Source organism: Pezoporus flaviventris, unplaced genomic scaffold (assembly GCF_033815535.1).
Source record: "Pezoporus flaviventris isolate CSIRO_AGI_PZ_B2104156 unplaced genomic scaffold, CSIRO_AGI_Pfla_v1 ptg000066l, whole genome shotgun sequence".
Taxonomy (NCBI): domain Eukaryota; kingdom Metazoa; phylum Chordata; class Aves; order Psittaciformes; family Psittacidae; genus Pezoporus; species Pezoporus flaviventris.
In genome coordinates this window covers 6627638-6754994 of record NW_026892614.1, presented here as the reverse complement: position 1 = coordinate 6754994, position 127357 = coordinate 6627638, and the positions used below count along the sequence as shown (strand labels likewise).

The 127357-nt window shown below is 41.8% G+C and overlaps 4 protein-coding genes and 1 long non-coding RNA gene across 11 annotated transcripts in view; 2 read left to right on the top strand and 3 right to left on the bottom strand.

Moving 5' to 3' along the window:
- The first annotated feature begins 8481 nt into the window (after positions 1-8481).
- On the top strand, positions 8482-21338 carry LOC133278404 (uncharacterized). The gene is made up of 3 exons (XR_009746546.1): positions 8482-8826; positions 20609-20681; positions 21183-21338. It is a non-coding gene; the product is annotated as an uncharacterized LOC133278404 (long non-coding RNA).
- Positions 21339-22643: 1305 nt separating this feature from the next.
- On the top strand, positions 22644-31805 carry SCCPDH (saccharopine dehydrogenase (putative)). The gene is made up of 12 exons (XM_061471113.1): positions 22644-22943; positions 23187-23299; positions 23511-23591; positions 23981-24110; positions 25678-25727; positions 26977-27107; positions 27632-27749; positions 29153-29272; positions 29380-29436; positions 30181-30292; positions 31113-31194; positions 31615-31805. The coding sequence occupies exons 1-12, from the start codon at positions 22727-22729 to the stop codon at positions 31718-31720; spliced, it is 1317 nt and encodes a 438-aa protein (XP_061327097.1). The 5' UTR covers positions 22644-22726; the 3' UTR covers positions 31721-31805.
- Positions 31806-34258: 2453 nt separating this feature from the next.
- LOC133278401 (protein ELYS-like) lies at positions 34259-36643 on the bottom strand. The gene is made up of 7 exons (XM_061471105.1): positions 36405-36643; positions 36056-36200; positions 35839-35970; positions 35556-35703; positions 35320-35470; positions 35028-35129; positions 34259-34578 (listed from the first exon to the last, which is right to left on the bottom strand). The coding sequence occupies exons 1-7, from the start codon at positions 36626-36628 to the stop codon at positions 34359-34361; spliced, it is 1122 nt and encodes a 373-aa protein (XP_061327089.1). The 5' UTR covers positions 36629-36643; the 3' UTR covers positions 34259-34358.
- A 5381-nt stretch (positions 36644-42024) lies between these two features.
- On the bottom strand, positions 42025-85919 carry AHCTF1 (AT-hook containing transcription factor 1). 7 transcript variants are annotated; one of them, XM_061471110.1, is made up of 38 exons: positions 85790-85913; positions 83933-84020; positions 79587-79675; positions 79357-79483; positions 78461-78714; positions 74163-74343; positions 73676-73883; positions 72292-72408; positions 71237-71321; positions 67810-67960; positions 66768-66900; positions 66499-66680; positions 65959-66020; positions 64937-65065; positions 63782-63872; positions 63602-63691; positions 63362-63502; positions 62529-62633; positions 61795-61888; positions 60184-60307; positions 60021-60077; positions 59299-59445; positions 58532-58719; positions 58183-58327; positions 57966-58097; positions 56759-56906; positions 56523-56673; positions 56231-56332; positions 55586-55781; positions 54112-54309; positions 52472-52901; positions 50850-50952; positions 49916-50025; positions 49108-49289; positions 45492-47325; positions 44630-44763; positions 44059-44165; positions 42025-43424 (listed from the first exon to the last, which is right to left on the bottom strand). In XM_061471110.1, exons 4-38 carry the CDS (start codon positions 79475-79477, stop codon positions 43232-43234), a joined length of 6825 nt encoding a protein of 2274 aa, XP_061327094.1. In that variant the 5' UTR covers positions 79478-79483; positions 79587-79675; positions 83933-84020; positions 85790-85913; the 3' UTR covers positions 42025-43231. The 7 variants fall into 7 exon arrangements, with proteins under 7 accessions (XP_061327094.1, XP_061327091.1, XP_061327092.1 ...); XM_061471107.1 differs by lacking the exon at positions 85790-85913 and adding an exon at positions 85608-85758; XM_061471108.1 differs by lacking the exon at positions 85790-85913 and adding an exon at positions 85483-85593.
- A 20177-nt stretch (positions 85920-106096) lies between these two features.
- Positions 106097-127357, bottom strand: part of SRD5A2 (steroid 5 alpha-reductase 2) — a 25592-nt gene continuing 4331 nt past the window's right edge. Inside the window, exons 2-5 of the mRNA XM_061471103.1 lie at positions 111212-111375; positions 108733-108834; positions 107762-107912; positions 106097-107175 (exon numbers count right to left, since the gene is read on the bottom strand). Of these exons, the coding sequence (XP_061327087.1) occupies positions 107109-107175; positions 107762-107912; positions 108733-108834; positions 111212-111375 (484 nt within the window). The 3' untranslated portion in view covers positions 106097-107108. The remainder of the gene's footprint in view (positions 107176-107761; positions 107913-108732; positions 108835-111211; positions 111376-127357) is intronic.

The window sequence follows — 127357 nt, the reverse complement described above, 5'->3', positions numbered from 1 at the left end:
TGATGTGCACTGCTCTGAAGAGCTTCTTGGTAACCTTCTCATAGTTACTGGAAGGCTGCCACTAGGTACCCCAAAGCCATCTCCTCTCCAGACTAAATACTGTGTTTTCTAGCAGTGTCCTTCTCATCCTTCTTACTTCCTTGTCCACAGCATCTTCCCTCCTGATAGGGATCCAACATTCTCCTGTTAGAATAGGGGTCATGTATGCTTCTCCCTTTCCTCTTCCACTTTACACTCTCAAAATCAAGATTTTAAAATCAGTAATGAGGCCACAACAAAACTGAAATAGCAGTGACAACTACTATTCCATTAAAAACTACCCATGGCTTACTGATTCCTTGGTGATTTCAAAACTTATGCTGATTCTCGTACTACTCTTTAGCAGTTGGTGTCTGAAGGCTGACTTCCACGTGCTGTCATGAAATCTAATTCTCTGAAATAGTTACCCAAGGAAGCCCAAAGTATTTAACTATAGAGTCCTTTTGTAGAAAAATGATTCTTTTTAGACATTGCTTCTTTAAGGCTCCTTTATATCATTTGTGATTTGTATTACTTTGAATTAAATGTTGTGGTAATTCTTTCACATAAAATGAGCCTAGGGTTTATTGCATTCAGTAATGTCCAAAACTTGTGGTCATCCCTTGAAGAAAACAGTGATGGGGAGTAGATGCATGGTGTTTTACAGATTTGCTCTGTGACACCTAAGATGCTACAGAATTGATATCAGTAAATTTCAACCAAAGTTTGATTCTTCAGTTCAACTTGGTTTTAATGGCTCTAAATAAAATTAGAGGCAGCACTGAAGCACATCCGAAATTCCCAAGGCATGTCTACTATTAGACACAAGGCCTCCGTTAACCTAAAACTGTTGAGCTGCCCTTTACTGAAAACAAGTTTGAGTCCAGCTTCACACGACAATAGATCTGTCAGCTCTCTCTTTTGCTTTTTGCCAAGAAACTGTCTGGCAAAATGTCATCTTTTAGCCAAGATGGGCCCCTGATGTAGGACTCATTTGTTAGGCTTTTGGGGAAGTTTCCAGTAACACTTCTGTCAAATTACAGTTAATGATTGCATCTCATTTCATTGCTTGGCATTGAAAATGAGTTTAAGCCCCACTTTTGTGCTTTCACAGACTGATCAACTTTAAAGTTGTTGCAAAAAAAACAGCTTACAGAGTGCGAGCTACAGTCTGCTTTTTTGTTGGCTGGTTCACTGGGCTTAGATGTTTGGGGATTGGTTTTTGCCTTTTTTTTTCCCAGAAAGTGCCATGTGATGAGTACTGCAATGAGAAAACTTCACTGGTTTTCAGAGTTTTGCCAAAACATGACCAGATTTTTCCACAGTTGCTGTTTGCAGTGCATGGAAGTGGTGCCAATCCAGTGTTTCCTATAGCGCACCCCTTCAGCTGGTAGTTATTCATTCTGTTCTGAACTGAATTGGCAGTGTGGTACAAGAGGGTGATGGTTCCATGATGGTGAAACATACGTGAACTAGAAGTTGAGAAACATGAGGATATTGTAACTTCCACATAACCCTTACACCTAAAAATTTACACTTTTTTCACTTTTCATATAGGAACCATTCACCAGTTTTCCTTGACATCTCTTTATTAAGAGCGAGACAGCACTAAGCCAGTTCTTCCGCTGCTTCTCTAGGCTCTGGAACTGATGGGTTTTGCCAGAGATAACATGAATCTCACCACTTGTGTGTGATGCTGAGAATCTTCGTGCTTGCACAGCTTAATACTTACAGCTTTTGTGCCAGAATTTCTAATGAAATTGGCAGATAGTCTCTAAGGCTATGAAAGTAGTAAGAATATTTGCGCACTACTTTGAATGAGCTACCCGAATTCAGTGAACTATAGACAGAACATGCAGAAAGTAAGACAGTGAAAGGTCTGAATCACTGAGGACCTGTAACAGTTTCAGCAAGTCAAAATGTCGGTATCCACAGAAACTAGCAATGTTGCTCCACAAAGGCCCGCCATAATTAATAGACAAGAATGTATTTGAAAAGAGCTACAAAATAAAAAAATACATACTGAAGTTTCTTAGTGCCTATTCAAAGATCTGAGGTTTCGTGTACAAGTCAGTAAATGGAACAAGGGGAAACATCTTCTCAAGGTTGTACAAAGGTAAAGACTGTGTTTATTATGGGCAAAAGGGCTGCGGAAAGAATGTAATAAAGACCTTTAATCAAAGATATTAAATATTACTGGTAAAGGATGAAAAATATTTCTGATAATTATATCTCTCAGTTACGTTGGGGTTTTTTTCCCAATCAGATTTTCTAGAAACAGAAAAAAAATGCACCATAGTTTAATGACCTCAGGGAGGAAAGGAACTGATGGTTAAAATATTCCTTGTTAGGATTCCTTTGGAGTAATTTAAGTGGTTTGCACAAGGTTACAGAGGAGGAAGAAGCAAAGCAGGACCAGAGCTTACAAATCCTATCTTCTGATCTTTTGTTTGTACCTGGTTCCCACAAGACAACACAGATGAGAGAAGATAAACGAGTACCCTATTGTTCACATTATCTTTGACTTCGCACAGCTTTAAAGACTTTCTTTATTTACTTTTTTGTAGTCTCATAAATTTTTATGGTGATCTTTAAGGAATAAAAGTGATTTAAGAGATTAATTTTCTTCCTAGTATGCAACACTAAGTCCAAATGCCATTTTAGCATATTTTTAGTACTTGATATCATCATACCCATGGTAGCTGGTTGCTATTTATGTGTATTAAGGCAAGTTGTATCAACAGACTGCATGGGAACGCACAGTATAATGGCAACTTCTATCATCAGAAAATGAGGCTCAAGCTGTCCCTAGTCACTGTGTTTCACCATCTAACCCTTACTACTCATGCTCTGTTAACTACCAAGAAAGTAACAATGCTCACCAGAGCAGGCCCTATTGAGAATCCTATTAAGAATCCAAGCCACAATCCGGCAGCTCTGCTGGGCTACACACAATACCTATCACTGTGCCAAGAGTGAGGAAACAAAGCGATGTGGAAAGAAGCAGCAGTCACCAGATTCTCTCTCCCAGCAAAAATCAAGTTCTTGAGAGGCGCATAAGTGTTTTGACCATAAAGGGGATGTTGTCATCACTGTCTGCAAATATGAAAGATGAAAATAATTTCGAATGCTCTTGGCATCCCTCAAAATGCTTTTAATAACCTTTTTTTTCCTTTCAATTTTTGTATTATTGAAAGCTTTCCCTTAGTTGAAGACAAAGAGGAAGATTAAGCCATGGTAATTTTTTGTGTGTTTTGTTTGCTTTTGTTTGGCACATACTGTCTCTCATATTTTTCTATAAATAAGGCATTGCTTTTCTGAGCCAATTCACTGCTGGGTAATAGCCCATGGTTTACCTACAAAGGCAAAATAGATGGCAATTAGCAATAAGTGACTCATGTATTATAAAACAGCCCATTAAAAAGAGCCATCGCTATCGACTCATGCAGTAGGATGATAAAAACAGTATTTTCAGTGAACTGGCTGAATTTTGCAATGCAGCATAAATAAGCCTTGCAGAGCCCACCCTCACCACCAGCTCAATCTCCTCATCTTTCTGCTGGGACCTTTCCCAGTACAGAGCAGGCAGGGAGGCAAGTACTCTTCCCTTTGCTCCTTTGACCACAGAGATGACTAGGAGCTGTATGTCTCTCAATACCAAATAGAACAGCCGTAAGCTGTCTAAAGACGTCTAAGAGTTTCAGTCATAAAACTCCAAAACAGCAAGTCAAATGTATTGCTGGCAGGAGATCAAGCAGTGTCCTTCAGGACTGAGCCTGAGATTGTATTGCACAGAAGAGACTGCACAGTATGTCCTGTGATCCTTCCAGAAGTATTTCAAAGTAATTTCTATCCCGAGCACACCCAAAAATGAATTTAAGAATCTAAACCTGTTGATTCCTCTTAAGTAGAAATATGTAGAAGGGACAGAAAACTTTAGGATCCCACAAAAAAGGCACTGTGGAAACCATAAAAATGCAGAAAGTTTTGAGTGGAAGCAGTGCTGCCGAGACTGCCTCAGGATTTCAAGAGTATTCAAATATGAGCAAGAAGGGCAGACTTCGAATAGTTTCTTGAGGAAAAAAGGCTATGCTCTGTGGCACTTGCCGTCACAGAGCACTTAGTATCACAATGACGAACTGAAGTATGGTTTAACAGGTTATGCTAGGACAGAGGCAAGGCAAGTTTAATGTTACTTTTTTCCCGGCTATTATTCTCAACTGCTCTGTTAAATAGCAGACGACTTGCTTTTCAGTTCTGCCCTTAAGATCTTTTCTATTTTATTTTCCTAACCCTCCATTCTTGCCCGACGATGACAGCCCTTTTAACCAGCTGGCTCAGGACTTTTTTTGATGGGGCAAGAGAAAAAAAACCCGGCTGTGGCAGAAAACAGCTGTGCTGTGCTCTGGTTTGAAGTAGGTGGGAGAGTTGATTAAGTGATCGAACACAAAACTGGAACTTGGGAGGGTTTGATTTAATTGCCTGTTCCCCCACAAATTTCCTGTGTGGTCTTAAGCGCATCACTTAATTGTCCTGTGTTTCAGTACCTCGCCTATGTAACAGGAACAATCCTCCCCTGCTGATCCCTGTGGTGATGCAGCAGTACGCATTCTAATGTTCCTTAGAGTGAGTGTGGTCATGGGAATAACAGAACATCTTAAGCAATAACAGCAACTTGCTAGTCACACTTTGAAATGGTTAACCTGCATTGCCACAACTAACTGCAATGAACCTTGCATCTGAAAAAGGAAGGGAAGAAAACTCTCCTTGTTCTTCACTTTTTTTTTGAGTTTTCTATTAATAGGATAGCTGTTTTGGGGGGGGGGGGGGGGGTGTAGAAGAAGCACTGAAAAATAGGAAGATACACTTTAGTATTCCTGCCAGGTTTTGTGCTGTGCTATCAGGTAAAGAAATTGCATCTGCTTTTATTTTTTGGGGAGGTATTTTTAGCATCATAATGACTGTACTGTGAGGGTTTACAGCTCTTTTAAGCTACCTGTAGAGCTTTAGACTGCTTTTGCATCTTTGCTTTTCCTTACAAGAATGAAGGGTAAAACCAGTTGCTTGAAGGATTTCAGCATCTGGTATCTGCAGTATATAGGCTTCTTGTTAGTCCTTCCCACTTTATACTATCTGCAGTGGAGCAGAGCTTTTAGTGGTCCTAACATTACCAGTAGCTACCTAAGGTGGAGAGAGGGACGGATGGACAGGAATAGACTGTGGAAAATACGACCAGGTAGGTTTCTAAAGTGTTTTTACTAGCTTTCAGAGAGAATATGAAAGTCTCTCCCCATACTAAACTATACAAACTACTATTAGCATTTGTAGCAATTAAGCTTTTTGCTACTGTGTGACTCAGTGTAGTGACCGGATTAGTGAGGATTTACTGATTTAGATGTATTTACTGATTTAGATATATGCAGTGATTTAGATTCTTAGACTCACTGAGAAATTGCCCATCACAAGCTATTCACTGGAAATCTTGAAAACAATGTCTGGAGGATGACATAAAGGAAAAAATGAGCCAAATTAAGGTACAGCTTCTGGACCAAACAAAACCTAGAAATTCCCTAGTGCATCCACCTCCAGAAGCACCTGTCATAGATACTAGCTCTGGAAACTGCCCTTACCTGCAGACAGATTCAGGCATCTTGCCAGCTGGTTCTGTTTTTTTCCTTTTTACAAGTGAATGGTTAATAGAAGGTAGAGGTTATAGCTTTTGTCCTTTTCCTTCCTAATACATAGCCAGGTGGTGGCAGAGAGCAGTGACATCATCATAATCTCTTACTGGCATAGAAAAAAAGAATACAGTCACAGCAGGTAGCACCCATTTTTGGTGCTGTCATTACACTTCTATGCACCCATTTTTCGGACCCATGCGTGTCCTATTCTTTTCAGTTGATGCTGGGAGTACTAAGTATATAGGGGGCACCATTTAATGGTCCCTATCCCTATGTCACATAGAAAAACCAGAAATGGACATTAAATGAATAACCCTATAAGCCCTATTAAAATTCACTGTGAGATCTTCAAGAGTTGAGGTACTCAGCACAACTCACAGAGGTACCTGCTTTTCAGCACGTCATGATTTCCAAGGCACATGTTCAGTAAATGGTAAAAAAACCCTTAAGTAGGGGAAGGGGAAAGGCAGGTCATATAATTAGATGAAAATAGGTCATATGACTGGGATTTTCCTTGTGATGAAATACTCTTTGCTGCAAATTTATTCCAACTGAGGAGGGAGGGATGAGGAAGGGATGTGACTGTGTGGTCCCTTCTTCAGGCTGTTTCTTATTGCCTCTTGTCCTCAAATATCTCATTCTAAAAAACAGTCAGACTCCTGCTGCTCCTGCTTCTGTTACTGTGAGAAGCATTGCTTTCTTAAAGCGCATTACTGACAGACTAGACTTGAAATGTCACCAGGAACGCATATTATCACTAAGAGACATTGTTTGTTTCCTTTTGAGTTTTCCTCCTTAGGAAGGGAATTTTATTTAGATTTACTGCAGATTTCCATTTTAACTACATCTGAATTTTAAAATCATTTCAAAACAAGAAATGGCCCATGCATGACATATGTACTTGGCCCAACCTGCACTAGCTTCACGTACATTGTAGAGCATCTTTCTCTCAAATTGTGCAAACCTGCTGGCAGAGATCAAGCCTATCTTTTTAAGGCAATACCTCAACATTTACAGGAAAGCCTTCAAACACTGTAGTTAAATTAGTGCTAATCCATAACTTCAAGTGAATAGTTTCATAAGCAGAATCTGATGTGGAGCAGGCATTTTAACTAAGACCTGAATCCACTCATTGAATAAGGAAGGCAAAAAGAATACTGAGTAGCTTCCCAGTGACTTCATGATCAAGAATCCTTGGAGACAACAGGGTATGTTAATGTAATTAAAGACAACATCATAATACATAGGTATCAAAAGGCCAAATCACAAAGTATGAGCAGCTTTATTTCTGGGATTTGAGGCATAATGCTCTTCAGAGAAGCAGCAACAGAGCTACCTTACTTTAAAATATGCAGCTGCATCAAAATCAGAACACGTCGAGTATTAGTCTGTTTTCTTCCAAAATAAAATCACAGCAAAATGGGAAAAAGCCTTTTGATAGTCTTGCGACATCATCTCTAGCTACTGCAAAGCCAGATTTTTATATTCTCACTACTCTTGCACAGAAATTCTTGTATGGGTATGTTTGATCTGCTAATCTTGGAGGTATGCATTTTATTACTATTATAATTAATGTTTAAAACAGATGTTTATAACTCATGTTTAAAGCACATGCTGCTTGTGGTGCAAGGCCACGATATCATGAGGCTTCTGTATATGCTTCGCTCCTATTATCTGTCTACATCTCTGTAAACCAGAGCCACTGAGTACACAGGCAGACCTTGCTCCCCTTCTTCCACTTCCCAGGTACATTGCACAGGGAATACCAGTGTAAGAACAGCCCTGCTCCCCAGGTGCTGCACTCCTGACCCATACTTTGACAGGACATGGCTGGGGTCTAAGGGTGCTTACTTTCCTCCCACAATTGCAGTGCAGCCCTGCACAGGAATTTAATTTCCACTGCTTTTGACACCTACCTAAAAATAATGAAATGCTTTGAGACACTCTTGACTTAAATAAAGGTGCTAAAAAGAGGAAAACATCTTACTGGTGTGATTTGACACCAACATGAATTAAATTCAAGCTATCTCACACTTTCTCAATGAAAGCCATACTGAAAGAATCCCGCAACTGGCTGCTCTAACTTCTCTGTTGTTTCTGTATCTTACCGTCCTGGTGTAGATTTTATCTCTTTGATTCTTATAACACTGCAATTCAGAAACCAGAAATTAGCATGACCATGCCTAATTCCTTTTCATGACACTGACACCCTGATATTACTGCATTTTCCCTTCCAGGTGGGTTAGCAAGAGAGGCTGGAAATCTATTTTAATAGCAGGTTTTCATTTTCCTGCACTTCACCATTTTCGTGCTGGCTGGGTAATTTCATCTGTTGTTGACCTCGTTCCAGTTATGAATGATCATAGAAGTTCCATCCTTTGGCCCTTAAACTAATTAGACTTTTTTAAAACATATGCTGTAGATCATTAATGAATGCTACACTATTTTGCTTATTGAGTTCCTTGTTTCATCTGAGCACGGTGTTTGCACACAGCCTTGGTGATGATTCCTTTTTAATTCTAAGGTGTAATTACCACCGGGAAGGGTGACACTAAAAGTTAGCCATGAACTAGTTTTGATCAGCATGGCACATGATGCTGTTGTCACAGACACCATGGCTGCATTGCATGAATGTTTCCCTCCAGCGATATTGAGGCAGAAGCATCCACTGTAATTAGCAGTTTGAAACCTGTGTTGTGTAATCGGTTCTGCTACGCTGCGCAGAATGAGTGTCCCTTTTAAAAAGTGAAAGAAGAGGGAAAAGCAGGTAATCTGAGCGGTTCTTGCCGGCTCCCTGCCTGTTCTGCCAGCCCCTCTAGGTGACTGATTCTTGCTTGCCCGCTCTCACTTTGGCAGTCATGGGAGGAGCAATCAGGTCTCTCAAAGCTTCTTGGCAATGTCTGACTTCTAACAGGTTCTGGGGAGGAGCTGGATTCAACTGACCTTGGACACAAGGTTGCAGCTGGGAAGGTGATGGCTATGACTTTTCTGGTTCCACCCATAGCGGGAATTTGCCCTGCTTCCATCAGTGCGTGACTAATTTCCTGGACATCTGAGCCATCATAAATGTCTGATGTAGGTGAGGAAAACAAAATTACCACTAGTTGTAAATCCCAGTGGACTTAAGGTAAGTTTAGCTTTTCTTGACTACGCTTGAGATTTGGATGTAGGCCCAAGGCATTGCTGCTTGGCCAGAAGTCTGGTGGCATCTTGGAAAATTTCCAAAGTGCCTCAGGAAGTTTCTAGGGTGGCAAGATCCACAGAGCAACATTCCTGAAGCTGCTTAGTGATTAATGCTGAAGTCTGTAATAACATGTTCACTATAAATTTTTCTGCTGTTTTCCCTTCCACTCATGTATTTATAAACAGTCCAATGAAGCCTTTGTGCCATCCATACCACAGTCCTTTGCCATAGGGAACCATGTGAGTGTGGGAGAGAGGCAGCTGTATTTAATAGTGAAGCTAGCTCAGCCTGGGAGAAAGCAAAAGGGCCCAGGGGAATGGGAGGGAATAAAACTGAAAACATCACAGCTATGGCTTTTGGAATTGAATGAGAGAGAAACTCCTTGTGGGCCTTATTTGTAAGGGTCGTTTAGGGATATCCTTCTTGCAGTCCAGAATCCTTATCTGCCACGAAGTGATTACACAATATGTTAGTTGAGATTTCAGATGTTTTATGCAATCAGTTGCCTCCAGAAGACTGATAATCAGAGCTGAAGGTCTCTTCTGCGTGTTTTACTTCCAACTTTTCATGGTTTACCCCATTTTTATAGTCTCAACTAATGGGTGTATATTTTTACTAGATTCTGATGTTTTTAATATAAAAATTTCTGTCCCTTGTGGCTATGAAGAAACAACTATTTTAAGAAGCTTGAGAAACTACAGGTTAAATATAAAAAGCCACATCTTCATTAGATTTGTTTGGTTGTTTTGACTACATACTTACCTGCATTTGAATATTTCAGGATCAGTATTTATTGTCCATTACAGTGCGCACAGATATTGTTTATAACCATAAAATAGTGTTAAATCAATTACTTAGCCAGCAAAACAGGTATTGCAAAGATTAAGAGGTTATTAACATGTCTTGCATCAAACCCTAACCAAAGTCCTTTGGAGATCCTCCAAGTGTTATCTGAGGAAGATAAATGTCATACACACAGGAGGACTTTTTAGCTATTTGCAAGCAAAAACTTGTGGTTCCAGTTTTTGAAAGACACTTGTGAAGAATCAAAATGAATTCTTGGCTATACGTTTCCACATCAAACCAAGGGATTTCCCCTTGCCCATCAGTAAAATGTGGGTAACTGTGTGCGGTCATGTGGTCCATGTTCTTTCTGCACATGTGGCGATTCCACGTGCACCAGAGAAAACACAAAACAGAGGCAAATTAGAAGAGGACACAAGTGGAGTTTGGAGACAGAGGGAGTGAGCTGTGGGCACGGCTTGATGGCTTCTAGGAGCTGGAGGAAGACAGAGGGAAAAGCTAGAGACAATTTTGTTTGAGCAAGAGGCCAGATATAACAGTATCTTCTTTTTGTGTTTGGTTTAGTTATGTGCACATCCCCAGTCTTGTATTTAGCAGAAATTATCATTTTTCACTTTATTTCCTTCCTTCTTCTCTGCTGTCCCTTCAAGAGAGAGAAAACAGGGCATGTGCACAGGCTGATATCGGAGAACAGAGATTACTGAGAACTCCTACAAAATGGTTAACTACAGTCCCTGAGAATGCTGATAAGAAGACACCTCAAACCCAAAAAGGCATCCAGATTTTTATTTCAAAACAAATGTTGACCTCTGTGCAGCAAGTACTTTCCAGACTGCAGCTTAAAAAATGGAACCTTTAACACGCTTTGCCCTTCTTTGGATTTTTCCTATTCCCTCCCAACTTACACCAAGAGAAAAAAAAACAACAGCTCTGCAGTCCTGGCCTTAATGAGGAAAAGCAGTCCTAAATAGGACAGAGCACATCTGTGCAGTCCATGCACCGACATCAGCGGCATATATAAAGGTTAAACCGTTGAAAACCAGAGGCAGCACAAGGAAGCAGTGCCGCCTGCCGGCTTTGAGGCAGCCGGGCTCAGCCCCGGAGCTGGAGACCCTGTCTGTTCCCCAGGATTGCAACGCAGGGGCCATGAAGAGAAGTCGAAGAGATGCCTTTTATTCAGTGGTGCAGACTGGGGTCTGCAGCTGAAACAGAACCGCTTGAAGTAACAATAGTCTTTGTTTCTGTCTGTGCATAATACAAATCGGTCACTTAAAAATACAGGAAAGGACTGAAGCGTTAATGAGAGGAAAATAAGTCCACACTGCATGACCGTAATAGCTGCCAAAGAGCACAAGTCTGCTCCCCAGATCTAAGCAATGCTTGGTGATTTCTCTGCTGCAGCTGATTTCAGTGCTCAGCCACGTGATCCTCAATTTACCTCAATGCTTGGGAGTACATTTCAGGTTATCTGTGATGTTCTCTGAACCAGACATGCACATTTAGCATCTGTTCTTAATTGTTTAAAGTGATGAGCATCTATGGCCTGTTTTCAGGACACTTACATGCTTAAATCCTAATAAGGCCTTCTTTTAAACTAAAATGTCCTAGTTTCAGTTTCAGCTTCACCTACTAAATCTTGTTACTTATTCCTATAAGGAAGTTAGGTCATTTTTCATAGAAAGTAAAAATTCCAGTGTGTTCTATAATTAAATAAAAGGGTAAGGACAACCAAAGCTGTTCATATTTACTGGGGTATGGAACCATTATCAGATATAACAGAGTGATCATTAGAAATACCCTTCCTTCTGTGGAGGCAGGTATTGCTGCTAGGTATATAATGAAATGTAAGGGCACTCTTGTCTCCAGGCCCATAAGGAGCCTTTGGTGGTGCTACATCAGCACCTGATTTCAGTGATGTGCCATTTTTTTAAGAAGGCTCTGGCATGCTGCCATGAACTTGGGTTTATGCCTCTCTTGTGTTTTCACAGCTGCAGGCTAGATGGTTTCAGCATTATATTGCCTTCTCTGATACAAAACCTGACCACATTGCGCCAAATCATTTTTAAGGTACTTTTCATTCCGCATGCTTTTTTCTTGTTATACATCACAGCTCATTCAGCATTAGTCATTTTAGCTAAAATCAAACCTAGAAACTTTAGCATATTGTAGGCAGCACGGAGAGCTGGTGACTGAGCGCAGATGTCAGTGGGGCTGTTACTTTCCTTGGAAGTCTCCAATTACCATTGGATTTGTAGGACAGGACAGAGCAACTGCTTTGGAAAATTCCATTGAAACACTTAGTGTATGATCAGATCATGAACTAGCCTGGGAGGTGGAGAGATAATGCAGTGGTTTCTTCTACCACAGCTTTTTGTTGCTTCTTCTCCTTTTGAGATCTTTTGTAAAATCAGGTGGACAAACCTACAAACCTCCTATGGGTAAGCCTATGACAAGTCTGATATGGTGGGCAGGGAAATATTGCCGCTTCGTAATGTCAAATGCAAAGCTTCAGTTCTTCATTCTCTTCCTTATTTGGGTAAATGAACTACCCCTACAGCTTTCACTCACCTTTGGCTGATGGCATAACAACTTTTCACCCTGCTTCGATTAACTTTATGGCTGCTGTCCTGCCCACTCCTTAACGTGTCTTGGATCTGAGAACTCCAGAAATGAGTTCTCAGTGAGGTAGGGCAGTGTGAGGACAGGAACTTTAATGGAACGACTTCTCTGCTGTACCCAGAAGAGGTAAGACTGTAAAAGGTTCTTAGTGGAACACATCTAGGAGAGAGAAGTGGTTTTTTGATGGCACAGGCTTCTTGAAAAAGGATGAATATATGAACAAGAGTTAATTTGTGGTTGTGGCTGAGTAACACAATAAAATGCAGTCGTGTGAGTGTGGCAAAAATGACAGCAAGCCAGAAACCAGCAGTAGCAGGAAACAGTAATGCTAATGTCCACAGCTTGCTAGTACCAGTAGTGCCCAGACAAGAGGCAACAACCAAGACAAAGGGACCTATATGCTACAGACACGTGAAGTAAAGTCACAGCAAATCACCAGTAGAGCTGAAGGACACACAGTCACCACAAGATAGCTGAGGGTTGTTTTAACACAAGAATTCCTTTTCTCCTCCCACTGTGGGGAAAAACATAGGTAGATGTGTGTGCCTGCAGGAAGTGGGGTAGCACTTCCTGGCCTCTGTAGCTTAAGCTCATTGCACAAAAAAAAGGCCCCATCCATTCATCATTCCAGGAGGAAATAAATAAACTGCCAGAGAGTTTATTTGCCATGTAGAAAACTGAGCAGTCTGATTTTTTAAAACAGTGATTCGCCCCTTTGCTTGTTCTATAAGGTATCAAGTAAACTGATCTATATGCCAGCCTTACTTGACAGTTGTTTTGCATTCATGATGCTAAAAACCCTCTACCACACTCCCTTCTGTGTTTTAGAAAATACTTATGTTACCTGCAGTAGGAAGTTATACAAGCCTGCTGCTTCTGTTTTGCAAGTGCTTTGCAAACAGTCTAGTTTTCATTTGTCTCTAACACCATTAAAACTACATTTGTTCTCATTACTTTTCTAGAAACTTCTAAAAATAAGAGCTTAGCTTGTGAAGCAGAATTGATGTGACCTCTTATAGGCCAGGTACAAAGATCGTTTGCATGTTTGTTTTAGAAGTATTTGGGTTTGAATTTAGCGATTCAATCAAGAGGTATGTGAGCTTTGGTCTGTGATCTTTGAGCGTAGTAGACGCACACATCTCACTAGAGGGAGCTCAGACACAGTTTCTGAGCCTAGCAAGGAGCTTCTATACCTCACCCTGTTAACTTCTTGTTTTGTCGGTAACTCTCTCCCCCTGATTAACTTACGGTTTCTGTGTGGGCAGGTACATAGCCTGCATTATGAAAAGTAAACTTGCAACTACAGATAACTTGAAAATCAGTACTGAACTGGGGCACGCACTTCTCAAACTTTGTCAGCACTGTAGAGAGTACCTGAATATTTTTTTCCAGGCCATAAGAATGGGTCAGAAGAGGTTTGTTTCTCCTCCTGCCTGCCTCTTCCCTCCTAGTGTATTCCTTCCCCTTCATTAGATTCTCAGGTCCATGCACTGACATCCTTCTACTGCATGTCCTACTCCTAAAAACCACGCTCAACTTTCCTGAGTAATGTACCTTACTCAGATCCCAGCCTTTCACCTCTGCCCACCTACTGCATGACCCCAACCGAATCCACTCACCTATCTAAAACACATTAGGTTTCACCAGTACCCTGTGCTTTATCTCGTTCTTTCTCCTGATCTTTCTTTGCCTTAACATCCAGGGCTGCAGGTGCAGGTTCAACCAGCACACGGGCTGCTGCTGAGGACATTCTGAGAGGACCAGCTGAATGTGCTATGTACAACAGTGAGGTTCTATTGACTGCCTGTAATCACTGTTGTCAAAGCATTTATCTAATGTTCAGGAAGAGTTTAAGGAGTAAAGACCTTTGCCTCGTGGTCAGGCACTTATCTGCCATCAGGCAGTGACTGCTCACATAGAGGTATTTGTTGTTGCTCAGACAAGAGTTGACATAAAGCAGGTTTGGAATCTGCTGTTGTTGCCGTGTAAGCTCATTTTTTCTTTAAAAAATACTTGTAAAAAAATCTGCATGCCACACCTTGGAGCCTTTTTGCTAGAGAATGCTAAAATACTGGTATGAGTTACAAAAGTCATCCAAACCACTTAGGACAGTCTCAGGCACTCAGATAAAGAGAAGCTGCTACAGGAGGAGGAGATCCGATTGAGGCCCTTTACCCTTATCACTCTCCACATGTTTACTGACATAGTGAAAAAGGTTAATAAAGTCAATTCAGTATTTTGCATCAATCCATTAAGCTTTGTTATGTGATAGCTAAGATTGCTTTACTAAAGTAATGCCTTAAATAACTGATTCTCAGTCCAGGTTGGACACTTTGATGCTATCCCAGAAATTCAGAAAAGTGGGAGAGAATTGTCGGTAAGTGAGGCTCTGTCCTGACACAAACCAATGCAGGGCTCTACACAGGCCCTGCAAAGAGTCACCTGGGGTGTTTGAGTTATGTCAAGAACATGGCAAAATGTACTGCAGATACTTCCCACGTTGTAGTACCATTTGATTCTTTAGTACTTCTCAAGGTTCAGTTACTAGCCCCACACACTGGTGAACAAGCCAGCTCTATGAAATAAGGGGAATGTGCTGTCTCTGCATTACGTTCTATGGTTTTGCTCTTTCCATCCTCACAGTAAGTGCTACCTGTACCAACTGCTCAGCTCTAAACTCAGTCCTGAGACAAGACACTGGTTTGAAAGCTAAACTTCTGCTTTCTACAGAATGAACAAAAGGATATAGTTGATCAGCCTTTTTGGCAATTCTCCACAAACCTTCTTGATGAGATGTAGTGATGAACCGCAGATTTTGGAAAATGTGCCCCATTTCAACATTACAGAAGCTAGAGATCCGCTAGGATCTTTCCTGTGAAGGAAGATGGAAGACATCTTGCCTTGTCCACGTTATAGACAAATCTAAATTCAAATGCATCTATACTGTGATAAGTTCAGTTAGGGGCTATTGAATAGTAGTTTGTCCTGGTTTGGGTTGGAATAGAATCAGTTTTCTTCTAGTAGCTGGTGCAGAGCTGTGTTTTGGCTTTAGTCTGGGAACAGTGCTGACAACACACCGATGTTTTAGTTGTTGCTCAGTAGCGCTTACCCTGATCAAGGACGTTCAGCCTCTCATGCTCTGCCAGTGGGGACAGGCAGAGGACGCTTGGAAGAAGCAGAGACAGGACACCTGACCCAAACTGGCCAAAGGGATATTCCATACCATAGAATGTCATGCTCATTATATATAAGGAAGAGTTGGGCGTGAAGGGCTGATGACTGCTGAGGTGGGTCTGGGTATCAGTCAGCAGGTGGTGAGCAACTGTATTGTGTATCACTTGTGTCTGGGGTTTTTCAGTTTTATCTTTTGGTGGTTTTTTTTTTGGTTAACACAGTGTGCAGTTAAAGCAGAAGCCTTGCACACAGGCAAAGCAAACCAAGGAATTCATTCATTACTTCTCATCAGCAGGCAAGTGTTGGGCCATCTCCAGGAAAGCAGGGCTCCATCACACATTATGTGGGTACTGGGGAAGACAAAACATAACCTTGAACATCCCTCCCTTCTTCTTTTGTCCAGCTTTTGTTGCTGAACATGACATCATATGGCATGGAATTATCCCTTTAGTCAGTTGGGGTCATCTGTGCCAGCTGTTTCCCCTCCCAATTCCTTTTACACCCCCAGCCTACTCACTGGTGGGGTGGTGAGAGGAGCAGAAAAGGCCTTGACTCTATGCGAACACTGCTCAGCAATAACTAAAACATTGTTTTATTATCAACAGTGCTTTCAGCGTTGTAACAAAACATCTACTCATACTATCTACTATGAAGAAAATTAACTCTATCCCAGCCAAAACCAGCACATAGCTACATGGGAGACACAGAAGAAGCAGCTTTCAAGTGTTGCTTGTCACCCATATTTCAGCACAGAAATACCTCTGCAGGATATGGTGGCTGAGAGCACAGGATATTTGGCATTCTGCTCTCACTCCCAAAGCTCTGCAGCAACTCTCCGGCACAAAACATCCACACAGAGCAAAAGCAGCTGCACAAAACTAAATGGTGTGCTTTCTTCTCCCACTTTCTTTCACAGGAACAAGAGAGGGAAAGCTCTACCACTGCACCATTTCTTCTCCCCTTATCAGGAATTCTCTTCCCTTCAGTCTCTGACAGTTTATGAGGATGTCACATTAGTGAGAAAGGCTAGCTTCAAGGGAAGTTTGATGGTGCAAATGTGTTAAAAATGATACAGGGTTAGCAGGAATAGCAATGTGTAGCAATGTGCTCTGCTTGTACACACACAGACAGATTTGCACTGAACTGCTATGGATTCTGGGGTGAAAATCTTGAGTTTTGTGAAGGAACCATTGCCCTGGTTTTGTCTGGGATAGAGTTAGTTTTCTTCCTATGACAACCATCCTTCCTAACTCCTTATGTAAAGAAAACAGGTGGAGCGCAGAGATGACCTCACACAGGAGTTGTACAAGATAGTACTGGGAAAAAGAAGTCTTTGGAGGTCAAAAGATGAAATATGTTGCCAATTTGAAGACAGCTACAAGGCTTTTGAGGACAGTAATACCTGTGTAGCTTAGCTGTGATTTATAAATGTGATAAAAATGAGTGGTTGTGGTTTTGCCAGTGTGTAAAACTGGACAATCTAAGTTTCTCTGCATGTGAACAGGCAGTATACAACCTGAAAGAAAAAAAGTTCTTGTGGGTATTCTGCATGAACACTGACAGAGCATTCAAGTGCACTGAACAGAGGCACCTGGCCTCAACTGGCCCCCAAGAAGTTCTGCTGGCACCTGAAGCTGGTAGAGAGTAACATTGAGGAACTGTATGTTTTTGCCTGCAAGCACTTTTAGCTAATTAGAGCATACAGATGTTTCCCCCCTTTTTTCCCCCTCTAATGACCTTGCTTAAATAAGATACAAAGGAATATTTTAAGAACTATCAGGCTCTGTTATTATACTCACAATGCAATTAAAGGAAAGATAGCTAGAGAATTTTACAGTTCAGTCTAATACTGGTGACTGCAGCCAGTAAAGAACAGATGACCCACCTAGCCATCCACTTAACTTGTGGCATTGCATAGCTTCCTCACAGGTAACAGCCTGGTGCTTTGTTTCAGATGTCCTGTCCATTGGCACTCACTGAATCATTGGTCTCATTCTCTTACTGACATCTCCCTTGCTGCGAGGCATGGGCTCTGCTGGTCACTCTCTCAGCCACATCTGCTTAGGTGTACACCTCTTTTTGTATTCAAAGTCCTTCACCCTCCACCTTCAGATATTTGCAAAGCACTATTGTGCCTCTGTAGTGAATACATACCTTGAACTTTAGATTTGCCCTCTAAGGTGTCTCCATTCCTACTCCTGGATGATTCATTATTTCCTGGAAAATTTTCTTGGAATTGTCTGCAATTCGTCAATCTATTCCTTGTAGCAGGGGCCCACAGTAGTGAAGTGGTTGAAATGGAATGCAATGCTTTAGGTAGACTTTAAAATGGAGACAGATTTTTATTTCCTTCCATGCAATCTGATGCTTCCACATTGCAAATATCTCCCATTTGCCATACACTGACAAAACATATATCCCCATTTCTTTTAGGTAGCTGTATTCCAGGTTTTAACGTCTCCAGTACAGATTAGTGTGTGTTTTCTAAATCCTTTCACTTTTAGGTTTTTAGCTGCCATTAAATCATTTCTCTGCAACTATGAGAGAAAGTTTCAAATCTTTAACTGTTGTCATCAAAATGACTACTAAACTGTGAGGTAGGGCAGAACCCTGCAGTACCCAGCAAGAGCACTCGGGCATGTAACTCTTTATGTCTTAATTTACTGTGCAGCCACTTTTGTTATACAGCATTCTACTGCAACATTACTTATTATTTAGTGTCATCAGAAAAAGGTGCTCTTCCCCTATGCTTTCTTGCTCTGTGTCCATCTACTGAAAAATCTGTACATTTATCAGCCTCTTCATACCTGTAAGTGTTTCAAGTTCAGTGTGAGAAGTCATGGCTGCAGTTAATATTGAATGAGAAGCCTGGACTCCAGTGGCAGTCAAAAGCTTTGACTTCTGCTGTCCTTCTATGGGTCAACGTGCCTTTATTTCTTCTTTTCAGAGCTTGTTTAGATTTGTGCATGAATGGGAATGTGCATGCAACTTATTAAAAAACAGAAGAGCAGGATCTGCCATCTGCTGTTTTGTATTCTCCCAAGTTTGAAATAACCAAACTAGGTAAAAAGAACCTTGTTCCTTTATTATTTTATTTGGCTGAATGTACATTTGGTTGAATATATATACATATGTGTATACAATATACATATTACATGTGTGTATGTATACATATATATTAAAATGGTCCTGCATTTGGGCCACAACCCCATGCAATCCTACAGGCTTGGGGAAGAGTGACTGGAAAGCTGCCTGGAGGAAAAGGACCTGGGGGTGCTGATTGACAGCTGAACATGAGCCAGCATGTGCCCAGGCAGCCAAGTAGGCCAATGGCATCCTGGCCTGCATTAGAAACAGTGTGGCCAGCAGGGCCAGCGCAGTGATCATCCCCCTGTACTGGGCACTGGTGAGGCCACACCTCGAATCCTGTGTTCAATTCTGGGCCCCCACTACAACAGAGACATTGAGGCGCTGGAGCAGGTCCAAATGGAGACAAAAGCTGGTGAGGGGCCTAGAGCACAAGTCTTATGAGGAGCAGCTGAGGCAACTGAGGTTGTTTAGTCTGGAGAAAAGAAGCAACTTTGTTGGATTCTCTGCAGTTTTTAATTTCAAGATCCTCTTTTTTTTTATCCCAGTCTAAATAGTTTTATTACAAATTCTGAAGTTATGTATTGAGCAGCTTTTTAAAGCCAATTGCCTCTTGATTATAAAGTAATATTCTGCATAAATTCAGGATAAGATACACCACGACACTAAGAACTGTAGACTTTGTTCCAGAAATATTTGCTCTCACAGTCTTACAGTACTGAGTCACTGTAACAGGTACACAGATGCTTTTTCTTTTTAAATCACTTATATACTCACCCACATAATTCTTCATACCCTGCAGTGAATTATCCATGCATTGTTAATCAACCTTGTTTCCCAGGTTCTCTACCTACTCTTATGCTCTATTTTTCTTGTGTTCTGTTGTAACTTTTGAAATTATGCAAGCCACTGATCTTATTTCATCCTTTGGGGTTCAAGGCAATTACCATGCTGTGTTTAAAAAAGCTGCCTTCATACATCCTTATGCAATTGACATCATATTGCACTCTTTCTGCTACCTTATTATTATTTTAATTAAAAAGTGGTCATGGAACAACATCTTCGTTTCCACTCCTAATAAAAAGCACCCTAAAATTATAAATGAGTACAAAAAACTTTACCACAAAGACTGGTGTCCAAGAAATCTGTAATATTGACAGGAAGGATTTAATCAGGATGCCCACTGTATGAAAGGAAGGGACATACAAGTGCTCTTACGCATGTTTACATAGATTCCTCAGATCCTGCCAGAGGCTCCAAGCAGAACAGGAGAAACTAGCACAGGGAGGCGTGCCCCTTTTTATTGGATGACTTTGAAAAGATACGGCTGCTGTGTGCATACGCGCTTCTGTACTTCTCTGTCCCACAGAAATTGGCAAGGAGCTTTAGACTGAGGCAGTCTGGCTAAACGAGGCTTTGCATGCTGATACACGTGTGAAAAAATAAGCACCTTCAAATCTGGAACGCAAGATTTTAAAAGAAACAGCAGTATCTTTTTTGTGAGCTTCTAAAACCGATTGAGGTGAGAACCTCCTTTGTAGAACTGCACTTGGCAGCAGATCTGGCATTTCTTGGCTTCCTATTGGACAAAGGAAAACTGTAAATCGTCCTACTCCTTTCCCACAGAATAATTTTTGTAATCCTGCACTGAGGGCACTAACTAGGGAGACAGGTTAACCTTTGCCTTTAGTCAAGACTGCTGTTAGCTCTCCATTTAAAATCATTGCCTTGATGTCTGCCATTCTGAAACCTACCCATCAACTTGTTAGTTTCAAGGGCAGGAATGTAATCTGGTTTAGAGACTGATTTTTGTTCTTTTCTTACTAGTGAGCTGGCGTGAAACTGGAGATGACTGCAAACAGTTGCCAACCACAGGTCTCTCTCGAGAAAAAATGAATTGGAGCTACTATAATGATGTTTTATGTAGGCCTCCTGTTTTGATGCCCCCCTAGTTGGTTTTTAGGTGTCCTTCTGCAGCTCTGAAAGCCTGTTTTCTTGCCTGTGTAAGCTGCAACTTATATGAATTATCTTGCTCCAACAGGTGTGTTTTAAAGAAATGCAGCTGACATTGTACAAGTCGATGGAATATCGAGAGTTGTGGATTGATAAGCAGGGTAAGTCTGACCCTTTTGGTGTAAAATTTCAGTCACTGAGGAGGCAGGTTACTCAGCACTGCATGCAAGCTTGTGCTTGCCAAGCCACTGACTAACACAATGATGCAGCTCTTATCAAACACGTATGGCCCAAGGAAGATTGTGCAGTCCTGGTTCTTTACAAATAGTTGAGTCAGAGTCATATATAAACTGCCTTGTATTTTGAGAGGGACAAGGGATTAAGTGTGATGATAAAGGGATAATATGGAAGAGGGAGAAAAGGCAAGAGAAGCAAGCTTCTGGAGCAAAGGGATAAAGAAATTAGGCAGCCCTGTGAGCTATGTCAGAACCCCTCTGCAATTGGAAGGCTCCTTACAGCCTCATGTCACTGAACAGTTTTAAATGTTAATGCAAAGTCTGAAGAAAAAACAATTTTTATTAACTTCAAACTGAGGGGGGGGGAGGGGGGGGGGGGGAAGGTAAATATCTATTGATTATAGTTGTGAATTGTTTTTTCCAAAGCTTTTTCAAAGGAGAAAGGAGAGTGGAACACCAAAGACTGTGGCCTCGGAGAAAACAGCCTTTACTTTGGAAACAGCTGGAAATTATCCGAGGAAGACAGTAAGAGACAAGCTTGACTAATGAGATGTTCAGCGACCTCAAACACAAGAAACTGGTTTTGCATGTTCTCTCTGTAAATCAGATCAACAAAATGATCTGGAATAAAAAAACCTACAACAGCCATCTTTGTCCTTCCCTCCCCCACGCTTTGCTCTTTGTTAGGCTCTGTTGTTTCACTGGTACAGCTGATCGAGTAGGTCTACAAACAGCTGCATCAGCAGTACTTAAGGAGTTGATGCTGATGCTTTTAGAGGGGAGGATCTCTTGTTGCCTCGGAGACAAGACGTTTAGAGTGTGTTCAGAAAGGACATTAATCTTCAGTACAAACGTAAAACAGCTGAAAAGAACAGGAAAAACGTATGTGTGAAATAGCCTGTGAGGAAAGCTCAAAAGAGTTACTGATTTAAAAACTAAGGATGATTGAGGAGATGCATGGAAGTTTCCAGCTTTGCAGCATCTTTTTATACACTCCTCAGGGATTAAATCTTTTACTAATGTCCTCTGGAAACAGAATGGCATGTGGGCAAAACTACAGGATGTATAGATCTAGTTTCTTGTATTCAGCCATACGCAAAACACTGTGCAGGAGGAGATTGCCTGGGAACAGTCTGAAAGCATCAGTCACTAGAGATTAGACAGGCGTCTCTTTGGAATGGTTAAAATAAGGCAGAAACTGCCTGGGAGAAAGGGATGCAGGAGGCTGGCTCCCACACGACTTGCTGCGAGCCTCTGGAATCCAGGTGAGCAGCCTGGCCTTGAAAAGCACTGAAATTATAACCGTGCTTCACCGCGTGGTGCAGCCACAGATGCTCCGTACCAGCACGGCTCTGCAGGGCCACGGCCTCTCCCCACCACAACAGCAACTGCAGATTTTGCATTTGTTCTCCGTCCCTGTTGAGCCCGACATACACATCTGCTGTAGTTGTGAGGCAAACAAGAGCATTTCATTTGGCTTCTAAGTGATTACAATTTTCTCTTTGGGTTACTGGCGGTACCCTATTGATCTTGTATCACCTGTGCTGAAACACTTAAGGCAATAACTCGGCAATGGGCCGTGCTCAGCAGAATGTGGGACCGGACACAATGGCGTCTCTCTCCAAACGTTGCTGCTTAAACCCCCTGGCTCCATGACCCCCCGGTAGTATCTCGGTATGTTTTCATTTGTTCACGGTGTGTGTCAAACATGCCCGGAGATAACACCTCGCCCTCTCTCTCAGCTGCTGCAACGAGACCAAAGGTTACTTGCCCCAAGGCAGGGCCACAAAGCCGTTACCGCGGGTCCGCGCCAGGAGCTGAGGGTCTGCGCTGGGGGCGGAGCGAGGGACGACAGCACCACCCCTCAGTCGCTGCAACAGCCGTAACGGCCGCCCAGGGCGGGGCGGGGCCGGGCCGCTTGGTACCGGGGCTTCCTGGCGGCGCCCGGCAGTGCGGCAGTGTCTTTACCCATGGCGGCCGGTAGCGGTAGCGGCGGCGCCGGGGCGCCCGAGCGGCCCTACGAGCTGGTGGTGTTCGGTGCCTCGGGATTCACCGGCCAGTTCGTGGTGGAGGAGGTGGCGCGGGCGGCCGCCAGCGGGGAACTGCGGGGCGCCCTGCGCTGGGCCGTGGCCGGGCGGAGCCGGCAGAAGCTGCAGGCAGTGCTAGAGCGGGCGGCCGAGAAGCTGGGTACGGGCCATGGGTCGTGTGGCGCAGCGCCGTCGTCCGGGGCCGGAGGGGCCAGCGCGGTCCCGGTGTCGGGGTTCTGTCCGTTAGGAGCCGCCCTCGAGCGGGTTTGGGGAAGGGCCGCGGGGAGAGCCGGGGCAAGCCCCTTGGTGCTGGGGAGGCGGGGCGGTGGTTTGTCTCGGGGTAGGAAGAGATGCTGCCGGGGAGCGGCGGGACGTGTCGGTGACGGCGATCTCCGGTGCGCAGGGAAGGCGGCGGTGGGGCCGGAGGTCGGCGTGCTGCTGTGCGATGTGGACGACGCGGCCTCACTGGCCGCCATGGCGAGGCAGACCCGGCTGGTGCTCAACTGCGTGGGCCCGGTGAGTGCGGCGGTGCGGGCGCTACTCCCGCGGCTGCTGGCAGAGCCCGGGGCTGCCTCTCTGCTGCTTGCGGCTGGGCTCCTCGGGGCAGGCGGCAGTGTAGCAGGTTGGCGTGGCGAGGTTTTGGTGTACGTATATGTGTAAGATAGAGCATGTTGGGAGAGTTGTGCTGTGGAGCTTTCGTTATGTGTGGTGTTCTTTTCTTCTATAGTATAGATTCTTTGGGGAGCCTGTGGTAGAAGCTTGTGTTGAAAATGGTGCAAGCCACATTGACATCAGTGGAGAGCCACAGGTACGTGACAGTAGAAAAATGCTACCTTATGGCAGTGTGTTTATTTAGTATGTTTCATGTTCCTGTTAATGTTTATGACCAGGAAGGCAAATTCTTCTTCGTGATCTATAATTTTAAGGTGTGTTAATTATTTTAAAGTACAGTGTGTTAGCTGTTAGGTGAGAGCCTCTAAGGTTCTTTCCAGAAATCCCGAATTTTTGAGTTCTGACTCAAAGCTCAGTTTGATCCTATGTAGGGAATTTGTGCAGGTCACATTTCTTTGTCTGTCTCAGATGTAAGTGGGTTGAAGTATGTAGGGTGCTATGATATGACACAGTAAAGCATGGGTGGCTAATATTGGGTATGTCCAAATAGACAGTTCTGCTTAAAGTATTTGTTCTGTGTTTTAGTTTCTGGAAGGCATGTACCTGAAATACAATGAAAAAGCTGCGGAAAAGGGAGTATATGTCATTGGAAGTTGTGGCTTTGACTCTATACCAGCTGATATGGGAGTGCTGTACACCAGAGACAAGTTGAAAGGTGACTTTTAAGTGTGACTTTATGCTGAAAAAGAAATGCAGATTATGTTTTCATTTGGTTTCCTAAAGCAGCATTACTTACATGGGAAGTTTTTCAGTCTCTCCTTTTGCCTGCCTTTAGCAGCTGATCAGTTTCAACCAGATCTCGTAGGTAGAAATTTTAAAGTAAATCATAATTCCTATTAGATTGAAGAACATTGGTTGTTAGGTAGAAGAGGGATTCAAGGAAACATTGCTTACAAAGACAACAGAAGCTGCAGCTGTCACCAGTGGGCTGTTGAGCCAGCGTGTGGTTGTCCCTTGGCAAGCCTCAACACACTGCCTCTTGTACAGTGAGAACCTCTGTAGGGAAGAGGCAGTGGGAAAGGGTTTGCAGATTGGTGGGTAATTGGGTTTCCTAAATTTTGTTTTTCTACCACAAGCACTGAGAAGCTGGTGTATGAGTGTAGGTGGACAGTGCCGTACGCTACTTTTTACTTTAGGAACAGGTAGACGGTAACCAGAAGAGCATAAATACGTTTGAGAAAAGATGTGAGATATTTGCATGAATTCTGGATCAAATTAGGATCCTGGATGCATAAATCGGGATCAGATTTGCATTTGATCCTAATCTCAAATGAGGATGTTTTGTTCATCACATCTGACTTTCAATTGAAAAGGCCAGTGAGTATCCAAATGTTTTGCCTTTATGGGCAATTAAAACTGCTGTTAAGTGGGTTTGCTTTGCATTGAAGTGTATCGTCTGCTTTCAGTTTAAGAAAACTCAATCTGGATGTGATTGGAGGGAGAGGAGAGGCCTGGAAATGAGCATTTGTTTTTACATGGGGTTATAATTCGATGTCTGATACTTTTTTTGAATAAAGACGTCTCTTATCTCTTCCTGGTTTGACTTTATGGTATTGTCCCCTGTCTGTCCAGTTGCTTGCTATATTGAAATTTGCTCATACAAGTACAGTTTTGTAAACTGGGAAGGAACTGTGCAAAGCAAAACAAATCAGAATTTTGAGGAACTGTTTTATTTTGCTGTTCATCACAACTAAGCATTCTTTGTGAAACACAAGATAATATTGCATGGTTTAGGATATCTTGTGAGTTCAGGGTTCTCTGTGGGTTTGTAAGCTTGTGGTTGGTGCTTTGTGGGTTCAGGGGGTTGGGGTGTGGGGCGTTTGCCCTTAAAGTGTACCACAAATTAACTCCATCCTGGTCTTCATAACCTCCATCGTCCTTTATTTTGAAACTTGGAGGAAAGCTAAATATGGCTCTTAATATTGGTTTCCTTTTTTTATTGATTGTTTACATTATGTCATTAAGTCAATAAGACATGAAAAAGGTAATGAGTAAAGCTAGCATTGGTGACCTCTACTGAAGTACTTCACATAAGAAATTTGATACTTGCTAACTGAAATAGCTGTGGAACTTAACCTTAGTTTAATTTGAAACAAAGACGTGACTCTGCCTTTTCAACTAATAATGTCAGTGGTCTGCTATTTGAGGTTACCAGAGTATATACTGTGGCTTTGTGAACTAGTAATTGTATATGCCTGGTAATGTTTTCTCTTCCCCGAAAGGTACCTTAACTGCTGTCGAAAGTTTCCTGAAGGTGAAATCTGGGCCAGAGGTTAGTTGGTTTATACCTTCTTGGAAAATCAGAGGTATTAATATTCCCACAGCCCATCAGAATAACTTATTACATTAATTCAGACCAAGGAACAAGCTGGTATTTCCTTGATGATGAGTCCAAGAGCTTTATTTTTTAGGAGCTAATAAAAGCATCCCAAGCAAACACCCTTTTGTAAGGTTAGTTAGGCAGACATCCTTACAACAAAGGCCAGAAGTCTGTTGCATTAAGCTGTTTCAAGAAATAGTTTTGGTGGAGATCTGGTGAGGATTCATATATAAGTCAACTATAACGGATACATGGTGTGTTGCCAGTAATTCTAGTGTGTGTTTGTCTGTCTGTTTGGAGGGGTTATTTCAGTATACTTCTTGTAATCATAATACATGTATTGTACATAATAATCATAATAATTTCTACTATATGTAATAATTCTAAGAGCATTATTAAAACAATGCAAGGATGGCCCAAACTGGGCTGGATTGGTGCCCAGCAGTCAAACATACTGCTTCTCCTGTCCTGATCATTAATCTTGAGAGATGGGGCCAAGTCATCGCTTGTTCTTACAAACACCTGGAGTAAAAGCAGCCCATGGAATGGGAGAATAATGCCTGTCTTTTAAAGGACAGGAAATAGTTGTTAATGAGAATATGTTTGGCATAAAGATGGCTTAAGTATGTAGCGTAAGTTGTAAGTGTTGGTGAGGAGGGATTTCAGTAATGAGAATTAAACGTAGTAGGATGGTTAGAAGATACATGTGTGTATGTGTACAAACATGTATTCAATTATGTGGGACCTAAGGATGACACAAATCATATGGAGTAAGATGTGGAGATTGTAGTGGGTCTGGCTGAGCTGGAGTTAATTTTCCTCATAGTAGCCCTCATAGTGCTGTGCTTTGTATTGGTAGCTAGAAAGGAGTTGGTAAGACACCAGTGTTTCAGCAAGTGCTGAGCAGTGCTGGCACAGCATCAAGGCTGTCTGTCCAACATTCCTTCCACAAGCTGACCCAGGAGTTGGTTGATTAGGGGTTTTGTTGTTGTTTTTTTTCCCCATCTTATTTGCTTCCCTCCCTGTCCAGCAGAGGAGGAGTCTTGGTGGCCACATGGTGACATTTCAATAGTTCAGTGCATGTAATCATAACACACATATGTAATAACTAAGAACATGTAATAATTCTAAGGTCATGATTAAACTAATACATGAAACCTTTAGATATGGAGTTAATTACTGTTTCGTGGTATATCACTAGGGAACTTGTGTACATGATGGGACCTGGAAGTCAGCTGTTTATGGTCTTGCGGATCAAGACAACCTGAAGAAGCTTCGAAAAAAGATAGGATATGCCCCTGTTCCAGTAGTTGGTGCAAAGCTTAAAAGGAGGTATAAGTCTGAGATGGGAAAAACACTATCTTCTAACAGTTCCAGTATTTGTTGTATAGATTTTGAATACTATTAAATACTAAAAAAATGCATTTAGGACTTCAGTATACTAGGAAGAGATGCTTGTCTTGTAGAATTGAAGTTCAGTTTTACGGATTTGCTTGTATATACTGAAAACAGAACACGACCCAGCATTTACTGGGTCTCAAAGTTAAATTGTTCTAAGGGGCTTTTAGTGGGGTGGTACAGTTTCGAACTTCAGAAGTGATCAATAAAATGGAAGAAAGAAATGTGAGGAGAATATTATTTTGGTTATCAGATTCTTCCGTGCTGTAGTGCATGGCATCTTGAGTCACAGATGGTTTGCTTTTGGTGAAAAGAGACAATGTCATAAAAATGCTTGAGAAAGGCCAGTATTGGTAGGGCTGTTCCATTGATAAGTTTCTTCAGTTTGTGTGAATGTTTGAACATTTTTTCTGACCTTGTTTTGTTTGGGTTTGTTGTTTTTTTTTGTCCTTTTACAGAGGGCTTGTGTTCTACAGTCAGGAATTCAAAGAGTACTCCATTCCGTTCATGGGATCTGATGCCTCTGTTGTGAAACGGTCTCAGCGTTATTTGCACACAGAGTTGCAGGAAACACCTGTAAGTTGCTGTTATTAATATACTGTCTTTATTACTGTTTTCAATTAATTTCCTTTATGTAATAACTGTTCAGTTAGTAGTAGTAGTGCAGATCTGCATAGTAGGGCCGCTGTAGTTAGGTAAACAGTAATGAACCGGAATGTGCTTTTGCTTCTGTGAAGAAGGAGGCTTGTTCTCTTTACCACCTTTGGAAGCTGCTTGACTTGATGTGGTCTGGGTTCTTCTGGGCGCACTGGCCTATTTGATACTACTTGATCCTCTGCCTGATGAGCTTGCTTATTGCTGCTAGCATAATAGTTACAAGATTATCTTTTAGAGTTCTTGAGCTGTCTGATTTCTAGGTATGTATTTGTAGGGAATAGGAGCCCTAAGTCACAGAAATATTTGAAAGTTAGGCTTCCTGATTTTCAGGAATGATAAATGCATTAAATTATCTTCTTGCAGAGCGGCTTTTTCTTTGTTGTGTCAGTAAAGCTTCTGAAAGGGTGAAACAATAAACATGTTGATTGTATTCACAGCCTCCTCTTTTATTGCAGTATGTCAGGAAAAGTTCAGGTTGGACAATAGAGAAGGCTGTTCTGTGAAAGGTGGTCTGTCACTGGAACAGGTTCCCCAGGGACGTGGTAACAGCACCAAGCCCTTCAGGGTTCAAGGAGCATCTCTGGACAATGCTTTTAGTCATATGGTTTAGTTATGGGTAGTCCTGCAAGGAGCAGGGAGTTGGACTCGATGATCTGTATGGGTCCCTTCCAACTTGGGATGTTCTAAAGTGTAGCTGTAGTTAGGTCAGTCTAGTGTAGTGAACATTCTGATAAAGAATTTACAGGCTGCTCATTTGTATGTGGAGAGTAAAGGCAGTATGAAGTGGTGGTGGAAAAGATGCTAAGTTTTTTTTTTTTTCCTCATGGTTTCGTGAGGGGAAAACACCACCAACAATCTGTATAACAGCTGTGCAGAATCACAGGCATCAGCTAAGAGATGAAGGTGAAATAGCGTTCTAAAAATACACATGGAAAGCACAAATGAGAAAGGCTTGCTACTGTTATTTCAGATTTGAAAAGTAAGGCAAGGCCTCAGTTTCTCTTAAGCTAAAGCACAAAGATCTTGGAGAAGAAGCTTTAAATCAGATACCAAAACACAGCTTTTTTTAGAGTTTTCCACTCTTGTTTACTGTGCTCATTTCCTCACCATTCTGTAGTTATATTCAATTCTCATAACGCATTATGAAGTGAAGCATTATTTGAAGAGTTGTTTGGTACTAAGGCAGTTGTTTAAGGCCGTATTTAAGAAGCTATCGTATCAAACACGAGCATCCTAAACTGAGGGTAGATTCATTTTTACAAATGAATTGATGCAAAAATTTTAATGTCAGTTCTGCCTCTGAAAATATGTTTCTGCCTCAGGTGCAGTATGGTGCTTATGTGAGCATAGGTGGTCTTGGTTCTGTTATGAAGCTGATGTTTGCTGGCATTTTATTTCTTCTTCTTGTGAAGTTTAGTTTTGGAAGAAAACTTCTGACAAAAGTAAGTGTTCAAAACACAAAATTAAAATGTTTGGAGACTTACTTTTCTATCTAGTTTACTGTTGGTCATCTTTTTGTTTTGTTTTTCTCCCCTGCCTTATTATGCAGTACCCAGAATTTTTCTCTGCTGGACACTTCACAAAGAAAGGACCAACCCAGAAACAGGTAACTGGCTGTTTCCCATCACAGTTATTGAATAAATGTGTCATAGTAATGATGAAATAGTAATTTAGAGTCGACTGCATAGAAATAATGTCTGAATATACACTGTGTGTATTCACACAATATCTGTTCAGATAGCTTTGACTATTTAAATGCATCTTCTGTTACTAAACATCAAAGTACGTAGAACTCAGATTAGGATGGGTCTGATGTATTTACGTGATGCATAGGTTTAGATGTTAGGAAGAAATTCTTTACTGTGAGGGGTGAGACACTGGCTCAGGTTGCCCAGAGGAGTTGTGAGTGCTACCTCCCTGGCAGTGTTCAAGGCCAGGTTGGATGGGGCTTTGAGTAACCTGCTCTAGTGGAGGGTGGCCCTGCCCGTGGCAGGAGGGTTGGAACTGGGTGAGCTCCCTTCCAACCCAAACCCTTTTATGATGATTTACATGCATGGCTTACAGCACCCAGTCTGTCAATGATGATGACAGAGGTAGACTGAGCGAGCAGCAAAAACAGAGGACTGAAAGCACTGAGAGAATAAATGGACTTTAGAACAGCAACAGTTCCAGCACAGTGGACGTGATTAAAAACATAGATGACATTATGCCTTTTAAGCAATGTCTCAAAATAACTGCTCTCATGTCTACATGGTTCATAGAATTTGGTGTAATAGATCCTTCTATTTTCTACTTGTTTGCTGGGAGTGAGTTACTCTTTTCGTGACCACACTTGTCTTGTCTACTACAGATGGATGGAACCTCTTTTACAATTACTTTTTTTGGTGAGGGTTACAGTGAAGGGCAAGATCCCCAGAGTGGCAAACCAAATGTAAAGATCTGCACTGAAGTGAAAGGACCAGGTATGTAAGTCAGTAGAAACTAACTGCTTTTGCCTCATACTCCCTACTTTAAAGTAGGATGATGGGTCCACTGCTCTTTCTTTCACCCTTGAGAAGCACTTGTAACGTGGACAAAGTTAACAGCCTTTACAGAGGATTGCCTTGGATACTAGCACTCACTGAGACCTGTTTTTTGAAACAACCAATTAATTTGTGTTCTTCTCATTCTCTTTCCTTCTGACTTTCCCATTCAAATTTTCATTTTTGCAGATTAGAGCAGATAGAGGGAGAGTGCTTTAAGGACTGTTTCCAGTTGTTACAGCCTGGACTTAATACTAGTTTGTTTCTAGTCCCCTGTAAGTCAACTTAGAGGTAGTGTGGTATCATTCCTAATTATAACATACATGTGCTCAGATCATTCTCTTCAGGGGAGATGATACCTGAAGTAAAGTTTGGAGACGGCAAGAAAACACTGAGAAAGGAGTTAATAATGCATAGCTTCTTTAAATAACTAGTGATGTAGCTGCAGCAAAGGTCTGAATTTCAGCCAGAGGCTGGGGGAAGCTCCTTTGACAGAGGGCTCTTTAATGAAGAGCCCTCTGTCACTGTGAGGCGATGGCTTGTGGTTGTGCCATTATAGGCCATATTTGTCCAGCTTAGATCTTGAGGATTTCACCAGCTACTTGGGAAGATGACCACATAGAAAAGCTGATCTTAAATGCAGAAGGCTGTTTCATTACCAAAGAGATTATTCTTCAGCAGGCTGTAGGTAAAAGCAAGATGAAATTCTACATTTCAACACACTGTACGTGGTGGTTGGTTTTTGTCTTGTTTTTGTCAGAGCCTGGCTACATTGCTACACCAATTGCAATGGTTCAAGCAGCTGTGTCTCTTCTGGAAGATGCAACTTCTCTGCCTAAACAGTAAGTACTTCCCATGCAGAGCAGCTTGATCTCCCCTAAAGCTACTGTGTGCACTTGTTTCTCTTTGAAAATATAGATCTCATAACCCTGTGGATTTCTGTGTTACCTCACTCAAATGGCTGTGCAAGGGAGATCTTTCACCACAAGCTGCTTTAAAGCCACTTATTCTTCATCTGCCTTTTAATTTGAAAGGATGTAGTTCAGAGGTTTTTAGTAGTGCTTTTGCATCGTGTATTGCATCAGTATTAAGTTTGCTGGATCCATAAATGAACCTATGAATATGACCAGCTTGCCCAGTTCTTCACAGGCTTTCCTGTGGGACAGAGTGGTGCTTTTTTTGGCAAGGAACATACATTTGACTTCTAAAAGAAGTGTCACTCAATTTCATTTTACCACTAATGTTTTTATTTTCATTAACAGGGGTGGTGTGTATTCTCCAGGAGCTGCTTTCTACAAAACAAAGCTGATTGATCGCCTTAACAAACGTGGTATTGAGTTCTCTGTTATTAGCAAGCCTGAAGTCTGAACTCAAAACATAACTGTATGAACTAACACCTTTCTGAGTCTAGTTCCAATAAAACTCATTTGGCTGCAAAAGCCTAATCGTTCAATAGTTACACTGTGCTATTGTTTATGGCAGAAACAGAATTAAAAATGAGTGTAAAGTTACAGTACTATCTGCTATAGTGAACAAACCCATAGAGGCTATGGAGTTTTAATTCACAAGCCTATTACTGGATGCTAGTTCTAAAATTTTGTTTGATCTCTTCCCATCTGAGTTTTAAGTTACTATATAATAGAACCGCTATAGCATCTGCTTCACCATTAAACACAGCCTTCTTCCTTCAACCCATTCCACCACTACTAAAAGCAGGCAGGCCACAGCTAACAAGTGCCTTAGCAGATGAAACCACTAGTTGGTCCTTTTGCTTGTTTGGGATGGTTCCTATGACTTCGTGGTGTTCTTCCTTCTAATGCCTTCAAGGCCATGGTGAAATAAAGGAGGAGTGGTGGTTTCTTGGAGTTCAGAGGAATAGTTTTGTCATCTTGTCCTGGGTTATAATAAAGATGAGCTGCCTCTGTGCTGTTGTCTTAAGGTGTGCTGACTTTCATCGTTACTAGCTTACCTGTAGTGAGCTGTGCTAAAAAAGGAGATGAGAGAAAGCCGAAAGAGTAGGGGATGTTGGTATGACCATGACTGCATTAAATTCCATTCCTGTGCAGAGGCACTTGGGTTTTTTTGTACCGGTAAAGCTTCTGAAAGCTCTGAAAGTTACTCTGAGGTACAAAAAGCTCTACATCTCCCTAAGGTTCATGACATTCAGCATCTTTATTATTGGGCAAATCACATGCAAACTGTTGCTCTCTAGTATGATAGCTGTACTGAAGATTACCTTACCCTATGGATGTAGTTCATTGTGTGGTGATGTTTCAGGTATGTCTTCTGAGCTTTGAGCCTTGACAGCACTGTCTTCAATAACTTAAAGGAGGCAGTATTATGGAGAGAGCATGGGTTTTATATGAACCAAGTGATTATAAGTTTTGTACTTACACTTAAATAAATCTCCTGCAAATACAAAAAAAATTTTTAAAAATTTTAACTACGAAGAGAAATATGGTCAAGAGAATTTAATCAGTGTGTAAAGACCTTTGCCCAAGCCTCTAAGTCATAGTGCTTGCCATCGATGGCAGGAAGGAGGAAGCCACTCCACAGGAGTCTCCACAGAATCTGCTTTTCTTGCCTCCTGCCTTGCCAGAAGTTGCTGAACTGTCACAAAATAGCAACATGCTATCCTTCAGAGCTCAATTTAGGAAAAAACTTCCTTTCATGCTTACATACCTATGAACAAGAAAGCTGCAAGTAGTTTGTCCTAAATTCAGTGAAGGTGGACAAGCCAAAATCCAACGCGCATGTATAAATCAGTAAGCACCAGTTACAACAAAAGCAGAAAAACCTTCAGTACTGCTACCTGAATGACTCCAGAAGCTTTGTGACTGCCCTCCCCTAAGTGATATATCTACTCCCAAGGCTATAATCATCTTTGCTACAGTATTGTCCCACATCGCAAAGCTATGACAACCTAAATAAGTGAGCCTCTTGTTTGAAGTGAATAGCTCTTTGTAACAGGCAAGAAAATGCCTAACAAAACTAGAGCATGACAATTTGTTAGTACATGGATGGAAAGCTTATGCATGTACGTACTAGCACACGCCCTGTTCAGCCCCTGATTTTGTAAGTTCCTTCACTAACTGCATAATGAGCTGAATCAGGGAATCTAACTGGCAGAACAAAAGTAGTAAGAAGTTGATGGCTTCCAGAGGGAGAACTCTACAAATGCTGTCCATTGTGCAAGGTGAGAGGCTAATCCAAGAGCTTTCGGGCTAGGGAACAGCCAACAGTACAGCTTTCTTCAGCAGAAGACACTGCTATAAAAACACCGCCTTTTCATATAGAAGCATTCAGGTCTTCCTAGCTCAGTAAAGATTTTACAGGGGATTAAAAGGAGGATAATGAAACTAGCTTCATGACACGGACAATATATAAGAAGAAAATAGAACTCCTGAGAGATCACAACTGCTTTGCTCAAGCAAGCAAAGACAAAAAGATCAGCACCAAGATGACAGGTCAAATGGTATTTCTTTTATTGTAACATTGTGATGGCTGTGAATGGGAACACAGTTTAACCCAAACAACTAATGGGTAAAATTACTGCAAAAAGCCATCACTGAATTCCACATAGGCTAACATCACTTAACCTACATCACTCAGCTGTCATTCACTGAACTGGATTACGAAACTGTAGCATATGCATCTTGCTTGTATATCAAACTATAGAGAACTATTGAGCACTTAAATGAGATGGTTAAGCCAGATACTGCACCTTTAAGGATCTAAGTATACTGAAAAGTCCAATTTTAACTTGGATCCATGCAATGAAAGCAAGTGGATTTCACAAACCTCCTGCACACTGCAACTAACTCAGAACTAAAGCCTTCCCCATTCAAGCCTGTTCCCAACATACTGCTCTGAAAGTTCTGTATGTACAATAACCACATACATGCATGCTGAAAAGATTCCACACTTTGAATCCAACAGTGTTTGCGTTAGTACTTTGGGGGGTTCATTTCGAAGACCGTTTACAGGCTTTTGTTGTGGTTGGTTGTTACTGGTCTTTTAGAACACAAACCTTAACTACCAGAGGAGTCTCTAGCAGATTCAGCTCTGATGCTCTTAAAAACTTCTTCTGTAAGGCGGAACATTGCGGATTTGAATTCACTGGGCTGGATGCCATGAGTGAAGTAGAATCTCTGCATGATGACTGCCAGCCACCACCCTGCTCTGCAGAACACGAAGGAACAGGACGAACCACCGAATCCAGCAATCTGTTAAGAGGCACAATTTCAAACAGGAACATAAACAATGCATGACAAAATTGTGTTCAAGAAATCTGAGATGATACCTAACAAAAACACTGAACGAGAAATCACTTCTTTACCGTTTGTGCTTAATGTCCTAAATCTCCGCCTCTGAGGCAAGAATAACCCAACTTTAAGTTGAACAAGTGACGTAACGCATGCGTCAGAAGGAAATTCCTCTACCTGTCAATGCTGGGACCACTTCGAATTCTCTACTTCTCAGTGTGTTCCCCTCAGCTGACCTTTTCTTTAGCAGATACAAAACCCAATGCAAACAGAAGACTTTGCAAAGACAGACAGAATACACACGCATGCATACGCACACGTGTACACACACACACACACACACACACACATGTATGTATTTACAAATAGGAGCCCTTTCTTGAAACACCCATTCTGTAGATCTACTATACCTGGAACGTTTCTGTGAGAATTTTGTAACTGGTGTCCCAACAAATGCATCGGGCAACTCTGCAGCAGGGAGAGGATGTGCTGGTGGTTCTGTAGCTCTAGGGCTAGAACTGAAAGGAAAATGTAACTGATGATGGTACCAATTCTGAAATGCTATATACTGCATGTGCAAAAAACCCAGACAAAGCTTTCTTCAGGTCACCTTCCCTCCAAAACACTAACGTAATTGACATGGATTTCTCTCCCTTTCCAAATACACAGCTCAAGATGAAATGTTATTAAAAGGCTGCTTACCTATCATACTGTAAAAAACTGGTTTTCTGCTCATTTCCTACCCACACTTCTCCAATTTTGGACAACACGTTACTGATGAAAGTTGCTCTTGTATGCACAGGTCCTGCATTAGCTTGTTTTGCTACTGTTGATAATGGCTTTGGTCTTGCAACTGGAATGCAAGAGAGAAAGAAGATCACCCTTGTGGAATCAAAGCGCTGGTTACTTGTCCAGTATATCTGCCCCCTAAAAATTACCTTCTCTTAAGACTGAGGAAGGCAAGTGGTAAGGCTTGGCTCTCTCTAAAGCCAGCTTCCTTTGAACTCTAGGAAGGATCTTGCCATACTGTTCTAATATAGAATTTCTGGCAACTGCTCTCTCTCTCAAGCGAGGATCACGATCACCCTGATGAATGAAAAGCATAAAGCAGAACATTAACTGATTACAAGTTCACTGCACCTCACCACAAGCGCACCCAACCACAACCAGTGAGTAACTCCTAACATATACTTGCAAATCCAACACAAATATTACACTTACCAGAAGATTAACCTTCATTGACTGATTCAACTGCAGTGCTGGAATATAATTGGAACGCTGCAGACGGTGGACTAGAAGAAATTCATGATTCTGATCACCAGCACGGGTCTGCAGAAACTTCTCCAGACACTCCTGTGGGAAAGAACACATTGGAAAAATCTACTGTGCTTCTGCCTCTTCTCTTTCCAATTCAGATTTTTTTCTTGTCCACACTTACCTGTTCAGAGTCGGTGAAAGGCAGCTTCAGCAAGTCTTCCATTAGTCCCATCTCCTGGCAGAGCTCATACATGTGCTTTAACAGCTCTTCCGTATTTAACTTAGTCGTGTGTTGGTGCAACAGAGCCCAGGCCTCCACCATGCACCTGCAGTTCATTTGGTTGAGATACAAAGGAATACCAGTAATTCATTTGGCTGAAATGCAATGGAATACTAATAGCATAACCCCAAAATGGCCCAAACTACTGTATTCAAAGCTTTAAGGAAATGTAGGGGTTGGTGATTTGTGCCCCTTGTTCTGCACCCGTCACAATACTGGAGTGCCAGAATGGAGGGACAGGTTCTTTTACCTATTGGACAACAACACGGTGAGGAAAAGCCGAACTTCACTACTGCTTGACATCGATGGCTTCATCATCTGTAAGTATCTGAGGGCTCGTCTGTGCTCTCCTTGGCTCATGAGGGCTTGAATAATCCTCCTATGTTGCCAGGACACAGTTTTGATCGTAGCTGGATGAAAGAGCAGGGCCAGGGAATTCTGTAGACGGTAGAGATCAGGTTTATTATGATACATACAGCCACACGTGTAACAAAGATATTCAAAAGTTTCTGACAAAATCATTTAATCACACAGAACAAAGCGAGTGCTGTAAGAGGAGTAATTCACACTTGTCTAGGTTAATCACCCATCTGTATTCAAACAGCACTCCTTATAAACACGTTACTAAATAACATATTGTTCTGTCAGACTAACAGATTTTATAACATCATAAAGGACAGCCTTAAGCATCGGAAAGGACAAGAATTAGGTTGAAAAGTCACTTCTGCGTCCTTACGTCTCAAACCTTGCCGCTAGAATCACAGTGCTCCTATCTAGAGGACCCACCATATGTGTCAATAAATCATTTTGCTTAAGTATTGTTATTAAGCATCTAGACAGCGCTGTAGAAAATTCAAGAAGGGCAAATGTTAATTTTCGATAGCTGTGCAGGTTGGTTCAAACAGAATTTATCTTCAAGGCTATTTGAAGAAAGAAAAAGCCCAAATTTCTGATTTCTGAATGAACAGCTCTGGTCATATATATTACCTGCATAAGGGTACATGCAACATGAGAACATCTGTTACAGTGATTAGATCATAGAAGGGTCCCGATGCCAGCAACTGGTGATCATGGGGCGAGTGAGTTAAGCATCAGCAACCCAAGCCAGGTCACACGTGACAGAAGCCCACATGCCTGTGGTGTCAGCAGGGAGTGTCTCAGCACCAGCAGCTGCACTGGGAACCACAGTCACGGGACACATGTGTCTAAGGTGCAGCAAGGGGGGGGGCATAGCGGCCATACTTTCTCCTAGCCACATGTTCACATCTAAATTGGTAGCAGACTCCAGGGTGGGCTTGTCAGGGAGCAGGAGGAACAACCACCCCTGGGAAGATCGGTGTCCCAGCCAGGAGTGAGAGGTGGGGGCACAGAGCACAGCTGGGCTCGAGGCTGTGTTGATCTTCTGGGGCTCTCTAAACGTGGGTGTACATGGGAACCTACAGCGTGACAGCATGCTTCTGGTGTCAAAGCTTGCATTGCAACACGCTGGAGGACAGATTTGTAATATCCCTTCACTGTTTGGCAGGCACTGGCATCAAACATTAAGCTTTGCAACAATAAATTCAACTTGGAGAAGCAGCCTGGTCTGTAACACTAAGACTATGGTTAAAAATTAAAAGTAAAAATAAAGAACCAGGGCATAATTATTTTCCCTCTATCCAAGGACTGTCTACAACAGCAGTAACTCAGCTTCAAATTAACATTTTGCATTTCCATGTTGCTTTGGTGAGCAAGAGAGGAAGAATGAGTTTTCACTGCGGTGTTTATCACAGGAGTGCACAGTGGATGATGTTAAAGGCAAATAGAAGCATGCTCACAAATGGCATTCTTGCATCATTTCTGCTGGCACAGAGCTGAGAAGGCTGGTTATGGCAAAAAAACCAAACACATAGTACTCTTTTGGAAGGGAAGGAAGGGAAGTAACACAGCAGTAAATCACAAGCAGCCTTCAGTAATCAGGGTGATACTTTGGTAGACATGGGAACTACTGCACAGGAGTGAAGCTTTTTGCTTACAGCAGTGCTATAACACTAGCACAGAAGGATGATGATGAGTGAGAGAATCCAGCAGGTACAAAAGCTGTACTGCAAGGCTAAAGACATCTCTCCTACTCTACAGGGGATGTATGGCACTATAAAGCTTCTGTATCATATAAAGGTGTGCAAAAGAAAACATTAATTTTCTTTACTGAAGTGCTGCAAAGACTATCATGAATACCCTGTGCAAGAGTGAAGTTAGGAAGTGTTAACAGTTGTTAAAAGATCAGCTTGCTTTATGGTAGGTAAATGAAGATCAGTGCTTGAACAATTAGTAAAAAAGATTTAAGAGTCTTTTAAAGTACAAGCTGGAAAGATCTTGGAAATAAATGACACTGTGTGATAATCCCACCTGGCATTGCTCATTCTTCTCCCAATTCCATGTGCTTCTGAAGAGCTCTTCGCACACAACGGGCATCAGGCCTCTGCACCGTATCTGATCATCGCATGGCTCTGCCCTGAGCCAGCCTGACTGTACACCAGCAGAGCAGTGCTGTAACCTTGCCAGGCGTTCTCCAGCACTCCTTGACCACAACCATGAAAGACCGGTCTAAAACATTACCAAACCCATCTTCATAGGTGAGCAAGCACAAGCCCACACAAGCACTGCTGTTTGGAAGGATTGCCCCCACTAAGAGTTTAATTGGGAACCAAGATTTGCAAACACACTTGAAAGTAATATTGAGTTACAAGATGACAGAAATGCAGATGAAGTCTAGATAATGTTTCAAACCGGTAAACTGGTAAATGCCAGTCATTTGCATTACACTTGCATGAATGTTAATAACAGGAAATAAACAAACTGACCAGTCTACAACTGTGTATTAGCTAAAACTGCTTTTACTTGGTTCTTTGCATAAAAGCTTACCTGACCTGTGTAAGTGTTGGATCCTGGCAAGATGAGCATACAATTCTTGTCCTTTAAGAAGCCACTATGAGACCAACAGGCCAGATGGAAAGTAAATGTTTTCCTGTGTCCTGGATTCCCAGGGTCACACATGCTTCTGCTGTTGGTGCTCACAAAAAATCACACACCTACTTCCTGCATCCTTCTGTCTTCGTGGATTAAAACTACAATTGTAGTATCAAAACAAAAGCAATCAGTCATTCGCTAATAATTCACGTTTTAGTCTGAACTTTAGTCCAGCAGCACTGCGCACCCCACTAACAACTGTTGTGGGATAAACACAGCCAAGGAATAAGTGACCTGAACAAACGGACATTATCAGTAACCATAACTTCCATTTTTATTCTCTACCTCACATATCGGCCATCCACACAGCAGAGCGCATTGGAAAATGCATTTTATTTTAGGAACAGCTTTACTTTAATTCAAAAGGAACCACAGTACATTTATCCGCAAGCATATCAAAGAGACTCATTATCTTGACTGCTGAAAAAAGCATTCCTGGAATGAAAACGTGGAAGCCTTGCACAGAAAGCAAAAGTACAAACAAAAGAGGAAACAAATGCTATCTTATTACTTGAAATTCTAGTGTTTCTAATATTTTCGGATTGCCCTAAGCTAATGGGTTGCAAGTACTGCCTAACAGCTCATGACAAAGTATGTATTGGCTTCTGCCTGTAGCTTTTTTTTTCCTTCCCCACCAGAAACCACCAGCTAAGCACTTCCTGATTGGTTACATGGGGACTGATGAATATTGCAGTAAAGAAATTTATTGCACTGACAACCCTGAGAGTAGTCTTCCATGCGAGGAAGTTTTGATGGGGGGATTAAATCAGTTATCTGCAGCCTTATTTGCATGCTGGCTATATAAATATTAAGGCAAATAACCTAAGTCAACGTGAATCAGTTAACACCTTAAGCACTAAGTGGCTATCAAAAGTAAATCAAATTTAAGTCTCTTTCATGTTCCAACCTAGAATGAATATTTTCCTCAGCCTTGGCTTCCAAACATTTGAAGAAAAGGGTCTTGGGAGTATTTGTGTTAACTCTCTGTAGTAACCCAGGGAACCATTTCTAATGACACATTTCTCGACAAATCCCCTTTTGACACCATCCCTTAACCTTATTAATATTCATTAGCCCTTCACTAATACCTCCTACTCTGTGTTTCCTGGAAATAAAGTCTTATCATTACACCTATTTCTATTCTTTCTAGAAGGTGACAGTCTGCTGCCTCAAGGCAGACAACCTTCCAGAGGAATTTTCTCCGGGGTTAGAGCCCCAAAGGTACACATGCACAATTTAGCTTCGGCTTTCAGCCAACTAACATTAGATCAAAGCAGATTCCTCAAAACACTGTGAGAAATTCACACTTTTTCTTTAGGGGGAGAAAACCCACACCCCTCAAGTAATTTAATTTCCTATGGAAAACCTTCAGAATTGCTCTATTTCGTGATGAACTGTACTGAGTAGCCTGCAGAAAATTCTCATCTTGCTCTCAAGAGAATTGCTGCTCTCTGGCTCCATAGCCTTTTGCACACGTCCACAAGGACGCATCAACCCCTCTTGCCTTCACAGACCCCTCATGCCCTCCTCCGGCACCATGAATATTATCTTCCTCTCAGGTACAAGTGCAAACAGCTGCAATTCTCTATGAAGGCTCCTAGCCCGCTCAGTCACTCAACCCCAAGCCATTTTGATCTTTTAAAAGGCACTGCCCATGCACTCAGGCATTCTCACCCTTGTTGAAATGATCAGTTCCACTCTACCCTTCATGTACTTGTCGCAAGCCTACACAAAAACCAGCCAAGTTAAATCAATTTTCTTCACTTCATTACAAAATCATCTTTGCCTTGCCATTTTATTATTAACTAGTTACACTTCCTTCACCTGGGCTGTAAAGAATGGATTTTGGCTCTGTTTCCTTCTGTCCTTTAAACTTTCTGAAATCCCATTCCTTGTGACGCATGACATTTACAGCCTTTTTAAACTGCTCCCTGGGGAAACTGGTCAGCACCCAAGAAAGATGCATTAAGTAACAGAAAAAAACCCCAAAACAAACAATAAACCAAAACCAACGCACAAAACCTCCCCAAGCCCAGAGGTCAGATAACTGTATTAAAATTCCTTTAAGATAAAACATGACTAGACCACTTCAAACCTTTACAGGAAGTTACTAAATCGCATGCCAATCTTTTTGTTATGACTATTGCTTTCTTTTCTCCCTCCAAAGCACTGCCAAATGAGGATAATTTAGCTGAGCTGGCTATAATGAAAAGGCTAAAAATTGCTAAAAATTAATCATAAAATTAGCTAATGTTTTCTTTAGTTCTAATTGATTTTCATATAAAAAAGTACTGTGAGAAACATATGAAACCCCTGTGAGGCAATCTTCACGAGCCTTTCATCAGTCAATTCTGCCTGATCAGGAATTGGAGTATTTAATAATTAATCTTGTGAACCACACAAAACATACAGATTTGACACCCACTTTCTATTCTAGTTTGGAAAGTTTGATCTTTTACTCCATTTTCTGAGCTATTCACTGCATTCCTGTAGTATGCGAATTTAAAAACAGTACAGCTAGAACTCCCCCCACCCTTCCTCTTTGACCGTATTTCTACTGTAGAGTTCAAATACAAAATATTCAGAGTAAGTAATTCCTGACCTGACTGAAAGGTCTCACCTGACGTGCCACTTTCACAGTCAACATTTGGCTTTTTTAAATCTCTCTCAGTTATGAATAATCCCGAGGAGAAAAAAATGCAAGCGCATGCGACTACTTCTCTAGAATGACCGGTTCCGAGATACAGAAATCATGGCCCCAGGAAGAGTTTCTTTTCCAAGCTTGGTCTGTCAATAATACAATCATCCACTACGTACAAGGTATTAGTTATCCAATAAATTATTTCTTAGAGTAACTGTAGTAGTTTTTACTAAATGAAAAGTTTAATATCAGGTTCCACCATTCTGTAGTCTTCAAAGTTGCATCCAGATATAAATTAACATACATAAAAATAATCCATTGTCTAAAAGACTGCACACCAAAATAGTACTTCCATGGCCACTTTTAAAAGAATAGGTTTTCTGAATTTATTTTTACAAATTGAACCTTTCTAGGGGCATTTACTCCATTACCCAAGATTATTTCTGAATAGTTGTTTCATTAATATGGTTCGTAACTAATACTTCTGTACGTTTTTGTACCTTTTCCAGACTATTATTTTAGCTTTACCATCAGGTTTTCAGTGCTGTGATATGCAGGCTTCAAATATTGCAAACTATGTTCACAGACAGTAATTATTTCAATGACAGCAGCATTTCTATTAGCCTTATGAAAATAATTTTGGCTGAAATCTCGAAGTCTGTGGGTAATACTCCCTTACATGTGCTATGCTACTGTAAGCATCACATCCTCTGTAGTTAATTTTTTGCTGACAACAAATTGTAAAAAATAGTGAAACATCTGAGGTGTGATCTAGGTTTTATGAATTAAAGAGCAGCTTTCCCAAAGTTTTAAGACAAATACAAAAAATATTGCACAGCTTAAAATACAATTGTTTACATTCTGACTTCAATACAGTACAACTCAACCGTGAATGTAAGCAATTACCCCTCTGCATTGTGAACCCAATTCTTTGTGCCAGAAGGTCAAACAAAACTTTCAAAATTTAAACCGCTACGTTTCAAATCTTGACTTGTTAAAAGAATTCTAAGCAAACTTTTCAAAGGCTTAAAAAGCTTCTGGCCTCACTTTTGAGGGTCAGCAACTCTTGCAAACCAACAGTAAAACTTCTGAGCAATACAGATCACTCAACCACTATTCCCTCAAAAAGCTGTAAGACGGTAAGCATATTTGAAGTATACATTTTTATTAACATTCCTAAAATAAGCTGTATTTACATATTATATAAATGTATGAAGTCTTAATATAAAATAGAAAACTGCATTGGCTGAGGAAATCAACACTCCATATGGAGTTACTTATTGAAGACCATTTGTTTATGAAATTTTACAATAATTTATATAAATTATCTCTTCCAAATTAGATGATTTTTTTTTTTTATTTTTACTAATCCACACAATTTTGATGACTTTACAAACAGTGGTGTACAATATAAACTTAAAAAACAGTTACAGCATCCTCCGGCGCACAACTGGCTTTGGAAAATTAGACAGTCTTATTTTGGTCTTTCGTAGAGTCTTCTCTGCCATGTCTGTGGTTTCTTTCTGTTTGCTTTTTGTTCCACCCACTGGACTTCCAAATGGAGAGATGAATTTTATTTCCACTGGTGGAGGTGACCAAGAACCTTCTTTTCTTGTGGTTCTGAAAAAAGAGAAAGGTATCAAACTGATTTCTTATCACCAACAGTATTTAGCAGAGGAAAAACCAAACAAAATGGAATTACACAAATCCACACAAAGGAATTTTATATGAGTTTCTTCAGAGATGGTATCAAGGTAGAAAAGGTATATAAATAAACTTCCTTTTGCTTTCATTCCTTACCAGACTGCCCCAAACATTCTCAGTCACTAGTCGTACCAGCCTTCAGAACACCCCACCACAGCTTTTAAAAGTCAAATACCCTCAAAGTTTTCCAGAAAGAACCAGAAACAAGAAGTTCTCATTACTCATTGTCTAACCTCTTCCTGCCTTGTATGGGGAACTAAAGACCTTAATAATGTGTTTTTCATACAGTGGAGTAAGACAATGAGGAAGCACTGCATGCTATCATTGCAAAGATCCACTTGCCCTTTTTATCTCCTCCCTCTTCTGTTTCCATTAATAAACTAAACCATTAAGCAGAGAAAAAGGTACCAATTAGAGCAGCAAGACAGGCAGGATGGTAAAGTCACAGCACAATTACTCAGCCAAGTGAGGAACAAGTTGTTAGGGGCTAGCAGCTGAATCACTACCACAACAAAGTAATGTATGTAAGTGTTCAAGAAGAATTTCATACTTGCTTGTTTTCTTCACTTTTGATTTTGCAATTCTACCTCTCTTCAAGCTGTGTTTTCCCACAGACTCTACGGATTTAGTATCCTCTTCCTCTTTAGTTGGAATTTCCTATGTTAAGACAGCAAAAACATTAGTCATGCACGAGTTCTTACACTTTTACAGAATATACATGAATGCTTCTTTTATGAAGAAGTCATGCCACAGTTATTTTCACAAGCATTACAGTTTCTGTCTGCAAAAACAAACGTTCCATCTCAAATTACTGAATCTGGTCAATAAATAAAGGTCAAATTCTGAAATTAACAGGTAACACATCAGGTAAGCTTTAAGGAAGTCCACTGTGCCTTTTGTTAAATGCAAAGCAATACTTATTAATTCTTGATTTACACAGATACAATGTTTATTTTTGAAGCTAGTTTTCATAAAGGAAAAAACCCTGTTTACCTGATGTATTTACAACTCTCTTTTTAGATAATCTTTCAAGGAAAAAGGCAAAGGAATGCAAAGCATGACTTGGAAAAGCAATGCAGAGCAAAAATCAAGAACATGAGACAACCAGAGCTTTTACTTACTGATTCTGTCACAATTCGGGAAATGCTAGATACATTTTTGCTTCTTGACCTCAAAAGAGGGGGTGAAAAGACAAACTGGGAAGACAAGTCTGGGTCTAAATCCTTCAGCTGCACAGGATGGTCTGCTTTCTCAGCTAAAATGACAATGCACTGTTAACATGTGTGTACATTATACAAAAAGGAGAGTGACATTAAATTACAGCTGATAATCAAGAGCACAACAGCTTTCTGAATAAAAGCTCTAATTAGGCTTATAAATTCACTCATCCACAGCAACTCGTAAACCAAAAATAAGCCAGTGTAGTGATTTTGTCTGCACTTATATAATCAAAGATACTATGTAAATATCAAAGATATATGCTCAAGAGATATCAACAGTCCTTATTTATACATTTCAAAATAAATTATTAGGTACTCTAATAAAATGAACCCTTTGCACAGTAACTTCACTAACGAAGTTTATGCCCAAGAAAAAACATCACACAAGTAAATGGCTACATAATTTGTTGCAAGATGCATCTCATTTTAAGCTAAAAACTGAACAGAATTTGGAAGCACATCATCTTTATTTCGCTGTTGGAGGGAAGGGAGAGCAATCACATAGTGACATACAACCTCCAGTTTTCAAAACTGACAGAAATCAAGCTCATGACAAAAATTCAGCTTAAATTTCATTTCACTCTACTCAGAGCAGCGTCCTTGCCTACTTCCACCACAAGGAGCCATCCATGTAGAGTTCAGACAGATTTAATTAACTCTTTTCAATTTTTTTTAGTCTGCATGCTTACATTCTTGACAATACTTAAAGCCATACTCAAAACAGCAACATGCCCTATTTTGTGTATAAACACAGTGCACTTACCTTTAAATTTCTTTGTCAGCTTTGTGAGAGGAGGAGAGAAAAGGAAAGCCTCATTTTCCTCAACTGACAGTTTCTGATGCATGGCAATTTTGTGGGATCTGGTTCTTGTAATACGATCTGTTGAAGCTCTTGCTGTTTCGCTATATCCTGATGGGTTTGTGTCTTCAGGCAGCAAAGGACTGCCACCGGGTCCTTGGGGGAAGGCCTCCTCCCCTGTGCTCTCCTCCTGTACTGATCGTCTCTTTCTGCCCCGTCGCCCTGTCCTAACTGGAGTCCTGGGTGTGGCCGATTCCTCATTTGGCTGTGCAGGTGTCTGCTCATGAGTATCTGTTTTTTCTGGTTTAGCCTGTGGAATTCTTCTTGCTCTCCTCCTAGGAGTATCAAGGACTTCCACTTTCCCACCTGAAGGTGTGTCTTCCTGAGTGGAGACAGATTCTGTGTCTGCCAGGAGATTCTGCGCCCCTTTCCTACCACTTCTTCTAGGAGTGACAGGAAGTTTAAATTCTGTTTGAGGAAGCAATGGTTTAGACAGATTAAGGTCAGAATTTTCTGACACTTCTGATGAACTTATCTTTCGTCTTCTGCCTCTTTTAGTTGGCACGGGTAGAAGCTGGTCACTGGGCTGCACCTCCTGATCCTTGACAGTATCTTCAGGAAACTGTAAACTAATGCTTTTCAGTTTTCTTGCACTTCTGCTGGGACTGACTGCTGTTTTTATCTTATGATCAGTGTCGGTCTGACCAGTTTCTGGATCTCCCACTGAACTTTTCCCTCCTCTAGTCCTTTTGGGAGTAGCAGAAGCAGTAATGCTACCTTTGGCAAGAGATGTTTCCTCATTTGCCTCTTCCAAGAGTGCAGATGCAGCTTCCTTTGCTCTCCTTAAACCTCTTCTTGGAGTAACAGCTGTGGCCTGTGTACTGACGGACGATGTTTGATCATCAGAACGGCCACTTTCTACTTTTTCTATATTAGCTTGTTTAGGCTTCCGACCTCTCCTTGGAGTAACAGGCGTCACAGGTATTTGCTCTTCTTGAGCATTTTCTTCTGTTCGAAGGCTAGAAGTCTCAGGTGCTTCTTTTGTTCGCCTGGTACTTCTCCTGGGAGACAGTCCAAACAGAACCGGTTTCTCCATGTTCTGTAGCTGCCCATCACCTGCAGATGGAATATTCAGACTTCTCAGCTGTCCCCTGCCACGTGTTCTCGGAGTGATGACATAACCTACTTGATGTCTGTTGGTTTCATCTTCCACTCCTTCTGGCACAGCTGTTAAGGGAGCTTTTGCCTTCTGGAATCGAGTTACCTTTTTACCTATCGTCTCATGAATAGACTGTTCCACAGCTTCAGATGTAAATTCTTTACTTCTTGTGTCTTTGATTACATCCAGTAAGTTCTCAGCAATGGCTACTTTAATGGGTTCAGGCACATATGGGAGTGACTGTGCGGTATTCTGAGACTCCTGATCAGTAGTTACAGTAGACACCGAGTTTGTAATGTATTCTTGGTTTTCAGTGTTTCCTAAATAGCTCACAGGTTTTGCCTCTGTTGTTGTTCCAGACGCTTTAGAATCATCTACTAATGTAGGGTCTCCCATCTCCGCTTCCCCTTCATCTCCTTCTAAGACTAAAGTAAAATTACTCTGGGGTATAAAAAGCTCTCCATCTCCCTCAGCTGCATCACATTCATCACCCTCATTATCAGGCAAATCACAAGCGAACTGTTGCTCTATAGTACCACAGCTGTGTTGAAGGTTGTCTGACGGACGCAGTTCACTGTACAGTGATGTTTCAGGTGCTTCTTCTGAGGTTTGTGCCTTAACCACACTACATTCAATAACCTGAAATTAAAAAAATGGCTGTTAATACATTACCAATTACACCAAACAGACTAACTTCAAACTGAGCTAGATAAAACTGAGGACAGTGAAATGCTGCTACTCCTTTCTGATCACCCTCTAATGTAAAGTTAGCAACATACAAGTACTCTCCACTAAAACACAAGTTTATACGTTTAAGGGTCAGAGAACAGAATACTCAGTGCATGCAGCCACATGCTCTACTGCTGGTATTTCTGCTCCTGACTAAGGGTTTGCCGCCACCCATGAACAAAACAAAGCAAGCAGTTTTACAACACAAGCTGCATACACAACTGGCAGTTATCGTCACATTGCAGTACTTTCTGGACTGACTACAAATCCACACAGTGACCATCTCTGCACCGACCCAAGTTCAAGTAGAATTATGCCCCCCAAGTTTCAGTCATGATAGTTGTGACCGCAACACTCGGCCCATTTGACAACTCAGCACTGCATTTTAAGGAGTCACCTGGATTGCAAGAGGCAATACATATATTCTAAATAGCTCCATTTCGTGTTTTGTAGTTGAGCAATTATTCTTTCCTTCTAGATCCACCTGAGATACCTGAGCTTGTATGTTGAGAACAACAGTACTACCTGTTACATATTTCAAGTGACTCAAATGGTCAAGAGAATTGAATCAATGTGTAAACACCTCTGCCCAAGCCTCTAAGTCACAGTGCTTGCCCGCAGTGGCAGAAGGAAGAACACACTCCACAGCAGTCTCCATGGAATCTGCTTTTTGTCTTGCTTCCTGCCTTGCCAAAAGTTGCTAAAGTGTCACATACTAGCAATATGCCATCCTTCAAAAAATTCAGGAAAGACTTGTCTGCAAAAACTTTCCTTTTATGCTTATGTATCTATGAACAAGAAAGCTGCAAGTAGTTTGTCCTAAATTCAGTGAAGGTAGACAAGCCAAAACCCAGTGTACATATAAATCGGTAAGCACCAGTTAAACGAAAGCAGAAAAACCTTCACTGTAACTGCTACACGGGTGACCCCAAAAGCTTTGTGACCACCTCGTGTCCCTACTTCCTTCTTCCCATCACAAATTTTTCATTTCTCCCCATAAGTGATTTATGTATTCCCAAGTCTATAATAATCTTCTCTATAGCACTGTTCTGAATTGGAAAGCCATGACAAGTTAAGTGAGTGACTACCCAGGTGACTTTATCCGAAATCTAGGACACTGAAAAGCATCTTCTGTTACTTAAGACCGATCAATATTACTAATTCCTGTGATGATAATCCTGTCAGAAATGGACAGTTTCCTTCAAAATGGTACTCAGAGGACATCCACAATGAATTCAGCTCACTCATCAGCCCCAGCAGAATAACAGGGGAAAACATGGGACAGCTGGAGAATCTCCAGTTCTGACTTACAGGCCATATGAACAACCCTTTAAAATTCACAATTCACAAAAGTTTAGATGTTAAAAGGTGTGGTAAAAAAAAATAATAATAAAAATTTAGTAGCTGGAAATACCTCGACACCAAAATTAACTCATTATAGGGAACTGTTTGTGTCAGAAAGGAATCGTTTGCTACTACAGTTCTCAAAGTCCCAAATCTTGACAGATTCCATTCTGTATTACAGGTACAGAAAAACATATCTGTACTTACATAATGAGGTTTTAACTTGTATTAACCAGCTAAAGAAACACAGATGGTTTTGTGTGCCTTCTCATTGTCAGGAAGAAAGGACTGCCCTCCATTTGCAAAGAGTTTTCGATTTTAAAGAAAAGGGGAAAACAGTTTACTTACGTTAATTTCCTCAGTTTTAGGAAGACTGTTAGAACCAGTTATTTCTTCCTGTGGAGAAGGAACTTCAGCTTCAACTTCAGCTGCTTCTAGGTTAGGTTCTTTAGGCAAATCCACATACTTCTCAAGGTGTCTCTCTGAATAAGCACTGACCACATCCTCACTGTCAAGGACACCTATCACAGCTGGAAGAGATTTATATAATTTTAACTCAACTGCCATATAAATGACACAGGTTTAAGCAACAGGAAGTAACAGAGGGAACACGAACAAACAACACAGTTTTCCATCCTGTCACATACACTGGGCTTCCTCCATAAACTAGAAGCCAGAACTATCCATGTGGTAAAGGAGGCAACCTCACAATTAATTAAAAAGAGGAAAGGGTAAAATCAGCTGGTAAGTCCATAGAGAAAAGGAACAACAGAGAAAATGGTGGCTGGAAAGGCTAGTTATTTTTCACAGCCAGAATGCATCATCTTTTAAAATAATAACTCAAGCAGCAGATCCCATAGTATGCACATTAGCAGTGGTGTACATCAGCAAAGTAGAGAACTGATCTCCCCTTCCAATATTTTTAATCCTACCAATTTTCTCAGTATCTTTATCAAGAACAGGAACATTCACTATGCATTTTCTAGAAGCACTTTCTTTGAGGAAGGTGGTCTCTGTACAGTTTAACGGAAGTTAGCAGTAACATCTTAGTACTGCTTCAGTCTAAAACACCTGTTATGGTATAGCAAACCACACATTTTACTTCAGGAGTTCAGCTACCTCAACTCGCATCACATCTCCAACATACTGTACATACATTCACTGTCTGCTTCTGGGGATTCAGAAAGCTGTGGCTTTGTTGCAACTGGCATGACTTTTTCTTCTGATGAAGAGGAAGGCATCTTGGACTCCTGGTGGTTTGTTTCACTTCATGAAAAGAAAGAGAAAATCATAAAGTTCCAAAACAAACCCTGAAGAACTTTACATATTACTTTCTCACTGCAAAATCTTCAAATTGCAAAACAGAAGAAGAAAAAAAAAACCCAACCCAGAAATTCTTTTACCAACAGACCTCCATTCAATTCATGACTCATTGTATGCAATGAAGCAAGTATTGGATATTCTTCCCACTAAAGAATAACAGAGTTGTATTAAAGAATTATATATTGCCTTCTGTAGAAAGAATGCAATTGCTGTATTGGAGGTTTAGAACAAATACCGGTACAAACTCTTGTTCAGCAAGTTACCACATGAAATTAAGGGTTCTTTCGTTAATATTCTGTCTTCATCACTAAGCACTTGCTAATTGAGCACACACAGGAAACAGAAATTAAGTGTATAAAATACTGCCAGAAACTCAAACCCCAAAATGAACCTACTAAAGTTGCAGTAATCTCAGATGTAATTTTTAGCTACAAAATTCTCAGACAAAAGCAGGGCTTCTGTTCCCAGCATCTACTTAGTAACCCTCAAACTGTGAAAAAGGTTTATCTAGCCTGTTGAATGAAGTCTTTATCACCATACTTTGCGGTCTGCAATCATTTGAGAAAAAAAGGCTCAAATTGACAGCTGGTCACCCTGACTTACATCCGTGCCAAATTAGATCTGTTCACAGACAGGAACAGAAAAGTTGTTACCTATAAGAACACAGGAAAGAACCAATGGCAGCTGAAAATCATAGTTTTCAAAGCTGGAAAGCCAGCAGTTACATGTTGTGCAAACCCAAAAAGGTATCTATTTTATGAACTTACCCTTCACTTGCAGTCCCAAAAGCAGCAGCCTCAGCAGCTTTAAACACCAATTTACCATTGTCAGGAAGGGTAAGACATTCAGCATTTGATTCCTCCACAAATCCTACAAAACCGGGCAGTTGGATTACTTCTCCATTGCACTTAACGTAATTCTTGTTAAAAGTACAAATGATTGTAAAGTGAGCCTTTATGTGTTTACCATAGGAGAGTGATTTACCAAAATAATGCTACCCATACTTCGACTGTACAGAAGACTGGAATTCTTTCCAGTAAAACAAGAAGCATGATGCATAATGGCAGTGTTCAACGCCAGGTTGGACAAAGCCTTGGGTGGCATGCTTTAGTGTGAGGTGTCCCTGCCCATGGCAGGGGGGTTGGAGCTAGATGATCTTAAGGTCCTTTCCAACCCTAACTATTCTATGATTCTAATTTCAGTTCAGAAAACAAAATGACTTGATACTCTGTTTATAAATTAAACATGGTACTACTAACCTAATATGTACAAACTTCAGAAAACATCCTTCCTTCTTAAAATTGGGCAGGAAATTTTCTCATTTCTCTTTGGATAATTTACCCCATTCCAGCAATGCTTCTTTCCTTTCCTGACTCCATTTCTCCTTTTCTACAAGAACGCAAATATGCCCTTTTCTTGTTCTTTTTTTCTGATGACTGACTGCTGTCATCAAAACCCAACCGCCTTCTAACCTGTTCTTATTTCAACAGGGTCAATTTTAGAAACATCCTCCTTTTCTTCTTTGTTTCTACTGTCTGCTTCCTCCAGACCCAGCAACTACGTTTGCAGACAAACTGTTTCAAGACCTCAGACATACAACTCTGACACTTGAAGACATATCTCAGAAATAACAAATTTTTTTTGTAAGGACTTGAATGGACTCAGCTCTGTCACTGACTGTAGCTGTGTTTCCACATCTCCCTCTTCCTGCACTACTTGCCTTCCCAGCTCTTCATCACTCCTCAAAAGCAGTGAGCCACAACTCTTCTAATCTGCCAGCAGAACTATTCGTATGAACACATCCTCAGCAACCGAACTGCCTTGAATGAGTTCAATTGAGCTGAATTTCCAAACATAAGCGAAATAGGTTTGGAAAAAGCTGCGTAAGCTTTTGAGCTAGCAAAATGAGCAAGCATAGCTGTATTAAGCAGCAGACACAGAAAACAGACTTACTTCTAGAAGAAAACTAACTGAGCACTAACAAGGTGGTTTATAAAAGTAAAAAGAAAACTAACTAGTCAAAGCACACCATACACTCAACTTGCTGAAAAAACCCTGCAGCCTACATAAATATCCCTAAAACATAACCAAAAGCTTAAGTTTTCAGCCTGCTTCCCTCTCAAAACTCTCCACAAATCACTGCTGCCTCTCAGCTACAACTACGCACAAGAGATGCCAACCCAAAGTAGAGTTCATTCATAATACCCAGGACAGCTAAAAAAAAAAAAAAAAAAAAAAAAGAAGACTAAACAGTGGCAATTTTATATCCCAGGACAAGGAAGTGCCTAGGATACCTATGAGCACTCATTGTTGAATTCATCAGAAATTTAGTCTTTTGAAGACATTTGAATTAATTCAGAAACTTAGGTTATCACAGTATGAAACGCACCAGCTTCTTCCCTTAGCTCTGATGAGCTTGGTTCTTCCACCTGGAAAGATTTATCTTCAACCATTTCACTGTCTTCTTCCTTCTCTGATTCTTGAAAATCAGCAGTCTCTTCAATGGGAGAATTAGCTGGCTTAGCAGCTATAAAGATTACATCATCTTCAAAATCACCAGGTGATTTTGCATCGTGATACTCCAGAGTAGTTTGGTCTGATCTGGCAGAAACATTACTATTTTCTTTGCTGACATCCATATTCTCCAAACCATGTCCAGGTATGCTTTCTGAAGACTCATCCATTACAGCATGATCTTTCTCAGGATTGCTCAGAGCAAAGAGAGTTGTTTTAACTCTACTTTCAGACCAAGCATCCTCCACCACTCCACGATGATGCTCAGATGAAGGTTCAGACAGCATTTTATCTTCTGCAGTTACCTTAAAAATAAATAATAAATCAATAAATATGTCAAAGCAATTAAAAAAAAAAACCACCACCCAAGCATATACCAATACTTGTAAGTTTTAAAAGTGGCACCTTAAGCAAGGAGCTAAAAAATTTAATCCCATTCTAACACTAATTTAGCTTTTAAAGCACAGTGTATAAAATAATTACACTTTTGACTGCCTTCCACAACCTTGGAGAATTAAGATGAAGTGGGTCTTTTAAGTACTTCCTTCTGCTGCCATATCAAGCCTGTTCAATGGGTTCACTATTATGTTTTCAAGAAGAGGAACCTTTGTATAGTAAAATCATAACTCATAATTTCTCTTTTGTCTGCTCACCTTTTCAGCTTGCATGCATCACTACAACATTTTAGTAATCCCTATTCTGATAGCACGTTAGAAATAAACTAACCTGGTCACACTGCATTAGTAGTAAGAACTTCATATATAAGAAAGCCTCTTATTACAACTGAGTAACAGGCAAAAAGAAGTATAAAAGAACGAGAACAATTACTTATTATACGTATGGAAAGCTCATACTAGTGACATGCCCCTGCTCAGCCCCGATTTTGGTAAGTTCCTTCACTAATGGCATGATGAGCTGGATCAGTGCATCCAACGGGCAGAACAAAAGGAGTAGTAAGAAGTTGATGGCTTTCAGAAGGACAACACTACAAATGCTGTCCATGGTGCAAGGCGAGAGGCAAATCTGAGAATTTTAAGGCTAGGGAACAGCCAACAGTACAGCTCTCTTCATCAAGAGTCTATTCTTATCACAGTTGAAGTAAACTCACCCTGACAAAAAGAGAGACTGAAAGTAAACACAGCTCATGAATTCTGATGCTTTCCAAGATGTTTAATTCCTGAAGCTTGACAAACCCAAACAACTGGCTCAGTCTGCTCCTCACCTTCCTGCTGTACCACCACGTGAAAAGGTAGAGCGGGAAACTAGAAAAAATAGAGCTCCTCACAGGTCTTGCATAAAAACCACCAAGGTCACTGACATTTAATATCAGTGTGTTCCTGCAGGCATGTGATGCTACAGATGGTCTAACACAACCTTTTCTGATCAAATTCAAGCTCTGATCTGCAATTTCAATTCTCAATCTAAGGAGTTTTGGCAAGCTTCAAGAGCAGCTAAAGCAAATCACAGTCTAGAAAGCCTTTAATTGCAAAAATCACTAACTACAGCCCAGCTTACCCCAACAGTCCATTTTGCACTCGAGCCCTCTTCCCTGAAGGATATTCTAGGTTCCTTAGCTCGCAGAGGAGGAGTAACTGATCGTCCCGGAGATGCAGAGGGAGTTGCTAAGGGTGTGGTGCGAAGGCTGGCTCTGAGGATAGATTGAGGAGTAAACCCAGGAAAACCAGAAGCAGACATGGCCAAATCTTTAGCTCTCTATGAAAAGAAACAGAAACATTTAAACTCAGTTCAATTTCAAAACAGAGGACTGCACTTGTCAAATCAATTTTACTTAAATTACTGTTTACGTTTAAAATTACAACCTGAGTTGGCAGCAGCAGAGAACACAAACTTGTGTTCCTGCACTGCCCTTTTCCAAAGGTACAAAACCCTTGCTGATAAAAACACAGGCTTTTTACGATTCATTTGGCTTTCCACTTTTTTTTTTTTTTTTTTACTTTTAAATGCCAGCATAAAATGTTATTTTTCAAATTCCTGAAGAACAGGGATATGGCATTCTGTTGTCTGGCATCTTCTCTCCCACCCCAGTGATTTTTACAATTTCTACAAAGCTATCCGCAAAACATACAATAACTTAAACTTCAGCCCAGATAGAGTGACTGAACACACTGCAGTGTGCAATGGCAATCAGCAAAGCAACAGCTGATTTTTGACAGTTACTAATCAATCTGTGCACAAGACTAAATTAAATGACACAGCTGTAAAAATACCTCCGCCTCTTCATTTAGAAGCATTCAGGTCTTCTTAGCTTAGCTCAGTAAAGGTTTTACAGGGGATTAAAAGAAGCATAATGAAACTAGCTTCATGACACGGACAATATATAAGAAGAAGAAAATAGAACTCTGAGAGATCACAACTGCTTTGCTCAAGCAGGCAAAGACAAAAAAAATCGGCACCAAGATGACAGGTCAAATGGTATTTCTTTTATTGTAACATTGTGATGGCTGTGAATGGGAACACAGTTTAACCCAAACAACTAATGGGTAAAATTACTGCAAAAAAGCCATCACTATATTTCACACAGACTAACATCACTTAACCTACGTCACTCAGCTGTCACTCCCTGAACTGGATTAGGAAACTGAAGCATATGCATCTTGCTTGTATATCAAACTATAGAGAACTATTGAGCACTTAAATGAGATGGTTAAGCCAGATACTGCACCTTTAAGGATCTAAGTATACTGAAAAGTCCAATTTTAACTTGGATCCATGCAATGAAAGCAAGTGGATTTCACAAACCTCCTGCACACTGCAACTAACTCAGAACTAAAGCCTTCCCCATTCAAGCCTGTTCCCAACATACTGCTCTGAAAGTTCTGTATGTACAATAACCACATACATGCATGCTGAAAAGATTCCACACTTTGAATCCAACAGTGTTTGCGTTAGTACTTTGGGGGGTTCATTTCGAAGACCGTTTACAGGCTTTTGTTGTGGTTGGTTGTTACTGGTCTTTTAGAACACAAACCTTAACTACCAGAGGAGTCTCTAGCAGATTCAGCTCTGATGCTCTTAAAAACTTCTTCTGTAAGGCGGAACATTGCGGATTTGAATTCACTGGGCTGGATGCCATGAGTGAAGTAGAATCTCTGCATGATGACTGCCAGCCACCACCCTGCTCTGCAGAACACGAAGGAACAGGACGAACCACCGAATCCAGCAATCTGTTAAGAGGCACAATTTCAAACAGGAACATAAACAATGCATGACAAAATTGTGTTCAAGAAATCTGAGATGATACCTAACAAAAACACTGAACGAGAAATCACTTCTTTACCGTTTGTGCTTAATGTCCTAAATCTCCGCCTCTGAGGCAAGAATAACCCAACTTTAAGTTGAACAAGTGACGTAACGCATGCGTCAGAAGGAAATTCCTCTACCTGTCAATGCTGGGACCACTTCGAATTCTCTACTTCTCAGTGTGTTCCCCTCAGCTGACCTTTTCTTTAGCAGATACAAAACCCAATGCAAACAGAAGACTTTGCAAAGACAGACAGAATACACACGCATGCATACGCACACGTGTACACACACACACACACACACACACACATGTATGTATTTACAAATAGGAGCCCTTTCTTGAAACACCCATTCTGTAGATCTACTATACCTGGAACGTTTCTGTGAGAATTTTGTAACTGGTGTCCCAACAAATGCATCGGGCAACTCTGCAGCAGGGAGAGGATGTGCTGGTGGTTCTGTAGCTCTAGGGCTAGAACTGAAAGGAAAATGTAACTGATGATGGTACCAATTCTGAAATGCTATATACTGCATGTGCAAAAAACCCAGACAAAGCTTTCTTCAGGTCACCTTCCCTCCAAAACACTAACGTAATTGACATGGATTTCTCTCCCTTTCCAAATACACAGCTCAAGATGAAATGTTATTAAAAGGCTGCTTACCTATCATACTGTAAAAAACTGGTTTTCTGCTCATTTCCTACCCACACTTCTCCAATTTTGGACAACACGTTACTGATGAAAGTTGCTCTTGTATGCACAGGTCCTGCATTAGCTTGTTTTGCTACTGTTGATAATGGCTTTGGTCTTGCAACTGGAATGCAAGAGAGAAAGAAGATCACCCTTGTGGAATCAAAGCGCTGGTTACTTGTCCAGTATATCTGCCCCCTAAAAATTACCTTCTCTTAAGACTGAGGAAGGCAAGTGGTAAGGCTTGGCTCTCTCTAAAGCCAGCTTCCTTTGAACTCTAGGAAGGATCTTGCCATACTGTTCTAATATAGAATTTCTGGCAACTGCTCTCTCTCTCAAGCGAGGATCACGATCACCCTGATGAATGAAAAGCATAAAGCAGAACATTAACTGATTACAAGTTCACTGCACCTCACCATAAGCGCACCCATCCCTGTATAAACTTTCTCTACAGATAGGATAAAATACATCCACTGCACAGAAGAGCATCAAATTCTTACCCAGCAGCACACACCTATTTCATCTGGTGTTGGTTGCAAAGAGGAAGGAGGAGTAAATCACAAGAGAGATGACAATTCTAAGTTAAAACAATTCTGGCATTCTGGCGCTCCACGGAACCTTTTTCAGATACACTTGTATAACCTGTAATTTTCAAACAGCTTACAAAACAGCGGGCTTTCCCTACAATGCAACACATTCTACCTGGATGAAAAACTTCAGTTGGGGAACCTAAAGCTTCCAAGACTACCCTGTAACTGGGATTCACTGGAAAACCTGATTTCAGAGAACAGCAGATGTATCACAGATTCATAACAGATGTTCACAAAACTGAAATTGGCTGTTTTGACAAATAAAAGTTAGCTGAGAATTTCTGTCAAGAAAGTGGTGAAATGAGAGATATGGAATGTGAAAACAAAAAAATCCCACACCGATTTTACCTGTGGACAGACATCCAGACTGGCCTCAGCTAGAAAAATGAAGTCGCGTGCAAGACACAAGAGAGGACATATTGCACAGAACTGTGGTGACATACAACATACCCTTTATTCCACAGAAAGGAGTGGCATAACAATCTTGCAATTAGCTAAACCATACAGAACACACACCTGAGCAACTGAGTGATACAGCTGACTGATAGAAAAGATAGGGATGTTTAGTCCACAGATGCAAACAAACTTATTTAAGCAAAGGCAACAACGGTGTGCATTATTTAACACAGATATTCACAGAGCACCTTTGGAGAAATACTCTGTTCGAATTTCATGTTCAGATGTAACTTAAGGTGAAGAAACTTATTCCTAATATTTCAAAAAATGGTTTACAAAACAAAGCAGGATTTTTACTAAGTAAAAAAAACACAACCAGTGAGTAACTCCTAACATATATTTGCAAATCCAACACAAATATTACACTTACCAGAAGATTAACCTTCATTGACTGATTCAACTGCAGTGCTGGAATATAATTGGAACGCTGCAGACGGTGGACTAGAAGAAATTCGTGATTCTGATCACCAGCACGGGTCTGCAGAAACTTCTCCAGACACTCCTGTGGGAAAGAACACATTGGAAAAATCTACTGTGCTTCTGCCTCTTCTCTTTCCAATTCAGATTTTTTTCTTGTCCACACTTACCTGTTCAGAGTCGGTGAAAGGCAGCTTCAGCAAGTCTTCCATTAGTCCCATCTCCTGGCAGAGCTCATACATGTGCTTTAACAGCTCTTCCGTATTTAACTTAGTCGTGTGTTGGTGCAACAGAGCCCAGGCCTCCACCATGCACCTGCAGTTCATTTGGTTGAGATACAAAGGAATACCAGTAATTCATTTGGCTGAAATGCAATGGAATACTAATAGCATAACCCCAAAATGGCCCAAACTACTGTATTCAAAGCTTTAAGGAAATGTAGGGGTTGGTGATTTGTGCCCTTTGTTCTGCACCTGTCACAATACTGGAGTGCCAGAATGGAGGGACAGGTTCTTTTACCTATTGGACAACAACACGGTGAGGAAAAGCCGAACTTCACTACTGCTTGACATCGATGGCTTCATCATCTGTAAGTATCTGAGGGCTCGTCTGTGCTCTCCTTGGCTCATGAGGGCTTGAATAATCCTCCTATGTTGCCAGGACACAGTTTTGATCGTAGCTGGATGAAAGAGCAGGGCCAGGGAATTCTGTAGACGGTAGAGATCAGGTTTATTACGATACATACAGCCACACGTGTAACAAAGATATTCAAAAGTTCCTGACAAAATCATTTAGTCACACAGAACAAAGCGAGTGCTGTAAGAGGAGTAATTCACACTTGTCTAGGTTAATCACCCATCTGTATACAAACAGCACTCCTTATAAACACGTTACTAAATAACATATTGTTCTGTCAGACTAACAGATTTTATAACATCATAAAGGACAGCCTTAAGCATCGGAAAGGACAAGAATTAGGTTGAAAAGTCACTTCTGCATCCTTATGCCTCAAACCTTGCCGCTAGAATCACAGTGCTCCCATCTAGAGTACCTAAACCATTGTTCTTGAGAAAGTGCTCAACTGATCTGCTGAGAATGACCTAAACAATGGCTTTGAAAATTCAAATACCATCATCAAGCATTATGAAACCTGATGTCTTCTTTGTGTGAATTTATTTCCTGACAATGTAGTTAAAACAATTTCAAATCACAATTTACTGAAGATGTTGCAGCAGTATTACAAAATTACTTCTAATGTTTTAGTATCAAATGTGTACCATACTTACTTCATAATCATTATGATCTAGAAGCCAGTAACCTTGAATAAGCTTCACAAGACCCCAAGGGATACCAAAGGCCGTTGGGAAGGAGTCAATTGAAGTCTCCGTTTTATTCGGAAAGGAATGCATGATGTCTAGCAGCAAGTAAATTGTCTGACATCAAGTATCTAATTAAGGCAAATGAAATTGTAAGACCCAACACACTGCATTTAGGGGGAAAAAAAAACAAACTAAAAAACAAATGAACAAACAAAAAAAAAAAGAAAAGAATAACTCCGAAGTGGTGGGAAGCAGAAAGTACAAATGGTTTAGTCTTGGCAATTTAAGCCATTATTACCTGAAGATACTCTGGTTGTAACCACAAGGTTACATTCTAAATGAACAGCCCAAAAGGAACACCCTTGGATTTCTGCAAGGTATTCCAAAAGAATCATTTCAGATATTTAAAACTTCAGTTGCCAGCTCAGCCTGGAAAAGGGCTGTTCTGGGCAAAATTCAGGTACTGGTAAACCACTGGTAGGGAAACTTACTCTGAAGCAGCAGTTTTGTGAACCATTCCAGTAACAAGCCATTTGCCCGAGATAGAAACCAAAAACTGGGCTCTATTTTGAGAAAAACTAAGGGAGGGTTTTGTCTTTAACATTTCTTAGAAAGCCTGCTTTCCCACAGCAGAAAAGATACTAATGTGCATATACTGAAGGTGCAATGAGAATTACTAGAAAGGATACAATTGCATGTTTGTAGCTCTCTTCAATGCTTTCTAACAAATAGAGATCCAGGAGGGCCTGAAAGGGAGTTACAAGTTGTTAGAAAGCTCCTGTCTTTCAGAAATCACTGGCTTTTGGGTGGGGGTTCGTTGGTGCTGCTGTTTTCAGTGAACGTAACACCTACGTGTAAACTAGCCGGTGGGTATTTCCCAGTTCCTCCTTCATCTCTCCTCCACAGCTTCTCGACTTGGTCTCCTAACTGGGAAACCATTCCATCAATCATCAAGCAGTCAGAATCCCATTTTCCCCTGCAACAAAAGGTAGCAAGGATTTGGACCTAGGCTCCAGCCACTAGGTGTAAGAATTTCCTTCAGTCAACACAAAGCAAAAGCTCCCGTAAGTCAAGGAAGTAACAAACATACAGAGGCCTGAATATGGTTTGAAGGGCACATGAAAGACATTTCCAACTCAGATGAAAAACATTTGTTAGATCATATTGAGTTATTAAAGGAGTACAAAGCAGTAATCCTAAAAGCTCTCTTATTAAGGGAAAAGTTGTGATGACCTTTTAGTTTTCAAGTTTTCTTTTTTGTTGCGTTACTTGTATTACCCAAGGAAAACTAAGTTTTTAAAGTGCCAGAAATAACCACGCTCATCCTGTCTAACAGAGGAAACATACCAGTACTAAAGTACCAGGACTGTTCCCTATGCCAAATCCAATGCCTTAAATAGAGTGTTCCAACACAGAGGTGGGAGACAACATAAAGGAAGTTTCAGATTTGGTTCTCAGCATCTCACCTTGGTTACTGAAATTAAGGTGACTGTCACAAAGCTGAGCAAACATGAAATTTTAGCAGCATCTTAACAGCATCTTTTATGTTTCTCTACACACACCGCTGCAATTATGGATGGCTGAACGTTCTTCAAAAGTCCATCCCAGTCTTCTGCTGACTGGGACTTACCCTGTCATTTCCTGATGATAAAAAGCAGCAACAGCACACCACAGCTTGTATGCTTGTAAGAAACACACAAGACTGTAAGTTACCTGACAAGCCAAGTGAGATGAACTTCCAATACCTAACACCCTGCAGCTTCCATCTTAACTCATCTTGCAGCATCTTGTTCACTACACCGTGGACTAAGCTTCGAGTCCTTAGTCAGTTTTCAGTACAATTTCCGAAGAGGAATCTCCTATGACCTAATCCAAAGGATATCACCTACGGCCTAGTAAGCCAGTTCACAAAAGAGACTTTACATGTGGAAGTGAACTTTATCCAACAGCCAGTAGAGTGCTAGGTGGGCCAGCTACACATAACTGACACTATCTCACTAAATTACACAAATGTCCGTGTGAGTAGGAGGCTTAGGCCAGAACAATTATTACCTTCTATTACTAGTCAACAACAGAAAACATCTTATTTATTTAAAACCAAAAACAGAACTGCGCTTTCTTCTGTGTCTAACTGCTCTGCAAAAGCTGCACTTTGCTGAACTGGAGGTGACTGATCCTAAACACGTGGCCCTTTTCAGCAGTAACAAGTACAGATGAGCTGATGCACTAAGTACGCTACAAGAACAGACAATACCAACAAATGGTACTAAGCACACCTATACATAAACATTTAACAAAAGAAAGTAACCTCTGTGACCAACAGAACACAAACATCACTCATGTCTAGAGCATTGCTGGCCAATGCACTGAGCTTAGCAAATAAAGCTGTTGCTACAGAAAGCCATTCACTTCCACTTCTGAATTTGCAGTGGAAGTGTACTAGAGATTTCCCGTAAGCCTTACCCTGATAAACGTTCAAGTTTCTGTCGATGGCCAGTATAGTACCTCTGAATCAAAGGATAGTTGTAGAAAGGTCTAGACAAATGCATATCATCATCTACAGGCAATAAAGAAAAAGCAAGTTAAAGAAATAGTATCACATTTTTAAACTAAAATTTTTGACTTAAAAGACAGAATGATACAAGCTAAAAATCAAGAAACACATGGAAGCTTCCAACTCTGAAAGAAGCCCATCCTGCTTCTATCTTTGCTAAGAGATGTAAGGCACAAGACTCAGTTCCTTCTTGTCTCCAGTGCCTTTCAGGCTTACAGTGCACGTGGAATTCAGAATATGAAGTATAAACTCTAGTTCAGTATATCAAAAAACCAAAACCAAACATTTTCTTCAAGTCATGTTTTTACAGTATAAAATACATTTCAGGATTTGCTGTTTAATAGTAATTGGATTAAAACCCCAGGCATTTTAAGCTGTGGACACAAGCAGCTCCTTCAAGTCAGAGGCTTACTGCTCTCACATAAAAACATCCAGGAAAAAACTGCTTGCATTATTCTACACTATGAATTTGAAAACTGAGTAAAACCTCCGTTTCACCCACAAAACTTCAGCATACACTGACCCTGAACCAGCACAATTTGGGATTAGTGAAACATTTACACAAGCACTGCTAAGAAGGCAATGACAGAATTACTTAGTGCACACTCTCCTTGTTACACACATTACTGCACTTGATACTTACCTAAACCCTCTGGGAGGAGACTGGATCGACAAAACCAGATGACCACTTGTGCATACAAAGAAATGAGGCTGGTTACCACCTGCTTATTTCTCAGGTCTGCACAACCTGAAAAAAAGGCATGACATAATTTTTGCTATGGAATTCCTTTCATTCTGACAAAAGTCCCTTCATCAGACCAATAGAAAGTATAAAAATGTTTTGGCATTTTTCACTGTTTCACAATTGTGTTTGAAGAAAACCCCACAACAACCACCAAAGCAAAAAGCAACAACTACGAAACAACAGATTCACTAAAAATAAAAATAAAAAATAACGTTACTAAAAAGCCTGAACTATTAAATACATTCCTGAATGAGGCACCTGGTTTTCACGTATCAGAGATTTTTACAATAGCAAAGTGGTATTTTATTTTTCCACATACAAAGCAATAGAAACTCAAGTAACCTACATTGCAAGTTACTCATTTATGCTTCCATCACGAATTTTAGTAATTTGCATGCAATTATCAATTGGTATCTAGGAATTAAGGGGAAGATTTTCAGCATTACCACGTTCAACTGCTGTAAATTCAAGCCTGCCGCTTACAAAGCTTCTTACTGAATGCAGCCTCCCATACCCCCTTACCTGAAGACCACAACAAACTATTTCCCTGACATTAATGTATATTAAGAGGTAGTCCACACTTCTCAGATTTAAGGCTCTCCTGCCAGCTGACTTGGACAGTCTTCCAATCATCAAAAGCAATAAAAGCTCATGTTTCCACAATTACAACCCAAGCCTAATTTCAAATTGTAGTAAAACATACCAGAAGATTTTGTAAGGCTCTTACAAACCTTTTTCTGTAAGCTCCTGTGCTTCTCTTAGGAAACAGTTTAAGATTGTGCTAAGGTTGCTCAGAAGCAACTGGCAGTGCTGAAGAGATTGCAATGTCTGCGGGTCAATGAAGTTGCAAGAGCCATCAAACAGCGGAACACCTTTTCAAGAAGAAGAAATGTCAAACCATTACATTGACTGAAGAAGCTCAAGGAGAAACAATGACTTCCTGTGTGCACAGTGACTACACTGGTACTCACCAATTTGGTCAAATTCGTGTTTTGCATAGATCACTTTGTTCCACGTCCACTCAAGAACAAACCGTAAATTAGCAGCAGAATTTGGCTGCTCTGAAAAAAAAGAAAACAAACCAGAAATTAAGCCACAATCTCAGGAAAAAAAAAAAAAATCTATCATAAAGGCAATGTGGGAAGGATTACCTTCAGATGTCCAGTGTTTAATGCATCCAGTCAGAAGCTCTAAAGAACCTGTGTGGACAGCAGCTGACAATACCGCTTGTAACTGCTCCTCCTAAACATAACAGAACACATAAAATGAGAATCTTATACACTTTCAGTACCTGAACCATCAAGAGCATTTCCACCCCTACACCCATTCAGATATCACAAAGTCTATTAGTACACGTGTTAATAATGCCACATTCTTTTGCTTAATTCCAGCCACAAGCAGGACTGCTTCTTGACCTGAGGAACACATCGCAGTTTTCCTGACATTCCTATTTATGCTAATTCTAATCTTTTTGCATGCCTCTGCATCGCAGCCTTAATACACTGAGATGCAACTTACTCTTCTCAGTAACATCCTCTGCTAATACCCTTTACACGTATTGTGTAGTAAGTTTGCTATCAGGAAAGCATGAAGGGGACCGAACAAATACAACCAGGAAATGTATGTGTGGAAACAGTCAAGCAAAGGTCAAGCAGCTTTCCACACTATGAAGACATGAAGTGGTTCTGGCACCTGAAACATTAAGTTATAACTTTCTAAAAATGACATAAGTGAAACATTTAAATTTTAATATGTTTAAATTTTAGGCAGTTGAAACACAGTATAACCATGTAGTGGTGATCCTCGAGTAGGAATCCATCCCAAGGATGTCTATGCACATGTATGCATAGACTTGCAAGATTAAGCAGTAGCTTTCTTCAGCTGCTGTTTTGATACTCATTCACAGTGAAATGACCCTTCATAAAATTTTACTTTTTGTTAGTTTGGGGTTTTATAAACACATTCAAAAGTTATACTAAGAGAAAGATTCTCCACGTTGCACTTGACCAACTTTGGCTTCATACTTCCTTCTGCTTTTGTGTCACCCAGAATTAATAGACGGGTCTCTAAAGACAGGTGTATGGGGGCTGTTCTCAGGCAAACTCAGTCATCTGGGTATGAGAATACCAGTACTAAGTTACTAGCGGTTCGTAACCAAGAATACTAGTTGGCTAACTAAGGTAACACCCACATTTCAAGGCAACTTGTACGTAACACAAAAATCAGATTATAATGTCTTGGAGCTCCTAGAGCCCTACCAGATAAAATGGATGTATTTTCCCCTTGGTTCCCTCATATGCACTCACCTGACTCAAACTGGAGGGCTGGACATCCACTAGTCTTGGAGACAGCAAGCCAGCGGCAAGACACCTACTGTAGCTATCGTGAATGGCTTCACTTACTGAAGGGCCAGATTTCTTCAAAAAATTCAAGGTCTGAAAAGGCAGGTCAAGACAGCATTATTATTCAATCACTAAGGGTCTGGATGACCGCTAGGAGAAGTAATGCAAATGTTCCCTGCAGCTGCCAGAAAGCCTGTGCCAGTAACATGCTTTAGGTTGCCAGTCTGAATAAGCAAGCATTCCTCTATAGTCTTAAAAGACAGCAGCAAACCAAGAGTTTCAGTTTATACAAACAAATCCTGTAATACAAAACATCAGCCCTTGCAATACTGAATTATTTCCTAGCTTCCCTGTCAGGACACAGGCCTTCCCTTTTCCCCAGCCACTGACACAGTGTTCACTGCTAGCTAAAACTAGCACACAATTTAAAATCGCACTCTAGAAAAATCTTCCTTAGGTTGGAAATACTTAGTGAGCTCAAACTTAATTCAGTTTCAGAAACTTATTTCAGAACTTCAGTTCCATTATTGGTCACAATCTGTACAGTGTCTCAGAAGCTGTAATTTGGCCAAGTCAGCGAGACAAAACATTGATTTCTTCTTAAGGAGTTAAATCATTTTTTATTTTCTCCATTCTGTCCTCCTTTTTCAAGGTACTCAGACATCAAAACCCAATCTCAAGATTGGCACTTTGGTAGATGGGTAATAAAAAGGTAACCATGTTTCCTGACTTCCACATTTTCGTTCTTGCTTCTCAAGCAATGCTGTGTTCCTTTCCAGACATTCAATCCCTGCTCGTGCCTCAACAGGTGGCAACTGTAGTTTTACAGTCCCAAGAGAGGACCAAAAACATTGCCATGGCACGATACACTTGCAATGACACATGTGGATGGGCAGGATGAGCATAAAGTGGTCTCTGGCACTGAAAGCAGTGCACTGGAAAACCTAGGAAAGGTACATCTCAATAAAGATGCAGGAAAAGGTCACCTCCTTCTGGAAGCCGGTGCAGGTCATATGAACAACTCCAGACTTCAGCAAGCACGTACCATCTGCAGAAACAAGGAATGTTTGATAGCCTGCTGTTATGAGCAGTTTGCATGTTATAAATAGCAGTACCTGGAAAGATAGAACTGAGCACCCATTTGCTTCATCAGATCACTTACAAGCTTTTTCTACTATTTAATTACCGCCTGTAGCAATTTTATCTCTGGTGCTATTAAGGTGCTGTGCTTGGAGCTTCAGCTCAAATTCATTTCATTTGGTGACCATCACCACTTCCCAGACTACTACTTTACAAAAGCAACAAACCCCAAAACTCAGCAGACTGCCAGAGATGTTTCACAATATTCAATACCTTGTTAGGACAGCATAACTATCAAGGTATTGAGTAGTGCTAGTTATTGGGTTGGTGGGGATTTGGTGTTCTCTGCTTTGCTTTTTGAGCCACCAACAACAAACAAAAGAACCAGTAAGTGGCATCTGACCTCTATTTTAGCTTATCACTATCAAAATCAGGGAAATACCTACCAAAATTATAGGTGCTTGGATTAAAATACTGCTCAGGTGGTGGATAAGAAGGAGGAACTCCCCGACTTAGACTCCGCTCATGTACCACAATATCCAAAATGAGGTTTGGAGAAGTCATGTTTATCACAGAATCCAGTGACCACAAGGCAAAGTAGGGGCAATCGTGAAGGAATTCTTCTGGCCTTAAAGGAAACAAGCGTGTAAGTGAAACACTGACTTTCCAATGAATTATTTGTTGGGATACTGAAAAGCACTACATAAAAATCTACCTTAGTGAATCTGGCATTTGAGCATGGTACCAGCGATTAATGTCAAACACACCCAAATAGGTAGATGGTTTTGCCTGGCCATAGGTATTCACTTGCCAACTGAAGATGGATACGCTGGTGTCGGGAGACACTACTACAAAAGACAAGAAATTGAGTACACTCAGAATCAAAAACCAAAATTATCACACAAAAGAAATAAATAAAAGAACAAAACCCAAGAAAGGGGAAACTGGAATAAACGCTTTAATTTCAAACACAGACAGTGTTACACTCCAATTTTCTCAAGAAGTGGCATGGTCTGTCTTCTCTAGGGAGAATGCATTCTCCAGATGGAAGCAAAGCATGTGTATATCATTTACACTAACAGAGAAAAGATCCTGACTGTTTGGGAAAATATTTCTCTGCTCTCTGTTAAATTCATCATCATTACTGTTCAGGGATCCTCAAACACGTTACTGTGTTCCATTGTGTACTTCTTTGCTGTTTCAGTTTTGTAAGCTGCTGAGACTGGCTTTGAAGTTATCAATTCATGATTCAGAGGACAGCTTCACTGATGGCTTCAACACACAACAGAACCTACAACTTAAATTGAGCAGGTTCTAAATAAAAGCTAATTAGAAACGACCAGAAAAATTACAAGTGTTTCTCCATGCCTCCTCACATCACTTTTTATTGTTGTTTTCATTTGTTGGGCTTCAGGTTGGTTTGGTTTTTTTTGGGGGGGGGGGGGGGGGGGGGGGGGGCAGGAGAGTGTTGTTTGTTGAATCATCTGATTGTTCAAAGACAACAGCTGGAAGAATAAAAGAACTAACCAGCATTACACAGATGACCCCATCACACATTGCTACAGCATAAGAGCAAGCATAAAGAAACCTCCATATTTTCTCCAGGAGCTAAGCCTCATATGACAAGTTTTCTTTCTCAATAAGCCTAAGAAGCTAGTCACTATGGATACTCAATACTTGCACACAGAACGGCATTCACTGCTTAGATTCCTAAAACCTTTCTTTTACAGTAAGCAAACACAGACATCAGAACAAACCTTCATTAACACTATCCTCTCTGTCAACATGGTTGCGAAATTTTTCCACGGTCTGACAGCTGAGTAGCTTAGTATTGCTGGTCTGCCCTCTGAAGGGAAAGACTCCACCCGTGAGCTCTAAACTGTACCTTTCATCACAGTATTCCAAACCCTGGGGTAAAATAGAATAAATAAATGGTCATTTTGAGATTAAAAACCTGTATGTTATACTTAAATAGGAAAAAATGTGTATTTCTAATACAGTATCTATATTACATTGAGCTTAATTCTGATAACAAAAACTACATCTGACACGTGAAAGGGTGCATGTAATGGGCATGATTGGCTGTAAAGGCTTTTTACATTTTCATAATTTAGCATTTCCCAAACTACACTTTGCTCTGAAGCACACACATTCCATTCAAACTTTGGAAGTAACAGACACGTGCAGAGTAGATAACAAATATCAAAACCACCTCTTTGAAAAGTTAGCGTAAAGCCTAAGCAGAGATTCTCATTTTTTATTGTAGAATGAATAATCACTAAAACCAGTTTCATCAGATAAAGTAATAAAACTCCATAAATCTGTCAGAGATTCATTTTAACAACTAGAAATTTCAACTTTGATTCATATAGGAAGAATCAGTCCCCCACAAAGTTGGTGCAGAGGAGAAGGGAAAAATAATAGCACACAGTCCTGCCTAAGACAACTCCAGAAGCAAACCAGGATACTTTAAGTTTTCCACTCCATGGAAAAATCTTAATTTTTAATCTAAATTAAGTTTAATCTTAACTTAATCTAAGGTAAGGAACTCCACTGTATGGAAGATACTAGAGAATGACTTTATCAACCAGGAAAATATGAAGACAGTTTCCAAATGAGATGCACTGGTCAGACTCTGGTATGAAAGTAGAGACTGTACGCTCTGCCAATCCACAATTATTGTGTAGGACCAAGGTAAAGATGTGCTCCATGATTTGATGCACCAGATTTAGCAACTGCTGAGACAGTATAAAAAAGATCTTTGAAAGCATACCTTTATGTTTAATTACTTGAGCAGACTTGCACCAGCCTTGAAGGCAATCGAGACACAAGCTTGACACACATCTACAAAAACACTGTCACATTTTCCAAAAGTCCTCTTAGTGTCTTTTTACCATGATACAAAGTCCAAGATGCACTGTTGCATAGCCTCAACTCTGATTCCTGGAACGTAAAGCACTGCTGTAGTAGACAAGTCTTTCAAGCTCTTAGGAGTTCTATTCAATGGACAAGGATCAAGAGTTTACTGCTCATGTACTCAGACTTGGCCTGGTAAAGGGGAACGACTCTCAAATTTTCTGCTGCTGAAGATGTACAAGAAACTTGACTCAGACTGCCATGTAGACAGTCAGCCATGTAGTACTGAGCAACCTACGACTACAAGGAAATATTCTGAGACTAACAGTGTCCACTGTAAAGCACAGATCCTGCCTTAATGCATCTTTGGTGGGGGACAAGGGGTGGGGGGTGGTTTTGATGGCTTTCTTTGGCAGTAGGTGTTACCAGGTCTTGGTATGAAGCTATATGTGTACGTGGCCCATCTGAAACCTAGTTGAAGAACCTGTCTTTTCTCCCCAGAAGGTCCAGCTATTTAGTTTGTCCTTTGACTACTTTGACAGATTAGCTCCTGTTTCAATCTTCTACCACATTTCATCACAGGGAAGCAGAAACAGCACAGGAGAAAAACACCTCTAATCCAGACTCAGGTGCCTGACACCTCTTAAAAGCCTGTGAACGTGTTACTGGCTGCATAGTCTGCAGAGGATTAAAAGTCTTCCATGAACTACACCACGGCTTTCTCAAGCCACAAACACAGGAACATTACTTAATCACATTGGGTGCTTTTTATAGCCTGTCTGCTGAAATGTCTAGAAAACCCGTTCTCAAAGGCTGATGAAACATTTGACTCACAGAGATAAAAACTGACATTCGCTTAATCTGCTTCAGGAAAATAAGGAGACCAAGACAAAGAACTGCCGAATAGTTAAAGGTCCCATGTTAAAACTTTAAAGGTTGAGACAAAACGAAGTAGCCATGAGAAGAATGGATACAGACAACTGCTTTTTCTCCAAAGCAGCATACAGCACAAGGTATCGTCTTAGCCACTGCAAAGACTGCAGCTAAAAAGGAACTTCTAAAGGATAAAACACAGGAGTTCAACAGTAAAATGAGAGAAAGATTGAAGACAGTTTCTCCTATCAACCGGCCAAAGTGCATAGAGCACTAAAAAGACCTGCAGCAGTTAACTATAATGAAAATCTTTTAAAATTGAAAATCCGAATCAGGGTGCTCTGTTGCTTTAGAGCACTGTATTTATGTCATTAAAAAGCTGCACAACAACAAAGATAAAGACATGACATCCATACTTTGAACACATTCGATCAGTTGTCTACTTTGTCCCCATGACAGAGAATACCTTTTAAGGAAACATCACCATTTCCCAGCACCAAGACTGTATCTATTCAAAAGTTAGAATTCCATATGAGGAAGAGCCTTTCCTATCTTTAAGGAAAAAATACAAGATCAAAACTTAAACTCGGGCAAAAAAAAGAAAAAACATACAGTCCCTATAAAACAAGAGTACCAAGATACAAGAATCATTCCTATTTCATTTCATAACTATTGAGAATATGCAAAAGAAAGTATCAAAACAGGAGGAAAGATTTGCTCTGAATTAAGATTACTTTCCCCTCAAAAAGAGTTTCGCGGAGTTTGACGCATACTATGGAGTAGACTTACACAGTATACAGACACATTATCTGTTAAGGTATGTCAGATATAATGATATCCCATCTATATTTTTAACATAAAATCTCTGGAGCCAGTTCTATAAATGTATTGTATACCCTTCTGATCAAATCATGCCACTCTTTATTGCATTTCCATATTTTGCTGGCTTTAAGAGTAACCCACCCAACAATTAGAAGAAAAACAAGAAAATAAAGACAAAGAGCAGAAGTGAATAAAGACACAGAGAGACAGAAAGAGAGAGAGAGAGAGAGAGGTAAAACCATATTTTAAGAAAGGCTGACAGAAAGAAGCTTCTCTGGGTCTAAACTCTGGTCACACGAAGGTATTCAAAGCCCTGTCTACTTGAGCTACACATCATTAATTTGCTGTTTAAATTAAGAACAATTTTATATCTAAAGGCTATTTCCTCTTGAACAATTGTATTCATTTGGGCTCTTTGCAGGTGACTCTAGTTGGAACACATGATGCTGCAGTATAAAATTGTTGTGGCTGTCAAAAAGCACAAAGGCCAGGCCCAAGAAGACTCAGAAAATGACTCCTTTTTTTGTCTGCTCTGAATTCTAACCATTTAACATCAGCCCCTCCAGCTTCACTAATTCTCATTCAGAGAAAATTACTATTGTTACTATCTTTCCACACACATGCATGTCTTACCTCATACATGACTTGTCCTGAAGCCAAGCGTTTTCTGTCACCAAATGCTAACTGCAACAGATGTAAACTCACAACATCACCTTCACTGAAAAAGGTATCAATGATGAAATTTGATTACAAAGCTGCTCTATAGTTCTCATTATTAGTTCATAAGACCTAGACTGAAGTTACCTTAATAGCATGCTCTTGTAAAAAAGAAAAACACCACTTCCCAAAACATGACAATTGGTCACATTTAGCCACTAATACAGATCGGAGGAAACGGGGACACTAACAGCTTCAGCGGCAAATGCCAGCCATACCATATGAAAGCTTTAAGACGCTGCAGGGACCAAAATGTCTTGGAAACAGTTCTTCACAGTGAAGAGTTTGTGATCAAAACTGCTTTAAAGTCAAACTTTACAAGACTGCAACTCTGTGAACAGCTGAGCTGATCACATAGCTTGGTGATGCTGAGAGAGCGCTTTCTCCCTCTCCCTTCCCACCAAAGCCCCAGTCCCTCTCCTGCATACACTGCATCTTCCACATCCTGATTTGATTCACCAGTCCAGCAGGAAAACACTGGCTTCTCTCCTGAACAGGGATCATTTGCTGCCATGTGAGCTGAACCAGCTCACAAAGGCTCCAAAGAATGCTGAAGCAGGGTCAAGGCAATCAGTACTACTGTCACCTCCTCCTTCAGAGACAGAAGGCTGCTATATCAGCATGTTTAGTCTTCCAGATCTGCAACCTCAACTACTTTTATTGGTGTTTTGATACCATGGAGGGAAATACAAACTGTGAAGCTGTCATCAAAAACAAAGGAAATCATTTAAGAATGCAAGCACAAAAATACAGCCACTGTTGCTCTGCCTTCTTTTCTGAAGGTAAGAACTAGGAACTGTTCATGTCTGCTAAACCCTGTGAAAACTGCATTGTAAGCTTAATACCTCCCATAACTGAGAGAATCTCCCGCACAGCTAAGGAGATTCTAACTGATATAAGTGTAGCAACCATATGTTAACAAATATATAAAAACATAATAATTCAGTGGCTTATAGTAAGGGTTTATTCACCTTTCTTGTGTAGACTGGACAGCCCACAAGTAGCAACAATTGCGAGGGTCATTCTCGGGCTCTTGAAAAGTAACAGCATAGACAGGAATCCTTCCTCCTTCAAGCTGAGAGTGGTGCCTGCAGGTTTTAAAAAGAAAAAGAGAAAAGGTGAGCCTACCAGCCCTAACTTTTTGTAGAAGGGTAGGAGCATTTTCTGAGCAGAGCACCTTGTGTCCTTATCCCCAAAGGACAGAAGGGCACACCTCCAGCTCAAACTAGTGAGACAAAGCAGCAACTACTTGGTATGCAACAGTCAAGAGGCGAGGAAATTACTGTCCATCCAATGCAAGAACTCTGGTTTATGTCCTCCTTTACCTGAGGAGCAGGAGCATAAACAATTACTGAAGCAATTGCTGAAGTAATTACTGCCAGGCAAAAGACTCTTCCTGCTGGTGTAGCCTACTTCAGTATTGAACTAAAAATGCAGCACAGCTTCTAAATCAATTTAGAACAGTGCCAAACAGAAAGCAGTTTCTCTTTTCTTTACTTGAACTATGGAAAGCATCTTTCATCCAGACTTCTGAACCTCGTTTGCACCTTCACAATCTATGCTGGCCACCTATTTATTGCTCCCGCATCTATTAATACATCCAAGAATTTCTGGTGCATCACTGCAGATTTGCTAAAGTGGACAAGTGAGGTTTCTCGTTGGTAGATTTGAGATCATCTCTTAATTCTTCTATTCCTTATGAATTCACATGTCCCTTACTCTCATTTCCAAGCGTTCCAAACAAACTGTCATGAACAGGCATTGCTGCACTGCAATGGCTCAATCCCCTATTTCAGTCCTGCTTGAAATGTAGGAGAGAATTTAATGTTATGCAACGATCAGCTGTTGATTTTTCATGTCTCACTAGTTTCTCCCTTTAAAGAATTCCGTCTCCAAAATCATACTGTGTAGGTAAGCCTTTCAACATATGCCCCAATTCCAGAAACTGGTTCTCAAAAATAATTTCCAAAATCTGTTTCTTCAAAATACACACATTTCCTGGTTTCACTGATTATTCCTGATAGAACAAACTGACTTAAAGAAAAAAAAAAATAAAAAATCAGCTCAGCTATCACATCCAAACTGCTTGACATAACCCAAAGGAATATGCTTCCCACAAATCTTCCATCAACAGGAAGAATAAGTAAAACAACCCTAGCCCACTGGGGAGAAGGCGGTCCATTTAATCCATGTATTAACTTCGTAGTTGTTTTAGAAGAAGATTTCTAAGCATTCCAAGAGGATATTCAACATTTTAGTTCCTCAGAAAGTTCTCTTTGCACCAACACACTTCCTGAAGCAAAAAATTGAGATTCCTGAACCTCCAGGCATGGCAGAGCGTAAAGGCCTACTTACTCCCTCTTCAAAGTTTTCATATTCCATAGCGACAGGTAGCCATCAGAAAAACCCACAGCAAGCTGATTGCTTCTGCTTATGTAGCACAGCGTTGATATTGATGTTCCTGATGGATTTTGTAATTCAAAACAGAGATGTCTCCCTTCCCTCGTCACAGTTTCTCTTCTTTGTGGAACTTCAGCAGGAATTCTGGTGACAACTTCTAGATCTACACACACAAAACCACAAAACAAACGACTGTGTTAAGCCACTGCAGTAGTGTTTTAAACACCGATGTGACAGCACATGTAATCTCATTTTACTGTTGCTATTTCCATATTGGTAACTTCAAATAACATAAGAACTGCCTGACCCAACCGGGATTCTCACCCGTATTTCAAACCCAGTAAAAGGGTAACCCTCCCAGACGGATTTTTCTTGGACTCTGTAAATCAAGAGTTTGGGCCTCTTGAAGAAGCTATTTCAATTTATATGACTGCAAGCTTACCTGATGCTTCTATTTCATTCTGACTGCAAGATAAATCATCCAGACAAAGGTCAACCAGAAGCAGATGTCCAACGTCTGTAGCCACCACTGCCACTCCAAAGAGCCATCGCAGACTCTGATGCAGATGCCGAGTGCTCACACTGGCTCCACCGTCATTAGTTATGGGTTCTATAGCCGTTACCTACAGGAAAACAACAAGGGAATATGTAAGCAATTTGACAAGCTACAGCGATACCACTTCCAAGTGAAGCCAGAATTAGCACATCAGAAACAATGACTTAAAGACAAAGCATTGTTTCCAATTATATCATGAAAAAACAAGAAAGAAAAAACCAAACAAACAAAAAAACCCCCCAACAAAACAACTGTGCAAAAATGTGCTCCTGCCTTCCATTTACTAGACTTATTTAACTGAATTAATTTCCACTTAACTGGTGCATTCTGTTACTACAGCTTACCAATTTCCATTTCCTACTTAGAAATAATTAAGAAGACACAGAAAAACAGTTACGTGCAAGAAACTATCATATGTAAGGGACTTAAAACAAAATCTAGTTCTCCCATTGCTCACAGCCCATCAGCACTGCGACTCAGTTGATACCGCCTCTGCCAACAGCTACTAGGATAAATCACAGCTGTCAGTCAGATCAGGCAGCAGTTAAGTGGCATCATAGACACACCAATCCTATGAGGATTAAACGTGTTTACGTTTTTAGAAGGGGCTGAAAGAAGACAGTAGCTTAGTCACATTTACACTAGTCCTCATTCAGAATAAAAACAACATCCAGACACAGTAAAACAAAGTTTTAAATGTACACCAGCACTTTTAGGAATATTAACCAAAATTTGAGAACAGTGGCAAAAAGAACAGCAGCTTGATAGATAAAGACATAACTCCAACTGAGGAAGAACAGCACACCTCTCTTGAACATACGAACCAGCCTGTGAGCAACTTTATTTCAAGGTGATGACAGACCTTTCAGCACCTTCAACCCACCCCGGGGAAAATACTGACTGCTACAGCGGGGATACAAGCACACAAAGATTCCTGTGGTTAAAGGTACACAACAAAAGAACACAGACTACCGTTTAGCCTGCTTACAAATGCAGCATAATGAAAACCGGAAGCTATACAACAAGAGAGTTTCATATGAAAATAAAACAAAGAAATGAACAGCACAAGGGAGTCCAAGGTTTTTTACCTGCAGAGCTGGGGAAAAATAACCAAACCCCTAAGCCCCAATGTTTTCTCCTCTCCCTTATCAAGCACTTGTTACGACTACACTGCCCTGCAATCTACTACAGAATTTGTCTTTAATTGTGGTTACAACAATTCTATCTTAGAAGTACCTATGGAAATTTAAACAACTTTTAGTTTCAGATTCCCTATAAATCAAAATGCAGTTTCCAATCTTCCCTGCTACTAAAAGGACAATCAAAAGTGTTTCAATTATTGAAATTCTTGCTGCTCCAAATCTTGATGACAGTTGTGAGGAAACCAGAAATATTGCATAAATATCTTGCGACAGAATTAGCCAAGTTCAAGTGTTCCTTCTTTTTCGATTTTTTTCATTGTACAACTGGCTCCAAACAAATCTTCCATTTTTGCACAGTCTTCCAAAAATGTTTCCTGGTTTTAACACTTAAATTTTCCACAGAGAAGCTCCTGAAACTGCATATTTTTCTACTGTGCTATGCACTGCTTTTTCATATTCTCCTAGACTACAGCCAACTCATTCTGGGAATTAACAAAGAAAACTTTTCTCAGCTCACTGAATCTGAATGCTACTCTTCTGCCTCACACAAACCAGGATAACTCATGAAAATACTATTCAATAGTTGTGAAACATACAACCACTATAAACCTACTTAATATAAGTCATGTTTTTAACCCATATTTGCCTTTACTAGAATCCAATTCAAAGAATACTCCACTAATACTTTCCCTTTTCTGCTGCATTTCACATGGATATCTAGGGGGCAATGAGAGTTGCTCCCGCCAAAAAAAGAATGAATTTTGACAAAATTTTTCAAGTTTGTGAGTTTGGTTTTCTTAACTCATGCCCTTGCTCTCTGAATGACTACACATATACTGTTATGTTAAATGGCAGTCATACAGACACTATAAAAATGCTGCATTAACACACTAATGGCTTCACACCTTGGACAAGAGTTGCTCTAGAGTTAGCATAAACCTGTACAACTTAATATCCGCACAGATAAACCAACACAGCAAACAGTCTAGAAACTAAGGTACTCATTAAAGCCTTAAACCAGCAATGATATAAACTGTAGAAAGCAATGTTAGTAGCAGATCTGCATTTTACCTTTACAAATAATGTCAGGAAATCAAAGAAACAAGCAGATTAAAAACATATTATGCAATGTATAATTTGGAAGTATGAATTACAGAATACATTAAAACCACGTGGACAATGGCCAAGCACAAGATTTATCTCCTTGGTTTCCCTTACCCTTATTCGCATCCACAACTTGGAAGTTAACAGTCCAACTAGCAACACCTGTGTCCTGGCAAAGCTGATCTAACTAATCTAATAGCAAAAAGATAGGAATCAAATTGAAAGCAACAGACCAAATGTAGTCAAGAGCATCCAGGGCACAAGAGCAAAAATTCAAGTAAGTTTTGGCTTTTTTTCAAAACTCATAACCTCCATCAGACATCAGCCAACATTTCCCCCCATGGCTGCTTCATATATTCTCATTTCTTATGGTATAGAAGTCACTAATACAACCAGTAGTTAGAATGACATTCTATTTCGAACCACTTCCGTAGACACAGATTCGGTATGTGACATGATCCTTCTAAACCTTTTATTTTCCGATTCCCAGCTTACTTAGATTTCAGAAATAAAACTTAGAAACACAGGATAGTTAGGGTTGGAAAGGACCTTAAGATCACCTAGTTCCAACCCCCACTGCCAAGGCCAGGGACACCTCACACTAAACCATCTCACCCAAGGCTCTGTCCAACCTGGCCTTGAACACTGCCAGGGATGGAGCATTCACAACCTCCCTGGGCAACCTATTCCAGTGCCTCACCCCCCTCACAGGAAACAACTTCTTCCTTATATCCAATCTAAACTTGCCCTGTTTAAGTTTTAACCCGTTACCCCTTGTCCTATCACTACAGTCTCTAATGAAAAGTCCCTCCCCAGCATCCCTATAGGCCCCCTTCAGATACTGGAAAGCTGCTATGAGGTCTCCACGCAGCCTTGTCTTCTAAGGGCTGAACAGCCCCAACTTTCTCAGCCTCTCTTCATATGGGAGGTGCTCCAGTCCCCTGATCGTCCTCATGGCCATTCTCTGGACTTGTTCCAACAGTTCCATGTCCTTTTTATGTTGAGGACACCAGAACTGTACACAAGTGAGGTCTCACAAGAGCAGAGTAGAGGGGCAGGATCACTTCCTTTGACCTGCTGGTCACGCTCCTCTTGATGTAGCCCAGGATACGGTTGGCTTTCTGGGCTGCAAGAGCACACTGCCAGCTCATGTTCATTTTCTCATCAATCAACACCCCCAAGCCCTCCTCCGCAGGGCTGCTCTGAATCTCTTCTCTGCCCAACCTGTAGCTGCGCCTGGGATTGCTCTGACCCAGGTATAGGACCTTGCACTTGGCATGGTTAAACTTCATGAGGCTGTTCTCAGGCCACCTCACAAGCGTGTCGAGGTCCCTCTGGGTGGCATTCCTTCCCTCCAGGGTATCAACCGAACCACACAGCTTGGTGTCATTGGCAAACTTGCTGAGGGCGCACTCAATCCCACTGTCCATGTCACCAACAAATATGTTGAACAAGACCAGTCGCAACACCAATCCCTGAGGGACACCATGCTTCCTACTAGTAATCACTCTGCAGCATTACAAATAAAACTCCAAATGGATTCTAGCAAGTTAACCTAAATCACGTTACAGAAAGCTGAGCAAGAGTATTTCTTTGTTGAGATTCTAAGATCAAAACTATGGTGAACCTTAATTCTCTTATGCTGATTCTTGTTTACTTTAAGAAAATGCCCGTATGTGGAAGTGGAGAATTAGGTAACTGTGCGGTCTACAATAATCCAAGAAAACTTTTTTAGTAACAGTAAACTCAAAAGATAATGCTACTGCTAAGATCTTACATTAAGGCTCTGTTTGACTGGATACTCTAAAGTGACAATATGTTAACATAATACAGTAAAAACACCTCCTACAAAGAGACACTCCAAGTCTTTTCTTAAGACATGGTTATGCAGCACCTAGCAACTTAAAAGCTTTGTTTTTCTGATTAAAAAGTACGTACCCTTCCTGGAAGAACAACTGCTTTAACCACTCTTGATATTGCAAGGTCGTACAGACAGAGCACACTTCCCTCTGCTTCTTCCAACCCAACCAGCAGTCCAGTTCTCTTCTGCCAGGAAAACTCCTTTACGACACGGACAGTGGGGGACTGTTCATTTACTCCACCAAAACGATAAGCAGAGAGCCGCTCTCCTGTCACAGAGTTCACCACCTCAAGCTGAGGACCACACGCCAACCAGGCCTGGACATTTCTCCCTGGAAGAGGAAAGAAAGCTGATAAAATCAAATCTCCAACAGAAGACTGGAAGAACAACTGAAAAGTCACCGTCACTGCCCCTGTCCTTCAAGATATGGACCTAACAAAGGAAAAGTAACTTACCCAATGCTGGTCAAGTATTTAAAATCACCCATTGAACTCCTCAAGCAATACATCTTAGAATTAACAACCTTATTATTTGCATTTGTCATTCCTGCAATGAAGAATTCTGATTGGGATATAGTGACATATTGATCTATAGCCTTTGTACCACATTCAGCTTGGCCTTGCTAGAAATCATCAAAATACACACACGAATACAAGTCTTAATGCCTATTTCAAATATAACAAATCTAAATCAATTCATTTCTACTTTATTAATTTCATTGATACACGGTGCTCTGGCCAGGGATTTGGAGCTTAAAACAGGCACTGCAGCCTGTTGCCATTTTAAAGTTTAACCGTATTAATGATTTAACATTAGCATTTCTAACTCCTGAAACATGCTTTTTGTCCTTCTGGAACCTGATGCATCATAACAGCACCAACCAGACACAGTTGATGCTACAACCCTATGCTTTCAGGCAACCTCCAGGCAAGAAGCACTTTCTACAAGATCAAATCTAAAGGAAAACGCTCACCTCCAGAAAACTTCCCACACAGCACAGAGTCCAGGCTTATCTCATCTTCCCCAAGTGCCTGAATAGTCACCTCTGGAAACCGCAGCAGACTGCTCGTTGCTCGAGCCCTTAGGTCTCGCATTCTTCACTGTAAAGAAAAACATGCAAAACCACACTCATGTCAGCAATCAGTATTTTTGAGATTAACAAAAGTTTCATCAGCATGCAGGGAAAAATCTCCTGTGAGTTGCCTGAAGCTCTTCTCCTTACAAAAATGGCAATCAGGACAGCCTTTGATCTCTCAGCAGAGCACAAGCAGAATCTTTTGCTTTTCTGACACCTGTGAGATCACCAACAAATAGTGATGCGCAAGTCTTGACAAGAGAAGTAACAGAAAAAATACAATACACTGAGTTCAAGTTCAAATCTGCTCACATGGGTTTGTGAGGGGCAACCTGAGAAAAATTATCTTTTAAAAAGCTTCTCAGGAAGAGGTGCAAGTTTCCATTTGTCCTTTTCCTTGATTTTATGCTTTGTTGTTTCTTGTCATTTGTCTTCTAGTAGATTTCATGTTATCATTTATGTCTTAATGACTTTTGCATGTTCAGTTTGACCATTAAGGAACACTAAGTTCTTCACTACCTCCATTCCCCAAAACTCCTCTAGAAAATGTGCTGTTGATATTTCCACATCATAAGCAATACAGACTTCAGAACAATGAGGCTGTGCAGAGGTAAGCAGTGGAAGGTACCAGAGATAATTTCAAATCTCTCTGGTATTCACATTCAAAAACATCCCATTGGTATTTTCACATTACAAGCAACACATAAGGATTCATAGCTCATCAATCATTACTTACGATGGGAACGTAGTAAAGCACTTCAAAATACTGATATTTTTCTAGACTTAAATCCATTACACACATGCTGACCAACTCTAGCATCAAACAGAGCCCTTACCCTACGCTACTAGCCAGTACAACCAACCACTTAAACGTACACACAAAGCCTGCTGCTTCAACGGTACCGTACCTGTTCTCCTGCAAATGAAGTTTTATGACTGTTTCTTGCAGCATGCACTAATAACCCGTTTCCCTTATAGCTAGTTGTGAAGACTAGACTCTGAGAGCAACACAAAATTACTTAACGGAAATGTTCATAAAGAAACACTGTTTATATTAGTTGTTACTTCTTTGGAGGAAGATTATGTCCTCAACATCAGAAGGACATGGAACTATTGGAGCAAGTCCAAAGGAGGGCCATGAGGATGATAAAGGGGCCTTATACCTCCCATATGAAGACAGCCTGAAGAAGCTGGGGCTGTTCACCCTGGAGAAGAGAAGGCTGCGTGAAGACCTCGTAAGAGCCTTCCAGTACCTGAAGGGGGGGCCTAAAAGGGTGTTGGAGAGGGACTTTTCATCGGGGACTGGAGCAACAGGACAAGGGGTAATGAGTTTAAACTTAAACAGGTGAAGTTCAGCTTAGATATTAGGAAGCAGTTCTTTACTGTGAGGGTGGAGAGGCACTGGAACAGGCTGCCCAAAGAAGTTTTGAATGCCCGTCTCTGGCAGTGCTCAAGGCCAAGCTGGACAGAGCCTTGGGTGACATGGTCCAGTGTGAGGCATCCCTGTCCATAGCAAGGGGATTCGAACTAGATGATTTTAAGGTCCTTTCCAACCCAAACCATTTTATGATTATGCTCTAAAGTCTGGTTACTGGAATCTACTATACGTTTCAAGTCACAAGCACTCTATTTATATAAAGTACATTCCAGCATCTTCTTCAAGCATGAAAAGAAGAAGCATGTAAAGCTTGGGAAGCAGAAGTCAGGGTCCTGTACTAAGCACAAGTCAACATTGGAAAAAGAATGTTGCCAATGGCTATGCCAGCACTGCAGGATGCTGCTGAGGCCAGCCCACCTGACCACTCTGCCAGCTTTCACAACTAGCACAGATCAAGTTCCAAGTGAGACAGCTTAGCCAACAGTAGCTTTGTTGGGTTGGCTTTTTGATACTTGTCATCATTTCAAAGTGACAGCAGGGTGAATATTTGCATGGCATCCAGGGGCTCCAGTGAGTAAAAAGAACCACAATTTGACCAGCATTCCACCTTAATTTAATTGTAATGATTTAATGAACGCGTTTTATGAGAAACCCATAAGACCAAATATAAATGTATACTGATATACTGAGCTGGTTAACAAGTTTGTGCCCAGTGCCTCCGGTCCTGCCACTCAGCACCACTGCAAAGTGCCTGGCACCATCTTCTAAACCCTCTCCTTTCAGGTATTGATATGCATTGGCAAGATCCACCCTGAGCCTTCTCTTCTGCAGGCTGAACACTGCCAGCTGTCCCAACCTCGCCTCACAAAAGAGGTGCTCCAATCCCTCCAACCACCACTTTGCTGCATTCTCTCCAGTGCCTCCCTATCTCTTGCCTATCTCCCCCTATCTCTGGGGAGCCCATACCTGGACACAGCACTCAAGGCACGGCCTCACCAGCTGTGCCTCCTCTTGTGGCCCAGGGTATTGTAAGCCTTGTTTGCTTCAGGGTCACACTTCTTACTGAGGGTGCACTGCCCGATCACCCAGATCTCTAATTAAAATGTCGAACAGACAACACTCCTCCTCATGCAGCCCAGGATACCAGAAAGCCCTTTGGCTACAGGGGCACGTTGCTGGCTCACGGTCTATTCAGGGTCCACCAGAACACCCAGTGTCTTTTTTGTCAAGGTGCTTTCCAGCTGGGCAGCCCCCAGAGCATACCGAAGAGGGAACAAGTATCTTCCAGTACAGCAGGAAATAGCATTCAAGAAAGCTTCTCAACTGCATGTTCTTCATGAGTCACCCTGAGTCACCCTGCCTTCGCCACTAAATACCTGCACGAGCCAAGAACACACAACTTTATGTGGCCAAACTGGAAATAAAATTTTAAGCTACACTACTGGGGAGATCTGAATTTGAAAACAAATCAGTCACCACCACAAACTCCCCATCAAATCAAATTCTTCTTCTCTGGTGGAAAGCTCACAACTTGACACTGTGTAGTCCTGTCTACAGCACGCATCAAGTGTGCTTATCAATCCAGTACCACAGTAAATACCATCAAGTAAGTAACACTCAAACACCTGGAGCACTCACTTTAAATTTAATCATGCAACAGTTGTTAACTGCATATGAAAATGATACAGATCATCAGGCATACTGAGGTTTCTTCTAGTAAGCCAATGTCATTTTTTTCTAGGCACCTGGCTTGACTGTATGGAACAAGGGCAATAAACTTCATAATAAATTATGAACAACATACAGTTATTTGGTTATTAGGATGTTTTACTTGCATCACTCTACATCCTGGGTTCAGCAGTTTAAAGTTTCAGAGTTTCATGTCAGAATTTAAACCACAACATTCTACTAAGTTAAACCAAGGACTACTGAGAAATCAGACAGCAGGAAAAAAGAGCTAGATTATAAAGGCATGAAGTTTCTGTTTTAAGAGATATATCCAACACTAACTGCATTATTGTCCTCTTTGAAAACAGCGACAGTGACAACATTCACATCCCTAATTCTATCTGTTAGAAACCAATTAATGCAAATACACCACAGGCTTACTCCACGTCCAGGAGTAAACGAGAATCCCATTTTAAACCTCTCACCTGCGTCCTAAACCAAACTGCTCTGTGCAAAAGTTGCCAAAACTGCCATTCTTCAGCCTTGATACATATGACTTCCAAACATCATGAACTATTTCCAAAGAAAGGAACATGCCACAAGTCACAGACTGATGACAGTGGTGATAGATTTTTGTGTGAAACAGCTCTAGGGTAAAAAAAAAAATAAAATTTAAAGGGTGAAGCTACATGTTCAAGCAGAACCACACATAGCCAAGAGTCCTGGGATGTCAGTTCTGACTGAAAGCAGTGCGTGAAAACTAGTTTCAAAGGCCAACAACTTTATGGGCTTACTGAAGGAAAAGCTAAAAACACTGTCTATCACAGCTGAAGATAATACTTCACAAAACGTACTGACTTCACTGTCACTAAAAGAAAGACCCTGCTGCTACCTCCCTTCTCCATCTGCTCCTTTGTTCTACTACTGTACTCTTGTGCCTAACCTTGCACTGACTTGAATACTTTTTAGAGCACTTCATAAGCAAAGGTAGCCCACAAAGCAGAGAGGAAACTAATCCAGAGAAGCGGACAGTTTTCCACTAGGTTAAAGAGTCAAACTGGCTTGCAGAGAGAACTAGCAAGCATAACAGAAGGAGGCAGAACAATGCATTGGGAAGAAGAAGGAATGTCTATCTCCATTTTGTGGCAGTTAAGCTGCTATGCTAGCTGATACACATCTGAAACTATACATTTAGTTTGCACGGAGAGCTAAGGACCCCTTCACTTTTAAGGAGAGACACCACCCAAAACACAGTCAATTTCTAACTCCTTCTTGCACAAGAGGAAGAAAAACAAAGTTCCGAGGAAAACAGCATCCCCTTTGTTGAATAAACAGCCAAGGGATGGTAAAAGCATCACAGAATTTTCTGAATTCCCATTCATTACCAGTTCAATGACATTTTCACCAGGAAAGCAGGAAACAACTCACAAGCATTGGAGGAGCAGTAGGTGGAAAAGACACTTCCTGCACATCAGTAGTCAGGGCCAGTGAATTTGTGTTCTGCCGTATTTCACTCCTGCAGAAAGAGGATTTAGTGAGTAAGTCAGCAGGTGATTTAGTGAGTATCACTGTTCCACCTTAGGCAGAAGACCTCCCCCCAGTGTGTTAAGCAAAACCTTAAGTCCAAAAGCTAAATTTTAGTCTAAAAAGCCACTTGCAGAGCATAGACATACTGGAATTCTAAAAACAGGCTTATTTCACTCAAGTGCAGCTCCTGCAGAGTTTGTGCACATGTTCCACAAGCTCTCCAAGAAGCATTAATCTACAGCAGAGGATAAGAATTTCAGCTCTCTACCCAACAGCTAAGATCCCATATAAGAGGCAGATCGTAGGTTTGATTTTCCTTTAACTGAAAAATCAGTCAAACCCCACACAGACTAGAATTTGACACAAGAGCCAGTTCACCCAGCTACCTGCAGTGGTTATTCTCTAACATTACTATACTTGCATTCAGGAGTTGTCTCCACCACATAAGTAAAACAGCTCCACACCAGAAAAGACTAATCACCATTATTTCTCTAAAACTATATCCATCAGCTTACTAGGGAGAACACATAAAACTAAGAAAAGTCTGAGTAAGTTCATTACAATGTCTTAAAAATGCAAACTTCAAGCAAGTCAATGCAGGAAGACAATGCACTAAGTGAAGCAGGAGCTGTCCTCAGCAGAACGGAGACAGTACTGTGTGCCCAAACACATGTGACAGCTGCCAGCCAAGACTGATCCAAGTTGAACAAGGCACCTGAACTACCACACCTGAACACGCACCCCAAGCAGGGTTCAGCATTCCGAACAGAATTAACTCCCTACACTGCTCATCATTTTATCAAACACAATCAGGAAGCAATTATTAGACCTGGAAGACTCACACCACGCTGCTTTCTCATACCAGAAGTTCCAGACCTTAAGTCATGGGCTATTAAGGAAAAAATAGCTTTTGCTTCAGTCGGCAACTTTGCTGCGCAATGCAAGCAAAGACCAAGAGACCCCCGCAAATTGCGCTGCATTCCTGTAAAGCTGTGCTCTCCCGATTAAACCCAGCCCTTTTCCCGCGACAGCCGCAGACAGTGAATTTCCCGCCTCCTCCTCCAAAGGACACCGACAGGAGGGACTAAACCGAGAATATTATTAGAAAGGAAAACCCTCCAAAAAGTGACCGAAGGCCCTGCGGGAGGTGAACGGGCGGAGAGAACACTCCCGCCGGCAATCGCATCTCGCACGCCCCCAGCCTATGCCGGCCGCCTCCCGCCTTCAGAGGCTCGCACGCCGCCGCCTCCCATGTGCGTTGCCCAGGCCGTGCCGCTGGCCTCCCCCTGCCTCTCCCTCCGCAGGGGGGCCACGTTTAGCGGGGCACAGCGCCGCGGCCCCTGGGGTCACTTACATAAGGGGAAACGCGACGACAGCCGGGCCCGCCCAGGGGCTCCGCCGGCCCGCGCTGCGCCAGCGGCCTAGCCGCCTCAGGGGCGCCCGGTACCTACCGGCACGGGGGAAGGAAGCAAGGCGGGCAGCCGGGGGTCGCCTCCGCCCCCTCGGTCTCCTCCGCCTTATTCTCCCCGCGCCGCTCCCCCCTGGCCTCCCACCCCAGCCCGCTTGTCCCCCGTACGTGCAGATGAGGGCGGCGGCATCTCCCGCAGCGGCTGCGGTGGGTACAAAGGCCTCGGCCAGCCGAACGCCTGCCCGGCCACACCACAATCGCCTCCTACGTCACCGAAAGCACCCGGTGGGCCGCGCGCCCTGTTCGATGCCGGGCCGCAAAGCGCCCCTCCCCCCGCGCGCGGAACCCACCTCGGTCGCTCACCCGCCGCGCGGGGGGCGGGGCTGGGGACGGAGTTCTCGCGAGAGCTGCGAAGGCAGCCGCGGGAGTTTTCAAAGTCGCGGGGTACGAGCCCTTGGGCGGCGGCCAGCGTCGGACTGCATGTCCCAGCGTGCCGCGCCGCCGCCGCTTCCTGTTCCGGTGCGGGCCGGCTTCGCGCGGGACATGCCGGGAACTGTAGTTCCTGGGCTACCCCATCAGGCGTGCTCCTACCGCCGGGGTTCTAGAAGGAGGCGATCTTAGAGCTCTCAGGAAGCACATCGTATCCACGACAAAACCACGCGCTCTGCAGAGCCCACTCTTGGCCCACAGCACCTCATACTGAGGGGCCGGGCCTGCACCCCTCTCCCGTCAAGGGGGAGCACACTATGGCAGGTGGACGGTGTCTTCGCTCATCCTGCGTGCCCCTCTGGGCGCAGGGGCTGCCTGTCCTGCTTCGGGCTCTCGGTGGATGCTGAAAATGTGTTTCAAAAGAGCTCAGCCCTCCCTAAGGTGTCAGGTCCCGCTGGCAGGGGAAGTGTCCCTCGCAGCTGGGGTCTCCTCTCAGCAAGCTCAGCCTGGAAATGGAACTCCTCAGTAGTAGCTTGCAGGCTTTGTTTGTCTTTTCTTACACCTCAGTACAGACTCTTGCCAGCACAGCTGTTCCAGCAACAACTGCAATATTGGCAGTGCCAGTGAAATCTCATGAGGAGATGCAACCGTACTTTGGTGAAGCTTGAGCCTGGTACCAGCATGTGAAGTGTCTGAAAAGGCAGTGGCTCTGTGGCAACATCTTTCAGCAGTCCATATCAGGTATATGCCAGGAGTATTTGCTCATGAAATAAGTGCCAATGAGAAGAAGACTTTGTACATTTTGTAAATATACAGGTTTCCAGGTATGCTTGGTTCCCTGTGCCTAGTTTATTGCAGTTTTTCCTACTTGACTGCAAAGGTCTAAATAGCAAGGAAGCAGAAATGTAGCTAGACTTTAATAAAATTATACTGGCAATTAAAAATACTTAAAAATTATAGCCTAAAAAAATACCCACATGACAGAATAAATAAGCATTTCTTTACAAATAGAAACCATGATTATTTTATGCATTCACCTCTAGGCAGTTGGAGGTACTTACCTATACAAAATGATTATTTTACAACCAGCATGATAATAGGTTTTTTTATTGATTTGCCAAGCTGATTTGTTATCTTCTTCCCATTTACTTTACAACATAAGGTGCATCACCATCACCTTGGCAAGACACACATCCTTTCAGGTTTTGCCTCTTGAACATCAGCAAAGTTAGGAGAGAGAAGTATCACTGTACTTCTGAATTACTCTTTGCTGAATCCTAGTTTGTGACTTCTGATGTTCTGGATGTTGTTTCAGTTAGGATGTGATGGTGATAACAGGCTGATATATCTCATGTGCAACATTGTTTATGTGCAAAGAATGAGCAAAATCATACTTTCTTTTAGCAAGCAAGAATTAGATGACAGAAGATATTTTCAACCCCCTTTCTAACTAACAGTTGCCACTAGGAGCCCATCTTTTTCTCCAGTTACCTAAGCACTAGCCAATTTGTTCTTTTTTATCATGTGTGTTCAGATCTCCATCAACATTGCAGAAGACAGTTTTTAATCCATCTGTCCATGCCTGTTAGAATATGGTATCCCTTTTATTTCAGATGCCAAAAGAGCTTAATTTCTTTTATATTTATCTTCAATAAAAGAAATCCATTAACCATCCCAGCTTCAACAGAGGATAACACAGTCACTAACATGCTTAAATGGCAGTCACGTACTTTCTTTTATGTGAATAAAAGAAAAAGAGCTGTTATTACAAGTTAAGTAAAGCTTACTGAATTTACAGTATGCCTGCAGCATAATTTCTTCTCATCCTTCAGTTTAAATTAAGGAACTGTCTTCTGTTTTTATCTTTAAAAGCAAAAGGATAAAATTTGGTCTTTGACATTTTAACAGAATTTACACTTTCATGCTGTTTTTTTCTCCAACCCACATAGTATCCTTCACAAAGAGGTTCATTGCACATCAGATCCAAGATAGTTTTCATTTCAATTTACAAATTGTCCAGAAAATACCAGAGCTATTGTCACTCCAGAAGTTTAATACATACCTTCTCTCTCCACAATCCCACATGTATGTCCTAAAATACCCTACAAATGATAAGCGTGAAAATCAGAGAACAAGCCAGTTCTTGCATTCTAGACCTGTCCAGCACATTCATAATGAATTTAATTGATTTTTGAGCAAAGCAGCTAAACTTTGAGATGCATGTTTAAACCTGCAACACAGCAATAACATGCTCAAAAAGCTTTACTGGAAAGAAAAAACCCAAAACCAAACCAAAACAAAAAACCAACCTGGGTAATAACACTAAATGGTCCTACTTGAGATTTCTATATACTCTTTCAGAACCATGGCTTCTTGTAAGCAAGGACTAATTTGTTTCCCATTACAGCAAGGACTCCCATGTAAGACTCAGAGTTTCTTCAAGGACACGAATTTATTTAACACAAAATTCAGAACAAAATACCCTCAATATAAAACATGTCCACTGAACATTCTAGAATATAGTCTACACAAATCATCTAAGGCACATGATTCAAAGATGACCAGCAGGCACCTACCTCTTTCTTCACCTCCTGCTTGCTTCCCCACCCACCAGTCCCTCTGCATTTTAAAAGTCTCTGTCTTTATAGTAGACATTTTCAGATATTAATAAACAAACCTGCAATGCTTCTAAGTGGGAGGATCATCAAAGGAGTGACAAACACATTCAGTTTCTCCCAGCACTCCTAACAGCATGCATTACCTCTAAACTACATCTGTGCCTCTTAGTAAGTCAACCATTCTTTAAATTATTATGCAAATGTTGATTGTGACTTGGTGACTGCTGTTGCCACTTTAGATCTATTAATTTGTACCATATGAGGGCACCGGTTGTGGACAAGAAGCCCAACATGCAAGGCAATGAAGTTGCATGGGACAATTCCGGACCTAATGGGGGAGGTTGTGCACACAGTCAGTCACAAGGCATCAGTGAGACGCTATTTGGCTTCGCAAAAGGAAGCCTGACTTCTGAAGAGCTTCTAGCAAGGAAAAGGGGAATTTTTAAGGTGCATTACTTTTGCAGCTGTGTGCAGCAGCTCCTTCCAGACAAGCTGGGCAGCACGCCACTGGCAGGACTGTGTATGAGAACATACCAAGTGGGTGATACCACCCACTGATGGGTGATGGCAGGGTTGGCTCTGTCATGTGTGAGAGGCTGTGTCCAAGACAGGCAGAGCTGGCATAGGCTATGGAAGGACTTGAAACTGAGGACAAGTGTCTCATCTGATGTGACAGAGTAGCAAGCTAGGGAAGAAATGCAAAGACAGGCATGACAGCACCAGAGGACCAGCTAGAGTCATATCCTTTGCTGTGGCATTTGGAGTGTTTATCTGCAGGACAGGACTGTGTTTATTAAGGGCAGGACAAGCAATAAGCATGATTCAGAGTAGCAACAGCTTGGAAGAGAGCCTTAGCTGTGTGGATAGAGACAGAAAGGCTTTGTGTCAGGAATTATTTATAGAGCAAACCTTGCAAGGCTCAGACATAACCTGAATAAGGATACAGAGAGAGGTCTGGACCAAAGATGTGCCCCCAGTTGTAGGCATAAGTGAACACTGGCCTAAACAGCAACTGAAGAGCTGCATGATGAAGTGGTCTGGTTTAGGCGAACTTGAGCTTGAATTGACAGCAAGGCTTATCTGAGCAGGCCTCAGAGAGGTGGGCAAGCCTGTGTTTGGAAAGAAGGTCTGCTATTCTTCTTACCCAGTTTTAAGTGTCTGCAGTGCAGTCACCAGCATCAGAGCCTGGTGAGGTAGAGGGGGGAAACAGGTTTTTCCTGGGTGCCATTCATCTGACCTGCTTTAGATACATCCTATAGGATTCACTGTAAAAGGAGTCTAGACGATGTTGCAGATGGACACACCTATACTGTACCCTTTTATTTTTGGTCAGGTTGATCTCACCTTGAGGGAATAATCTGAATAGAGCACTGGGTCTTTAAGTTGCTCAGCAGCTGAGTTTATGTTTGCGGTTGGGATTAGGAAGGAAGGAAGGGGGGAAGATGCTGCAACTGAAATTGTATGCAAGTTGCATACAAATTGAAAATGTTCAGCTAAACTGGAAAAATCATCCTGCTACAAGATGTGGACAAGCTATATTTGAAAGCTAATGTTCTTATTTAGCTAAGTTAATGATAGCCAAATGTAATTCTTAGGGCTGGGTAAGGAGCAAGTGGAGTCACAGCTGCAGCAGCACAGCAACTCTGAAATGGGGCCCCTGAGACCGAGGCACTAACTCTGCCAGTGCCTGGGCACGGGGTCCTGATGCACCTTATGCATCAATACCTTGTTGGGGTACCTAGCCTCAGTGATACCCCCTTCCCAGGGAAATCTGGAGCACAGTGCTGGGTTTGGGGAAGGGCTCCATCACCCCTGCCTTCTGCACTGAGGCTGACCTTCCCCTTTGGGAGACCTGCGGGAAGAGCCCCAAAGCTCTTGTGAATTACACAGAGTTGGAGGTGGGGTTCAGGCTTTCCTGTGATGTCCTGGTCAGCACAACCTTCCTTCCAAGTCAATAAGTCAATATCTAATTATGGGTGAGACTTGCTAGCATGGTCTGCTGCTTTGGGCAACACCTGGCACTGCAGTCTGGCTGTCGCTCCCGTATATCCAGTCAGCATCCATTTTTGCCTTTGTGTTACATTTGAGTATGTGTGAATCTGCCTCAACAAGCTAAAATGGAAGTGATGCATTTTTGATACTATTTTTTCCAAATCATTGTGAAGAGCTTACAGTAACATCCTGTACAAGCACTTCTCAGTTGGTGCTCACAGCCTGAAATTTTTGGTAAGCTGTACCAAAATTAATCAAATCCTAAAGTGAAGAAAGCTCTGTGTTAAAATGAAGTTCAGACTGTAAGGATACATCAGGGAGATAAAGGTGGCACAAAAAGGAAAATACTGCAGTGGTGTAATAATTATATTCAAGCACATGATTATTTATAAATACAGGATGCTCGGAGATGTGGTTACACTTAGTCAAATATGTAATTTCAAGTATACAAGTTTAAAAAAAAGAATTAAATACTGCTTTTCAGTAATTACATAGGAGGAATCTATTTAAAAAAAATAACCCGTAGCTTTAACGCCAAATATTAGAAAGCCTCAAACACAACCGACAGAAGCTTGGGCTCTTTGAGAGGCTTCATTGTGAGTTGTTTCAACTGAGATTTTTTGTATTTAGACTGTTTCGTGTTTTTAAAACCACTCAAATTTAGTTTCCTGGATTCAGAATGCCCGGTTATGAGATCCTAGGAATTTGTTCTCTGCATTTTTTTACACTTACATAATTTATACATTTTCTCAGCCTTTTATTCTACTATATATTTCTTTTTTTCCTTTAAATTGTATAAATTCAGTTGAAGGGCATTACTAACACTACACATTAAGAGCATTAATTAGTGTTTTTCAATATCAAAACCAAAGTTATTAGAACCTTAATGAACAAAAAATAGTATAATGGGATCTCTTCCATTCTCCACTAGAGCGTCAATAATTTAATATAAAGAGGGGCATTCTAGAATGTCCAAGAGAAAGAGAAGATTAAAGAGTGTTTGGAGCTGCAATTTCTGAAGAGTCATGCAACCATAAAAATAAAGGGGAAAAAAAAGGAGAGAAGCATCTGCATTTCAGTTCCAGCAGAAAAAGTGACCTTAAGAGACCTTGAAAACTGTTTTCTTTAGCAGCAGGCTGTATTGGTCACATCTCAGCTTCATCTATAGAAAATGTTACATCTTGAGTTCAGAGCTATGCCAAGTGCATTTTATGCATTTCAAAGTTATATATTACAAAGTTTTGGAGGTTTTTGGTGGTGGTGATGGTTTTCCTCATTGGGGTAATCGTTTGAAGCATAGACATCTTTCTCTTACTGATTTTAAATGTGACTTTTCTTCCTGTAAATCAGCTTGGGACAGGGAGGTGTTTTCTGGAAATGATCCTCTGTCACTCCTCTGCTCTGTGTGAGGCAGTTAGGGAAGTGCTGTCATTAGCAGGCGTGATGTGAGCTGTGGCTGAAAAGACCTCTTTGCTCTAACAGTTTGCATACCTGTGTTTCTGAGCAGGAGAAAGAAGACAAACACTGTAAAGTCTGGATTTAGGGAGGTAGGAACCTTTGTAGGATATTAGTAGCTTGACAAATGCCATTCAGGCTTTTAATTTCATAATTTAGGGATACCATGTCATCTACTTAAAATCTGCAAAAAGTAGTCACTTAGAAGTGAGGAAAGGAGGGATTTAAAATATTTTACATTGGGCACATAAGCAGGTTTGTTCTCCTCAAGTATACACGTTTCCTTAGAATGCAATAACCTTCATGTTAACCCAAAATAAATATTCTGCCAATAGCAAAGCTGAGAAGGAATGCAGATTTACCTTCAAGGGAGATGATTGCTTCTAACAAACTAACTGGTCATTATGACAAGATTTATTTCATCTAACTTTAGCTATGTGAAAGATGAGTATCTGATTTAAATGTGCCCAAAAGAGGTTTTTTTTTCTCAGCTACGCTGACTGATCCATAAGTCAGATTTCCCTCACTTAGAATCCTGCAGTGCCCTGGACCTTACATCCTCCCAACTAAAGCACCACTGCCAATAAATTAAGACAAGTGGACTCCCTCTGTAACTGGAGGAAAGAGTATGCACTTCAGAAGACCTTCATTGCAGGAGAGGCACTTGGGTGGGTCAGCATGAATATCCCTCTGGGGTGCCTGGGTCTCCCTCTAACATTAGAGGGAACCTAGTCAAATTGCAGGGAAGGGTGCTTCCCTTTTAGATAGCTACTGATAGCTGGGAAGAATCGCTCTGTTCATCAAGGTTTGGGAAGCTGCTGCTTCTATACCTTGTTCAGTGGACAGACAATTAAATCACCTTAAAGCAAGCTTTGCCCATAAGTTGTACTTGTTAGACTACTCCAAGACCTTCCAATTATCCGTACTGGTCATGGAATGAAAGGCAAAATAACTCATCCCACATGCAGGAGTCTCATATAATTATACATCACAGTTCTTTATAGGGAAGCTCATGGCCCACATTTGTTTACACTTCGTTTTGTTTTTCTTTTCAAGTTCTTGCAGGTAAAGGTAGGTGGTTGCTTCAGTGGGCCTAAAATGACCAACATATCAAAACAAAGGTTAAGCTGTGGTAAGGTGGATATACCTTACACCAGTTAATTCAGAGCAGGCAGTCTGTTTCTTTTCTTTTTTTCATTAACCAAGCGCATAAGAAATTCCTAAGTTCTTCAGCAGCATTTCACTTGCCTTTTTGGTAACTGATGACCCTGATGAAGGTCACAACGAAAGTACCCACAAGTCAGCAAAGTGGGATATTCACATGCTGGCAGTAGCACTTGGTCTGCATTGCACGTCTTGAGAAAATTGGTGTTTATAGTGAATGGTGTAAACAGCAGATACTTCTTTACATAGGGGAGGAATAGAAGTCCCTGCATAGCACGTGTGCAGTGTGGCTGAATTAATTGTCCTGTTCAAGTGCAGTGCGTTTTATGCCTACGGTTTTGCTGATAAATCTCGATGGTCATTAGCACAAAATCACTTTTTTTCCCATGACATAAAAAGGATAATTTATTCAGATCTGAGGTTGCATTTCCGGTCCCTTTGATGGCTCTGACAAACCCCCATCACCTTTCCTATTTAAACAATAGAACAATGAGTTTGCACATTTGGGAAAAAAAAAAAAAAAGAGAAATTAATTCCAAAGAGTAAGGCTTAAAATACAGCTTTGAAATACAGTTTTCCCATGATTTCTGGTGCAGAGGGATTTTTGAATTCGGTGTAGGCAGCACAATAGCAACAAGCAGTACACTGGAACTGAGCAGTGGGTTGCCATGCTGAGGTGCTGCAGACTAGCCTGCAAATGCTTTCTGAGGTCTAAAAAAAAAAGCAGTCCAATAATCGAGGGCTGTTGTTCCACTGGCACCAAAATCACCCTGCTGACTACAGTTCAAATACTGCGTGTGTAAGATGGTTTATACCATGCTCAAATTTGGAGTGCCCTAATTTAGTACAACTCGAGCTGGGAAGGGGTCAATTTGCGATTGTTGATATTAGGCATTTTCTTTGATGATTATAGTCTCCGTGTGTGACCTTAGGTCAAAATACCAAAAGTTGTGAACTAGAAAACTAGGAAGCAAACAAATGCAAACTTCTGTAACAAAAACCTGAATGATGGAAAATACAACCTGAAAAAAGGAAAATGAATCAGACTGGCTTTTGAAAATATTTGAAAGAAAGAGCCATTTCCCCATGCAAGTAAGGTTTAATGTCAATGTGCCCAGCTGTGTGAGAAGCACTGCTGAGTGCGAGTGACTAATACCTTTGCCAGCACAGGAACTGCGATGTCTAATTTATTGCTGGGCGGGCTGTCTGGGTAGTTCAGCCCTGCAGCCTTTTATTCTGCCAGATGCTGATCACCTCTTAAGAGGTGCTGAGACTTCTCATTTGTCACTGGATGCTTGATGCCTTTCAGAAAGCGATCAGCACCTTGGGGGGGGGTCAGCCCACGAGTACTGAAAAGTAAAGGTTATCCATCCTCTTGCATACAGAGACAGCTAACACAAAGCCAGGGCCCTTGAAAGAGCTACTGTGTGACCTCTGGTGTGAACAACCTAGAGGAGACATCACTCAGTCTGCTGACTCTGCTCATTAGCTGCTGGAGCAAAGATTCACTGTAAATAAATAGTCCTTTTAGCTTTTTAGCTTCTCCTACTCCATCATTTCAAAGCTAGAAAATATTTTCCTGGAAGTGGTGCAGTTGAAATGAACTGAGTGCCACTAGCTTGATGGCCTGCCTGGGCAGCCTCAGGCATGGGGCAATGCCCACCTGCGCTCCAAGGTTTTCCCCCACACTTCACCCTCCTGCCTGGCTGCTCCTGCCTGCATGCATAGGTTTGTGCTGGGATCATGGCCCTGGCATAGCTGGGGCAGCTCCCAGTGCTGGCACTACCTGACCTGCCTCAGACTTCACTTCTTTTGCTGGGGCTCCCAGGGGCTTTCTGAGGAGGGGTCTTTTCCCTGCCTGAGAGCCCCAGCTTCTATGTAGCAGCAACTCTGTTGCAACACATCACCTGAGGCAGGAGTAGACTGGTTTGTCTCCCCATCTCCATTAGAAACTACACCAGCAGCTTGTGTTATGATTATTAAACAAGTCAAGTGCAGCTTTCAGGAAAAACAAACACCGGATATTGCTGTTCCTTTGCTGTTTGTAGGGAAATATTTCTTTTAAGTGAGAAAACAAACAGGTATATTTACTAATTTTTTCCTTATTTTAGCAAATGTTTCTTCCAGAGGTTCTACAGCTTTTAGCATCATCCAGGGGGAAAAATACAGGGTTCCTTGAAAAAAATGCTGACAAAGTAGTAGTTTATTTTCCTGTTTCTTTGCCCTTTCCTTGCACTCTAAGCTTCAAACAGTGGTTGAATCTAGGAATTATTTTAATAGGTCAAGAGGGACACAGGGCTGGATGCTGTCCCTCTGCCACCAACGCCTCCAGCAAAGCCAGCTCCTCCTCCTGGGTGCCACCACATGCAGCACATCTGCATGGGTTTGGCCATACTGCAGCACTGTGGCTGGCACATTGGTGCCAGGTGACTATATGGTATTAGCTTCTTCTAGGGAAGGGTCGTTGCCATCCAGAATTTCATAGGATTTGGAAAAGGACTGAATATTTAAAGGCTGGAAGGGATTTCCAGAGCAAGGAAGAAAAGCCAGTACCTGTGTCCTGTTAGACACATCGCCAGTTGTAAGATCCACAACTGGTAGTGAGCAAGTTGTATGATTTCACTTAAAATCATTTGTATTACACAAGTGTCTAAATCAGCACCAGTCACTGAGTGGGTTGTGGTGAAGGATTGAACTGAAAGCAAGTTTTGCCTGGTTTCGCCATGTGAGTTGCCCCGCAGTTGCAGAGGAGGACTCAAACTTTTTGCAGCCTCCCAGTCACTTCAGTGTGCTCTCAGCTCTGCTGCTTTTGGCAAACATGCTGCTGAGCCCTTCTTTTAAAAAAGTAAGTTCAAAGTTTTGGTCTGGATGTGCAGGCTGAGATCAGAGACCTGTTCTATTTAGGCTTCATAAAAACAGGATTATATTCAGCCTGTCTTAGAAAGTGCTTCTGACTTGACAAACTGAAAGGGAAATGGCTGTAATGAGAAATGTCTTGCTAAAACTCATGCAAAAGATCAAATACTGGGCTAGAAATGCTAGGCGGATATCCCCGTTCTTGCCATCACTAGTTCAAGTAGACCTGTTTCAAACTGGGTAGGAGGTGTATTTATTCATACCAGTGGCTGCTGCTTCTCAAGACGTATGCTCACAAAATTACACTGCTAAATTAAATATACTTTGGAGGAATTGCTGGCCCCTGGCTGAGCAACACTTCAGCCATGGAACAGCTCTAGCAGCAGGTGCTCATGCTGGGTGATTAACATCACCTTCCTTACATTCTGTAAAGCTAAGAGCATGTGAGGACCTACTGAAGGGTCAGATAGCACCATTGACTTCTAGTCCACATTTGCCCTTGATTTCAACAGAGAATTATGCCGAAAAGTAATCACTGTGGTTTGGCTCTGGCTTTTTAGAATAAAGATGCATGTATTTTTCAAACTATAAGAGGTTAATTCAATATTCTAATCCCTCTTTTCTGCCTGAGAGCAAATCACTGCATTTTACCTAGTCATTCCCACATCAAGATCTTGACTTTTGGTTGAATGATGAATTATACTGCTATAGTATACATGCTAGCTGAGTGCCTCTCACTTCAGCTGGAGTTAAACCATGGGAATCCTCCTTTCCAGCCCCTTGCTCTTCTGAGTGAATGTGGTTTGTCCAAAAGTATCATAGTTATTTTAGCTCCTTGCATATGTGATAGATTCTGGCTGCTCTGCACCTTCCACTTTATTAATCAAAATCAGCTCCCTGTGAAGGAGGATTAGGTCTAGAATTTGCTTTGTCTATGTTGTCCATTAGGTCTGCCAGAAAAAAAGTGCTGCTGTAACTCAAGAAACTTAACGCTGGAGACTGATACACTGGATCTCTGGGCAAGCACTTAGAATTTTGTACTTAGGAGTTCTGTTGTGGTTTAACCCATTGGATTTTTAATATGGGAATTCAAAGTCCTTAATACTAGTCAATCTCTTTCAAGACTATTTTGCAGTGAGCTGATCCAAATGGCTTCACCTCAGCCTGAAGCCTTTTTGGACAGTACGAGGATATAGTGCGATGTACCAGTAAGACAGGCAGAGGGACAAAGGTAAGGTCCTTAGAATGAAGAGGAGAGAAACAAGGAATTATGCTGTGAAGGTTACATATGGTCTTAAACCCCACATGTTTTAACCCCACAGACTGAGGGTAATCAGAAGTGATGCTGAGACAGTAACTGAGCAGCTTGAATGAAAAAAAAGATGAAAAATCAGGACTTGGGGGTTGCCTGTACTAAGAAGGTGATTTTTTTTCTGTGATTCATAATAATAGGGATTGGGTTTGCTTAGCAAAGGTTTAGCTGCCCTCTAGTAGTGCAACATGGGTTGTTGCTTGCTGCACTATCCAGGCTGCCTTGACAGAGCTTCCCCTAAGTAAACTCTCCTCATGGCCGTGACATTGAACAATTATGAGAAAAAGCTGTGTGCACCACCAAAATGATGTGCTTCCATCCACTTCATCAGCTCAGGTAAGGACAAGTTGTATTTCTGAACCAGACAGAAGTGTCTGCAGAGAGCAGAGCAGGCAAGCAGCCCCAAGCAGAGGAGCCCCAACATGCCATTTAATTGTCCCAAGGTAAGGCATTTTCTCGTGTCTCAAAGTAGGACAAATAAATAGTTTCTATGAAGAAAGTGTTTTGCTGCCCAGAGGTAGAAGGAGCACAGCTGTTGATAGAGCAACAGTAAAGGACTTGTAGCAAATCTGAGGCAGCTCACCATTGAGTGACAAGTGGCGATAATTTCTTCTGCTGCTGCCCTTTTTCCCACATTAGTGAAAGGGACAGGTCTGGTTCCAGGGCCATTACATCTTCATGTGGCCAGATTGTTCTTTTTTCTCACTTGGGTGCCAAACATGAAACATTAGTTTGATTCATTGTACAGCTTTTACCAGTTTGTTGTTTGTAGGTTTTATGTTTGGTCTGTTATAAAATTCTGTATGGGATGAGCATCAATAGGGCAAAAGTTATACTTGCCAGAGGCAGCAGCTGTTGTACTCAAAGAGGAAGAAAGGAAATCTTTTTGCAACGATTGCCAGTAACTTCTTCATGCTGTTTAGACAGGAGTGAAACAACAGCTGGTACAGACATGTGTTCCTCTCCCTCCCCATCCTGCATTATTAGCAACTGTTAGTGTAAGTCAAAATAATACTCATTTACTGGTAATAATTAATTTTATCTGAAAACAGGTAATTCCCTGCAGGTGTGAACACACTCTCAAAAGGAAAGATACAAATTAGACATTGTAATTTTATTGAAGTAAATAAGGTTTTAGGCTGTTTGGACTGAAATTTGTGCAGCGTCTGATGTTTATGGCTATAGCAATAAAAGAATCGTAATATTTTCATAAAATCTTTTGAATGGGAGGTAATACTCTTTCTGAAAAACTCATAACAACACTCTACATTAAGCAATTGCAGCATTGCAGTTGGTAGGAAATGAGACTGTCAGCATCTTCTCAGAGTGAGAGACAAAGACATCACCAAACACACGTTGCTGCAATTGAGAAATCTTTCCGGTGAAGAGAAATAAAAGGCAATACCAAAGGGTTCCAGAGCTGGCCTGACTCAAGCAGTGTGCTATTGATGAGCTGTTCTTCCAGCCATCTGTCCTCTTACCTTCTTGCTCCTCAGAAAGGAGCAAGTCCAAAACAACTTTGCTTCCAACATTTCCACTCAGAATAATGTATCTTTGCTTCTATTATCTTCCTCAACTCAGGAAAGAGAGAGGAAATAAATCTGTGTCCTATCTTGGGTGCATGTTTTTTTTTTTCCCAGGTGAAGGAGTTTGCTTTACTCTTTGAGCTCTTCTGAATATGTTTCTTAGCTCTTCCTGCCATTTCCCATGGTAGCAGCTGGGCAACATGTTTTCATACAGAAGAACTGTCTCCAGCAGGACAGGGAGGGCATTGCATCCCCTTCAGTAGAGTGAGTGTGCACCTGGATCTCACAACAGCTTCCCTACCAGAGCTCTGGCTGGAGGGTGGTACCAAGAGCTGCTTCTTGCAAGGATCAGCTGCTAAAGTGAAGCAGTTCTCCAGGCTGGAGGAAGCCTCTACATGAGTTCCTTCCAAGTCCCACAGAGATCCCTTGATCAGGAGTCATGGGATGGCCACCATGGTGCATTAATCAGCCTCAGGACTGATGAGTCCCTAGTGTGATACGTACATGAAACAAGGTAAATATAGTGTCAGATGCATTAGGACAGGCATTTGCAGTAGGCTTTGATGCTACCACATAAAGTCAGGGATTGAGCCCTTACCTGCAATCCCAAGGCTAAGCCTGGTCACTCATGTAGAGGGAAGAATAAGTCAGATGGAATCAGGTAAACACTTGGGACATTTTTTGGCAGAGAATGTGCTAAAAGCTGCCAAGGAGAAGTCACTGCATCCTTTGTTGGGGTTGCTAGTGAAAAGAGCATGCTGAGAGCCTTCCAGCCTTGCCACTCGCCAGCCCTGTGCTGTCAGGCTGCAGCTGGCCTGTGAGCCAACTCCACTCTGAGTCATTGCCCAGTCTGAGTCATCCCTTGTGGCTGTTCCTCCTCTCAAAGCCTAAGCGCAGCAGAAAACCCCAGACAAAAGTGTGTTCAGTAGAGTAAGCATGGTGCTTTAATCAGGAGCCATCGCACGCTCACTGCCTTTCTGAGGGATGCCAGTCCTGCTGCAGTGGTGAAGATCTTTCTGTCACCCACTAATTGCTCAGGGCATAATCAAGACCATTCCTTTCAATTACTGAAATTCCATTTTACACAGTTCCCAGTCACTGGTTCACCCAGGGGAGCAGGGATGGCTGGGACTGACGAAAAGCTTGTCATGTTCCCTGAGCAGCAGCAAAGACACAGTGTCAGTAAGACCCCAGACAAGTTGTGCTCACAGCTAGAGAAACTGGGGGAACATGGTACTATGGCACCAGCTGCCATAAAGCCAGGGCTTGGTAGTGTGGATTGGTTTCACTGAACATTGTTTGAAAATTAATGATAATGGTTAGTGAGATATAACCAGACAATGTCTGGATTACAAGAACAGAAGAAATTTAGACAACTGGGTAAGTTTGTGGCAATATCAGAACCCACCTTATCTCATAAAGGAAGCCAAGTTAGTAAATTTTTTCTTGGTAACCTTTCTGGGCATGAGTCATTCATCCAGCCTGGGATAAGTCAGAGACAGACTGGGTTTGAACAGAGCCCTGGCCAGCAGAGTCCCAGGAGACTCACTGCTATCATTACCCTGCTTCATGGAATATAGCACCATGCTCAGAGCAAGGATGATGCCCTGAACATGCAGAGTTGTCCACTGTTACCTACTCTCATTGAACCTCATATGGAGCTCCTCATCTGACCTGGGCTGACCTTCCGAGCAAGGCAATCCCGCCACAGTCCCCCTGCCCTAGTGCAGGAGCTGGCCCTTTCTTCTCTCCCAGGGGGTACAAGGAAGTCACCCATGTATTTGCCTCCTCCATGACCTGCTGAAGCATGGAAATTAGCTCTCTTATGATCTCTTCTGACTTCGCCTGCTTTAAAAAGCATGAAACTGTTAGTTTTATTTCCTTCACTGTCTTATATTCACCACCTGAGATTGTAGGCTGCATGGTGGCTAGGTGCATAACAGAAGTATGTAGGGTACAGGCTTGCACCTCCCAGGGTGGCAAAATCCCAACTGCAGCATTCCAGAGAGCCTTAAGCTCAAATCCTCCAAGTGGAGGGCAAAGGCTGACACCCATTTTCAAGGCATCAGGAAACTCTTCAGAGGTTGTTCTTGGCACATGAACAAGAGAAAACCAATGCAAGCTGTAAGTTAATCAAATGAGACCAAATGGTGCAAGGTTTTGCTGTCATGGGATGCTGAGGGAAGAAGAGCTGTGTGGGTTTGCCTCCATCCTGCCAGAAGGGCAGATACTATCAGCTGGACTGCAGGACTGTCAAGTCCTTACTTGAGTTAAACCAGACCAGAAAGCATTACTCTGATAACTAATAAAAAGGGAAAGACATAAGGGTACAAAGTCAGTCTCTTCTACCCCCCCTTGTACGTAATGCATTAAGAGCCCAAGAGTAGGAAGAGGAGAAATTCTGAAATGCCTGTGAAACAGCATCTCAGTCAGAAATGGACTCAGACTGAATATTCAGTCAGAGTATTGCTTTATGAAAAGAAGCTTGCCTAAGTTGCTATGGCTAACACATGGTTGGATGCTGGTTAGGAACAGTGCTGAAAATCACTGGCTACAGGCCACTAATATATCTGAACAGAGAAAATGCGGGTGAAACCAGAGCCTTGCTGAGATCAGGGAGACTTTTGCCACTTGATGTGCAGCGATGCACCAGTTGCCAAGCCTGAGTTCAGCCCAGGGTTATCAGCTCCAGGGCATCCATCTCAGTTTTGAGACAGTCACCACGTTTTGCTGTTTATGACTTTCTCTACAGATATGCTAACAGCCACTTGGGCTCGGGCTCCAGCTAGCTGGCTGTGGAGCTGCAGTTCTATCACATGTAAGAGGACTGCCCAACATAGCTCAGTTAAGACCCCTAGAAACATTGCTCAGTGTGCGAGGTTGCATGCAAAGCTAAAGTTTCATCCGCTGCACAGAAGGCAGTATTAGTGTGTTCAGTGCTGAAACACACATTTTCCTGTTTACTACCAGAGTGCCAGTTATAAATTCCCAGCAGAGAAAAGAGAGGATTTAGATCAGCACGACCACAGGTGCAAATGTATTTTAATGCCTCCAAACCAGCTTTTTATCCCAAGAGTGGTATCCGCTGGTATTTTAAAATTGTCTGGAGGCCTGCCAGAGCCAGCTTCCCACATCTCTAGAAATCCACTGTGAACAACGTTCTCTTGGTTTCCTCTACTTGAACTCCTTTCAAGTTTGCAACTAGTGAAAGGACAGGTTTTCTGTTCCTGCAGACATCTGAAACACAGATTTTCTGGTCAAACAGCAGAGATACTATTTTGGCAGAGGCAGATTTCCAAATCATTTGCAAGCTGGTTTCTTGCCAGGGAGGTGGGAGTCATTTGGGAAAAGTAGGCAAGTAGACTGGAAAGCAACTTGGCAAGTGCCTGTGATGCAGGAGCTGAGAGGAGAAGTACTCAAGTAGGATAACTCAGGTTCTGGGAGTGACACTGCAGGTCAGAGTGCCCAAATCCAGCTGTATCTCACCTGGCCATAAGCAATGCATATGCCATTAATGGATGGATGTGGGCTCACTAGGGTGTACTTTCTAGCATTCCTACCTCCTGTGTGGAATTGTAGGCTTCCAGCTTGGGTGCTGTGAATCACTGCCTGGAGGAGCTGATGTCTCCACTGACCCTGTTGGGGAGAGAGGCTTAGCACCCAGCTGAACACCATGGTGGTGGGAATATTCCAAACATTGTATCAGTTAAGGTCAGTCTGTTCTTTCCTGAATATGCAAAGGAGCTAATTTAATGAACTTCTTAAAACTGTGTCTTTTTCTTTTACATTTTTCACTTACAGCTCTAAAGACAAGTTCATTGGAAAGGGATTTATAACTTGTGGGAACCAGAACCAGAACCAGACCTGAATGTCTTCCTTTTCCAGGTGTTAGCACTAGGCACTTCTTGGTGTCTGCCTGCTGATTTTGCTCCCACAGTGGTCACAGTTTGTAGTGGGTAATGGCATACTCTTGACCAGCTCAGTGGCCATCAATGCATTTACTCAAGGAGTGTGGTACTACTTATGAGGAACCAGCAGGACCTGGCCCTGAATAAGTAGTAGATGTTTGTACTTCCTACATCACGTTACTCATGCAGGTACAGCAGTGTTGGGTTTGAGAGGAGAATTCTCTAGAAAAGCATGCCCTGAGAAATTAGACCAGTTCAAGTGGACCCAAGAGGTAGCAGAAGAGAGGATATGAGGCTTTATGGACTGTGCTTAGGTTTAAATGAGACCCTGTGGTGATTTGCATTTAAAAGGATTTTGTTAATTTGACAAGTGAATCCAGTACAAGCAGGCAGTTCCTCTCCTGTCAGCAAATGATCCTAAGGTTCAATGTGTGACATGTGTTAGCCTTTTTCTGTGATGAATTATCAGAGTGGTATCTACTTAAGGTCCGTTTCAGTGCATTTGGATATCTTACATGTCTTTACAATATTCTGCAATATTAGAATAACTCTGTCTCCCTAGAACATCCAACAGGCTGGGTTTGGGGACAGTTTTGCCAAGTACTATGAAAACAAATCCTAGCCTTCAAGACCATTTCCAGAGACAAGAAATAGAAAGTAAAACAACCTCAAGAATGGTAACTTGCTGAAGTTCATCAGTCAGTCAGTGACACCATCAAGAGTATAAACCAGATATTCTTGAGCCCAAGCCATTTGAGCACTCTACCTACGTAGGGAGAACTCCTCAGTATTTGTGGTTCCAGGACACACTGTAGTTTGGTATTTCTGCAGAAACAGTCAGAGCTTTTGGCCAAGCATAAGAGGCTTTGTGTTCCAGGAGTCTAATGGGAGCAGGAGTGCAGCTGCCAGATGAGTGCTTTTGCTAAAGACAGCCACTCAGGGGACAAAATTGGGGTCTTTTGCCTTTTCGTAAATGTATTATGTAAAACATGCACTTTAAAACAATAGCTACAAATGTTCTATGTTGCCTGGAGCCTGTTTTCTGTTGCCTTGAGTGACCTCTCATCTGAAGCATGGACTAACGCCAGGCAAAGGCTGAAGTGTGTGTGGCACACAAAGATGGGAATGAGGGCTGGCAAGTGCCATTGTTCTCCAGTTCACCTCCCAGTGAGCAACGTTTAGTTCTGGTTTAGGTTGTCAGAAGAGATTAGATATCTAAATTCTGGTGTCAGTAAGTGGCCTGTCTGACGATTTAGGTGCAGAAAATGTGTTTCACAGAAGAAACTGTCAGATGCATGATTAAGCCATTTGTGTATTACCACAGCGGTATAGTGCATGTTTACGGGAAGTCAGCTTGTGGAGAAAGCACTTGAACAATACAAAAATAATTAAATTACAAGAATCCTGGGTATAAGGGATTAATTTTCCCAGCAGGCTGCCAGTGGGGATGAAGGCTGGGTTATCAGCTCCATGTAAGAGAGGTCTTTCTAGCAAAGCAGCAATACTCAGAGCTGTCCTGAGGAAGGGTCTCTCCGAGGGAGCTGCACCTAGACATAAATGTTCCTCAGAGATAAATGAAAACTAAAATGTGAATGAATGATGGGGGGAAACCAAGCAGAAAAACAATATTGCAAAAGGGGGGAAAAAAGGAATGAGCTATTATTTTAAAAGCTTACCAGAAGAGGACACTTCTCTTTTGGCAAAACAAAAGGACACTGCAAAAAAGTCAGAAAAGTGCTGCTTTTTGAATCACTTTACAGTCAGTTCTGGTATCATCCACATACATAGCCTCCAGAGGCTTGAGTGAAAAATGCCCGCTGTGTTTTTTCTTCCAGAGACAAGGGGAATGCATTTTTCCTTATAAAACTAAGGGATGGTGAAAGAAATTTCTTAGGAGCATTGTGGCCCCGAGTGTGCTGCCCTGAGCATTCCCGTGCACAGTGGGGAAGGCTGGGAGGGCAGCAGCCACCAGCCCCACAGGGCAGCTCAATATGGGGAGTGTCTGTGTCTCTTCTCCACCGCAATTAACTACATTTTTTGCTTGTAGGGGGTTTAGAGAGCATGTGTGTTGCTCCTGATTTCCAAAAATGCCACAGGAGGGGGCAGAAGTAAGATGTGCTCCTTTCCTGCCTGCCGCTCTTTTCCACATGATATGTCCAAGGCCCATGACAGGCACAGTGGAGCTGCTCCTACAAGGCATCCAGCACGTTGGACATCCTGTGCTCAGCCATTGCAGGGGTGACAGGCTGTAGGGCCCCAAGCCTCCAGAAAATCTATCTCCCACCTTAGGCCAGCATCAGTGCTCCCACCAGCTCCTTGCAGTGGATATCCAGGCATGGGACTGACACTGGCAGTAGTGGTCCATCTGGTGTGATTTTTAAGCAAGATAAAATAAATGCAGGGAATAATCCTGTTCTGATGGGAGATAGGAGGGATAGAGAAGTCTGCACAAGCCTTGTTCAGGTCCAAAGGATAAAGCAGAGCTTGGTCCCTGCTCTCCATCTGGCTCAGAAATAGATGGAGGAGACAGCAGCTAGTAACACTGGCACCCATGGGCTTTCTCATCACTTGCTAGGCTTTGAGGGGAGAAAACCACAAGGAGGAATATGTCAAGGCGGGGCTGCTGAGTTGGAGAGCTATGGAAAGCACGGCTGCTCCTCATACTCAGCATCCGCTCCCTGGGGAAGAGGCCATACCCTCCCACCCAGTATCCTTGGCACCTCCAACCTTTCTGTCCCCGACTTCACATCCAGCAACCCCCTTCCCAGTGTGTTTCCACATGGGTGGTTTAAATAAGGAAGCAAAAGAAAAATATGCTTGTGGTGCTGATGTGAAACACATGACCCATGCAATGTCAATTCTGGTTGCATCTCATTTCCTCCCTTCCTCACCTTTGCCTACACATGGCAAAGGGTCCAGCTGTTGTGTGCACTGTACAGGGACTAGTGCATTGGGACCCAGCCTCAGCTGGCTGCTCTGCTCTGTGGTAATGAAGTCAATCAATAATACAAGCAAGGGAGGATTTGCCCAGAAGGAAGAAGCCAGCATGAGCAGGCCTTGGTAAGCAATATCACAGAGACTTGTTTCTGCAGACAGTAAGATACAGGCTAGCACAGCTCCATGGTTTACATAAATTTTATTGTATTTTGTAGAAAACTGTGTACAGTCAGCTTACTCCAGCAGCAGGCAGCATGTTTTGTATTTTTAGTATGTGTGGTCTGGTCTTTTTCTTTCCAGCTACTCAGCATAATTCTCAGCAGGATTTTATGCGCTAAAGGGTAACTAAAACTATCAGCATCTGTGGGAATATCTCTTCCCATTAGGGTTAATGACATTTTCAGGAAAACTCCTAACTGAAATTAAGAAGAGACAACCTGTTTGGGTTTTGTTGCTTTTTGGTGTTGTTTTGTTTTTTTTTCTGAAAATTCAGTGTTATCTCTGTCTCATTTCCTAATGTGAGTACCTGAAAATGTTCTCCATAGACAAAATGTACTGCCAGTGTTGGAGAATATTTTCTTCAACACAGAGCTTTTTATTTGTTGCAATTTTTGTCATATAACACCATCTCAAGTCTTCTTATGAATAACAGTTGGGTGGCTTTGAGTGGACAGATTTTTACTCTGAAAAGAGCTCTAGATTTGTAAAAGAAAAAGATTCTAATGGAGCTGCAATTGCTTTAACAAAGTACGTTTAAACAACCAAACCTGATGGCTGAAGATTCATCATCTGACAGTGAGGAGAGTATTGCTTAAGCAAGGAACACAGACATTGTGCTTGTGAGTGCCAACTTAAGATACCTTCATCTCAGTGTACTTTTCATCGCCTCTGTGCCATGACACATCGCTCCCAGCCTTGTTCTGGCACAGGTATCCTCTTGTTGCATTATAGTTTTGACAGCTAAGCTGGCTTTTGGATGCAAATTAACTTCTGAGTTATTTTCCTGGCAAAGGAGACCACTACTCTGGTTTAAAGTGTGGCAACACCTAGGGCAGTGCTGGCAGGGCAAGGGCATATGTACTGTGGCATAGAGGCAGGAAGAAGCAGCTGCAGAAGTGCTATACATTGGAGTGGCTGCTGAAGACTTTCTCTGAAGTCATGGGCTTACTTTATACTTTTCTGCATGAGTTTCTAGCAAATGCTTTTTGTCTGATGTCAGTGCAGTTATATATCCATTTTCTGTAGGCAGAACTCCACTGAAAACAAACATGTTGTTTGGGGAGTCCCTTTGCCCACAGCTATTTGCAATTTCCCCTGTAACTGAAAACGTAAACTTCAGTTCCAAATTACCTTCTTGTCTGTTACAAACCCAGGTTATCATTTGTACAATTAATTATAATCAGACCTAACATTAAAACTAGGAATTGAAAAAAGCCCTATAAAAACAGAACACAGAGTCCATATTTTCATCATTAAAAAACAAAGGGAATCAAGGCTTTCCTTGATTTTGGATAGTCCGTAAATGTCTTGAGATAGTACCTGAAAGAAAATAAGCAAGAGAGTGAACCTGCACACATACAAGGAAACTCCACAATTTTAATACAGCTCAGCTGAGGAACCTTAAAACTCCTCCAAACTGCCTTGCTTTGAAATCTCTATATGTGTTGCTCTGCAAAAGAGGGTTCCAAAAGTATTTACACCAGGTTATTTAACTGAGTGGAAGCTGGTAATACTGTTAAGGTTCTATCATCAGACCTAAAGTAGAAACCTTAGGAATTCAAAGCAGAGAACCATATCTACCCCAAAAGACTGCAAAGGTTGCAAGGAAACCCTTAGAAAAGGTTCACATTTACAAGGCTCAATAAAAAGGGGCTTCGACATGGGGCTTCAATGGTGATGTATCTTATGTCAGATTAAATGACGATCAGGCCCACTTGACTCAACAGAAGCTCCAGCCCACTGCCTTACTTTCACTCAATCACGAACAAGCCAATATACTTCTTGTACATACTATTAAATTTCATTTTTATCTTGAACACTGGCCCTGCTCCTCTGCTCCTCCCTGGAATTTTGCAATCTGAACCCCAACAGCAAGCAGCAGTATATGGAAGGAACAATTTGATACCTGTGATGGTGATAAGCACGTGGCCCGATGCAGCAAAGAGTGAAAAAGGCAAAGGCAAAGGCTGGTAAGGACCAGGTTGCTATGGCAAAACCAAACCACTCCACAATTTCTCCGAAGTAGTTGGCTCCAGAAACATAGGTGAACAGTCCCCCTGCATCAACAGACAAAAGATGTAATTTTTACAGTCATCTCATGCACATGGAAAGCTCTTTCCCGTAAAGCCAGCAGCAGAATATGCTGCCTTTCTTTATGCAGAGCCCGTAACAGCAACCTAAACCCACTGCCCTGAAACTAGTGGAATCATGAAAAAGGAGGGTCTTGTACAAGACTCCTGTACCAGAATCAAAGGTGATTCTAACCCAAAGGCTTCCAGCACTTTCACAATCATCTATTTTCATTTGAAAGAAAGGACTTAGGAAAGCCTATGATTACATTTGAATTTAAATTAGTAACATTAGTCAGCTCTCTTCAGGCCCTGGTTCACTGGCCTGGCCCACAGCCACTCTTCCTCACCAAGCCCCACTTTGAAGGAGATGGAAAGGAAATTCTGCCCCTTGCACCCTCAGTGTTGGTTTTTTTCTCCTAATGATTATGCTTTGAATCTCTCTTTTGCAATGTAAGAAGCCCACTGCTTCTTCCTGGGCACGGAGAAGAATATTTCCTTCTGTGCAGGCTCCTTTTACAAGGCTAAAATCCTCTTTCTATGTCCCACTTAAATCTTCTTTAAATTACCCAGCCCATTTCCTAAAACCTCTCCAAACAGCTTGTGTGTGCCACATACTCTTGTTTGCTTCTTGCGGACTGTCTGCAGGCAGCTCATGCCAGTCCCTGCAGCTCAGAGGGGCACCTGAAGCAAGTACTTGTGCGATACTGACATCTCTGATATTGTCACTTTGCTGCGAATTCAGTCAGAAAACATTATCTATCCTGCTGCCCTACTTTCTCCAAGGGGGTGGGGGGTGAGAATATACCTTGAGGAATCTTGTAAGTGACTTCCCCGGGTTTCCTCAGCTGGCGCAGCAGGAGATCACTGTGAATGTTGATTCCCATTCCCAGCAAAAATAAGAGGAGGCCTAAGAAACAAACAAGAAATGGATTAGAAAGACAGCTCTACCTAATTATTGCTACTCAAGCACATACGTGAGGTTTATCTTTGGAGAAGGCAGATAGGAGACCTAATTTGAGGTGGGTGGATACTTTCTCAAATGTAAAGATGCTCTGCTACTGAGAAGGCTGCTACTGAACGGGAGAAGCATAGGTGACTGATGACAAATAACCCTGTATCACTGTGTCAGTTGTGGGATCACAGTCTTCTGAGATCAGCTGCACTGGATAGCTTCAGTGTGGAGAGCAACTCTGGGCAAACAATGACCATCCTGAGCACACTGTTTTGTTGGCGAGACCACAGAATAACAGAATGGTTTGGGTTAGACCGAACCTTAAAGATCATCTGGCTCCAGACCCACTGCCATGGCCAGGGACAGCTTCCACTAGACCAGGTTGCTCAAAGCCCCGTCCAGCCTGGCCTTGAACACTGCCAGGGATGGGGCAGCCACAGCTCCTCTGGGCAACCTGTGCCAGTGTCTCACCGCTCTCATGATGAAGAACTTCTTCCTAATGTCTAATCTAAACCTACCCTCTTTCAGTTTAAAGCCATATCCTCTTGTCTTGTCACTACTTGCTCTAATAAAAAGTCCCTCTCCCTTCCAGTACCTGAAAGGCTGCAATAAGGTCACCCTGAGCCTTCTCTTCTCCAGGCTGAACATTCCCAGCTCTCTCAGCCTTTCTTCATAGGAGAGGTGCTCCAGCCCTCTGGTCACCTTCATGGCCCCTTGGACTCACTCCAACAAGTCCACATCCTTCTCATGTTGGGGGCCCCAGAGCTGAATGCAGTACCAGATCAGAGCACTTTGAGGTGGTGTGAGAAAAAGCTGAACTTCCCAGTTGACCATTGTCACCCTTTACTGAACATCAAGCTAGGGCACAAAGTACCCAAGTGTCACCGATGGCTGATGGCAGCCAGCCAGGGCTGTGGACATTACTGCAAAGTGATGACTGAGCTGTAGGCAAGTACCATACCTCTCATTTTACAGGTGAGGAAAGAGGAGCACAGAGAACACAAACTTATGCAGCACATCACCAGAGCCAGGGAGGCAGCCTGTATCTCAGTGCAGCTCAGTCCACTGACAGTGAGGCTGCTTGGACAGAGCAATGGACGTGCACATGGAGCAGTTACTTAAGGGTGCTGACAGGTTATGGCCAGAAAGCTGTCAGTATGGCCAGTTTAGCTGAAAACCTAGAGGTATTTTACTGAGAAACTCTGCAGGTGACATGCCCTACATTTCATGGCACATTAGACACTGGGAAAACCCCTCTGATGATGATCAGGAAACAAGGAAAGAAATAGATGCATTGTGAGCTGTGAAGCATAGAAAAAAGACTAAGTGCTGATAAAACCTCAACACTTCAGGTAGCAACAGAAAGTTGGTAAGAGTCTGTAGAGGAGGAACATAATTTGGTTTTTATTTTTTATTTCAAGTACTGATAATGTTGATTTTTTTCCTCATTAAATAAATGTTTTATTTATCATGCAAATTATGTGATGTGAGAGCTGTTACTAATCAATGTCTGGGATTTTTAATATGTGATGCTGTCTGAAAAGACTGAACTTGCATCAACAGTCTGAAACAGGGTGCAAAAATTACCTTGGTTATTTTGTACTTCTTGTATCCAAAACATTTCCTCAGCCCTGCATGCTAATCTTCATTTCTATGTGTGGATTTAAAAAACATCCTCTGTGCAGCACTTAATATACAATACCCCCTAGCTGCTTTTGCTCAGTTATTCCTTCAGGGATTTTACAGGGTGAAATTCAGGTAGGCTGTTAAGTTACAGAATGGAAAGGAACCATATTAACACACAAACAGACTGTGCGTGATCTCTAATCTTCCCGTATGCCTTACGTGAGAAAAAAGAGCTCTTTGTCTCTAAAGCCTCATTTATGCTGGGGTTTTGCCCTTCTTTTCTCTCTTAGAGTAGCTGCATCAAGTGCAAAGCTCCCTGTTGGGGAAGAGAAAGGCAGTTTGTGCTTGCACACAGCCACTGCTGGGTAGACACTTCTGGCTGAGCAAGGGCACATCCCCATGCAGCTGAGGCCTGAGATTGCATCTCCATAGCCTGTAGCAATGGGAGGCTCTGGAGTGGTGTCAGTAAAACAAGGCTGGTGATTTGAGACTAACAAATAACATTGTACCTATTCAAAGGTGACCGCCTAGCAGCAAAAGAAAGAATTGCACATTTATTTCTACTGCCTGGGCCAGCAGGCTGGTGTTATGCTGATTTCCATCACAACTGATTTGACTCACATGTGCAATGAAGATTAGGACGTAATTCAAAATGTTTACAAATTGCTTGGAGATTAGATCCTGGGAATCCTGCAGCTGTAATTACCTGATGTAAATCTGATGTCAGTGCACCAGTCATTTGGATATTCAGCGCAGTAAATCAGGTAGTACCCCTGGAGGAAGCCATTATAGATACAGAATAACGTGCCAAAGAAAAGCAATTGCAGTGGGAAAGGTCTGCCTCTAGTGAAGAAGGGGTAAATAAATGTCCTAAGGTAGATAAGAAAACAAAGTCAGCATGTTACTTATGATAACATTGCATTTGCAATTTATCTGCTGTAAGTAAAAAACCTATTAACAACACACAAAATATAAAAAAGCTCAATAAAGATAAAAAAATGGAACAACTGCAACAAAGTAAGATCAGCAACTAGTGGGAACAAGAAATACTGCAGATACCAATTTTTTTCTGGTCCTTCAGGACAGCACGCAAGGTGGGAGGCTAGAAGTCTCATCCAGATTCACTACCACCTCAGGAATGTCTCTCTGCCTTCCATTCCATTATTGGTAAATTGAAGAACTTGTGCCCACAAGCAGCATTTTCTTTTGAAGACCTTGCTGTAATGTGCCAGACTGAGCAAAGGATGTTGTGGAGGCGCATAGACACGCTAATGTTCGAACTAAAGTAGTGAGAGGCAGTACAGTTGCAATATTGATTTCCCAAATGAGTATCACTATACCACAAGCGCTGAGGAGGAGCTCTGTTATGGAGAAAACATTCCTGATCCCACTACAAGGACCAATTCCTTAGGGCTTTAAGCCATGATGGCAGATGGAGTTGAAGGCAGTGCTGAGACCCCTCTGCCTCTCTCATTCCCCTCAGTATAGTGCCTGAGCTGTAATCCCCTTTCCCAGTGTCTTCTGCTCCACTCAGAGACTTCTGCACATCTCCAAAACATAGCAGCTCTGCTGAGACACTTTGATGCAGAGGCAGAGCAATGTTGTTGGCAGCTTGGGGGAGCTGCTCTGCCTCCAGTCCCTGCCTCTCCTCCGTGCTTTCAAACTTTTATTTAAAATAAGAAGAGCTAAAGCCCTAAGTTTAATATACAAAACACCAAGATTTCCATGCAGCTCCAGCACCAAAGACTTCCTTGGAAAAAAGCAGTGCCAACACTGGCATTAATGTGTGTAGAGCAAATAATTTGTGCTTGTATACATTTAATTTCCATATATCTTTGGTTCAAGGGGGCACATCCCCCTTGATACTTTGGACACTTTGAACGACCCATATCATCCTTAGGAGAGTGAAATGGAGAGTTATGTTTATATGTTTTAGGTATTTTCTTACCTGTCCAATTAGGTTCTGTATGTGCTAAAATATACACTCTTAATCTCATTCATTTGTCCTCTTGGGCTTTGGATGGTGCCCATCATACCAGTATGTAGGTATTGTTGGTAAGTAATCCACATCCCGGGTTGCCAATACCAACTTAAGCAAGCTGAGGCATAGAATGTCATAGCGCTATAAACTCAGATTAAATCATACTAAGCATGTCTGAAAGTGAGTATGCAGAGTACAAGCACCAACGTGTTAATGTATTCCCTGTTCCAAAGCAAGGTAAAGCAGATTTCTAGCAATTAAGACAGTTGTGGTATAGAAGTGCTGAATGTTTCTAAATATTGTGAAATCTAAGGGGTATGGAAAATATTTTTCAGACAGTGGTATCACATTTATCATATTTATTACAGTGTGGAAAGCAATGCTCTTTGGAATAATGTTACCATTAATCGTTGGTTTGCCCTTTGGGAATGGGATGCTGGAGGTACAAGTATCACGTTTAGCAATCCGACCTCCCTGCTGAAGTAATATTGACAAATTGGTCTTGAACAGCGATGAGAAAAAGTGGGAAAATTGCAAATGGAAACTCAGGGGAAGCAAAGTGGATAGAAGAGAGGATGATATCAACCCACACAAAGTGAGTTTAGTAGGGGGATTTATACAACAGATTGGAATGGGATTTGCACTGCTTTATCCTTTGTCAAAACCAGTCACGTTTGAGAGTCTCTTAATTTTTACAGCTGATGCAAACAGAAGCTTCTATCATGAGCTGGTATTTCTCAGCTCCCAGCAAAGTTGATTGTTGCCATGGTGCTTCTCGATGCTGTTGTTGCAGGAGAAAGGTTATAAGCCCTTGAAAGGTGACTTACCCTGCAGTAAAAGGAAGACAAAAATCAGCCATAGACCTGTCTATCTACCGTGGGTGCAGTGGAAGCAGGACAGAAAGAACCTGCATGCAAATTGTAAGTACAGTTGCAAGGAGTCAGGGGACATCAGCTTTTTTGTTATTGCTGAGGGAGTGAAATCCTGGCATCACTGAAATCCCACTCACAGCAGTTTGAAAATCCAAGTCAGGATTTCATCCAAGAATCTTTGCTGAGGAGCAGCTCCTCCAAGGAAATCTCCTTGGGTCTGTAAATCAAGAGGCCAGATTCAGTTCTCTGTGTCTGAACAACGCCCTAAGCCTTTAATACAGCACTTGTCAGCTTGTACTACATAGGTACTTGAGGGTGCACAAACTATTCCTGATGGGTCTTGAACAAGCAACAGAGATAGAGTGGGGACATATAATAGGTTCCATGGAAGAGTCTGCATCCCTGCTGGAATTATTTTGCAGTATGAAAATCAAAGGGGAACTAACAGCCACTGTTTTAGAGTAACAGAACAAAACCTGGCCTTTTGGATTTAGACCAATGAAAAATTTGACCTTTTTCTTTCAGTACACTATTGATGACTAATCCTTTATTCCTTTATTATCTTTACTGGCCAAAGGCACTGCATCTGACTATAACCATTGGCAACAGCTTCTTTTTAAATGAGTGAATAATAAATTATTCATCTTCTTCTCCATCATTTATTTTCCAGAAGAACAGGTTTTGAAGAGAAAATCATTTGGCATTGCATCAAACTTCATCCTAAAGGAATTAGTCCAGCTCTTTGAAAACTCCAGAGACCCTCACCCAAATGGGGGGAAATGATAAGTTTGCTCTTCTTTTCACAGAAGGTGGAAATCTTTTCATGAATGTTTCCATAATCCACGAGGAGTGGCCTCTCAGTCTTCCAACAGCTTGTTAAATGGAGATGTTTATGCGCTGCCGTGTCTTTTCCTCTCCTGGGTCCAGATGCAGTAGCAACTCATGGTTTCTCATCTAGAAACAAAAGGTGTTTCCAGCGCTCATGAGGTGTTTTACACTTGGAGCAATTGGGTCAAGGGTTCAGAGCTGGCAGCTAAGAATGGGGGGCACCTGACTCCCTCCGCCCTGTGCATTCCCAGCCTGTATCTGCTGCTGTATCTGCCCATCTAGCGCTCTGCCATCAGCCCCTCTCCTGAGTCCAACTGGGATGAAGTGGGGTTCAGGAATCAGATATATTGCAAGGGTGGGCAAGGCTGATGTGGTGCCTTTCCCTTTGAAGGCAGGTGCTGGCCATAACCCAGCTTGTCCTATCCACGCTGGGGCACTATCTGAATGCCCTGGCCCATCCCATGACCCTTGCCAGCTCCCAGAAGAGAATTATGGACTTCTCCTGACCAGGGCTGCTCAGAGTCCCTGCAGAGATTTTCTGGCTCCCCTTGGAGGGTGGGCGTCAGGGCAAGCTGCATAGTTCCTGAGAACCATTTCCACATGATCTGGACTCCACATGTTCCAGTTACTCGCTTGTCCCACCAGACATACCAAAGGTGAGGAAAGCTGATGGTCCAAGTGAGATGAGGTAGCCAGGTCTCCGTGAGGGTGATACCTTCAGGGCTGTTGCAGCTCACTCATACAATGAGGTCTCTCCATGGCTAGCTAGAGCCATGCACTGGAAGGCACTGCACTAAGTGGTGGGTATGGGCACAATGGTTGCAGGGGTCAAGCAGGGGAGCAAGCTGTGTCCCTCCAACAGCAGAGAGACACCCTGCTACGTCAACAGCATATATTGCTTTAATCCCTCCCTGAAAACCCCTTGCTGAGGTGCTGTCTGCAATTCTCACTGCTTTATTGGTACTTTCTCAACCAAGGTCCTCTCTAAGTCAGAGGACACCTCTCTAGACTCTGCTGCAGCTCCCTTCTTAGGGGGATGCTTTCAGTTTTCTTGGTTTGTACAAATATCTATACCCCAGGTAATAAGCAAAACTGATTTGTGTTACACTGACTACAGACCAGTCAGACCTGAAAGGACTTCCCTGATATGAACAGTGGAGTTCCTTTTGGTCTGTCTCATGCACAGGTTGAAGACTGGTGTCCAAACACGGGGAGATTGCACCAACTTCACACCAGTTTTAATTGCACCTACAATGAACAGCATAGAAGTCTTTGCCATAGGTTATTGAAATCACATTGCTGGGGAGCTGCTGGCACTGCTGGCATACCTGACCACTTGGTTGAAGGCTCAAGATGTTCACAGACAAGATGGGCTTCTACCTGTGGTATCTGTGATGTCCTTCACCAAGCCCCTAATTATTCTTAGGGGAGACTTATGAATGTCAAATGATGTCTGCTGCTGAAGAATCTGCACTAAATTCTGCCCATACTTTCTCTCTTTGAGCCCAATCCTGTCCGTTATTTGTGGATTGCACTTTGAGGTAATTTTTAACTTTTACTATTTTTGAGTTACACTGATTCTCATTGAATGCTTATAGGAGAATACTGTCAAGTATATTCTCCCTGTATAGTCAACATCAGGGCACAATCTGTAGCCTAATTTTCCTGTGCCAAATTCATTTTTTTTCAGTTATCCCAGATTGGGTTTAAACAAATGTAACAGTTAAAATGTCAGTTCCAAGCGGCAGGCAATTCTGCCATCAGGTCAAAGGGAAAGTAATACAAAATGCCCCAAAATACTTTCAAAAGTGAAACAAAGCATTTTAAATCCTCCCTCATCATGACTTCTACATATGCCCCAGCATCACAAACCACGGTAGGTCCTCCACAGCCCTCCTATTTCTTTCCTTAAACATCCTGTGCTGAGATGTAAGTTCCCCACTTACTCTTGTGGACACTCCAGTAGTCCCAAAAGGTCAACAAGCTAGGAATATTTAAACATAGAAAGCAAGTAGGTTATTAGCAGCCATTTCTACTGCGCTGGATGGATCACATCCCTTTTTCTAAAACGGTGTGCATAAACATGCTCTGGCACAGCCTTAGGAACAAAATCTAAGCTACAGCCCAGGTCACACACATTCCAGCAATGCTGGCAGGTGGGATTGTTGGACTGGCAGTTATGCCTCTGGCAATGCCCACTGCAGCTACAGGACAGATGGCAGATCTCCTGACTGCAGTGTTGCCGTTATGCTCCATCTCCTGATGTAAGGAAGGCTGTAAGTTCAGGAGCTGGGGTTCTTTTCTGGAGCTGATGCCTAGCTTCCTGTGGAGCCCATGAGTGCAGAGGGTGCACAGCAGCTGTGCGTGCCACCAGGTGACTGCCAGCAGCGGGCATGTCTTCCTTGCCAGGGCAGGGGGCTGCTCTGTGCCCCAGTCCTGCACCACTGGGACTGTGTGAAACCAAAAGATAATGTAATCACTTGCTGGTCCACAGCCCAGATTGTAAACTCATCTTAAATCATTGTCCAGTGCCTGTGATGGGAACAAAAGAGCTCCCTTTTGATGTTAATCATGCAGATCTATGTATCCATTTATGACTAACACAGAGTTGAAAATAGCTCTCCTTTCCAAGCCACGTGCAAAGCATCCTACTTCTGTGTTCCTCCAGAGATCTTTGGACAAACTTTTGATGCCTATAATTTAAGGAGCAAGAAAGAGAGACATGTTACTTAAAAGCTTACAATTCCGCTGTATAAAACAGTAGTAAACCTGTCATGTCAGGTCCATTTCTGAGTACTCTGTCTTATCAATCTACAATCTACAAATTGCTGTCTACAGTCGTTGGGCTGTTTGTGGCTCACTTATGAAACTCATCCAACCTGAAGCCTGTTCACAGGGACATCCTTTCTTTACGGCTCCTCAGGTTTAGGGTTGGATGAAGACTTCTGGCAAGAGCAGACTCATCTTACGTGGTCAAGAGATGCAGGTACACGTTAGATCAAGGGATGGGAGAAGGAGTGAGGAAACCGTAAGACAGATGGCACCACACTTGGGTTTGTGGAGTTCTTGAGAAGAAGAGCAATAGAAAGCAGAAAGTCTGGGCAGCACTGATTTAAGGCAAAGATAGCAGAAATGCGGTAAGATTCAGTGGCAAAATAAGAGGTATGGAAGAGACTGCCATACTGAACCATTGGGGCTGTTGAATTTGGACTGGAGATTAATACAAACAGACATATTAGAGATAAAATGATAAACTCTCTAGAGTAGATGAGCAATTACTTAACACCAGCATTTATGAGCAAAGTTCCAGAGTGATACTCACTATCCCAAGGAAGGCTGACACCATGGATGACAGGACTTGAAGAAGCCAACTTCATCAAAAGACTGACAGTCAAAGGGATGAGCAACTGCACTTGACTTCTGGCCACACAGTTAAATACAAACTTAAGGTTGAATCCTTGGTGCCAGGTCAGAAAACCTCAGTGGCTTACAGCTACATTTGAATTAAGTGGCATTATAGGAAAAAAAAATTACAGATATTTGTAAAAGCATGTATATCTGATGTGAATGGCTAAACATAAAATGCTGCTTCTGCTGAAAAAAATCAAGGTGTATTTAACCTTGGATAAATCTAAGGAATCCGGGCTATGTAATGCTCAGTTCCAACTCCATAAACACCTAAAATTGGTCATTCTGACCATGTAGCATTGGTCAGTAGTGCCTCATTGATTGCTATAAATTTCAGGCGTGCAATGCAGTTAGCAAATTAGGAAAGGCAAATACAGTTTAGGGATGAAACCCAATCCTTTTCACATTGAATACAGAAATTATTAGATATACTCTGCTTACTAAAATACAATTGGTTGAAAAAAGGGAAGGAGAAGAAAAGGAGCAGGACCTAAGAATAGGTATTTGGTTTTAATTAGTAAAGAACTGTGTAGGCTTGACTCCAGGACAAAAGTTTTTGCTCTTCTAAATTCAATACAACAGCAGCCAGTTTTCAAAAGTGTTCTGCAAGTTTGTTTATAAATTATTTCCTTAATTCTCTTGGTTTTCTTCCATTATTTCTGAAAATGTCACTGGAAAAATCTGGTATCTCCTAGCGATTGCCAACATCTGGTTAGAAACAACAAAGGAGAATTCTTCCTTGTCACTGGTAAAAAAGCATTGAATTGTGAAATGCATTGTTCTGCGGCTTATCAGGTATAGGACCAAAACCCTATACTTACATTATTATGCTTTTTTAAAGGGAAACCAAGACCAGAATTGCTGGGTTTGGTGCATCAGCAAGTTATGCTCAGTATATATTTATATTGGTGTATTTGTTTCTCAAATGTTTCCATTTTGGTGTACGAACACCAAATAGGTTTTAGATACCCTTAATTATGAAATGTTATTTTATTTATATTTGCTATTAGCTAATCACTTGTTTCTTCATTGCACTTTTGTTTGCAATGTGGAAAGGAGATCTGAATGACAGCTGAAATAAACATTAGGAAAAATTGATTGGATGCCCAAGGCAAGTGAAGCAAGAGCCTAGAACCAGCTGTTAATGACTTTCTCATCATCACTTGCCAAAATGAGAAAATTTGTTCGAAAGCTGGGGTTTTGTTTTTAAAATGTCTTCCTCTTTGATAGCCAAAGAAGGTAAAGTGAAGCTAATAGAGCAAAGGAAATGCGTCCTCTGTGCCAGTTCCTGTTGAAATCAGTACCATCCCATACTGACCCACAGTTTGCCCTCAGACACTCAACAGCCAAGTGCCAGAGTTCAGGGTGTATGGCATGATGGACTTTTTGTCCAAAAAGCCAAATGCTAACAGTTGTAATGCATTGTAACGGCCAGTTGCTGGGCATCCTATATATGTACAACAGGAGGAGGCAGGACTCATTTCTATATTTAACTTGGATAATCCTGTTTTCTCAAAATAGTTTTGTTGAGTGAAGGAATTGACATAAATTGGATATATTATAGGAGAGGGATGGTAGCAGTAGCAGGTGCCCCATGTCTTGACCTTAGTAGATTCTTTACACTGTCTCATGTGTCAATTTTCAAAGCAACTTGGGGTTTCCTGGTTTAGAGAATGTTATTTTTAGTGGCTGCAAAATCGACTGATAAATTATGTCAAGGGATAGTTAACAATTTTTCACTATTAAACGAGAAGGATAGTTTGAGAGAGGTTCTGCAAAAGACTTCTCTGGTACTACTCAGGGGCTTTTCATAAATTATATACCTCTTGGGGAAAAAAAAAGTCCTACTGTTTGTGGCTGGTATAGCTCTGCAAGATGCTGAGCACACCAAGAATGAGGGCTAGAGTCTACAGTAATCCTGAAGTAGTGGTTTCATAGTTTTAAAACAGTATATTTGATTCAATAAAGACAATGGCAAAATACTACGCTTGGGTAAGACTGACTAAATGCAAAAGGCAAGCTGGAGAACAGGCTGGACAGTAGATGGAGTGCTAATAGGTGGTAAACTGAGCATGAGATAATGATGTCAGGCTGTTGTGGAAAAGGCAAATGTTAAAATGCAATGTGAGAACAGGAGTGCTGGCAGAGACACCTGAAGTAGTCTTTCTCTTTGCAAATCATAGGAATCTTAGAAACTTGATTCATACTTTGTCCAGCTGAACTCTGCACTCTACAAAAGGACAAGGAAAATGTGGAAGCAGCCCAGAAAAACACCATTGTGGTCTAGGAAATGTGACATGTAGAAACACTCAGGGTTGTTTAAACTAAGAAGAAGACAGAAGAAGACATTATAACAACGCACAACTGTATTAAAAGTTGCTGCAAAGAAGAGAGGAGTAAAACATTCTTCTTGTCTACCAGGAACACAACAAGAAGCAATAGGCCTAAACAGCTGTATAGAAAATGCATATATATAGGACGTATAAAAATTAGGGAAGGACAGAGAAGCACAGGAATATACTAACTGAAGGGCTGGAGGATTCTCCATCAGTGTCAGTTGTTAAGGACAGGCCAGACAAATGTCCATCAAGAGTGAGAAGAAGCTTTGAGGACTGTATGAGGCCAGGAACTGTCTGGAAATGGGAACTTGGAGCAATCATGGTGAAAAAGGGGCTCTGAAAAGAAGCCAGAGTGCAGGTATGAGTTCTGGAATTAGCTGAGCAAGAAAACTAGCAGAAGCAAAACCTTTCACTCAGGTTGCAGGCTGAACGCAATGGCAGGCCAGCTACCTCAGTCGAAACCCTAACTAAACTTGGTCCAGATTTATATTTCATGAGGATTAGAGGGTTGGACAAGGGTCAACATGAGTAGATGGACTATGATGATGAAAACCATGCAGATCTCACAGTACTTCATGATTACCTCTACTACTTGATAGCATCTAAAGGTCAGTAGTACTTAGAGATTATGCTTGTTGTTTTATCTAAGCAATGGCGTGTCAAAGCCTTAGCCAGCCAAAGCATATATTTTAGCAAGGTATCTCACTCTTTTCTTCTCCAGAAATAACTACTTGATATTTATGAAGACAGATCACTTTGTTCCTATTGCTAAACTGTGGGTGTCTGCCAAAAGCATGAAATGTGTGCCAGAGTAACTTAAACAGACACTACACTATGCACTTCAAAAAGCTCATTGCTCCACTGGAGCAGGGAGTTCATAGAGTTCACAGAGGCTGAGAGTGTGAGCAGAACAAAAGAACACATCTGCATGAAAAATGGTACAAAATCTACAGATGAAAAATCTGTGCTCTTACAACTGCGCTTACAAGAGAAAGAGTAATTATTTTCCATAAGTGGTCCACATGGAGCTGAGAAAATGACCAAAGGAAGCCAGACATTTGGTAAGCTATACCTCTCCAAAACTAAGCCTTGGTCAGTCTGTATCCAACCACATGCACTAGACTCCAGAGTTGCAACTAGTGGTGCAAGATACATTGGTAGAAGTCTTTAAAATACTCTTAACTGGCTTTTTCCACTCCAGTGATTCCTTCTTTTCCTCTTTTATGCCAAAACTCTTGCTCGGTCTCCATTTTGCTCTTACAGCCTTCCTGACTTTGCCCTTTCTTTGTCCTTCCTTCATCAGATTCTTACCTCTTCCACGGCTCTTCATTCAACACCTCTTCATGTGGGTTTTTTTTTCCAATTAGGAGTTGTCCTCTTGCTGTGTCAGTATTAAAAGTGTCAGTATTAAAGTGTCTCTTGATGCCTGGATACTGCCATCTCACATCATCTCCTTTTCCCTTCCATTTCTTCTCACTTCTGCCCTAGCTATTTTTTAACAATTCTCTTGTGCTATTGTGCTCAAGTGCTTAATTCTCTTGTGCCACTTGTGCTCTTGTGTCCTGTGCTACTTTCACCTGATCTTTTTATGTCTTCCCACCTTCTAGCCCTAACTGTAAGACTCACAGGGTTTCTTTTATTTCTCTGCATTAGAGACAACTTGTATTTTCCTAATCCACACTGCCAGGACTCGGAGACCACTTCTTCCCTCGAGTACCCTGCCAGCCAGAAATGCATGAAAAGTCCTGCTCTGCCCCTATAGTGCTGGCCTAGACAATATTTGGCTGGGTTGCAGCCTTACACATTGGGGTTCTTCTTATACCCTCAGATGAACCAGAAGAACTGCTCTGCGCAGGCAGACTCTAAAAATGTTAATTGACAAACTTGATGTTTGAACAGATACAGAGACATTTCTTAGAAACAACCCTGACAAGTTTAAATTGCTTTTCCTGGGAACAGCCGGAGGCTCGTGTCTACACTTTAGTAACCTTAACCCAGGCCAAGTTTGAAAACATAAACACTTTAATGATTCTTTTTTTAAGAAAAGGTTTCAAAGAGAGGCAAAGAAACACAAAGAACTCAATAGCATGCTGTAAATACAAGGGGCTTTTCCTCAGCTTCATTGTTCTCAGGAGCAGCAAAAGTTTTACAGATGCACATGCACATCCTGCCCAGACGTGTGGCAGAAGTGACTGGAAGTTTTGCTTAGGACCACAGGGTTCAGAGGTATTTTCATGTGACCAGACTGCTTGAGTAGCCCAGCTAGCTTATTCAGACTTCTCTTTAGCCTTCCTGCCCCACTCCAAATGATGACAGGAAGGCCTAAATCAAGGGGATCCTGGGAAAGCCACCCAGCCCATCTTTACCAGTATGTCAAAGTGCTACAGGTCATCACTCTGCCCTGGGAACTGCTCCACCGTAGTTCTGCCTGGGAATTGATTCGTCCCTTAACATCCCTGATAGGCAAACCCTCTTGCTGTAGCAGACAACAAATCTTTTTGCAGACATCCTTGATACAGTGACATTTTCCCAAGATGGTTCTGCAAGGCAGTCTGCCAGGATGGAAAGTGACAGATTAAGTTGGCGAACTCCAGCAGTCATAAGCAAAATGTTACATTACATACAGCAAGGGCTGACTGTGGGCGTTGCTACTCTGTTAGATTAGATGTTCATAAAGAGTAATTGCATGCTTATAAAGAGTAATTAAGAAAGAGGACTTCAAAAACAATTTCCTTCAAATATGACCTTTTTTCATTGCTATTGCAGTTCACATTTTGACTCACCTTTCTAGGAATGGTAAAACTTTCTTCCCATCCTTAAGTACTAACAGAGTAGCAATTGATGTTTCAAAAGTTCACAGCTAGATAGGATTTAGCTTAGTCTTAAAATTAATTTGGCTCTACAGAAAAATATGTATATTTTTCTACTTATCGGTTGACTTCTCTCATTTTTCTGCATGGAATGTTTTAATCCACTTTTAGTATTTATTTATTTTTTTCCCCCAAATAATTTCATTGCTATTATATCTATGAGATGTCCAAAAAATAATTACAATGTCACTGAGTGGTCAGCAAAGTTTAACACAGTTCTTATGTTCAGATGGGTTTAGATGTACCTTAATTTACCTGACCAAATTCAGCAAGAATCACCCTACTGATTAATTCGCCTGCACATTTAAGTCAACATCTAGACAGAGAGAAGGACACTTCAAAGTGTGTTCTTCAGTTAAGTCCAAAAGTATTACTTTAGCATAATTCTTCCTTATCATAATTCTTCTTGACCAAAATGACTCTTTGAAGGAGATAGCAGGAATATAACTTAAACCAAGGGAAATAGGTGCAGTGTCTGCGGTAGGCATTTATTTATAATCATACTCCTAGGAGGTCGTTTCACAAATTTTCACTCTTAACTGAGCTCCTCAAAACTGGGAAATTGCCTGATTGTGTAAGCTCGGAGTACACAAAGGGGCTTCTGGAGATTTATCCTTTTGTCAAGCTGTATTGATTGGCTCATTAAAAAAGTGCTGCCTCCCCCATAGTGACAGCCTCTCACATGGAAAGAAATCAAAAAAAATAGATTTGTGGACCTTGAAATTTATGTGGTCCATAATAAATTTCACACCGTGCATATGGAATGAACCTTGACACTTTTCCCTTGCTTTCCATTTCCCACTTAAATGAGCATTCCCAACAAGGAAGAACTACAGACGTCCCATAATTAAAATAAGTAATTTCCTTATTTGGTAAAAGCATTACTGTTTTTAAGTAAAAACACTTACTGAAACTCCAGTATATAATTTCATCTTCTCTCAGTACAGCCTTTTATAACCCTGCATTTCCAGTATCAACAGCAGGAATCTGGTAATGCAATTCTAGATCTTTATGTCCTCATCACTCTTATCGAAGGTCTGTGGAGCTCAGTGCTCAGAATGTATCTTCCAATAAGGCTTTAAACTCCCAGGATATCAAGGATTGTAACTTCTCTTTGGGCCCAAACCTCACACAAGTGAGATCAGAGCAGTTTGCTTGTGCCTTTGTGACAGCCCTGTGGATGGGACTTCAGTTCTCTGCCTTTGGGTTGCCATTTGAACCACTTTCTAGAGAGCAGCTGGGACTGAGCACCCACCAAGCCGCCGTGTATTTATCAGATAACAGGAAAAATGTTGTGGGTACACTTTGGGCTGGGCAAAAACTATAGGTTTCTGTAATGTTAGCCCACTTTCCAGTGGGAAAAGAACACATAGGATTATTTGTGCTAATAGGAAGGTAAATAGGTAGTATTCTGAGAGCATAATTAGCAAGATATTTAATGATGCTAGGGGAGACCACAAACAAGCAAACTCCATACCAGCACAGGGTACATGAAGGAATCTGGTTAGGGTCTACTGCAAGGCACCAAGGTGAATTAAAACAGAGGATAGGATTTGTTACTTGCCAAGTACCTGCATGTTGTGTACTGGGAGATTAATAATAGAGGTTTCATGAGGCCAGTAATATAAGTGTCTTTAGTTACTGACACTTAATGATGGTGACCTTCTATGACAAAAGAACATAATAACTATTTCTGTAGGGAAAAAAAATCATCTCTGGGTTGAATCTGGTGGTTACGATAGGATCTGTTTATATTCATTATTAGCAAGGAGAGTACCACTTAGAAATACATAGATATACTTCAAACTTAACCTGATCTCTCTGTTTATTCACTTCATGTTTCAAAAAGCGTAACTAAAACCTCTTGTGAACTAATACAAAACACCTCTAAAAGTTTTGACCAAATTACTCATTTGGGGCCTACATCCTCTGGATCCCCTTGGGGGCTTGAGCTCCTTTTCTCACTGATGTAAGAAAACGAACAAACCAACCAACCTACTTAATTTTCCATGTCCAGGTAAATGCTGCACCTGCATGACTAACCAGGCAGCACAGGCAGGCTTAAAACGGGACTCCATGAACCACATTCTGCAGAGCCTGGGGAGACGCAGAGTGGCCTTCTTTCTTCCCCCAGCATAGTTTCAGAGAGAGGGGAGCTGGTCAAAAGAAGTGTAAAACACTCACACGGGGATATTGTTTTAAAATGCTCCTGGCTTCCCATTCTTTTGCAGTAAAAGTCTGCTTTTTGGGAAGATGCCAATTTGTAGAAACCCGAGTACAGGCACATCAAATGGGCCACCTGCAACCAAAGGGCTTTGGGAATCCAACTGTGTCTGAAAAAGCAGCCTACTTAGTGTCTGTCAGAATCACCTGAGTGCATGTCAGGAATGAAAACAGCAGGGGGTTTTAATATACTCTAAAAGATTAGGGTTTGTTTTGGAAACAAAGTTGCAAGAGAAGTAAATAGATAACTAAATGTAATGGTAGTAGGTGTTACCCGGAACTGAAATGCCTCTTTAAACTGCTGGTGACTTAGCTGATACAGACAGCAGCATGGGGGGGCAGAATGCAGCACCCTGTCTTCTAGACCAGCATCTTCAGGATTAGCTCTGTAGCTCAGGGAGACAAGCCCTTTCCCCCTGCCCCGATGCATGGTGGCATCTCTTCTGCTCCCTCACCGCTCTGTCTTTCTCACTTCTAAGGGGAATACAGCATTAAGGTTCATATGCAATTTGATTACAATACCTTCCTCTCATCACCGCATATTTTGTTTCTCGACTTTGGTTTTTGAAGCTGGACTGCAAAATGGAAATGCAGCAAACAGGCTTCTCCTCACCACCTGAGAGCTTCAGCTGGCATTCTCACTGTACTCCTTAACCAGCACAGCCCCTCCAGCAGAAAGGGCTGTATTACAAACTACATTTCAAACCAAAATACTGTGCAAGTTATTTATCACAAGAAGTGTTCCTGTACCTACATCTTATGCTACTCATCATTTCCAGCTCATGCCCAGCTTTTCACAGAGGTTGCATTTACAGATGGCAGGCTTGGAACTCAGTGCTTTCCTTACTTTCTTCCTCCTTTTCCTGCCTTCCCACCCCATTAGTTTTGGAGGTCCTGACATCACAGGCCCTACTTTATGAAAGTGATACAGCTATGAGCTTACTTAAAACAGGTGTTATAAATGCAGATTGTATAGGATGTTTTCCTTAGCACCATAGAGCATTTGGATTTGATTAAATTCGCACCATGCTGCGATAATACATTGCACACTGACATATGAAAAGTGGCTAACTAAGGACAGCAAAGAGGCAGGGGTGGGACTGGCGATTCCAGCCTTCCCTCCCCTCAGCAGCAGCCTGTCCTCAGCCCTTAATGAAAGCCTCAGGGAAGGCACCATCTTGTGCCTGCAACAAATTGAGAGAGAAAGGCTGCTGCCTAGTGGTGGCAATGAAAGACGGAGAGCGAGCTGCTGTCATGGACCACCATGGGCCGCTGGACTGCTGCTCCTGGGCCAAGGAGGGAGAGGGGAAGGTCTCCTGGCTCCATCCACCTCCGTCTTGCATCCTCTCGGGCAGCAAACCTTTGTACTGGACTGCGCTAGGGGAGGGTTGGTACCCAGATGGCCATCTCGTTTGTCTTTCAGCAGTGGGCTGGCTGGGAGCGCACCACCTGCCAGACCTGGCTCATGAGGCTCCATTTGGCAAGCAGAGAGGTCCCTCAAAGTCCTTGTCAATGAGGAGCCATCAGCACTAAGCCAGGGAGTTTCCAGAAGAGGATTAGAGTGGTTCTTACAACACTCCATCATATTCCTCAGTGACATCACAATAAATTATTACTATTAAAAGCTGGCACATGGCACAAATTATAGAGAACTGGTGACTACTAGTGTGGGTAGGACAGTATTACTGAACACTAAGCCCATATGAAAGCATTACTTTAAAATCTAAGAAATACAGCCATACAAACACAAGCCATTGCTAAGCAGTGGTAGATTGTAACCTTGGTTACACCAGCTCCAGGTGCTCAAAGTAGCCTGGAAACATGGGGCTTCCAATAGTGACTCCAAAGCAGAAGGCACTCTTCCAGTCTGTGTAAGCATGGGAGCAGCATATGGGAACAGGAAGGTGATATTGTTTCTAAATATGCTACTACAATTCTGGTATTGTATTCTATGTCCAGCACCGATGTCTTCAATTTAAAATTGACATAGGAAAAGAGGAGAGGAAAAAAGCCACATAAATTCTCTGAGGGCTGAGAGAAGAAAATATCTTGCATTGAGGGCCTTCAGCTGGGGTTCAGTGACATTAAAATCTGGTTTAAGATACGTCAGATCAAATAAAAAGTGTTGCAGCTACTTGACACGTGTCCAAAAGCAGTACAAATTAATCGTGCTGGTTTAAACCTGTTCCTAGTATGATGAAGAGGTAATTTTATCCTGACCAGCTTCATGCTGGATGAAGTATCATGTGTCTGCATCACTCTAGCTCTATGCCAGACCTAGTAATGTCTGTTTCCCTGTAGCTGGCATAAATCCACCATAAAAATTATAAT

Bases quoted from the DNA above. Each gene is read 5' to 3' on its own strand.
- SCCPDH (XM_061471113.1), top strand. From the start codon at position 22,727: ATGGCGGCCGGTAGCGGTAGCGGCGGCGCCGGGGCGCCCGAGCGGCCC. The intron at 23,592-23,980 runs GTACGTGACAGT...TCTGTGTTTTAG, and splicing joins ACATCAGTGGAGAGCCACAG to TTTCTGGAAGGCATGTACCT. The intron at 24,111-25,677 runs GTGACTTTTAAG...CTTCCCCGAAAG, and splicing joins CACCAGAGACAAGTTGAAAG to GTACCTTAACTGCTGTCGAA.
- LOC133278401 (XM_061471105.1), bottom strand. From the start codon at position 36,628: ATGTATCATAATAAACCTGATCTCTACCGTCTACAGAATTCCCTGGCC. The intron at 35,971-36,055 runs GTAAGTGTGGAC...TCTTTCCCACAG, and splicing joins CTTTCACCGACTCTGAACAG to GAGTGTCTGGAGAAGTTTCT. The intron at 35,471-35,555 runs GTAATTTTTAGG...CTTGCATTCCAG, and splicing joins TTCCTCAGTCTTAAGAGAAG to TTGCAAGACCAAAGCCATTA.
- AHCTF1 (XM_061471106.1), bottom strand. From the start codon at position 79,477: ATGCGAGACCTAAGGGCTCGAGCAACGAGCAGTCTGCTGCGGTTTCCA. The intron at 67,961-71,236 runs GTAAGACATGCA...ATTTTACCCCAG, and splicing joins CAGGACAAGTCATGTATGAG to GGTTTGGAATACTGTGATGA. The intron at 62,634-63,361 runs GTTTGTAAGAGC...CCTTTTTTTCAG, and splicing joins ACAGGAGCTTACAGAAAAAG to GTTGTGCAGACCTGAGAAAT.